General features: G+C 41.5%; 5 protein-coding genes across 19 annotated transcripts in view; 2 read left to right on the top strand and 3 right to left on the bottom strand.

Annotated features, from left to right (window-relative positions):
- IFTAP (intraflagellar transport associated protein) overlaps positions 1–38,732 on the bottom strand; it is a 65,948-nt gene extending 27,216 nt beyond the window's left edge. For all 6 annotated transcript variants that reach the window (XR_015701889.1, XR_015701888.1, XM_087745980.1 and 3 more), the window contains exons 1-8: positions 38,585–38,732; positions 38,017–38,088; positions 28,121–28,211; positions 27,366–27,425; positions 24,657–24,809; positions 6,733–6,890; positions 5,211–5,282; positions 4,201–4,255 (exon numbers count right to left, since the gene is read on the bottom strand). Coding sequence is in view for 4 of the 6 variants with exons in the window: in XM_087745980.1 (XP_087602106.1) it covers positions 4,201–4,255; positions 5,211–5,282; positions 6,733–6,890; positions 24,657–24,759 (388 nt within the window). In the remaining 2 variants the exon portion in view is untranslated. The remainder of the gene's footprint in view (positions 1–4,200; positions 4,256–5,210; positions 5,283–6,732; positions 6,891–24,656; positions 24,810–27,365; positions 27,426–28,120; positions 28,212–38,016; positions 38,089–38,584) is intronic.
- Positions 38,733–39,059: 327 nt separating this feature from the next.
- RAG2 (recombination activating 2) lies at positions 39,060–40,667 on the top strand. The gene has a single exon (XM_009461627.2). It carries the CDS (start codon positions 39,060–39,062, stop codon positions 40,665–40,667), a length of 1,608 nt encoding a protein of 535 aa, XP_009459902.1.
- Positions 40,668–48,952: 8,285 nt separating this feature from the next.
- Positions 48,953–52,063, bottom strand: RAG1 (recombination activating 1). Its single transcript, XM_009461626.1, has one exon. It carries the CDS (start codon positions 52,061–52,063, stop codon positions 48,953–48,955), a length of 3,111 nt encoding a protein of 1,036 aa, XP_009459901.1.
- An 8,595-nt stretch (positions 52,064–60,658) lies between these two features.
- On the top strand, positions 60,659–94,568 carry TRAF6 (TNF receptor associated factor 6). Of its 7 annotated transcripts, none has more exons than XR_015701886.1 (10): positions 60,661–60,775; positions 66,292–66,350; positions 68,961–69,287; positions 74,810–74,960; positions 75,572–75,730; positions 76,636–76,707; positions 78,642–78,719; positions 79,566–80,450; positions 85,086–85,445; positions 94,405–94,568. XR_015701886.1 is itself a non-coding variant. In XM_087745972.1 (9 exons), exons 3-8 carry the CDS (start codon positions 68,992–68,994, stop codon positions 80,445–80,447), a joined length of 1,638 nt encoding a protein of 545 aa, XP_087602098.1. In that variant the 5' UTR covers positions 60,661–60,775; positions 66,292–66,350; positions 68,961–68,991; the 3' UTR covers positions 80,448–80,450; positions 85,086–87,292. The 7 variants fall into 7 exon arrangements, 5 of the variants coding, with proteins under 5 accessions (XP_087602099.1, XP_087602098.1, XP_087602097.1 ...); XR_015701887.1 differs by lacking the exon at positions 94,405–94,568 and adding an exon at positions 85,500–87,292 and having other exon boundaries at positions 85,086–85,177; XM_087745972.1 differs by lacking the exon at positions 94,405–94,568 and having other exon boundaries at positions 85,086–87,292.
- A 1,967-nt stretch (positions 94,569–96,535) lies between these two features.
- Positions 96,536–143,770, bottom strand: PRR5L (proline rich 5 like). Of its 4 annotated transcripts, none has more exons than XM_087745969.1 (9): positions 143,681–143,770; positions 131,115–131,387; positions 128,966–129,046; positions 125,420–125,468; positions 114,272–114,329; positions 111,129–111,220; positions 107,652–107,792; positions 106,044–106,170; positions 96,536–99,458 (listed from the first exon to the last, which is right to left on the bottom strand). In XM_087745969.1, the coding sequence occupies exons 2-9, from the start codon at positions 131,282–131,284 to the stop codon at positions 99,076–99,078; spliced, it is 1,101 nt and encodes a 366-aa protein (XP_087602095.1). In that variant the 5' UTR covers positions 131,285–131,387; positions 143,681–143,770; the 3' UTR covers positions 96,536–99,075. The 4 variants fall into 4 exon arrangements, with proteins under 4 accessions (XP_087602095.1, XP_087602094.1, XP_087602093.1 ...); XM_087745968.1 differs by lacking the exon at positions 143,681–143,770 and adding an exon at positions 143,320–143,633; XM_087745967.1 differs by lacking the exon at positions 143,681–143,770 and adding an exon at positions 143,063–143,305.
- Positions 143,771–144,179: the final 409 nt, after the last annotated feature.

The raw sequence follows: 144,179 nt of genomic DNA, 5'->3' as shown, positions 1-144,179 counted from the left end.
ATCCATCCCCAGAGAAAGCCTGATCATCTCTATTGTTGCCTTAAGCTACTTACAGTAACAGATTAAATTCAGTGAGAAAGAGTGATTAAACAGTCCACCATACACATGCTGGCTCTACACGATGCATTAAAGCTATGGTTTAGGGCGGCAATTTTACTTTGCCAATCATGGTTTACTGTGCCAAAGTCCCACAATGGAACGCACTGCCCTGGTTTCAGGCTTTCAGCCCAGTGCTGTCTAGTGAAAACAGCTACAATGAATTTGCATACTGGCCAAATCTGTGCGCTGCTTTTTTTTTTTTTTTGTAAGAAGCAGCTGTATTCATTCACACCTTAAAAGACATCATTGGACTTGGGAAAATAAGTTGGAAAAAAAAGAGAAAAAACACACTAGAATGATTTTTCCAGGACATCTCCCAAAAAGCATTGGTTTAGATGGGACGTTTTAACACCTCTTTTCTATCATGCTTTTCACACTGCCAACTTTGAGCCACTTCCCCTTAAGTGTGAATAGTGTGAATATTTATTGTATTAATATACAGTTGCTAACTCAGCTAACTGATCTGCCCTTTAAAGCTAAATGAAGTACAGAGATACAGAACTGTTGCCAATAACAAGCAGAGATAAAAGCTTGTTGTAATTATACTAGCAAGGTATGACATTTTTCACTGGATGTCCTAGTTTGTTTGGCCAATATGAAGTCTTAAATCCATCATTTGTTCCGACATACGGGTGGCAGCATTTAAAAAGGCCAGCAACAGAATGTCTTTCAAATTTATGTCACACTTTGCCTCACTTATAAACTAACCGGAATTCTTCAGAATTAATCCTTTATTAGGTGGTCAATACGGATATTATTTTATATTACTTTATTATTACGAACAATAGAAGCGACACCACTTTATATTTTAATTTGCATTTCGTTGCTATGGTTTCTACAGGAGTAAGACTATACCTCTCTTATTATGAATCCTATCAAGTGGACTTTGACATGTAAAACGACTATCAAACTGTAAGTCCTATTTTCTGCACTTAGGAGTTGTGCTGGTTTTGGCTAGGATAGAGTTAATTTTCTTCATAGTAGCTAGGATGGGGCTATGTTTTGGATTTGTGCTGAAAACAGTATTGATAATACAGGGAAGTTTTCGTTATCGCTGAGCTTGCACAGAGACAAGGCCTTCTCTGCTTCTCACACCACCCCACCAGCGAGTAGGCTGGGGGTGCACAAGAAGGCAGGAGGGGACACAGCTGGGACAGCTGACCCCAACTGACCAAAGGGATATCCCACACCATATGACATCACGCTCAGCATATAAAGCTGGGAGAAGAAGAAGGAAGGGGAGGACGTTCGAAGTTATGGCGTTTGTCTTCCCAAGTAACCATTACGCATGATGGAGCCCTGCTTTCCTGGAGATGGCTGAACATCTGTGTGCTGATGGGAAGGAGTGAATGAATTCCTTCTTTTCTTTGCTTGAATGTGCAGCTTTTGCTTTACCTATTATACTGTCTTTATCTCAACTCACAAGTTTTCTCACTTTTCTGATTCTCTCCCCATCTCACTGGGGGGGAGTGAGTGAGCAGCTCTGTGGTGCTTAGTTGTTGGCTGGGGTTAAACCATGACAAGATTCAAGGAGAAATTTTTCATTTTGACTCAACAATGATTTCCAGTGAAGAAGCCCTGGGCAAGACCCAGGCTGTGGGTCTCCTATATATAAATTTGGATGTTGTTCACTTTCCTTACAGAGTTTAGAGGGAATAATTAGCTTCTGGCTAGGCAATGTTTCAATGTTATAAAATACAATCTAAATGCTTAACGTTGTTAGTGAGCACTGTTGATTGCTTAGGGGTTGATATGACTTATTTCTGCACTGAAGCAGTCTGTGCAGGGAGTTTATGCAGGGAGTGCTGTCCCATGGGAAGAGCTGAGGAGAGCAGAGATTGAAAGCCAAATGTCACGTAAAAAGCAAGTAGTTAGCACACTGATAATCTACAGTAGTGGTGGTATAATGTTATGTTTAATGTCTTTATAATCACCAATAAAAGCACTAACTGAAAGGTTTTCCCAATGTGGCTTGCACAAAGTCCTATTCAGACAATACAAGCAGATGATAATTTTTGTAATTCTCATCTTATTCAAATGCAGTCTATTTTACTAGGGGTTTCTAAACGTATGTGATTAACATTTACTCTTGCACACACACAAATACACAGAAATGACTGAAAAGCCTGGAGAGAGGCAAGGTCTGGCATGGTCCATAAAGTGGCGAGCTATCCCCAAGCTCTGGTAGAGCTCTTCTTTCCTCACTGCCCACTTGGTATTTTAGTGTTGGGCTTATTTCTCATCATCCAATTTGTGGCCTGTTTTGAATTAGAGATATCTAACAATACTTCCATGAACTAGATATAAACAATTCTCATTTCATTATGATTCAAGTGAAATGTGGGTTTAGGCTTCCACCAGTGAGCCCCAGGTTTTTTTAATAGCTATTACCAGAATTTAAGACATAAACACAAACGAATGTCCTACAAAGGGAAAAATGGGCATATATGAACACTGCACTCAAAAGAAATCTTTGACGTCTGTACCTGATACAGGACTGCTATCTTACTCCCTCCTTCCTGAGATGCTCAGGTTGGAGAAAGAATATTTGCTGTAAACCTGACTTATGTTGGTTTATTATTTTCTTGCGAATTACAGTCAAGCTCCAAATATTCATCTGCTGGAAGTCTCTAAGCCCTCTGACTTCATAGGAATTCTGCTCATACAGAAAGGAAAGATTTATCAAATCTTTAATGGATTAGACAGACTAATCAAATGGCAATAACTAAGGAACTGAAGACCAAAGTCCTGCTCTGTAATAGTGTCCTGGTTTCAGCTAGGATAGAGTTAATTTTCTTCCTAGTAGCTGGTATAGTGCTGTGTTTTAGATTTAGGATGAGAATAATGTTGAGAACACACTGATGTTTTGGTTGTTGCTGAGTAGCGTTTACACTAGTCAAGGACTTTTCAGCTTCCCATGCTCTGCCAGGTGCACAAGGAACTGGGAGGGGGCACAGCCAAGACAACTGACCCAGACTGCCCAAAGGGCTATTCCATACCATATGACATCATGCTCAGTATATTAGCTGGGGGAAGAAGAAGGAAGGGGGGACACGGGACGTTAGGTGTGATGGCATTTGTCTTCCCAAGTAACCGTTACGTGTGATGGAGCCCTGAATTCCTGGGGATGGCTGAACACCTGCCTGCCGATGGGAAGTAGTGAATGAATTCCTTGCTTTGCTTTGCTTGCGTGCGCAGCTTTTGCTTTACCTATTAAACTGTCTTTATCTCAACCCGCAAGTTTTCTCACTTTTACTCTTCCAATTCTCTCCCCCACCCCATTGAGGGGGAGTGAGCGAGCAGCTGGGTGGTGCTTAGTTGCTGGCTGGGGTTAAACCACGACAAACAGCTTCCTTGAGTGACCTCTGGCAAATCCCTTAATCTGTGTGGCTTGGTTTCTTTGTGCAGTCACAGGTATAGATGAGGAAAATATATTTAATCACTAAAAGGTCATCAATTCTGGTGGTAATAAAGACCACACAAACATCTATGATAGACAAATAACTACGGACACTAGGTTTCTATTTACTGTTTAGAGGTGGGAGAGTTAAAATTATTACAGATGTATGGACAGTTCAACACAACTCAAAATGCTCATAATTGGAATTCTTAAAGAAGTTCACTGTGAATTCAAAATTCGTCTCATCTATTTTATGCCCAGGATGAAATAATTTTAATAGGCAGGGGCAACACTTTCATTAAGTATTTCCACATTATAGAACTCTCTCTTAGCACCCACATTACTTTGTGGAGAAACTTTTGTAATCAAAATAATTTCAATACAAAATAGAAGTGCAAAAAAATGTAGAAACGTTGCTAACAAGAAGTGTTCTGCAATTCTGAAAAATCTTGAAAAAAATAACTGCTCACCAGGACACAGTATAATAAATATTCCTTATAATTTATTATCTCATTACCTCTTAGAATGAAGAAATTAGTACTTTAATTTGGGGAATTTAGGCAATTTGAGGAATCTTTTAGCAATAGAAGAACTGAGGAAGAACATCTCTTTTAGAGGAGAAATGGTGCTTTAAACAACATCCATACTCTTGCATGCAAAGACAGACAATGATAGTGAATATGAAGGGGTGGGAAACCTACCACTGCCTGTCTCTTCGTCTGTGTCGATATCTTCCAAATCTAAGTGCTTGTCCACCTGCCATAAAAACCCCAAATTTGAAAATACATTAAAATGTATTAATTCCATTTCTTATTGTACAATCTAGAGCAAATAAAAGAAGCATTACATTGTGTCCTTCATCTTCTCCATTGTCCCCTGCATTTTTCCAAGAAAGCATATGAATTTTCTTTGAAATGTGTAACCCAAAGGAAATAGTTTTAAGTATAGACAAAGAATTGCTGCCAAAATTGCTGCATACCAACTACAGTGATGGGAAAGAAGCTCAAGCTGTACAGCAACTTTTTCAGGAACTTAGTGGGAAGATGGAGAAGTAAAATATTTTCACAGGAAAAAGACACATGATAAGTTACTCTGCATTTTTGCAAGCTCACTGCATATGGCACAGAGGCAATACATGCCGTAGGCAAAGGAGAGCTCAATCCTTCTGTTTTGATATTAATGGTGAACTGAATGGGAAATAAAAACCTAAGAATTATTAGATTTTTAGTATTTCATCTGGGACATTGCACTACTGTCTTTTCAGGCTGATGTCCCTTCAAACAATTTAACTATCTGAAACATACCACAATAAAAGACGTTTCTTATTTCAGGTAGCACTGAACAGATGCAAAGGGTGAGAATGAAAGGCTTTTCCCAGCATATGTGCAAATAGCGTTACCAAGGAGGATTTACTATATGCACTGGGTAGTCTTTTGTGTTTCCATTCAGTAATTAGAGATACTCTTAGAGAATTTTTTCCAACCTGATTTGACACCATTCTTATCAACGCTTACATAACCTTTACACTTTAAAAGTACATATTCACTAACATTTGAAAAAAATTTGGGATGGTGATGCTCTCATCCTTCTTTCCCACAGACAGGAAAGAAATACATCAACAAATTGCAAGTACTTTTTAAATGAATAAAGCAAAAATCAGTCATGTTCTACTTATAATCCCCACTTTGAAGAAAATCAAAGAAAACCTCACCTTCACTCTTTCAGACAGACTGAGATCATTTCCATCAGAGGCACCAGCTTTCCAGCTCTCATTCATCACTGTCTGTAGATAGATAGGCAGAAATACTTATATGCATGAAACAGAACCAAAATCACAGTCAAAGCTCCTACTGATTCACACACACAGATCCTTTATGGTGTACTTAAAAATTTTTAAAAATTGAATGCAATGCTCCTGAGAACAGAACGTATGCAGGTAATCCTCTGAAATCCTACACAGGATCAGACTGAATCAATTGGAATAACAGTGCAAGTAATCATAACATGCCTAAAAAGCAGCATTTAGAACAGAAGTATTGTTTTCAATAGCAGTTTTTTCCCTCTTTCCTTTCCTCAGGGCAGGCTTAAAGGTTACAGTGGCCAACTTACTGCATTACAGCCTCATCCTGCTACGATGCTACCAATTTTTCTGATGCATTCTACTATTACTGTATTTGTTTCTTAAACTGCTAACGTGACAAAAATGTGCAGCCATGCCTGAAACTTTTTTTCTGTAGCAACAAAGACAAGTATTAAGATGTTCCATTAAACAAAGGATAATGGAAGTTGCACATTGCTTTATGGGGCAGAAAGCCAATTCAAAGTGGCTAAAGTAAGACACCCAAAGGCAGTCTATCCCAATAAGGCAACCATATTCTTCATGAGAAAAATGGCAAAAAGATTCTTGTTGTTATTATTATATAATCAACTGAGAAAATGTAATTGTTTTAAAAGCCTTGCTTGATTCTACCTCAAAGGCATGTTCTAGCAGGAAGGAAAATGACAGCTTGTGCTCTTTGACTGAGGCCTGGCAGGCCCATCATTTGAAGGCACTTAAGTGTGTTGCTCTGTGTACTGCACAAAATGACCTGCTACTTCTCTTTTAATAAAAAATTTAATGAAGGGAATTTTAGAGTACAGGCTAGATCACAGCTTAGTTATTTGTTATTCAGGCAGGAGGGCAGAAGTTCTTAACAAGTGGACTCAGATTTCCATCTAGCTCTCTCCAGATGATGTCTGTTGTTTTCCTGTCCCTACACATGAAATCCCTAATCTCATATGTTTCAGAAGATTAAAAATGCCTCTGACCTGCCTACTGTTTACTTTAGGTAGCTAAAGCAATCTAGCTTCAGTAACACAGAATTCAGTACTTGCTAAAAACCCCAAGAAACAAAATAAATCTGTGCATGCTGGCATCCATACTCTCAAGACTTTTTCCTTTTTGCCAGCCTCTACTGTTAACTGTTAACTTCAGTGAAAGCATTACAAAGGTCCTTGCAGGGTGCCTTATATATTAGTCAGATTACGGCAGCTCTTCAGTAGAGCAAATGCCACTGCCAAACGTGATCCCTGCAGGTGCCTCTGTAAGCATTACACACTTAGGTAGTATTTTAAATATTTGCCTCGGATGGGATAAATACCACTAGCCTCTAACATTTGGACAGTACATCTCCCCATATTTTCATCTGTTTGAATGTGGTGCTTGTCCACATGGACAAATGTTAACTCATTACCTCATTCTCATTTGGCATCTGTGGTGGAAGAGACACCCACATTTCTTTGCTTCTTCCAGGTGAGCCATCCTGTTTATTTCTGTTTGATAATTCAGAAGTAGAAAATGTTTTTCTTAGGGAGTCCACTTTACTTCCTTGAATTGTCTTCCCCTCTTCCTCTGCAAGGAGAACCACACCAGATCAGATAACATAATGCACTATCCAAGAAAAAGAAAAACGTGAACATTAGATCTCATATTGGCTTATTTTACACATTCACTTTTCCTCTCATGCTCAGAGCTTCCATGTGCATCATATACATGTACTTTGCAATCTTTATCATAAAACCAAATATGCAGTTTGAACTTCAAGTGCACAGAGTATTACCTGTTCCTCAATACTGAAGAATTCATTGTTTCAAAAGCTTATGCAATATACAGAAAACTTGATAAAATAACCCAAGAGCTGAAAATACCGCAAAAAGCAAGACATTAAGTACAGTTACACCTTAGTTTTTATTTTAAAACTTTGTTTAAATGCTCTCTGAATGCTGCACAAAATGGCACAAAATGGCATTTGTGCGCATGCTTTCATCCGGCACTGCAAACACCAACACATATGAAGAGAGTCTCTTCTTTGCGACACTACTATAAACCCCATAGCAACTGCGTGCACTCAGTAGAGCTATTTTAGATGTACGTTTTCAGAATTAAAACCAGAAACCCCCATCATTCCCCAACACTAACACACACTCCCAACACTTACATGTCTAGTTTTAAAAGTCCCGCAACTGTGCTTATGTGAGATCTGTGCTCACAAAATCACTTGATATCTTAAACAGTTCAAGTGCGCATATTCCTTCACATACCAACCAATGCTGTACTTTCTTATCAAGCACAAGAAAGGACTCTGATTTTGACCATAGTACAGTAATGATCTGGTCCAAAATGGAGTAGTTCTTGTATTTTCTACCTCAATATCTTGGTACCACCCGGTTTATACCGACTATCAGTCCAAACATGTGCCCTGTGTGTGAACCTCACAACCATTAGAGCAAAAGCCCATGTTGTCTAGTATAAAAGTGAGCCTTGGCAGTTCTTGTCAGAGCTGATACTGATACTGGCTGTGAGTCCACCCAGTGCAAGCAACCACAGTGCTCTCAGGTGACCATGGGCACCGCTGCCAGAATCTCCACCAGTCCAGGACCATGTGATGAGATGCACTGACAGGTCCTATAACCTAGCCCCTGTATCTTTAGCTAGTAAAACACCTCATTTGATCCGATTTCTTTAGGCACTGCTGCTTTCGGTGTTTAACAACTATAGTATGCTCTTGACTTATCTTAGTACCAATTTGTCAGCAATCTGACTGGGTGGGAAAATTTTGCAAGTAAATATTTTTTTATCGGCATCAGACTAACAAACAGCAGTATGCCAGTGATATTTAATTGCCAGAAGTTTAGGTTCTGAGATTAAAGATTAAATACAGATTTTCAAGCAGTTTGTTCCCTTAGGGGATTCCTTTGGTCTTGAAAGACAGACTGGAAAAATGTTTTGCCAGTGCATTGACAGAAGATTGGAATAACTTCTCTCACGTTTATTTTATACATCAATAGTGGCTAACTGGGCCCTCACTGAAAACAGAGAAGTATTCAGAAACAGAATTGAGTCTTTCAATGATAACTTGTGACATCTTTCCGACCTTTAACAACTCCTGGGACAACAAGAGCAAAGTTAAGACAAGTATTAGTGCTTCTGACTGTCCTACCAGCCAGGTCCATAGGGTACGGAACAGCCAGCAGAATTAGGATACAGCTAGGTGATCATCAAATGAAATCTCAACAGTACAGATTGGATCTAGGAGCTGATTACAGATCAGGACAAGTATGTGCATGGAAGTATGGATTTCCGAACCCATGCTGAACAGTTTTTTTCCGACAACATGGCAAAAAATACATATCATGGCCAAAATAAAAATGCCAGACTTTTTATTATAGAAGTCTCATTATCAAATATGGAGCGGCTATAGGACAATCAATTCAAATGAACTTCACAGCACATGTTCTTAATGAAAAATAAATGCTTGTTTAACAGTTTCTTGGGTTTAATTTGAAAAATCTACTTTGTAACAATAAGAAACACTGCAGTGCATTTCTAAAGCATAATTATATGTTACAGGCATTGAAGTAATTCTTGTGGAGAGTTGCAACGATGCCCTTGGGGTTACTACATTGAGCCATCCACCAAAGAGTTATTAATCCCCAGGGACAGCTCTGTGCTGCAGTTACTATGAAAAAAGGGCTAGCAGTTTGGGCATAACCTGAAGTCCACACTCATAAGAGTCCAGGTTCATAGAAAGTAAATTGCACCAGACCAGAGCAATTTAGCAAACAGATTTTAATGCTCAGACCACAGATGGATCCTCTGAATAATTCCTAAATCCCAGGTCTCTTGATACGACATCTGCCTTCTCCCTGCTTTTTTAGCAAGTACTTTCCTAAAACAATATTTGGAAACAGCAGTACATATGGGCAATCTCTTCTTCCTACACACTCTCTTTTTCAAGCCATGGAAATGAAGCAGTATTACACAGGAAACCCTCTTTCAAATTCTTGACAGGTAAAATGGTCACCCGCTATTTGAAGATATTTTTACTGTCACCCTACTTTATAGGAAGAACTAGATGACTAGCTCAAAAAGCTTCAATCTTTTGTTACTGTAGTGGTAAAACAGGATGGACTTCCTGTTTTATACTAACAACTGACAAGTTTGATATTAAAGAAAGACTGACAAGCCACAAAAGGATACTAATGTGTTTTAGGGTATGTGTGTATTAGCAAATTATTCAGCCAAACATGCACAGCCCTACTGAGTAACAACAGGGACTGAGGACCCAGTATCCTCCCTCTGCGCATCAGGAGCCTCTATGTATGAGAACTGAGAAAAAGCTTCTGGAAGCCATACACTTTTCTCAGCCAGATCAACAGAGAGACAAAAGGCATCATCAACTGGAATGATCAGCAACATAATTCATAGAGCCAAAAGGCTCTGAATAAACACGATATTCTTGCACAAGCCCATGCCTATCCTGAATACCACTGTGGTCATTTTTCTAGGATATAAATCAGATCATCCTTCTCCAAAATATAGGTTCTGAATTCTCCAAATAAAATAATATCACTTTTACCATCAAAAGACCCATGACACATAGTTGGGCAGTTATAATTAGACAGTACACATGAGCTGGCAAACTTATTTTATTAGGTTATATATTTTCTGGACAGCTGAGCTATTGTCACAGTTAAAAAGCTAGATATATTAAATGAGCTAATAAGAAATGAAGTGCATTCACTTATGTGCCATTTACCAACCCCAGACTACAGCTAGAAGCACTAGAAAAGAAAAAAGTCTAAGCAACCCAAAGCAGTTGTGAAATGCATGCTGTGGACAGAGTATCAGCTATGCAACCATGTGCATAATGAGGCTGTGCCACAAAAATTGGAGGCGGGGAGGTGACTCAAACATCACGTTGCTAGCCTCAAGCACAGTCCCTCAGGGCCAGTAAGATCCACCTTCAGATGTCCAAAGTAACTACTCATACCTAGTTTCTCATTGCATGCATCACGTAACTGGCTCTCTTGAAGGAGTAACAGTCATGATCTTAAAAAATATTATTAAAAAAAACACACATAAATTGTTCTAAATGTAAAGAAACTACAATCTGCAGAGAAATATCACAGCTATATTCCTTTGACAGTGTTCTGAATTTTAACCATTTCTGTCCTTACTTTTGAAAGAGAAGGGGAAGGAGGAAGGATCACATTCAAGCCAGCAACAGGATCACTCTGCCTTCCCCCTGACTAAGTGATAATTGACTCATTATTCACAGTCACAGTTCTCAACCTGCCAAGACCCAGATGTGCAACACTGGCCTTTACAACATGTGACTAAAGTCCAAAATAAGGGATACAAACACAACAAAAAGTCGCAGAAGGCGGCGGCTGAAATGATGGAAAGATTCACACATTCACTCTGCAGACATTTTTTCAGTCTTACTTTTTAGAAATTCCACTGTCAGTACCTTAACAATGAAATAACAAGCCAGCTTAGGTCTCTAGAAAAGTAAATCTGAATCTCTCAAGAGTAGTATCCATCATAATTGTGTGTCACTTTAAAAGCATGTTGTAGACTTCAGAAACATATTTCTATCAGAAAGTATATGCAGCTTGATAATTTTTTTTCTCTCCTGCTATCTATCCTCTATATTGTTTAAAATTCTCTTTGTTTTCAAAGTTGGAAGGGAATCTTTTGAAAATGTCCACTGATCACCCACATATTTCAAAGAATAATGAAGTCACTTATCACAAAGCCAGAGAAGAGAGCTACCAGGATTATCAGGAAAAACTTCCTGTCAGTGAAATCTGTGAGATGAAATAGTAGCCCCAGAAGAATGATAAAAGTCTCGTGGTTTGAAACATTTCAAAGCCAGACCAGATGCAGCAATCAATAACATACTGTAGAAAACCTGGCTTGGGACAATACACTGGACAAAACAATACAAACTATCAGGTATTTCCCATTGTTTTTCAATTCAGTGAATTCATTCCAAAACAAAAAATTGGGTGAGAATGAGAAACAGTCCCCTTTAACTATAAAAAAAAATAATACAGCAAAGCTGCTGTTGTTAAGTTCCAATTTACTTCTTTGTCCTCAAAATCATAGAATCACAGAATCATAGAATCATTAACGTTGGAAAAGACCCTTAAGATCATCAAGTCCAACCATTAACCTATCACTGCCAAGTCCACCACTAAACCATGTCCTCAAGCACCACATCTACCCTTCTTTGAAATACCTCCAGGGATGGAGACTCAACCACTGCCCTGGGCAGCCTGTTCCGATGCCTGACTACCCTTTTGGTGAAAAAGTTTTTCCTAATATCCAACCTAAACCTGCCCTGGTGCAGCTTGAGGCCGTTTCCTCTCGTCCTATCACTTGTTACTAGGGAGAAGAGACCGACACCCATCTCACTGCAACCTCCTTTCAGGTAGTTGTACAGAGCAATAAGGTCTCCCCTCACTCTTCTCCAGACTCAACAACCCCAGTTCCCTCAGCTGCTCCTCGTAAGACTTGTGCTCTAGACCCTTCACCAGCTTCGTTGCCCTTCTTTGGACACGCTCCAGCACCTCAATGTCCTTCTTGTAGTGAGGGGCCCAAAACTGAACACAGCATTTGAGATGCGGCCTCACCAGTGCCAAGTACAGGGGCACTATCACCTCCCTGGTCCTGCTGGCCACACCATTCCTGATACAAGCCAGGATGCCATTGGCCCTCTGGGCCACCTGGGCACACTGCTGGCTCATATTCATATGGCTGTCAACCAACACCCCCAGGTCCTTTTCTGCCAGGCAGCTCTCCAGCCACTCCTCCCCAAGCCTGTAGCATTGCATGGGGTTGTTCTGATCGAAGTGCAAGACCCAGCACTGAGCCTTGTTGAATCTCATACAGGTAGCCCCAGCCCAACGATCCAGCCTGTCCAGGTCCCTCTGTAAGGCCTTCCTACCCACCAGCAGATCAACACTTCCACCCAACTTGGTTGTCATCTACAAACTTACTGAGGGTGCACTCAATCCCCTCATCCAGATCATCAATGAAGATACTGAACAGGACCGGCCCCAACACTGAGCCCTGGGGAGCACCACTCGTGACCGGCCACCAACTGGATTTGACTCCATTAACCACCACTCTCTGGGCTCAGCTGTCCAGCCATTTTTAACCCAGCGCAGAGTGCACTTATTCAAGTCATGAGCAGCCAGCTTCTCCAGGAGAATGCTGTGGGAGACAGCGCCAAAGGCCTTACTAAAGTCCAAGTAGACAACATCCACAGCCTTCCCCTCATCCACTAAGCAGGTCACCTTGTCATAGAAGGAGGCCAGGTTAGTGAAGCAGGACCTCCCTTTCATAAACCCATGCTGGCTGAGCCTGATCCAGTTGTCCCACACGTGCCGCGTAATGGCACTCAAGATGATCTGCTCCATGACTTCTCCCAGCACCGAGGTCAAGCTGACAGGCCTGTAGTTCCCCGGATCCTCCTTCCAACCCTTCTTGTAGATGGGTGCCACATTTGCTAACTTCCAGTCATCTGGGACCTCCCTGGTTGACCAGGACTGCTGGTAAATGATGGAGAGTGGCTTGGCAAGCTCCTCCGCCAGCTCACTCAGTATCCTCGGGTGGATCCCATCTGGCCCCATAGACTTGTGGGCATCCAGGTGGAGGAGCAGGTCAGTGACTGCCACCTCTTCGACAGCTGGAGCTTCATTCTGCATCCTATCTCCATCTCCCAGCTCAGGGGCCTGAAAACCCCAAGGATGATCAGTCTGACTATTAAAGACTGAGGCAAAGAAGGCATTAAGTACCTCAGCCTTCTCCTCATCCTTTGTGGCAATGTTTCCCTCTGCATCCAACAAAGGAGGGAGATTCTCCCTGGCTCTCCTTTTGTCACTGATATATTTGTAAAAACATTTTTTGTTATCTTTAACAGCGGTGGCCAGTTTAAGTTCTAGCTGGGCCTTCGCCTCTCTAATCTTCTCCGTGCATTACCTCACAACATCCTTGTAGTCCTCCTGAGTCACCTGCTCCTTCTTCCAAAGGTGGTAAGCTCTCCTTTTTTTCCTGAGTTCCAACCAAAGCTCTCTGTTCAGTCACGCTGGTCTTCTCCCACATCTGCTCGACTTACGGCACATGGGGACGGCCTGCTCCTGCGCCTTTGAGACTTCCTTCTTGAATAACATCCAGCCTTCCTGGACTCCTTTGCCCTTTAGGACTGCCTCCCAAGGGACTCTGTTAACCAGACTCCTAAACAATCTGAAGTCTGCCCTTCTAAAGTCAGGGTAGCAGTTTTGCTGGCCCCCTTCCTTACTTCTCCAAGAATTGAAAACTCTATCATTTCATGGTCACTGAGCCCAAGACAGCCTCCGACCACCACATCGCCCACCAGGCCTTCTCTGTTCGTAAACAGCAGGTCCAGCGGGGCACCTCCCCTGGTTGGCTCGCTTACCAGCTGCGTCAGGAAGTTATCTCCCACACACTCCAGGAACCTCCTAGACTGCTTTCTCTCTGCTGTGTTGTATTTCCAGCAGATATCTGGTAAGTTGAAGTCTCCCATGAGAACAAGGGCTAGAGATTGTGAGACTTCAGCCAGCTGCTTGTAGAATACTTCGTCTGTTTCCTCATCCTGGTTGGGTGGTCTATAACAGAATCCCACCAGGATATCTGCCTTATTAGCCTTCCCCCTGATCTTTACCCATAAGCACTCAACCTTATCATTACCTTTGTTGAGCTCTAGACAGTCAAAATACTCTCTAATGTACAAGGCTACCCCACCACCTCTCCCTCCTTGCCTGTCCCTTCTAAAGAGCTCGTAGCTGTCCATTGCAGCACTCCAGTTATGTGAGTCATCCCACCACGTTTCTGTGATGGCGACCACATCATAGCTTTCCTGCCACGCAATGGCTTCCAGCTCCTCCTGTTTATTGCCCATGCTGTGTGCATTGGTGTAAATGCACTTCAGTTGGGCTACTGATCTCCTCTCCAACATCCAACACAGGCATGCCACACCTAGGCTCATCCCTAGCAAGCCTGGTTTTATCCCCTTCCCCCTTTGCATCTAGTTTAAAGCTCTCTCAATGAGGCCTGCTAACTCCTGAACCAGAATCCTTTTCCCCCTTTGCAACAGGTGAACCCCATCTGTCTCCAGCAGTCCTGCTGCCATGTAAACTGCCCCATGAATGAAATGAAATGAATGAAATAAAAATGCTGGACTGAGGGCCAGCAGAAGGCCTGTGAATCCCTTAAAGCCCTTCCAACTTATGCTTTGATGGAAAACCTGGGATTCAAATCATACAGTGACTTTGTGCAGGACTCCTGAACAAAAAATAATTTTACTCACAGTAGCATGATAACTGTCTTGCACAGAGGTCATAAGTACAAATTTCATGTTCATTCACTATCTCCATTCTTCAAACACATCATCAGCAAACAGCCACATTTTAAAACAAGAACCCTGTCGCTGAAATGTTTCCATAAAATATCACTTTGAGATGTTCAAAACACCTAACATACTGTACGAGAAGTACCTTTATTTACCTATTTGCAACTATGTAAACCGTTGTATCGTGCTGAGTTCATTTACCCTAAATGCCAAGCTGTAAGAGGAAAAAGCAAATTTCAAGGCCAAAAATCCAATCTGTTGGGAAGACAATTTTTAAACCCTTCTATTTCTTTTTGATAATTCAATCAAACCAGCTCCCAGGTTTTCTGCAGTAACCCAGTCAAAACTTGCAGCCTTCCTCTGCTTGTATATTGCCCAGCTGAGAACAGATTGTAGTGTTTTATTTTAAAGTTACTTAGCCTAGAAAACCTGCTCTGATTTACATTCTTGAGCTATCTTCCTGTTTCCATGTATTTAAATGCATAAAACTCTGTAAATCAATGCAGTTTGTCCAACTTTTCATGACAAAAAGCCCAAGTATCCCACACAGTAAGTACCTGGAGGATTTCAGTATTAGGGTCCTATATGTCCGTCCGTAAGTCAGAGCAATCCAGGTGCAATTCAGGCACCCAAACTTCATTATGTAGTGCTGTTTTAAGAGTCTCAGGGCATCCTGCCTAGCCTCCTGCTGCCACCCAAAAAGACAGTGGATGTTCCATAGATACTATGCCATATCTGCCAACCCTCAGCATCTGAATTGTCTGTCCTCTAGCTGTCTGAATTCCTAAAGTTCCATTCCAATCTTACTCAACCAAAACCCTCACTAATTTTGATAACAGTGATCTCACAGTAGCACTGAGCAAGCAGAACTCTTCTGTCAAAGTAACTTGATCTATAGAGCAGAGAAAATAACAACTTACTTGCCTAAATGTCCAAATTAATATTTGTAACACATCTTGAAAGTCCAATATGTCAAACATTGTGGTCTTCCATTTCTACATTTCACCTCCAATTAACGAGGGCATTTTTGCTGCTGAATCCACTTTTCTTCACTGCAGTGTTTCCTCACTGTAACTCACTCATGCCTATGGAATTCTTTCCTCTTTACACCAGAACAGAGATTCAGCTGGTGCAGCCTTTTCCCCTAATGTCTTTGATCTTACCCTGATTAAATGACAAATAATCAGTAAAAAGTATTGTTTATTTACCTTTTTTTCCCTTCAAAAAAGGTCAGCTTTTACTATAATCAGTAATATGGGCTTGATTCATTTCTCAGTAATGCCAGTTTCCTCAGGAAATTTCACTACACCATGTCCTCAGCTAGGATAAATACATATTCCATGGACCAGGACAAGTAACTTCAGTGGGATGATTTCTGACTTAAAAGGGCAAACTCTTAAGTCCCAGTTATTAGTTGTGACTGCCATTTTTTCATACTTCCCTTACTGTAGTATGTTTAAAAAACAGACAGGAAAGGACTTTTTTTGTATGTGCTCCTTCAGGGCAAGGATGAATGACTGTTACTCTCAAGTATATTTCAGCTACTCTCACACACCTGCTTTAGCTTAATGCACAGCAATACTTCTTCAAAACTAACTCAGCTCTTAATTTTCAAAAGTTTAACTGTTCTTTTACTGTATCAGTACCTCTCTCTTTTTCCTAGTGGAACCTATATGTTCTGGTTTTATGGAGTATCTATACTTTACCTGTATCTGTAGATATTCTGTGTCTCCATTGTGCTTTAGATAGCGTCAGTGTTAGAAAAGGGGCAATACTTCCTGTTTATACCACATTCACCCCAACTGATCATTTAAAAATACGTATTATTCTTCCACGGTTCAACAGTGCTGTTGCCGGATACCTTCTCCATTTGAATATTATAATGCAGTCAGTTAAATAACAAGGCAAATGTGCACTTGACCATTTCAGCAGCCTGACATGAGCAAAATCCTGCTTCTTCCAACAGATGATGATGAAAAATAATCTTTAAAAAATTCAGAAAACTATGACAGAAATCTTAGAGCAGATCCTCAGCTGATATTAACCAGCAGAGTCCTATTAAGAGAGCTGTGCCTCTTAATATCTACCACGGATCAAGTGGTATCTATCACTACCAAGCAATGCTAACATACTAGATCAGATTTCTAGTTCTCACAATAGTGTTGGGGGAGAGGGACAGCTTCAGGCACAGGCAGTACAACTGACAGTATTTTGCAATTATAACTTGACAGTGTATCAGGATATAAAAGCTGGAAGACTTTTTCCAGAAGCTGATAAGGGTGGGCCTGCTTCCAATGGTTTCAGAAAATCTACACTGTCCTTTGCAGAATGCAAATAGTGTAACATTTCAGAAACTGTGTTTGAAGGATAGTTTAGGAAGAGCTTTAAATTAGACAGTAACTAGTGGGAGAAAACTAGGTGTACAGGAACCCTACACTTCTTTCTGAGTCTTGGCTACACTGAGCCATACTTTGAACCCTAGCTAAAAGAAACAATGTATTTGAGTTTATTACTTAAGTAAGCACTGTGTTTGTTACACTTGCTTTTTTTTTTTTCTTTTTTACAGTCAAAGCAACCACAAATGTGCTTAAACTCATCCTGAGCACAAGAAAACTTCATTAAATGCATATGTTGGGAGCACTGTAAAAGAGCAGGTGATATACTAATAAATCAGGACAGAATTGATTTTTAAAAACTTCCGTGTACTTGCATTCTGGAAGAATTCAGCACTAGCAGGTAAGTAGATAAGCACTGTAAGAAACAAGTGAATTGTATATAATTAAAAACATCTGACATCTCCATACAAAGTATTCCTTTCTTAACAAATAATATCATAAAAAGATTACAGCAGGTGGGAACAAATTAATAAAATGTCAGAGAGCCCAAGAGTTTCTAAACTGCTTGATTTTGGATATTACAATTAAGACATTAAAGCATCTTCAAAAAGGCCTGACTTTTTTTTTTTTTTTTGGAAGGCAAATATCTGCTTCTTGAAACTAGGCATTTCTATGTGATTTTATACTGGACACAGAAAAGCACACAATCCTATAAAGAGTTCAGCACTAAATTGGAAGTGAGGTCACTTGATTTCTGTTTCTGATTGTCCTGTTGAGCCACTATATGGCTCTGATCTCTGACATTATTTGCTTTGTGTCATTTCCACATCTGGAAAAGAGGGCTAACAGTGCTTCCTCACCTCAATCCAATGACATGAAACTTAGCCAACAGCTGCATTTAGCACACTTTGATGACTTTCAAGGCAAGGTGATGAGTTAGAGCAAGCATTCATTCTGTGTTACTGCTTTTTATAGTACTACAAAATTCAACCATAGCCAATATGCTACTATAGGATGGAATCTGTATCAAAGTGTCAACAGCAAAATTACTAAATAATTCCCTTTTTTACGTTCTAGAAAATCAAAGTTATGCAACAGAATGAAAATACATTTTTTTTTCCATCTGAAACAATCTTTAGAAATTGTTTAGTAATAAAGGCATCACAGAAAAGAGCAAAGAATTGCTATTAGGGAAGCACTATTGTTCAAGGGCTGTCAAAGTTTCCAGGAGTCCAAGTGCCTCTGTCCTTATCTGGTGCTGCCAGTGAGCTACTGTGCAAATGAGCACTTGTCATTTCCCCTCTTTATGCCTAATTTTTTTCTGTCTATACAATGGAGATGAAGTACTTTGCATAGCAAATACCACTGAGATCTAAGGACAACAAACATCCATAAAACAGATCAGCTATTATTGTTTCAAAAATAATCTATTATGCTTGCATCCCAATGTCTGGGTTTTTTCTACATTTAGGAGCTCTGTATGATATTTGATTTTATACTATATTGAATGAAGGTTACATAGAGATAGCTACGGAAATTATGATCAATAGAAAATGGCAAATTTTTTCTCCCAACCAATTCTTTCCAATGATCCAGCACAACACATCAATAAAAAGCTTTGAATTGATGCTGTTTCCCTATTTCATGCCCTGTTTAAGTTCCCTGGGGATGACAGATTAATTTAATTAGTTTTATTGAACTGCCTAGTTGCTTTTATTGGCAAATCCACTCGTAGGAAGAAAGCTGCAAATTTCTCTTGGGGTTAGCATTGTCCTACTGGTCCATTTTTAAAATTAAAGGGAATTTACTGTCATTTCTTATATAGTTTTCTGCTATGCTTTCTGCTGTTAAGACTCACATTTGTAAGGTGCCTCCACTGACACTTATGTAGGAAGTTTAAAGTCATTGTTTTTCCTAAACGTGGTTAACGAAAAAAGGAAGCAGACAGCTACCGTCAAATGGACTGTGAACTAAATACATCGCTCAGCTTTCACTGGGGAATTAAATTAATCTGATCACAACACAGAATATGGTTCTTGCATGCCACCTGGAAGCAGAGAGGTAGGCAGCCACTTTCCAACTTCCTCTGCTTGGCAGCTTGCTCGGCACAGAAGCATCAAAACAACAGCACTGAGGATACAAAGTATATATCCAAGATTCAGTTTGCTTAGAGATGGGTCTGATCAAAGTCCTCAGACTTCAACACACTGCCAGGCAGTGTGAGGTATATGAAATAGAGCAAAATTAACAGCAGGAATGGGCTGAATTTAATCCCAGTGGTCATATGCCCAGGACCATGGAAAAAATATGAATCTAAACTTAGGTTTGGATAAGAATTTTATTCATGGCAGCATTTTTCTATGCAGCTGACTGATCCAGGATCCCATATTTTTAGAAGTGGGAGAGGAGTAATTTAAAATCTGGATGAAAAATTTAAAGCTTGGATCACTTTTTTTTCTGTATTTTTTGTAGAAGGTCAAAGGAGGTATTTTATGCTTCAGTGAATTTCCCAGTCTTCCTCTGAGTTTAGAAAAATGAGCAGATGCTGCCTTCTAATTTTGGACATCATAGTTCTCTCCACCAGATTTCAAACACTCTTCCTAAGATCTGAAAGAGCCTCTTGCCCTGTGTGGCACTTTTTTAAAAAAGCAGGGATTGGGTCTATTTCCATGAGATTCTGTCCAAAGTTGTTCTAGGAAGTGAAAAGACCACTCATTGACCACATCTACAGAAATCTGTGTCATTGATTCCTTTGTATATCCAACTCTTCTGAGGCTTCTTCAACTGCACAGTCAAGAAATAACTCTTAAGGTTTTTCTTTAGACTTAAAAAACATAGTGGAGTTGTACAACCTCAAAGCAAATGCCAGTTAGCTGTTTTATTATCAGATTGTTTTTATACTCAAAGCTAAAAGAACAAACTAATGAAACTAAATATGTAATTTGGTATAAGCATAAGAGGGTTCAGTGATTCTAAGAGCAGCACAAATGAATGTATTAAAATAAATGAGTAATAAAATTATTCCTCTTGCCAGTCTCATTGCTTTGGAATTGCACAAGAGGTGGTCATTTTTTTCCAGATGCTGAAAAGTTCTCCAAAGCTTTACAGCGAGCATGAAAAATTTCATCTTTCTGGATCTGTGCTCTAATTACTAAATTATATTCCCATGGGTTCACCAGCCCTTTCATCTATCTATTCATTTTGTTAATATTACCCTTTTGACAAAAAACACACTTTGGATGCTGTATGTAGGAAAACTAAGAGACTTAGTAGAATCTTAACCTAGCTCTCAAGTGTCCATCCATTACAGAATCAATAAAAAGGGTTAAAAATGTTTCCAATTATGGAGGGAGTGCTCCCATACTTTTTAAATATTATGCATTTAAGATATATAGGTCATGTTCTGTTGGAGTATATATGTTTTAAATGCTTAGCTCAGAGTTTTAAAATACATTTAAGTATGTTTATCCATGTCCCATCAGATCTGATATAAGTGAGGTAAAAGCCTTACTATAGGATATACTTGTCACTTAGTCTATGAACTCTCATTCTGTCACAGCACCAAGCACACTAAAAAACAGAATCATTGGTTTTTTAGGACTACTAAAATCAGGAAGATTAAATTCCTGTATCAAAGATATAATTTTATGGTCCAACTAAGTTATAATGTATCTGTGTGCTATTTAAACCATACACATATCACTAAATGAATTACAAAGAATTCAGAAGGACTTTATTTTGACTCCAAATCTTGTTCTACTTGAGCAAATAACACAAGGAAGAATAGGATCTCTGTTCTTAATCTACAGAGTAGCCAAAGGTAATATCACACATTCAGATATAAAAAGACAACATTCTAAAAATGTGATTTGCTTGATTAGGATATTAGCAATCCTCAAAAAGCCAATGAAAGTTAGGAATGCAAAAATTCATTAATACTGTTTCCAATATTTACAAGAATGGAACTATTCTGTCAGCAGAAGATCCTAATGTGCTCACAGGGGGTCACTCCAAACTGACATTTATAGCCTCAAAGAGTTCTTTTTAGATAAGCCAGAACAGTCAAGGATGCTTGGGTTTTTGTACTCAAAGTATATTCTTTTCAATTCCACTGTTGTGCTGGTTTTGGCTAGGATAGAGTTAATTTTCTTCATAGAATCATAGAATCGTAAAATCATAGAATCGTTAAGGTTGGAAAAGACTCTTAAGATCATCAAGTCCAACCGTTAACCTAACACTGCCAAGTCCACCACTAAACCATGTCCCTAAGCACTGCATCTACATGTCTTTGAAATACCTCCAGGGATGGGGACTCAACCACTGCCCTGGGCAGCCTGTTCCAGTGCCTGACTACTGTTTCCGTGAAGAATTTTCCCCTAATATCCAACCTAAATCATAGTAGCTAGTATGGGGCTATGTTTTGGATTTGTGCTGAAAACAGTATTGATAATACAGGGAAGTTTTCGTTATCGCTGAGCAGTGCTTGCACAGAGACAAGGCCTTCTCTGCTTCTCACACCACCCCACCAGCGAGTAGGCTGGGGGTGCACAAGAAGGCAGGAGGGGACACAGCTGGGACAGCTGACCCCAACTGACCAAAGGGATATTCCATACCATATGACATCATGCTCAGCATATAAAGCTGGGGGAAGAAGGAAGGGAGGGATGTCCAAAGTTATGGCATTTGTCTTCCCAAGTAACCGTTACGCATGATGGAGCCCTGCTTTCCTGGAAATGGCTGAACATCTGTGTGCTGATGGGAAGGAGTGAATGAACTCCTTGTTTTGCTTTGCTTGAATGTGTGGCTTTTGCTTTACCTATTATACTGTCTTTATCTCAACTCACAAGTTTTCTCACTTTTCTGATTCTCTCCCCCATCCCACGGGGCGGGGAGAGTGAGTGAGCAGCTCTGTGGTGCTTAGTCGCTGGCTGGGGTTAAACCAAGATAGTCCTTTTAGAAAATTAACTCTATCCCAGCCAAAATCAGCACAACTGTGTGTACATTTAACTAATGAAGAAAAATTAAACATTAGTTAGGAAATCAGATTCTCATGAGATGCTTCCAAGTATAATGTAGAAACTCCTGGTGAAAATATCCTTGCAATCCCAACTAGAGAGCTAGTACAAATTCATGCAAAAGTGAAAATCACCTTATATAAATATGGTACCCGGTGAAACCACTGGGATCCAATTAGTTATGTGCGTGTCTTCTGTTTCCAATGTTATGACAGTCAAAAATCTATCAGATGGTGATGTTTTTCAAGGAATTTTTTTAAAGAGCTCCTATATATTTACACACACAACTGAATGGGCTTGGTTATTTGTGTATACAAATAGCTATCTCCATATCTAATTAAGCAGGACTGCAAATTCTGACATTAATGCTCATTGTACAAAGATTTAGTATGTGGATCAACGCCATTATCAGGCCAAATTCAGAAAGGTAATCTGAATATGGTCAGATTTTACTTGACAGTAACCACAAATATATCCCCACAGTAAATATCTGAATTCATACATAAAAGTGAAAATTGCTGGAACCTATTAGCAGGTAGTCTTATTACGCTATCACAGTTGCTTTTAAAAAAAAAAAAAAAAACAAATGACTATTTTTCAAATGCAAAACTAAGAAAATAAGAATGTGATATTTTATAAAGTTTTTTACACTGTTCTGATGCTAAAATGCCTTGTGCTGTAAGTGGAATTTTTGCAGGTCATTGGTTTATAATGCAAACCAGAACCTTTGGGTATTTTTAAAGGAAAACAAAGGTGGAAGGAAAACAAGCTGAGCTGTTGTCTTTATACCAGCATAGCAAACTGCATTTCTAAGCATCTGATTCAACTAAAGCTCTACCTTTCATATGGTTTTAGTGGCAGATGCTATAGTGTCCTGGTTTTAGCTGGGATAGAGTTAATTTTCGTCTTGGTAGCCGGTATGGGGCTGTGTTTTGGGTTTAGGATGAGAACAATGTCGACGATACACTGATGCTTTGGTTCTTGATAAGTAGTGCTTAGTGTTGCTAAATACGTGCTAAGTGGCGCTCACACTGGTCAAGGATTTTTTCAGCTTCCCCTGCTCTGCCAGGTGCACAAGAAGTTGGGAGGGGGCACAGCCAGGGGGGCTGACCCAAACTGGCCCAAGGGCTATTCCATACCATATGACGTCATGCTCAGTATATAAGCTGGGGGAGGAAGAAGGAAGGGGGGGACATTGGGTATGATGGCGTTTGTCTTCCCAAGTAACCGTTACGCGTGATGGAGCCCTGCTTTCCTGGAGATGGCTGAACACCTGCCTGCCGATGGGAAGCAGTGAATGAATTCCTCGTTTTGCTTTGCTTGTGTGCACAGTTTTTGCTTTGCCTATTTAACTGTTCTAATTTATTTTACTTCAATTATTAAACTGTTCTTATCTCAACCCATGAGTTTTCTCCCTTTTACTTCTGATTTTACTTCTGATTCTCTCCCCCATCCCACTGGCGGGGAGTGAGCGAGCGGCTGCGTGGTGCTTAGTTGCTGGCTGGGGTTAAACCACGACACTATAGTGACAATGAAAGTGACTGAAATACATGCTGAGGCTCTTTGCAAGTAGTATCATGATATACACCATGCTTCTAAGATAGGAGCGATACCCAGTGTATCAACCATACATAAAGAAGACCAGAACCTAATTTTCAATCCTCTTATCTCATCCCCCAGTGTCTCCTTTCTCTTTTATTTTTTATTGGGAGGAGACAGAAGGTTGTCACAACATTTATTTCTATGGCAGCTTCGACTCCCCCACCGGTTTTCTGCTCCGTGCCTGTGACTGACACTTAGTTCTGCCTGAAGGACAAGGACAGGACAGACTTCTGAGTGCCAATCAATGGAGCATGCCACATGCTATAATTGAAAAATACAGTGCTTCTGCAATAAGATGAGGACATCATTTTTAGTGGTAAAGAGAATTAAAGTGAGTAATACATGGCTCGCATTTATTTTTATGGCACTTAACATGGCCAAAAGAAACGAACCTCACCTACAGAATTTGGATCCAAATCTAACTGCCTGTAATTCAGCAATGCTCAGATCAAGGTTAAGCCCCATCTTTTATTTCATCTGCAGAGCATGAGACCTTTTCAGCCTGATCATCCTACTCTGATGTCCTGATGTGCCTTCACCCAAGTTATCTGTTAGCTTGGCACACAAAATGGCATAGCACAGCAAGCCAGTGTTAGTAAATCTGTGAAATTATCCAAATTCACATCCCTAATCTCAGGCCATCTTGTACCATTATGTATTTTCCTTAGGCTCTTCTTCTTTTATGGAACCTTCTCTAGCAAAACAATGCAGGATGTACTTAGGAAAAGCCTATCCTTCCAAATAGCGCATGGTCCCCCACTTCTCTAAAGCGAGCAAAACATGGCTAAACACCTGTAGAGACCTACCTTAGCAGTCTGTGAACCAAGCTAAGGAAAGTTGTCCTTAGGAATCCCACTGCTGATAGGAGAAACAAAAGCATCACAAGGACTTGCCTAAGGTCACAAAGCAAGTAAATAGCAGAACGACACTAAGTACTACTGCTTCTCTTTTTACCTTCCCTTCTGGCAGCGATTTCTAACGGGTGATTTGGGAAGTTATATACCTTTCAAAAGGTAAGTGAATGTATTTAGAAACTCTTCATATGACTGCTCATGGCTATTAATAAATTGATCAAGGATGCTGTTGTTTAACAGTTGTTCTCCCATGATCCACAGCTTGACAGTCGAACAGGTTTATCTGCTTTAGTAGGCTGCCTCTGCAATAGAAAGAAAAGAGCCATATGTATCTGTAGGCAGAAAACAAATTAACTGAAGAGTCCCTAATTCACATAGATGAGCATCAGACTGCCAAATTTTTCTTCTCTCCTTGTGAAGTTCTGATCTTGTCAGTGGGACTTTACACAACATTTCCCCCAAAATTCATGTGGACATAGTAATTTTAAGTGCAAAGGGAGAGACTGTGATCATCTATGCCTGAAATTTATGTCCTTGGGTAATATGGGCCACAGAAGTGCCAGCCCCTCTCAGTGGTGTTCATTCCCCCTTGTTTTAAGTTGTTCCGTCTTAAAACCCCTGCCTTCTTTGCAGAAACAGTGACACCACTCACTAGCATGTTGGATTTAACAACTGGGACACCTGCACATTCAAAACTTGGACTGAATCCATCATTCTGCAGGTGCACTGCTCACTGTACCATCAAAGCCACTAAACCCAGGTTATGAAGGGCATGTTAAATCATGATGAGATGTGTGTGTATGTTGAGACAGCACAGAGGACAGGGAGGGTATGATGGAACTGGGCAGCCACAGGGGAAGGCGAGGACCACTCTCAAGAAGGGAAGAAATGCTGAGAGCTGACGAAACCCCATAGAGGCTTTTCTGGACTTGGAAGTTCCACTTCAGTCACACAGCAACAGCTTTCCAGCTCATCTTCATCACCTTACCAGATTCTAAGGGAAGTAATGGCCCTGAAACAGCTCTCAATGAAGTATGATGAAGTTAACCTTGCCCCTCACTTATAAAAGCTGTGCAAATGCATTTTAACAGCTGTGTGATGCTAAATAGTTAATAATATGACTAATTTTTTATACACATAAGACCAGATTACTAAAAGCAGAAAAACACAGGTGAGGATGTGGACATACATAACTGGCACGTTGTCTCACACAGTGGCAACTTAACTAAAAAATGTAAATGACCTGTTTGCATACATAAATGTGATAAAGATGCAAGCATGCTATACACTAAGTGCTTGATTTTCATGTGTTCCTGTGTTTCTTCTCTTGATTTACCACAGTATTAAGAAGTGTCTGTTGGGAATGAAAGCTTAATTCTTCAGCAAAACTTCAAATCAACTACACTACAGAAAAGCTGCCAACCTGATTTTAAAGTTAAATAAGACCAAACAAGAATTGTTCAGAGCCCAGCAGGAAAACAAAACATGATTTCTAAGGTCAAGCTCTAATCTTATTGGATTGCGATCTTGTAAAGAAGACTTATTGTCTGAAGATATAAAAACACACGCACACCCACGTGACCTAAAGTTTAACTTTTCTAATGTTTTACAAAAAACAAACCAGTATTAATGTCTCTGTGGACTGACCAAGCAGAATATAATTTACTAGACTCTCGGAGTGGTTTATGCAAATTACAGTGGTTTCAGAGGGAAGTAATGCCTTCTATTCCTCATTATTGTTCAGTTATTACAGTCATTATTTGAGGTAAATTTCATTATATGAAAGACTGCAGTGATTTGTGAGGCTAGTGTCAAAGAAAAAAAATATACATATATTTAATCAAGAAAATGGTAATAACAACCTTTTGGTTTTCTTTGGCATCTGGCGCCTAGGATCTCCAAGTCCTTTATAAACACTAATGAAATAAACTTCACAATAGTCCCATGAGGAAAAGCAAACAAATGTTATTTCAAGTAACAGATAAAAAAACTGAGTCACCAAGAGTTTAAATGACTTATAAACAAATCAGAGGAAGGCCGGCAATAAAGCTTAGATTCCTTTACTCTAAAATGCTCTAGGAAGCTAGAAAATTGATAAGCAATTTGGGGGAACAGTTGTATCCTTAACCAAGCCAAATGGCAGCTTTCTCAGTGAATGCCATTCTCTACAGCCACTGGGTCATCAGCCTGAGATTAAGCATCCAGACCAGGTGTTAGCAAAATGCTATAGCTCGATTCTTACTCTGCTGCGCAGCCTCTACTTCCTACAGAACCTGGGAAACTTCACTTCAGATTTTAACATCCTCTACTGGTTAAGCTGTAGAGGAGCAATAGTGCAACAAGACTTTGGACAAACATCAGGTTTTAACTCATTACAGTTAGCTAGGAAATGCAGTGCTGGATTCAACTCGACAGAGTTTTAGCCAAACCGCAATTGCAAAATCCTGAACATTAGCCTCATGAAAAAGCAAGCACTGGATGCTGTTAGAATATAATCTAACATTTAATACCTGAAATCTCCTGACATATGGAGGTTAGGAAGTGATCCCCAAAGATTTTAAACATATATTTCACTGAGCCTATACATTTTCATCTAGTATGCACTTCAATATGTACGCATTGGGAGAAGCATCATCAAAACAGTATTACTTTAAAAAAATAGCAGAGAAAATTCCCTGGATATTCCAAGCATGAGAAAAGATTACTTTCTCAAGAATAACAGCTTTTTTTACCAGAAAATTGACCAAATTTTTACCCAAGTCAAAGCAGTAAATCCAGAGTAGCTCTCCTATAGCCAATATAGTTATTACAGGCTTTAGTATATAGGATCTGCTATCAGCGATGTCAAAGGTACTCACCTTGGCTTAAGAAAATAAAATAACTTGTAATTCATAGGCCACATTTCCTTATTTTTTCTTCTGAAAAAAAAAAAAAAAGAATACATTTTGGAACGTGAGTTCACTAAATTATTCATATTTTAATAAATCCTAAATTGGAAAAGAGGGGAGAAAACCCTATTTGTCATTTTGGCATCCATCCTCCATTGCTTTTTATAAGAGCTTCACAGTTTTGCTTCAAAAATCTAAAGCAAGAAATAAAATGAAAAATGGACTACAGAGGTGATAGTCGAACACAGACCTAATCTTCCCTTGCACAGCTGCGTCTACAGAATCATCTCCTCATGGACAGGAAAAAACAGCTAGGTCCTAATAAAAGCCTAGGTTCTGTCAGAAGAACAGCCATTCATTCAGACAATAGAGAGGAGAGACTGGCAGCTAGAACTATCTGTCCCAGACCCATTTTCAAACATTTTGAAGAACTGCAGGGTGCTATTGCATCACCCTAAATGAAAGCAAGCACAGAGGATGGTATTTGGAGAACATCTACTTTACCTGAAACTGAACATATGGTCAGGATGGATGGTACAATAGAGGTGCTCAGAAACATGTCTCAACCTATCAAGGTTTTTGTATTTTTCATTCCACTTTGGTTTTCTGCTGCTTCCCACCTATTTTATTCCTGAGTCTCTCTTAAAGGAACAACATACTGTGTCAGCTGCAGAGAAGTTTTGTGATGTGAACAGCTGAAACCAGGCTGACCAGAAGACTCTCACCTTTGCTAAAGAGCTAACCAGTAGATTCTACATAAGTAAAAGGCTTCAGCAATCATCCAATTCACAGCCTCAAGGCAAAGACTTCTTTGAACTGTCATGAAAAAAGAAAAAAATGTACAATAATGGATTGGAATCACCAACAATTTATTGGATACAATCACACCTCTATGAATGAAATGACTGCATTGTTCTGCCAGAGAATAACTACTAATGAAATAAAAAACTTATCTTCCTTTCCCAAAAGGCATCAAACTAACTTGGAGGTTTCAGTGAAAGTAAGGCAAGGGTATCTGATCCTTTCCCCATGCTGGCTCTGGATAGTTTTAGAGTCAAATATCAGTAAGTGATGCATTCAAGCAGCGACTATACTTTCTTCTTTTTGTATTCCACTCCTGCTTATGCATCCTAATTACTGTAATGAGGTTTCTTGAGGCGATCATTCATTAAGCTTTGCTGATCATCAGCAGATTGTGCAAAATCAATTTTAGTTCTCAAAATGCAGTCTTCTTCCCAGCAGTTTAAGCCAAACCAGAAATCTCTGCATTGAATCACATGGGCAGGTCAAGTGAGTATTAGCATGATTATAATTACACAGTAATTAGTTCTATTAAACAATAAAAAATGTGGTGGAATATAGGCTTCCTGTTTTATGCTGCATTTTTGAGTGCTTTATTGTGTTTCTTTTATATATAATATAGGCAATGAAAGAAAAATCAAGATTCTAATTTTTTAAATGGAAAGTACAATAAGCTAATCCTCTCTACAAGCTCACTAAAACCTTACATAATTTTATTTTTCCAGGAAATAAAAAAAAACTTCCCTAGTGATTCTGGCATAGGTTAAAGTCAGGTTTCCACACTATGAATTTGCTCTCCCAAAAGTCATTCTGAATAAAAACAGGGATACTCAGAAATGTTTATTTATCCATCACTCATAGGTTCATGGAAAGCATCACTAGATACACCTGTTCTTGAGATTTTATAACCTATGTCTGCACAAATCAGGTTGAACACAAATACATTATTTTTACATCTTATACTCTGTTACCACTGGACAATGCCTAATCTTTTTTCCCTATAGAGGTAGCACAGTAACTACACCTGTCACAACTAACTTTTTTCAAAGGGGTCTTTACTTCAGATCTAACTAACATCTCATAAAAGCAATCCTACACTCTTACAACCCACAATACAGAACTAAGGAACAAGTACTTCTATAACACCTCTCATCCATAAAGGTTTTACGTGTCAGTCTGCAGTAGACACCTTGATTCTGGGGACTCTCTTGGCCTGCTAGTTCAGCAACATAAAAGCTGTCACTAGTGATGGGGCGGGCTGCTAAAGGCAATGCAGAAATGATCTCTGTGGGTTGACTGCTCATATAGTTAGGCAATGTTGCAGGAGTATAGGCAAGTCTTAAGTGTGCAGCAAGTTGTTAAGGGACCAAGTACAGAACCTGAGCTGGTTACTGCCTCCTAAGGACGATGAGAAAGCACACTGTGATTCAGGACATTAGTTTCCTCTCCAGCCTGTTCCAGAAGGTACATAACAGCATGCTGTTTCTTACAGAAAAACATACCATCCCAATCTGCCCTCTAGACAGCAGTACCGTAGAAGTCACCCCATGTAATATATGTACCCATATATTTGTGTAAAGCTTGCTCAAGGAAGCTGGTTTAATTACACACAAAATGAGTGATCTAGGTCCTATCAACTAAAGTAAACACATTCTGAAGAGCAGGGATAAGTACTTTTGGAGGAAAAGCATCTGATTTCCACTCCTTGCTGTCTTACTACTGTTTACCACATTAGTGAGTCAAGGAGGCTCTACAGGAGTATGGATTTGCTACAATAGAATCACAGAATCATAGAATCATTAAGGTTGGAAAGGACCTCTGAGATCATCGAGTCCAACCTGTTAACCTGACTGCCTGGTCCACCTCTAAACCATGTCCTCAAGCACCACATCCACACATTTTTTGACTACTTCCAGGAACTGTGATTGTACCACTTCCCTGGGCAGTCTGTTCCAATGCCTAACCACTCTTTCCATGAAGAAATTTTTCCCAATATCTAATCTAAATCTCCCCTGGCACAACTTGAGCCCATTTCCTCTTGTCTTATCACTTGTTACTAGGGAGAAGAGACTGACCCCCACCTCACTGCAACCTCCTTTCAGGTAGTTGTAGAGAGCAATAAGGTCTCCCCTCAGCCTCCTCTTCTCCAGACTCAACAACCCCAGTTCCCTCAGCCGCTCCTTGTAAGACTTGTGCTCTAGACCCTTCACCAGCTTCGTTGCCCTTCTTTGGACATGCTCCAGCACCTCAATGTCCTTCTTGTAGTGAGGGGCCCAAAACTGAACACAGTATTTGAGGTGTGGCCTCACCAGTGCCGAGTACAGGGGCACTGTCACCTCCCTGGTCCTGCTGGCCACACTATTCCTGATACAAGCCAGGATGCCCTTGGCCCTCTTGGCCACCTCAGCACACTGCTGGCTCACGTTCAGCTGGCTGCCAACCAACACCCCCAGGTCCTTTTCTGCTGGGCAGCTCTCCAGCCACTCTATATTATGACAGCAATAAAGAATGAGGTAGCACCTTTGCAAAAGGAATAAGCTTGTATCAGACAACTGCAGTCAGAACCAATTTAAGTGCTGGCTACTCCCAAAAAGGCCACTACCACCTTCTTTCCCTCTTCACCCCTTGGCTTTTCATTCCAGCCCATCTCTTGGCCAGACAAAGTAAACTACCAATATAAAACATGAAACTAAGCTAAGCAAATACGCATGTCCTGTTTTAAACACACATTTTCTGATCTGCCTTACAGCCATACAATCGTGAGTGCCTGCACAAGGGGACAGTGGGAATAGGCAGTGGGAGCAAGGGACGGATGCAGGATTGCCCCTTTTGGCAGCCTGTCACAGCTGTTTAGGCAACCGTGAAAGCACGGTGTCATCAGAAACACCACTCACAAATGGCCCAGAAAGCCATGCTTCTTCCATGCTAGTAAAACCAAATGTTACCTGGGTACTTATACCTGCACTACCACTAGAGCTGAAGCCTGGAGTGCAGATCATCAGCCCCCATGGAGCAGAGAGGCACGCAAAGCTGGAACTCAAGCCTGTCCTTAATAAATGTTTGTTGTTAGCTATGGACTGTGGTCATTATCTTAACAAACATCCCAGGATGGCACTTGTAAAGTGGGCCAAGTGAAAGGAGTGATTCTGGGAATTCCTGTCCTGAGAAAGACATAAAACATTTTCAGTGGGGCAGCACAGGAAGGTTACCCGCTTTCCAGAAGGCAGTCAACTGTTTCCTTCTTGTCTAGACATCTGCAAAGCTACAGTTGCAAACGAAAGCCCTCCCTGCTGTACTGTCCTGCCCTACTTTTCTCCCTCCTCCTTCCTGCTACTCACCACCTGCAGGGAGGCAGCACTCCTGGAGCAAACCCAACAGCAGCAAGCTCTGGCCACAAGCAGGTGCAGGTCAACTGAACTATGGGACCAAACTAAAAGAAAAGGTTTCAATTACAAAGGACAAAAACTTTCAGATGAGGTTCCTTGCAGCATCTCTCAATTCAATGTGATCTGCAACAGCTAATCCTGTTGAAATCAACTGGATGTTTGCCACTGCCTTCAGCAGGAGGCCTTAAGGGCACACACTTAATGCATCAGCAATTTGTGTGGATGGGAGCTGCATCTGCTTGCCTAAGCGCATTACTGAGCCTCAGAGCTGACCTCTGCAATGGTCAAAAACATGTGGCTCTCATGCCCAGCTCGTATGAGCTTTTAAGGGATATATCTAAAGGCTTTAATTGCAAGCAAGCACATTGATCCTGTTTGATTTTGGTGCTATTATGCCAGTCCCGTACATGATCAGAAGCTTTTTTAAATGAATTTCCAATGGCTTCAAGAGTGCTGCTCCCTTTAAAGACGACCTGGAGGCCTACAACAAGAGTAACCTTTCCTATGCACCAAGCACTTCTCCAAGATGCGGTAGCCACTGTCCCCTGGAGTGCAATCACCCTGGATTTGACAGTCAAAGCACAGCTGGATTCAATCAGTTATTTTAGATCAGGCCGCCAAATGAAGCCCTGTCCCTCACATGTTAAATACTGTTTACTGATGTTTTAGATGAGACAGAAAATTGAAGACTGTAGAACGCTGGACTCCCTGTGCCATTTTTTCACAGGTTTCAGCCCCTGGGTCCTGGCTAAACATCCAGAATATTTGCATTCTGGCTGGCTAACCCTACATAAACGAGTAAGGTGGCCCTCCCTTTCCCTTCTGAGCTGGAGTGCATTACTGCAACCCATGGGGAGCCAGCTATGTTCCAGCTCAGAGATGACTGCGTTTCACGCTGAAAAGCCTGGAAATATCTCAATGCAATTTGGAATTATTTGGGATGAAGATGTAAACCACATATTATTTTAAGTAATTAACTGCAGAAGAAGAAAATCAAGTGAAACAAAGCATTTCCATAACAGTGAGCAATCTGCTGAAAACATAATACCTATGTCAATGTTATTAAAATAGAAATTGTGAAGGAAAAGTCTATTTATTCATTTTTGCATGGGTTCTCTGCCAAATAAATTCAAGATGCAAATCCTAGATATTCTTGCTATGACCTGGACAGTTCTGAACATGACTTTCCTGCCTTGTAGATATAATATTCTGAAGCTACTTGCTGCAGCTCCTCCAAAGCAGTTTGTCACTGACAGTTATAGAAGACCAGCTTGGATAGACCATGTTCTCATCCAAAACTGACATGCTGTTGCCAACAAACTTTAAATTCTCCATCTTCTCAGCCACAGTAATTGGAAAAAGAATTTCTAAAGATAAGGCATGTCAACTGGCAGGAAGAGAATAAAATGAATGTAAAATATTAAATGAGACACAATTGGGGGTTGGATTTTCCGCTTTAACATTTGTACCTCTTTTGCCACTAGGTCTTTGATCACAAACCCAAACAAGGGTCAGAATATGTCAAGCACTTGGATAAGAAGTTGTCAAATATCATCTAGGCACTACTGAAAATAGAAATAAATGTGATCTGAAAGCCCTTAAGTTTGGAGTAAGTTAAGTTCTTCAGCATTCAACTCTGCAGTACAGTCTACTTTCATCTTTGTTTCAGAAGTAATAGGCCCATATGGATGCTACAGGGCACAGTGCCTTAGAGCTGCTGTATTTCAGATGAGAAACGTCACCACATCCTATCTGCATTACAGTTACTCAACGTCTCAAGACAACTTTCGCAAACATTCGGTATGTTTGCTTTGCTGTACTAATGAAATACCATTTCAAGCTCTTTCTACTTCTATTCTCACAGCAGTTTCAAATGGGAGATGAGGTATTTCTAAAATATTGTGCAGCAGATGTAACTCAGGAGTGGGTGAAGTAGGGCCAGGAAAACAAAAGCAGGGAGCTGTGAAGAGTGAGTTGTTTTCCAGGTTTTTCTGTTTATTTGGTGTGCTATGTTATGCAAGTGGCTCATCCTCTGTGCCTCAGCACTGCTAGCTGTTGAAATGATATGTTCCCAAAGGACTTCCCAAAGTATAATTATTTTTTGTTGGAGAAAAGTGCTGTGAAACCAATGAAAAATGCCACAGAAGGGTACGAAGTCTTTTAAGGTCTGATCAAAAGGCCACTGAAATAGAAAAAAAATACATTCCTAATTACTTCAGTGGATTTTTGAATTGGACCTTTAGTCACTGGGTTGCATGCATTTGTCATTTCCTTTGCTGTGTTTCAATGTCACTACCTACTTGCAGCGGAGCATCCCCAGGGAAAGCAGTAGTACACCAATCAGCAGGAGTTGTTTTCTTTTACTAGCTATTGAAATTATTTTTTCTTAGAACTCAAAATTACTTTAGATTACATTTTTATATTCCAATAGCACTGAAAATTTAAAAAAAAGATCATAAGCTTGACAGGTTTAGCAGTGTAAAAAATTAAACTATAAAGGAGTGTACGCTGCAGACATTTACAATCTAAGTAACAGACATCTAGTGTCACTCTGGTCTGGTTCTACTGCAAAGAGTTAAAGCTTCTGGAAGCTGGTGGGTTTCTTGTTGTGCCATCTGAAGACAAGAGAGGAAAGAAAAAAAACCAGTCACAGTCAGTTAGCCACAGTAGACCGAGTTCTCAGGATCACATCTGCAAATTAAGCAGATAGATTCCCCTCCATCAGGCTGTCTCTCCATGCCACAAGCCCCCTGTGCTGTCAGAGAAGATTCCTCAAAGTGCTCACATTTGAATCCCAATTACATAGAAAGATTCCAGAGGACGCAAAAAAACCCTATCAGCCAGGTACGTCCAACTTATTGTTTTGGCCAAAGCAAATTTGGTTGATACACTTAGTGAATGTTTTGAGAAATACTATATAAAGATTTCTTTCCTTAAGCCTGTTTATGGAGAACTTCAAAGCTCTGTGGCTGTCTGGATATGATTTTGATTGTGAAGAATTTGGGAACAGCACTTGCTTTTCAGGGGTATGCTTTGTCGTTTTGCAAAGGGAGAGGCTGCAGATCAGTCAGAGAAAAAAAAAAACAATATACAATATTGCAAAATACATTTAATTCTACCGTAGATATCTGTGCTCATGCCAAGTTAAAAATAACTGCAAACTAATGGCAGAATTTAATGGTCAGCAATGAGTGTTTACCAACTAAGACTCCATACTGTCCTGCAATCCATTCTCTGTGTCCAATCAGTGCTGTTCAAATACCTTATCTTTGTGTAAATGAAAGGTGCTTTGGGTTTGCTACAGTTCACAAGATCAAATCATTCATTATTTGGTAGCATTCAAATTACTGTGAAATTATTATGAATATGGTATTTTTTAATGTTGACAAATGTTAATATGAAACGTCACACTAAACAACAGTACTGATTATTCATTGTTCTCCTGTTTAAAATGTTTTTGTTGCCTAATCAGGTAACAGGCACAGCACATAGGTGAACAATTACTACACAGGGTCAAAGAGAACAATAAGTAGTAAACACAGTTTGGAAGTGACTCATTGCCTAAACATAGTAATCTAGTGACATTTCATAAACCCTAAATTTATTAGGACCTAGGACACAGGACCTTTGGGAGGTGCTGCCTTTGTTTGCTGCCTTCCATAGCAGAAGCTAGAAGACAAGAACATCCAAAGGCATATGAAATGTCACTTGATGTTTAGGCACCTGAATCCTACCCCTTGTTTTTAAAACACATTCAACCTATACTTCTCAGTGAATGTTTAATATAGTTTCTGAAATAATACACCACGTACAAAATTGTAACTATGTCCATCTATTTCCATATTAAGCACACTTCAGATTACATTAGCTAGTGCTTTTTAAAAGCACCTGCTCTCTTCATTTGATCCTTCTGTAAATAAATCTCCAAATGAATCTACCTAAACCTGAGTTCCTTGTAATCTCTTCTTGCCATACAAACAACTATTAACTGAAAAAAAACAGCTTAAAATCATAAGTTTGATTTTAAAATAAAATAGGAGAGAATATTAGTTTTCTTCTGTTAGCTTATCTTCTAGCTCAGATCTCTACAGTTCACTTCTCAAACACAGGGGTTATAAAAGTAATGCTGAGATTCTCACTTGGTTGTATAATCCTCGGAGCTTGATCTTTTATAAAAATACCAAATATGATGAAGCATGACTCAAGACACCATAATCAATAATTGTTTATGTAACTCCACCCTTCTTTATTTATCCACCTTTACTTCTCATAGTGTCTTTTCCCCTCGATCTTGTGCTGCACCACAACAAAGGCATTTGTCTGTTTCCCTCCACACTGGCACTAATGCTAATCCGACTCCACAGTGACATGGTTTTGAGCATAAAGCCACAAAAAAAAGCTTTAAACTTTTTGGTTATAAGGTTAGATTTCTACCTTTTGTGCTCCCTGAAGCTGCTCAGGGTCAGATGAGCACTGGCCCAAAGGAATCAGTGGTGTTGGAAGGTTAGAGATTGAGGTCAGCATAGCCAAAGATCAACCACGCTGTATTAACAGACCATAATTAGCATGAAACAACTGGAAAGCCAAAGCAATTCCAGCAAGTGCCTAAGGAGTAACTTCTGTCAGAGAATCTAGGATAAATATTCTCTCTGTTACTTACTGAACTGCTTGCTTATGTAAAGTTCAAGAAATATTAAGGGATGACAAGGAGGATGTGTGTTTAAGTATGTTTATTTAACCAGTAAGTTCTGTGTGTCTATCAGTCTCACTTTCAGTCATTTTCATTGGTCTTTTCTCCCCTCTATATCTGCAACAGCCTCTTCAGACAGTATACTCTTCAGAATTGAGTACTGCTCAACATTTGGGAAATAGTTTGTGACATTGTGGACACTAATAATTGTCATGTTTGGAGATTCTTGAAGTAAATGTAAGAATGTAAGATGAATGCCAACATTTCAATTAAATTGTTCGCCATTTTTAATACTCTCGTTAGACTTCAAATATAAAGCAGCAGCCAAATGCAGAACACTAATGTTACAAAATACAGAACACTAACTCACAGATGTGTTCGTGATGCCAATCTCCAGTATGGAAGACATACTACTTTTCTAAAGATCCTGTAAAAACAAAGAAGCTAAGTAACCACGCAATATGAAAGAATAGTAAACCCAACTTAGTGCAAGCTCCTCTAACACCATCATTTTTGAATAGCTGTAAGAAACAAGCAGCAGAGATTCCTGTTTAACCTATCACCTGAAGGTAAATAACTTGGCAAATCTTTCTTCATGCAAATAATAAGAACAAAACCTGCTGTGTATACTGACATGCTCAGGACAGGGTTCATTAATTTAATTAACTCGTAACTGAACTTCACCTACAGTGCAGTACTTCTGAAAAGGAACCTAAATGTAGAAAAAACTACCACTTTCAGGGCAGAGGCATTACGACTGGCTACACAGTGAACAGAATTTGACCATGATATTTGGATGATTCCACAATGTGCAAAAAGATAAGACAGCTATTCCATGGATTATTTTTAAAACAGACTCAGTAGTGGCTATGCCTACTCTGTCCATGTGCTCTGGCCTAAGCACATCTGACCAAGCTCACCTACCTCTGAAAGCTTTTAATGGCAGATCCATATTTTAGCACAGCGGTTTGCATACCAGAAAGTGGAGCGGGCAGGCAGTACAGGAATGTGGTACAACAGTTCCTACTGTGCGTGAGAACATGCACTGATGGCAATTTGATGTAGTCAGTATCATCAGTTCCCATGATTTTACAGTGACTCTCACTGTACACTATGTTGTTCCGGAGTCCCTAGGTATTGATGTCACCTAACTAGAAGATACCGATCCTTCCTTAAAAAAGAAACCCTATGTGTCTGGTTTTGTTACAGCAAAACAAAAAGCAGGAGCAAGGAAAATATGAATCCTAAAGATTTCAAAACAAGGAATTATATTTTAAAGTGCAGAGGGTTTGGGGTTTTTTTTAATATTGTATTTAAAAGCTACTTTGTACCTTTAAATTCTGGGGATTTGGCAAAGGCTGGGACAGAGAACTTGGACATTTACTAAAAGGCACAACTCTGCTGTCACCAAAGGACAGTGCCAATGAACTGGGCAGTTGTGTCTCTCTCTGGTGTCTGTGCTCTCCAAAGCTCTTTCAGTGTTATTATTCAGGCTGACTACATAAACTCTTTTAGATTTTTGAACAAACAGGTAAAAAAAGTAAAAGATACCCCTTGAAACCTACTCATGAAACCATGAGCAAACAGCAAACATCAAAGATAAAGAATTTGATCACACTATGAGAACACCTGGCAGCGAGACTCCCAAGCCACAAAGTTACCCCAAGGAGGCTGTTCAGCACAAGTATGCAACATTCACCCCGGCACTAACAGCTTCTACCTCTGCCACTTCAGCGATACCTACGTGGTTAGAAATACAGCTGGCATCGACTGCTCCTAAATGTCTTCAACAAATCTTGATGTTTTCATTGTAAACCTGCAAAATGTTCAACTGAAGTTTGCGCTCAGCTACGTACACACTTACTTCAGCTCACTGACTAAGGACCACGACGGCACGTTCCCGGCCAGAGGCCGGGCTCAGGGGCCTGGATGGGAGGGGAGCTCCCCACTCTCCCCACAAGCGGGGCGCCGGTCTCGGGGAGCAGGCGAGCCCCTCAGGCAGGCGGCCCGAGGGACGGAGCGAGGCGCAGGCAGCTGGCCGCCCCCCGGCAGGCCCCCAGGGGCCGGGGCCCTGCGACCTGCGCCCCTTCTCCGCAGATCCCGCGCTGCCTGCTGAGGCGGCCTGCGGCACCCGAGAGGCTCCAGCGCAACAGCCCGGCACCCCCGGCAGCCTTGTGGCGAGAAACGGGCAGGAAACAGCCCGCCTCGTGTCATCCCCGGCTCTGATCCCCCCTCTGCCGGGTGCCTCGGCGCCGAATCCCACCGCCAGTAGACCCGCCCGCTGGCGGCCCCGGCCCTGTGGCCCCACTCACCCGCCGCCTGCCCGCTAACCCCTCCAGTCCCGCTTCCTCACGCTCGGGGACAAGCCGAGCGGCGGCCAGGCAGCTCCGCGCCGCGCTGGGCCAGGCCGGGCCGAGGAGCCAAGCGAGAACTACCGGCCCCAGCAGGCCGCGGGGCTGCCGTTTCCATGGGAGCGGCCGGGCCTGGAGCGGGGAGGTGGCCCCAGCGCAGAGCGGCGGGAGGCGGCCCCGGGACCACGCGCACAAATGCTCGGGTTTTACGTGCTAGCAGGCCGCTGTTTGTATAAAATCCCGGGGAACTGGTACACGGCTCTTGCTTGATTCATGGCCTGAGTTGCAGCAAAGGGTCTCTTTTTGGGTCTCAAAGTGTGAACTGAAATGCAACTTTAATACGATTTATTCAAGTACTGTTAAACAACTCTCATAGGGTCTAAAGCATGTTTCATCCGTTTCTTTTTTGTTTTTTTTCTCAGATATTGACCACACTATGGCCCAGTCAGCAGATGAAATGTCGCTGCAGGTGGTATCAGCTGTCAGTAATTCGTCCTTGCTTCAGCCGGGCTTCTCCCTCCTGAATTTTGATGGGCATGTTTTCTTTTTTGGGCAGAAAGGATGGCCAAAGAGATCCTGTCCCACTGGTGTTTTCCTCCTCGATATAAAGCAGAATGAGCTCAAAATGAAACCTGCCGCCTTCTCTAAAGACTCCTGTTACCTCCCCCCTCTCCGCTACCCTGCTCTTTGCACGCTTAGAGGCAATGCAGAGTCTGATGAGTACCAGTATATCATCCATGGTGGGAAAACACCTAACAATGACCTTTCTGATAAGATTTACATTATGACCCTGGTAAGCAAAAATAGCAAGAAAACCACATTCCAATGCATTGAGAAAGACCTGGGTGGAGATGTCCCTGAAGCTAGATATGGGCATACAATTAATGTAGTTCATAGCCGGGGAAAAAGCATGAGCGTTATATTTGGGGGGAGATCATATACTCCTCTTGCACAAAGAACCACTGAAAAATGGAACAGCGTAGTTGACTGTTTGCCATCTGTGTTTCTCATTGATTTTGAGTTTGGATGCTGTACATCATACATACTTCCAGAGCTTCAAGATGGACTTTCTTTCCACGTTTCAGTTGCCAGAAATGATACAATCTACATTTTGGGAGGCCATTCACTTCAAAATAACACCAGATCCCCCAACTTGTACAAGCTAAAAGTTGATCTCCCACTGGGCAGCCCAGCCGTGACCTGCAGCATCTTGCCAGGGGGGATATCTGTGTCAAGTGCTATAGTGACTCAAACTGGTGATACCGAATTTGTCCTTGTTGGGGGCTACCAGTCTGACAACCAGAAACGGTTGGTGTGTAACACCATAGTTCTGGAAGATAATAACATAGAGATTGTTGAAAGGGCAAGCCCAGACTGGACACCAGATATTAAACACTGCAGGATGTGGTTTGGCTGTGATATGGGCAAAGGATCCGTATTGCTGGGCATTCCAGGGGCCAACAAACAGTTAATCTCAGATGCAAACTACTTCTACATTTTGAGATGCAAAGGAGCAGAAGAGGACAAGGAGGAAGAACTGACAGCACAAATTTGCAGTCAGACATCAGCTGAAGACCCTGGAGACTCCACTCCATTTGAAGATTCGGAAGAGTTTTGTTTTAGCGCTGAAGCCAATAGCTTTGATGTTGATGATACTGACACTTACAATGAAGACGATGAAGAAGATGAATCAGAAACGGGCTACTGGATCACCTGCTCTCCCAGTTGCAATATTGATATTAACACCTGGGTCCCTTTCTATTCGACAGAACTCAACAAGCCTGCAATGATCCTGTGTTCCAGCGGGGCCGGCCACTGGGTCCACGCGCAATGTATGGATCTCTCAGAGAGCATGCTCCTACATCTCTCAGAAGCAAATGTCAAGTACTTCTGCAACGAGCATGTTGACCTTAATAAAGGGCTACAAACTCCCAAAAAGCTGGTGCACCTGAAAAAGCAACCCATGAAACCATTGCGCAAAAAGACGACCATGAAGTTAACAACGCCCGTGAAAAAGTCCTTTCTTCGGAGATTGTTTGAATAGATTTACACTACTGATTTGTGTTCACCTGGCAGGAAGTGAAATCACAGTCAAAGACAACTAGTAATGGTTGAAGCAGAATGGGTTATTGACGCTCAAAGAGACCTTTTTATTTAATTGATTTCAATTATCTCAATATTTCAGTTACATTTCAAAGCTCATGAATTTATTTTGTCTCTTATGTGTATTTTTGTAATATCCAGATAGGAACCCCATCATAGAGGGCATTGTGCAAACACACAGACAGATACTGGTAACTTTGTGCTGTATTTTATGTTATAACTTACTACCCAATTATCCCCAGTGAGTTTAATGGAACTGCCAGTAGTATAAGACATTATTCCATGTATTCAGCGGTGTTAGCGTCTGTCCATAAAGAACATTATATTACCCATTTTAATTTTTTATCTTAGTGAGTAGTTCTAGAAATATTTGGCCTAATTTATAACTGCATTACTCCAATTTTATATTGTAATGAAATAAAATTAGACTAATTACTCTGGTTTTAAACTAAAGTAGTGGCTTAAGTCCCTTGTGTCAGAAATAATGAAATATTCAAACACTGCAGGTCAGTTTTCTTCAGGGACTTCCATTATGGAAAGCTTAAATATGGAGCATTTAATTCTGGATAATTAATTTTTTATTTTGAGAGGTACTGAATGATTATATGTCAGTTCTGGCTACAGCTGTGGAATATCATCTCACAGTAAAAATCAAATTGCTTTGTTAAACCACTGTGCTCAACAACTGCTTTGTGTTTGTGTTTTTAAAAATCTAGTAAGCTAATAAAATTTATAATAAAAATGACTGCATTTTTTTCACCTACTCATGGGGTAAATCAAACACTGTAAATCTCAAAGTCTATGAAAGGACAGCATGTGTGCTTGGGAGGTCCATCTGAAGTCTGATAAGGGGTCTAGCTTCACAGCCGCCCCATGCTGTGAGCTCCCATTGACTTCAGAAGTTCCTTCTGATGAGCAGGACTTTTATCATTTACTCCAGGTCCTCCACTACACATTTCTTTCTCTGCTCTCCCAGGGTGACTGTGTAGAGTGTGAAAGCTTAAAAGTGCAAGCTGTAGCTCACAGTGACTCATTGAGCCAGTGGAGCATTGTGAGGGTGGAAACAAATGCGCCAAGCCCAAGGAGAAGATTGGATTCAGATTGAAAAGGACATTATCAAGGTTGAATAGCCCAAGAGTTTACTAACTTTTTTGTGGATTCTTTTATTGGCTATTTGTAAAGCCTCATCATTCTTGACTTTATTTTTTATTTTTATTACTGCTCCAAACATCTTTTCAAAAAATCAATGCCATCAGCTCAACGTTTGCGAGCGAACAATAATAGCCCAGTACTCACAGTCCAGCTCTCATGCTGGACCCCTGAATAAAAAAGAAAAACAGGAGCAGCTGTCAGCCATTTGATCACGATGTGCAGACCCTGAGCAGCCACTCCTTTACAACGCAGCACGTGTAGCACATTATTCCTGTCAACAGAGATGTGTATGCACAGTACTCCCCTTAAAACCTTCACAACTCAAGTCAACAGCAGAGGAAAGTAAAGGGCAACCATACAAAGCTTCCAAGCTTTTCATGTGCTGAGGGAGGTTACAGTTTGGGTAGAGCTTGTAAATGGGAAGTATATCACTCTGACTCCCCTCTCACCAGTTTGATATTGGTATAAATTCATAGATTTCAATGCCAGCTTCCTGTTTCCTTTGTCATGCTACTTTACCTAAGCTCAGAGTATATAGTGCTATATGTTTTTCCGAGGAATAAATTAATATCAGGCCCATGTAAAGTCCCTTCACGCTGGTGAAATTCAATAGTCAACACCCCCTTTTGTAGATTAGTCATAGGTCTTACTCAGCTGAATTGTCATTACATTCATCATGCATCATCATTATCATTACACATCATTCATCATTACATTGTCATACATTCATCATGCACTCTTCATAGACTTCATTTACATCAACCAAAAAAAATCCACACCAAAATTAAAGCGACATCATCACAACACAGACAAAGAGGGACAACATACTCACACAACAAAAATTCACCTCTCATCCCTTCACCATTTTACAACAACAAAAGACTCCCCACAATTATTGAACTCCCTGGCAATGTCCAGTCCGAGTTTTTGCCTGTTACCTCTCCATGTTACTGTCATTATCTCAAATTCCTCAGAACCCACATTGTGTGACAAATTTGTCTGCTAGTGCAGACAAATAAAAGAATGAAAAAACATTTTCCAAAGGGAAAGCTCGACACTGGCCTAGCAGAAGTGATGAAGAGAAAGCCCGGTGGTTCAGGCACTGGTGATGTGGTTGCAGTATGTTGGGAGCATCTCTTGAGTTTCCAGAACACACTCCTGCAGCTGCAGTGACTCCCTGAGCCCCTAGGAGTCGAGAGCAGGTACGCTTAGCATGTGGCAAGTACAAGCACACGTTGCGGCCCCTTCCAATTTTTACCTGAACTGTTGTTCTTTACTTTAAGGCTGTGGCTATGAAAAAAGGAATTCACAGTCAGACTTTACAATATTCCTCATCAGGCCCATAATGTTAGTATATTCTATGTTTGAGATGTGCTTTTTTTAAATGTATGGTTTATTTGAGTAGGAGGGGGAAATTGCTTGGTCAAACCATGTCCCAGCCTCACAGTGAAGGGCAGTACAAGCAGCATTAAATCACAGCTCAGAGACTGTAGTCATTGCAGGAAGAGGAAGTAAAAGTAAAATATAATATCCCAAAGGGCTCAAACATAAAGAGATATATGAACATCAGCCTGTAAAGAAGACACTTGACATAGCATTCAAGGCTGCAGAAAGTACTTAATTCCCTGACAATTCTGATGACACTTTTGAGTCATGTACTTGTTAGAGCATTGATTGTCTTCCAAACCAGCTAATCAATACAAGATGTTTCTTCCCCAGACAAGTTAGAATTAGAAGATAAAATGAAGTAAATTTGCGTGCAGAAGTAAATCTCTATTGTATCTGCATCCAACAGACCTATGTGTTTTGTAACCACAACAAGCAGCATCGTGGTTCCCAGCCACATTTTAGTAATACCATGTTGTTATTATCAGCTTTTATGATAATAATATATGGGTTTTACTGCTATTAAAAGGTGCTTGGACCCTGAAGTACCTGATTAATCTACAGGAAAGGCACAGCACAAACTTCAGTGGTAGCACTGAAGCATGTGTCATAGTTCAGAGTGACTCATTGCACCAACAGACTATTGAAAGGAGTGGAAATAATGCAACTGGGAGACCAAAGCAAAAGGAAAAGATTGGATTCAGATTGGAAAGGAATCTGTAAAGTTATTTACTGCTAAACTCAGTGTATTAAAGACAGAAGGACTGCCTTACTTTTTTTTCATGATTGGTGGCTGTAGCTGCCTCCATTTTTGATTTCCTACCCTATCCCATTTCAAACAAGACCAACTTCTGGGAAGGGCTTGAGCAACAGCCTCTGGTAATTAAAGTCCCATTTGGTGTCTCTACTGACCTTTGAAAATTGTGACACTGAAGCCCATTTTTTCTTTTAAAAAGGCAAGACAATAACCTTATAAACCTTCGATTTCTCAATACATACACATATACAGGAAGAACAGGACACTGGCCACTACCACAGGTGTGCAGGACCTCCTTCAGGTGGTAGTTATTGTGTATTCCCTTGTCCACTGTCTCAGAATGCCCATCTTCAGAAGAAGAGCTGGGCATTGAAAATACACCTCTTGACCTCTCTCCTGATGCTGCTAGAAAAGGTGATAATTAAGTCCTTTCTAATGTGCCTTTTTGTATTATGGACAATATTAAGCTTGATGCAGAAGGCTCCCACATCTAGGAGTTGCAGCTGGTCAGCTGTTTGAAAATTATGCCATATTCAGTCACCTAAAACAGTACTCTGAAGAAGAGTGGTGACAGGCCTCATTATTCTTCATCTGATCCCGATTCTAACAGGAATACATGGAAAGTAAAATTCAGCCAGTTATTACAGATTTAGGAATAAAGGAATTATCCTAATTTACCAGGAAACTCTCTGATGCTTGTTTTTTTGTTTTATATGGGTTCTGTTTTTTCCATCCAACATTTTTTATTCAAAGTCAGCTGAAAGAACTAAGTTGGTGATATAAAGTCCAGCAATTAGATGTCTAATTACTTGATTGCACAAGGAAATCAGGTAGCTTAATTTGCTCATCATTAATTCCATCCAAACCAGTTGGTTTACGTAAGTCTTTTGACCTTGAGATATCATTGGAGGGAAGAAAGAAAGATTTTCTGAAGTGGAATAAAGGGAAACTACAAATCATGAACTGAAAGGTAGATTGGAACTAATCTTTGCAGCTCAGTCTACAATGAGGAGCCAAAATTTGAGGCACAGGATGCACAGAAGCCAGTAAAGAGGCTTAACATATTAGCATGGACATAACAGTGCAAGGCTGATTTTAAACAAACACTGGGATGGAATTTGTAAATGAAGCAAAAGCCATTTACAGACTAAATAAAACTGGTTTTTAAATTAGTTTAGTTTTCTGTCAAACAGTTGCCTGTAAGGAAAGGTGCTGAGAGGACTGCTGAGACTCACAGAGTAATCTTCATTTGTGTTAATTTAGTGACTTCCAGAACGGGGCTGGAATCACAGCTGTCTCTGGGGATTAGCCTAAATATAAAAAGCCTCCACATTTTGAATGAAAAGTAAGACTGTTACCATGAAATTATGTGCATAGTTGAAAAACTGCTAAAAGAAATACAAAGCCAGAAACTTAAATATTTATAAGACCTTTATTTTAAACAGATTTCATGAGTTAAGAAACTGTAATACAGGAAGAAAAAGTAAAATTATGAAACCGTGCGGTGAGACAAAGCACAGAACTCAGTGTAGTCAGAAATTAGGATGCTGTAAATATCTAGAATTTGTTTCTGAACTACCTGACTAAAAGTCAAAGCTGGTTTGGTTAAAGTCAATAGAGTTATTCCTCAGAGGAAAAAAATATGTGAAACCAGAATCATGGCTTCCAAAATAGTTCACATGGTTTCGTAACATGGCAATGCACAGTACAAAACCCTTGCATAAAACCAAACAAAACAAGATACATAATGTGATTGTGTAAAAACTACAGTCAATACAATGTCAGAACAAGAAAATTATTTACCATTAATTACTGAAGGATTTGTACCAAGTATTAACATAAAAAAGAAAATGTGAAGGTTTGCTCTAAAGAGTACTATGAATAAAAGTGTCTCCATTTTTCTAAAGCCTCTTCAAAATCAAAAAGCTTAACAATAGACTGTGTAACCAAATGATGCACCTGTCTGCAGTCAGAATTTGTTTGCCTTCTGATGCATGGCTGTGTGCATGCAGCATTGTTATCCCTGTTTACAAAAGCTTCACTTGCAGGTACCTAGCCTTTCAGCGCTGTTTGTTCTAATGTGTTCAAAACTCTTAAAGAGAGTCTCTTGATTTACAGAAGATGTCAACAATGAGGAAAAGAAGATTAAACTAGATTCAAGTCTAAAGAAAAGAAAAGAAAAAAAAATAGTAGTAGTTCTCTGTGTCAGCTCTCCTGCCCAGAGCTAGTAGAATGTGAAATGCATCTTGATGGCTTAATAATATTTCACAAAAGAATACTTTCACGTGCCACTGCATTCCTCTCTCCCTGCCCAGGTTGTGTTCAGTCTGACGAGTTACCCCAGGATATAAGCCTCGTCTTGAGAAATCATATATGTATGGATAAAACTTACTCAACCCTTTTGAAGGTGAGATGAATCACTTGCTGTTACATCAGCAGCTTGCTAAAGTGAATTTGGAATTTGAAAATGTCAGTGAAGTCACTGAAATTACATGTGCAAAATGAACAAAGTCTGCTCTGTCACTCCAGTGGCACATATGTATTGCAATAAATGGGTCCGGATTACTTGGGGGTGAAATTCACTCCTGTGCAAAAGGCAGCAAAAACTGTATATACCACTTAAATGGAGTGAAAATCACCAAGAGGTGAGCCAAGATTGTTAAACTGGGCCCTAGGTTATTCAAGCAGAGTCAAGGATAAAACATAAGATAATACAGTTGTCCCAAATATATATACAGATTAAAAAGTGCGCAACTATTTGCATAATGAAATACATGCCAACCAAAAATGCAAACTGTATCAGCATTTACTGCTAAAGGATGCTTTTTATACCTGATATGTATACCCCCTGGAAAACTTGTTGTCTGCATTTATTGGTAAAGAATGATACTTATGTAAACCTGGTATTTATGCTCTATGGGAAATACTCGTTTTATTCAAAGAATTGAAAGAAATAAATTAACCTAGAAATGAACACTCACTAAGTGTAGATGTCCATGGTACACCATACAAAAGACACTGTAGTCCTTATGACTGCTTAGAAAAGTAAATGTTTTAAGTACAAGGCATTATTTCCAACTGCAAATTTTGACATAATGTTAAACTATATTTAAAGAAACCATATTAAAATAAAACCCTAAATTACAGAATACTTTAAAAATAATATTTTAATTAATAAAATAAAAAGAAAGACATAATCAGAATAACACTAATATTTGTACTAATTACTAACACTTAACTCTATATTTTCATTGTCCCTAAATGGTAAATACCAGACCCTCAAAGATAGTAAATAACGTGAACAAGATACTACTAAACAAACCTCAGACCATTAATTCTTTAAGTTTGTTGTTCACTTACACTCACAAACCAACTTCTGCCACATCAAAATAAAAACAAAAAGCAGATTCTTTTAGATCTGTGCTTTGATTGTTTCTGTATTTAATCTTGTTTCAGAAATATTATTCCAAACACAGTAATGCCATAGCTACAGCCGCAAATCTGAAAGGCTAGATGATTTCAGGGCATCTCAGGTACTTTTGAGTATATTTCATGAATATGTCATTGAATGAAATTCATATAATTCTAGTAAATGAATATACTAAATACCACTTCAGAAAGGCAAATATCACCAACAAAATAGTTCATCTAATATAGTACAGAGGAATGCCAAATAAACATTGCTGTAATAATGTAAAATACAGTATGCAGTAATTTCAAGACAGTTCATTGCTTTTTAACTAATCTTGTATGCCAAGTATCTTTCTTTGAGGTTAATAAATATCATTCCTCTTTTATAGATTTGGAAAATGAGACTGTGAGTGTGGTGTATCCCAGGTATGAAAAAGCTTGGTATCAGATACAGTTGAAGCACATCAGGAGTGGTCAGTGAAATATCCTAATAGAGAAGATCAAAACACTGTCATGTATCTGATCAAGGTAATATTCATCTCCGGAGAAACGGGTCTGCTGTGACTAAAGTCACTTCGTGAAACTGTGGGCCTGCTGGTATTAATGACAATTTACTGTTGACTTCAGTGAGGCCAGGAATTCACCCAATAAAACTCTACTAATAGAAATTATACTATATATTGAAGTTACCATAGAAATCTGAAATGCTTATGAAGCAACAAGCTACACAGCAGAGCTTAAATGTACTTTGTATAGCAAGATAACCACAAAGCACTGTAAATCCTGATTTAGGAGCACAAGTACAAATTTGCATTTTAGAGTAAACAGACTACAATAAAAATATCTTTAAAAAATTCCAGCTACCTTTCCTGTATCTTCATATAGTAAATTAGCATGGTGGTACCACCATCTGCTCCTAAGCAGTACTACATTATAAATGTAAAATAATAATATTTTTTAAAGTTTGTGAGATCAAAGTTTGCATCTTTAGTCAGTATTTTATACAAAAATAACTGAACTTTATCCCAAAATAATTACCCAAGTGTCTCACTGACAAATCTGTACTTATAAAAGCCAAAGAACCGTCAATAAAATAATCAAACCCTCTTAAAAAGTAAATAGTAAAATAGTTTTAAAAATGCAAACAGAAAAAATAGCCATGCTCCCTTTTTCAGCAACTGTCATAACTCTCCAGAATCATATTCATTCCAAAATACTGCTTTATATAAAACCTTTTTTTACTTTGTCTTTCTCACTTATAAACAACACTCTGAGACCAAAATAAACTGAAGACCCTTCTTTGCAATTTCTGCTTTCATCTCACATAACTGGTAAATGCACCACTTGCCTCTTGGAAACTCCCAACAGACATGGTGTTTATTAAACTCCACTCAGCACCTGTAACAGGGAGTGTAAAAATGATTGTTTCAGACTTCCCTGTACCTCTACAGGCCTGAAGAAGCAGCTGCCTCCTTGCAGGAAGACACCATCACAAACCCAAAACCAAATGCGCTTTACATTTAGAGTTCCACTGAATCATTGCTTTCCAAGACCTCCAGTGGCAACGAGTCACCTAAACTATCCTCTGGATCAATGGTGAAGCCCTGGCTTTTTAATGTTTTATGAGCATTCATGAACTTCTGGAGGTACTTAGAGGTATATAGCCAGTGATGCTTCAAGACATCCTCCATCTCATAGCATTTGGACTGCCTGGCATTCATTTTTCGGAACCTCCTGAACAGTTTGTTTCCAGACTCATTTCCTTCACTTGCCCAGGCCCCAATGGACCCATCTCTTTCAATGATTTCAGGAACATGAGCAAGAGTTTTATGGAAATAATTTGTAATCTTGCCTTCATATCTGTACTTGAACTTTGTAGATAGGAGCTCAGCAAAACGCTGTGAATTGTAGCTATACTGGCACAGCAATTCTGGACACTCCTTGGCAGGGCATGAAGATCGCCACACTGGCTTCATCTTCAGATAAAGGTCCATTAGTTCTTTTAGGGCTTCGTGCCTTTCCTCACACTTTATTAATTCACATACTGCTTCTACTGTCTCTTTGGACATGAGCTTTCTAGCAAAATTTCCACTCATCCTCATCACAGGCTTCAAGTTCATCTTCTTCCTGAGGTGTTTGTCAAGAGTCAACTGCCACCTCTTCCTCTCCTCTTTAGACACATCAGGATTCTTGTAAACTTCACCAATCTCCATCTGGAAAATCCTGTAGAATTCTGTTGCGTTGCCAATGTCACAGTGCAATGCATCTATGGAGGGAACAGTCTCAATAAAAGGTTTGGCTGAAACACCCTTCACTCTGTCACGGAGCTCATCAACAGATTCGTGATATGGGTTGGACCTCCATATTTCATATCGTTCCAGATTTTCAGCGTGGCTCCTGGTTATGGAGTGAAAGACCAAATTCTGGGACGCCTCCAGGCGGGTTGCATCACACAGGGTACAAATGTAAGTGGAACCTGAGGCCTCCAGCCCTTCCACTTCCCGCACAAGTTTCTCATCATACCCTGTACCCCTAAAGATGAATTTGAATGTTCTCAGGATGCCTCCCATTTCAAGTAGCAGTTCACTGTTTTTCATAGCCTCTCTTTCTGCTATGAGGGGGCTCAGGATTGCCGTCAGAGTTTCGTGATCCGATTCGTCAGCCAGCATAAGGCACAAGGGCTTGCAACACAACTCTGAATTGGGCTTTACTTCTTCGAAGATCCTCTTGCTTTCATTCCCATGTGCTATAGCAATGTTCATGACTGTGAAAGAAAAGCGAACAGCCTTCTCTGGGACAGCAGGCCCACTTCCATGCTTCTCACTGACATCTCCCATTCCATCACAGGACTCTTTTACTACCACAGTGAAGGGACCGTTCAAATAGTCATCCAGGTTTTTTGCTTTCATGCCTTCCAAGATTTCCTCCTCCATGTCCTTTAAGGCACAAACCAAGGCTGCATCATATCGAAATCTCTTTGCAATTGTGTCTACTGGGTAGTCATCAATTGAGAGTGGCAATCCTGATAGTCCATCTATAATTCCTACTTCTGTGTTAGTGGATACATTTTTCAAGGGAGGTTTCCACTCGAATGGATGATAACCTGGTAGGAGGGCTTTCTCAGCAGTGCGAAGAGCATGCAAAGGCTGGAAGATCTGCCTCCCAGTTACAGCTTTTACCGTTCTATACATTTTATGATATTGGCTACAACTGAGAAACGTGTTGACTCGGATTGCCAGGCAGACAGCAGGGTGAAGTCCAGATCCCCTCCCTTGCATTATAGCCTCCAATTCATCTGCTTGTCTGTGTTCATTTTTTGCTCTTAAAGCTAGCAGGAACAAAGTCATGCATACAGCCTTTATATCGCCACCCTCTTCTTTCTCAGCAAAAGCCTTGACTTGACGTTTCAGTTCTCTCAGACGATGTTTCTGAGCTCTCCTGGTCAAAGACAGGAGATGCTGCCTCGGTCGGCCACCTTTATTTATGTAGCTGTAAAGCTCTCTATCTTTCATCTCCTTGTGGCTGGAGAGGTGTTGGCCATATTTTCCATGCAAGATCTCTTCATCACATTCCTTTACAGGGCATCTTATACCCAGGCTATCAAGGATGTTCAGGAAGGATTTCACTGGGGTTAGCAGATCAGTAGGGAAGCAAGGATACCAGCAGGAGGGGCAATAGCTGCCCATAACCTTGATACATTTAAGGATGCAAGTTCTGCAAAACATGTGTCTACACGTGGTTTCCACTGGATCTGCCAAAATATGCTCACAGATCTGGCAAGAGATGGATTTAATGAAATCTACTGGGTAATCAACTGCAAGCAGCTTGGTGCTGAGATGTATATTCTTGCAATTGACAATCTCTTTCATTACATTTTTGTTGTTTATCTGTGCTTGGCTCTTTACACCTTTGTTTATTCGAGCACGTTCTGCAATGTTCTTCACACGTTTGCCATGCTGTACACTGGGTGGCTGGCTTTTTCTCTTGACTCCTCGACTGGTAGTGTGGCACACATCACAGTTTGAGGAGTGGGGTTGCCACTCCATTGTGCTGTTCCTAGGAAAATATACTTCACATGGAGTATTACTGAATTTTCTATGGATAATACTCCAACAGTTGTGACAAAATCGGGTGGGATGTATAGTATCAACATCCCCTCGCACATCAATCTTAAAAACCTTAGCGATAAGATCTGGCCAAGAGGTTGCTTTTTTCTCTTTCTTTCTCAGAAGCCACAGAGTTTCATCATCCACCGGCCCATGCACTGGATGAGTTCTCTTGTAACAATCAGTTTTAAATGAAACTCCACAGATGCGGCAAAGTTGCTTCAGATTGTTCTGATGAGCATTATTGTCTTTTGTTGTCATGTCATTGGCATCTTTCTCAAGTGCCTGTCTATTGCCCATTAAGTCCATCTTTTCTCCTCTTGGCACTGTTTCATCTTTACACAGTATGATTTCTTTGTTTAAAGAAGCAACCTCTTCTGTCTGATCCTTTTTTATGTGCTGGCTGTCATCAGAAGGCGTTTTTTCAAATGATCTCACTTTAAACAGCTTGAATTTCCATTCAGAAAATTTTGTATACGGATGCTGAATTTCTTCAGGCAGGTCCATTTGTGATGCTACTGACATCTGCAATCTGGCAGAAACCAGATCACCTAAGAAAGAGAAAGAAGCTGTAAGTTAGCTTATCTTCCAAAATTAATAATAATGCCATGGTTTTTAATAGAACAGTTCTATCACTTTAACTGAGAAATGTTTTGAAAATGAGTTACTCATCCAAGACACCTACTGAATTGAGAGGCCCAGACATGACTGTCCACTCAGTATCTCAGATAAGTACCCAAATGTGTTTTGACTTTGATCCTGAGGCATCCACATGTCTATTAGATCACCAATGCACCTTACATAAAGCCTTTAGTCATCCAGTATGAATATCCAAATCTGCCCCTTCCTTCCTATACCTGACTGAGCTTACCATAGGTAAAGCTACTACAGGCAACAGAATTACATTCAGAAAGTTCGCTGACTTTTTTATATGAAACTGAACTTGATTTGTGTCTGACAGATAGAATTCTGTCTGCTTCATGCTGTATTATCTAAATCAGCAAGACCACTGCTCTCACACCTCTTGTTAGTCCTTGATCTGATCTGAAGTGTCTAATACATGCCATTCTACGTGGGCAGAGCAGCACATACTACTTGATCCCACTGTAGACTTCATTAAGGCCCCAGTTTTATAAGATACTTTAGCATGTGCTTAATGAATGTGAGTAGCTCCATTAAAGCAGGAGGAGTGTATCCTCTGTTGATGGAAAGCACTATAGTTCCCTGGCTTTAAAGGAAATACAGCAATTTATACTGGCTGCAGATTTGCTCTAGAGAGAATATTTATGCATTGTAAGTTAGTCGTCTGTTTAAGTACCCTGCTGAGAACTCTGTCTGTAAGGATTACTGGTACTGGAAAGCTGAAAATGTCTGTTCAAATTTGACCCCAATTTTAGCTTTCATAGAGATGCAGCCAAAAGTAATATCAATGTGGTTGCCATGGAAATATGGTATTGTATAAAAATAAATACAAGACTTTCACCTCAAACACTGAAACTTTTTGCTACTGCATCAGACCTAGAAAACAAAATTGTGTAGAAAAACAACAAAAGTGACTAACCTATTTTTCATTACCTGCCTATGAGAAGAGCACAAAGTAAACAAACAGCACAGAGAAGATTCAGTTATGCTTTCTGATTTATTTTGGTTTTACTGATCTGGTTTGGTGAGTAATAAAAATGAGGAAAACTATACATTAAGGCTACATACTAGAACTAGACGTGGGTATGGCTGTGGTTTCTTTAACCGATTATATCGCCACTTAGCAATTCACGTAACTTGCTAGAAATCTCAGTTCATTGTCTATTTGGAAGGTGTCCTTCCCTCATTATTCCAGACAGCCAGCAAGGCTTCATCAAGGGCGAGTCCTGCCTGACTAACCTAGTGGCCTTCTATGATGGAGTAACTACATCACTGGATGAGGGAAGAGCTACAGATGTCATGTATCTGGATTCCTGTAAGGCCTTTGACACGGTCCCCCACAATATCCTTCTCTCTAAATTGGAAGGATATGGATTTCATGGGTGGACTGTTCGGTGGATAAGGAATTGGCTGGATGGTCGCATCCAGAGGGTAGCGGTCAATGGCTCTATGTTCAGATGGAGATCAGTGACAAGTGGTATCCCTCAGGGGTCCGTACTGGGGCCAGTACTGTTCAGTATCTTCATCAATGACATAGAAGGATCAAGTGCACCCTCAGCAAGTTTGCAGATGACACCAAGCTGAGTGGTGCAGTTGACACGCCTGAGGGATGGGATGCCATCCAGAGGGACCTGGACAAGCTTGAGAAGTGGGCCCATGTGAACCTCATGAGGTTCAACAAGGCCAAGTGCAAGGTCCTGCAGCTGGGTCAGGGCAATCCCCAATATCAGTACAGGCTGGGGGATGAAGGGATTGAGTGCAGCCCTGAGGAGAAGGACTTGGGGGTACTGATAGACGAAAAGCTGGACATGAGCCGACAATGTGCTCTTGCAGCCCAGAAAGCCAACTGTATCCTGGGCTGCATGAAAAGAAGCATGGCCAGGTCGACCAGGTCGAGGGAGGTGATTCTGCCCCCCTACTCTGCTCTGGCGAGACCCCACCTGGAGTACTGTGTCCAGCTCTGGAGTCCTCAGCACAGGAAGGAGACCGACCTGTTGGAGAGGGTCCAGAGGAGGACCACAAAAATGATCAGAGGGATGGAACACCTCTGCTATGAGGAAACGCTGAAAGAGCTGGGGTTGTTCAGCCTGGAGAAGAGAAGGCTGTGGGGAGGCCTTATTGCAGCCTTTCAGTACTTAAAGGGTCTTATAAGAAAGATGGGGACAGACTTTTTAGCAGGGCCAGTAGCGATAAAACAAAGGGTAATGGTTTTAAACTAAAAGAGGGTAGATTCAGACTAGACATAAGGAATAAATTTTTTACAATGAGGGTAGTGGAACACTGGAACAGGTTGCCCAGAGAGGTGGTAGATGCCCCATCCTTGGAAACATTCAAGGACAGGCTGGATGGGGCTCTGAGCAACTTGATCTGGTTGTAGATGTCCCTGCCAATTGCAGGAGGGATGGACTAGATGACCTTTAAAGGTCCTTTCCATCCCAAAGCATTCTATGATTCTATGATAAGAAATACATCCAAGCCATGGTCTACAGTGATGATGCCCAGGGTGCTTCTGAGATTAGTTCATTTATAACATTTCAATAAAGCATCATTTCTGTACAGTCTTTCAGAGTCTGTTGGGAAAGGACTGCATGCTTTGATTAAGTTCCAGATCCAGAATGACATATCAGTCTGCTCAGCTCTTTCCTTAAGAGCTGTGTTTAACTTCAAAATCATTCATTAGGCCTCGGCAACTAAAATTTAGGTTTGTTTTCTTCCCAGCTTCTCTTCATTTCATCCCACTGAGAACAAGCTGCCCATACTGCTGTCCCCATCTGCCTGCATTGCTCCGTCCAGCTGCCTATACTGCTAAATATATGTCTGCACTGTGGTCCCCTGCTGTTCATCACCAATCTAGCCTGGCAACATGCTTGCTTGTATTCTGCTGTTCATAGATCTGTGATGTGCAGCTGTGCCCAGATGTATTCAGAGCATTACTACTGTCTCGCTTTCTTGGCTGCATCCTGTGGAAGACTTGGTAAAATCTGTCCACTGAGCAATAACCCATTTGGCCCTGAATAGTCCTGTGTTCCTATTACCTGCAGAGTAATTGAATAGCTAGTTGCCCTATACTGTCCATATATCCTTTTCTTCTGCATAACACCCTGTGCAATTTTGTGTAATTTCACCATCTCCAGCAGCACCTTCAGAATCTCTTAAACCATGAGCAATGCCTCCTCAGGGCAGTATCTAAGTCATTGTAAAAAAGCAGCCAGCACCGAGTAGATTTAGAGCAAAATATTTAATACTTTCTCTACTGTTCTAACCATTTGACTTAGTGCCACTGTAGTGCCATACTCATCTCCAAACCCATGACCTAACTCTTGCTATTAATTGCCAACTCCAATGAATCAGGCAGGGTTTACCCCTGCTAAAGAAAAGTTCAAGCGTTCTTTTCTTTTTTTCTCTTTCATTGAACATGCTCTGGAAGAAATGAATGACAAAGAAGCCCTCTCAGGTCACCCGACCTTTGCCTTCTGCAGTAGATAACTGTTGCCAACAGGCTACTCATCAAACACTTTGAATTGCCTAGCTCCCAGGCAGTGGAGATTTCAGCAGCTTTCTTGGGAGAGCTAGAAATATTCAAAGTGCTAGGAGTATTTCCTGCTACTCATGCTAAACTTGCCTGTGTTCTGTTATTCTAGTTGGGGGTCACACTGCACAATCTTTCTTCTCCCTGCCTACCCAACTCAGATTCTTATGGAGTGAACCCCAGGCATGAACCCCCAGCCATGGTTATTTAATCGACTGTGACAGCTGTGTTCAGTATTGCCTCTTTTTATCTTGAAAAGGGAAAAGAAATCCCTTTTCTTCCCAGATCACAATATTTCATACATTTCTGAAGAGGAGCAAGATTGCAATACTTTTACTCACATCAGGGAAGACCTTGCTTTAGAGATAGTCTCACTGAAATGAACAGAATAACCTATGAGGTGAGGAAGCACATATAAAATAAAATCATTGACCTGTACATTAAACCAGGAAAAGGAACCAACAGTCGGATGTCCTACAAGCATCTGGGATACTGTCATTAGTACTGTCAGCCTACCTTTAGCTCACTGTCAGTTTGTAGAGCTGCTGCTATGTCTGCCCAGCGTGCTCCAAATGTCAAGCTTGCTTGTTGTCTCTCCTGCGTGCTCTCACTCTTTCTGTGTTCCCTCTGCTTTTTAAAGACACTGCAGTGCTGTTTATCTCGCTTATCCCTGTCCCTCCGAGCTCCCAGTGCCACCCTGGTGCTAACCACAGGTTACTTCAACTAAACACAATACAGAACTCTCAAATCCAGGTGGCACCTGGCAATTTATGAGGCTTAACCACAAAATTCATATAAACAAGGTCTTCTCGTGTGAGACTCCTGGGCTCTGAGATAAGTATGCAGGAGCACCTGCACTGTTTTTTAACACAGTTTTGCATTTGGCTTTCTTCTTTATAGTTTCAGAGCTAGTTTCTTTACTGTTCTGTTCTCAGAGAGGAGAACCTGGTGCCTGGTCACAGCACTGTCCCACATCAAAGCTATTTCATTGAAGGCCAACGGCCCACTTCCTCAAGTGAACAGCAGCCAAGCTTCTGGGGTTTGGGTGAATTGACAATGGGGATCACAAAATGTCCTTTCTTCTGATACCAGTATTTAATTTTCAAGGATATTACCTCTTTGGTGATGCACGTCCGGGGTCCTGAAGACCCTGGTCAGGGAGGACAAATCAACAATATAAAAGCTAGCTATATACATGTTGAGTAGCCACATACAGTGAGCAATAGACTGTCTTTTCTGGAGAAGCCCAGTCTAACACCAATGCTTAGTTTCCACAGAGCAACCATCTCAAAAACTGACTCAAAGTGGAAAGAAACTAAATTCTGTCACACAACAGCACCCTGAAAGTTTTCAGCTTCCACACATAACATTGTGCAAAACTTCTAGCAATCTGTCAAGCCCTTCCAAATGTGAACATAAGTTCACACTCCAGAAGAAGGAATTTGCAATAGCAGCATAACTACATAAACACCTACCCAAGCATTTCCCTTTCTCAGGAGACTTTGTGATCCTACAGAACTCAAATCCATTTCCAACTTGCACACTCTTCCCTGACAAGGCAGCCATGATGGAGGCCACTGTGCTTTCAATGCAGCTCAGGATCTCCCAATTAATGCTTCTCCTACCTGAAAGCATCTTACACAACACTGATGGCAGCCAGAGGGAAAATCAACAAAAGTAATATTTGGCATTTGCTATAGCTAAAAGAGGTGAAAGGATTCCCTCTTTATTATCCACTCTGATCTTACAATGCTTTCAGTTCTTAGAACCATAGAATCATTTAGGCTGGAAAAGACCCTTAAGATCATCAAGTCCAACCATAAACCTAACACTTCCAAGTCCACCACTAAACCATGTCCCCAAGTGTCACATCTACACATCTATTAAATACCTCCAGGGATGGGGACTCAACCGCTTCACTGGGCAGCCTGTTCCAAAACTTGACAACCCTTTCAGTGAAGAAATATTTCCTAATATCCAATCTAAACCTCCCCTGGTGCAACTTGAGGCCATTTCCTCTCATCCTATCGCTTGTTACTTGGGAGAAGAGACCGACACCCACCTCACTGCAACCTCCTTTCAGGTAGTTGTAAAGAGCAATAAGGTCTCCCCTCAGCCTCCTTTTCTCTAGGCTAAACAACCCCAGTTCCCTCAGTTGCTCCTCATAAGACTTGTGCTCTAGACCCTTCACCAGCTTTGCTGCTCTTCTTTGGAGACACTCCAGCACCTCAGTGTCTTTCTTGTAGTGAGGGGGCCCAAAACTGCATACAGTATTTGAGATGCAGCCTCACCAGTGCTGAGGACAGGGGGATGATCACTCCCTTAGTCCTGCTGGCCACACTGTTTCTGGTACAAGCCAGGATGCTATTGGCCTTCTTGGCCACCTGGGCACACTGCTGGTTCATATTCAGCCAGCTGTTGACCAACACCCCCAGGTCCTTTTCTGCCAGGAAGCTTTCCATCCACTCTTTTGCATGCCATTCTTGTAAGATGATGTCTTGGAGAAGTGGTTAGATGGGAGTCTGTGTGCCACATGAGGGGCCAACAGTTCCTCAGTAACCAAGTGTAATGATTCATGCCAAAGCAAGTAATGTATGGAGAAAGTAAACAAAGCATGTATGGTGTATGTACTGCATGGAGAAAGCAAACAAAGTTCGGAGCCAAACCCTGATATCCTTGCTCAGATTCTGACTCACACAAAACCCTAATGTGAAGTAAATCTCAGTCAGAAATAACTGAATGGGAGTGTCAGGATAAGGTGGAACAGAAATCACAGAGGTTATTGCAGGCCAAGGCAGTGTGGGACAAGGATGTCATGGCTGACGCATTTATAGACCTCTGAGAACATTAGATGGCTAAGTCCTGAGCCCAGCTCTTCCGCTGTCTCTGTTTTGCCTGGACTTCCTAACAACCTGTCTATTTTTACTATTCACTCCCTAGCATTTGGAGAGACCTTTTCAAAAACATATCAGATCGGGCTGCAATACCAGATATCAATCAAAATCACTCTCTGCAGTCACATACTAGTTTCTTCCCTTATCTTCAAATGGCAGATGCAGCTCCCTGACAATACACATTGTTAGTATTGAGGAATTTGCGTCTCTGAGAAGTAGTTTAGCAAATCTCTCCCTCTGGGGTGCTTATTCAAAACTTCACCCAGGTAGCTGGCTACCTGCCCCGTTCCCCTGGGAGACTGAGTTCCTGTACAAATGGTGCTATACAGGCAGCGGTTTGGTTATCAAAGGAGCCACATGAGCATATGTAAGCCTAGTCAAGTGCTTTACTTCCAATGTACCCAGGAAATCACCTTGAAAAAATATTGTCTTGTAGGGATACTGCAGGCAACTAAAGTTTTTAATTGATGCCAAATTGCTACAGCTTTGGGTGTGTTTTATGTCCGTATGAACATAATTGCTCAACAGCTTGAGCTGCACATATCCAGTGCTGGAAAATGTTTTCCCCATGCAACTGGCACCACCGAGTGGAGAAAACCATTTTTGCATTGGTTTCTTCCCATAAACCAAACAGGTTTGGAAACTGCTCTGAATAAAGGCATTTCATTTACACTTAGAATAAAAACTCCAGATAAATTCCTTGAATTCTCAATTAAAATAGGCTGGACATCAGTGCTCTTGGTATCTGTATCTGTAGATTACTAAAAATAGTATTTTTCAGCCACAGAAAACTCTCCATCTAAGGATACCCGTTTTACAAAGCTATATAATGATAAATTTCCTCATTTTACAGCTAATGAAAGTAACATACAGTTTGTTCAGTTAGCAGGAGAAAAAGGATAGCTCTGAAATTCAGCCAGTTGTCCAGGAAAGGGTCCACAAAGTTTTGATTTTTTTTATTTATTCTTAATATAACTATTTCTTTACTGTGGTGCTTTGGAGCCCTATCTGATGACCCAGCTATCTCTGTCCTCTAGCTCTTGGCTTCCTGGCAGGTCCTAACAAAAAATGTACGTATATTTTGGACAAAAGGAGTGCTTGGAGTGGTGTGTTAGGCTCTAGCATGCACCTTTGCTCCAGAAGCAGCACCCTGCCTGTGCCTGGGAGCTCAGCACTTAAAGGGAGACAGGCAGTTCAGCAATGGCACCAGCCCCTGGTTTCCAGCTCCAGGGAGCGTGGTGCATGGCCAGAGACACTGAAAATCACTGGAAAACGGTGGCCCCACAAGCCCCCCAGCTTATATCCCCCCCTAAATGCTGGGAACGGAAATGTGTATTGGATTTAGATATGTGTTAGTCGGAGATTCTTGCCAAGAAAAGTCACTGATGCAAACAACCAAATTCCCCTTGCTCATTTTTAAGGAAATGAAGCCATCTTTGCGTTTGCACTGTCCCAGTTTTTCCCTTCCTTAAAATTGCCCCTTGTCACAAGCCACCGGGAAAGGTTAACCTCAGCACTTGCCCTGATCGAAGTAGGGCAGCTTGCTTCAGTTCCTGCAGGAGTCCCCTTGGGTCAGTTGAGGTTGAGACAGAAAATTATTTCTATTAAGAATTTGTTTTACATGGAGAAATGGCTATTTTGTAAATCCCAAGCCATTCGCAACCCTCCCCCCCAACCAGCTTTCAATGCTTCATTTTTAATAGCACTCACAACGGAGCTGAGTGAATCCTGACGGTTGTTCATAAAAGCGTCAGCAGTGCGGAGTGAAAACTGGTATGGCAGTAAAATTCATTGCTGACACAAAAACCGGTGACGGTTTTATTTCTTTTTTATGAAAGGGATGGCAGCTTCACTCAGGTTTCAGCAGCTTCGGCGAGGCTGCCCACCCCGCGGCACAGACAGATGGACGCCGCCTCCCAGCAGGGACGAACCCTTCCCGCTGCCGCGCCGCGGCGGAGCCCCTTGGGCCTGGGGCGCTGCCCCGCGGCCCGAGCCCGAGCGCCCCGCCCCTACCCTGCCGCCGTTCCCCCTCCGCGACGGCAGGGGGCGCTGCAGTGGACGTGGCGCCTTGGTGCGCCTCGCTTGGCCTGGGCGACCGCCGCCCGCTGCCTCCAGAGGAGAAGGCGGAAGTGGCGCCCGGCGGGGAGCGGCCGGCAGGGCCGCGGGTCGGCGGTGAGTACGGGCGGGCGGACCGCGGGGGGCGGCCGCCAGGGGCGCGGTTGCGGCGGGGCCTGCCTGCGGCGCTGCTGCGGGGGGGGGGGGTCGCGGCGAGCCTGGCGAGCCAGGCTCTGGCAAGCGAGGGGCCGGCCGGGGCTCCGCCGGCGCGGGCCGCCGCAGGCGTGTGGCGTGTCGCGGCGCTCGGCGCGGAGCGTTTTCCCACCCCGGCCGGGGCTGCTGGCTCGGCAGCGGAGCGCGGTCCTCGCTGCCGGGCGGAGCCACCTTCCTGCCGAGCCCGGGCGGACCGCGGCGCGTAGCCCTACGGCCTCTTCCCCGAGAGCAGGGCTTGGCGTCCCGGCCCACCCCTGCGTCGGTCCGGGGACTTGCCGGTGAGGAGGGCCCGCGTTAGAGGAGGGCGGTTACTGGGGCTGAGGCACGCCAGCCTGCGCTGCTCCGAAATTGAAACTGCGCTGCGGTCTGCATGGCGCGCTCCGCAGCTGCGAGCCCAGCCGCGCCTGTCCGCCGCAGGGGCGCAGGGTTACGCCGGTTTACCAGGGGGTGGGAACCTGGCTGGAGTGACTTTCTCTTGCCTCTTAACTGTCCGGGGTGTGCCGTCGGACAGCTGTAGGAGCATTAGCAACGGGTAGCTTCTGAGTTACAGTCGCATTGTTAGTTCCTGTGCAGCCTCGGGTACATCACCTTAAAAGGGGGCTCTGTTTTTCCAACTGAAATGGAGATACTCAATAAATTCTTCGGGACCATGTTAAAGGTCTGTAAGGATAATTTGCAAGAGAGGTTACTGTTTCTAAAACTATTTTCTAGTAGAGACTGGCAGTACTTAATATTTATGGTAAATTTATTAACATGAGTAATAAGTTATGACTTCAATAGTACTTTCTGTCAATTTCATCTGTTTTAGGTAGGTCACACTGAGTCTTTTCATACTTAAACGGAAATCTCAGCTGGAGGTGGAAGGAAAATGTTCTAATTATATCCCTTATACCCAGAACTTAAAGCTAGCAGAAAGTATTCTCCGTGTTTGCCTCTGACAAGTTCTGCATGTTGCAGAGCTACGTGGATTTTGTTGTGTCTTAGATACCATTGACAGAATGATTAAGAAAGTATTGATTTGAAGCTTTTGGTGAGGGAGACGTAGGAAAAGGAACAGGGGCAGGGAGGCAAAGTTACTGGCTGTGCTAACAGCTTGTTTAACATCTCCAGTGCATTTTACCCCGTGTTCACCAACTGTGTTAATACTTGCAAGCAAACTTCTTTGTCTTTCCATAATATGAAAGGGCCATAAAACCAGTCCCACTAGTATCAGAAGGAAAAAAGGTCACAAAAGTATGCTGGATTATTTTCATGGCATCACTTTGGGCATAATTCTTCTGCATGTTCCACATTACCTTCAGCTTTTCCCAGCAGCTGAAGATTTGTGGAGCTCAGTCAGGCTCCGTTAAATGAGAAGTCATCAAGGTATAAATGGCTTTTTACGTTTTGTGGTATTGCATCACTGTAATACTGCTTTCTATTTTAAAAATGTGCTATATATTTAAAAAGACAATGCGCACACAATAGATACTTATAGAACTTCAGAATGAAAAAATGTCAGGTTAACACACTTTCTCTTCACTTGTTGAACTCTCATGAGTTTAATATGTCAACAAGAGTAACTTTTGTATTTCAGTAGCACAAATTAGCTAAACAAATATAAAAAAGTTTTAGATCCAGACTGTGAAAACTACTGATACAAGATTCTGGGTAGCATGGCAAAAAGAAAATAAAAGTAAACGTAAGGTAGAGTGAAAAGGAGAAATGTTTAAATTGTTTCAGAATGTGTGCTTAATTCACTGTTCCTGTTCCCAGGGTCTCAAATCATTCTACTAATGCCAGATACAAGCTTAATGCTTGTTGAGGTAGATAGTAATTAAATCTAGCCTGGAGACTGTCCCTTGCGGAAATGACATTTGTTCATAGCCATACTTCTCCCTGTCTCTTTTTGAAGTACTTTCTGTCCAGATGTTTACTTTGTCCCCATTATGGCAGCATCTTAAATTCTCTGCAGATCTGCTGAGGGATATAGAAGGGCACAATGTGTATCTGGAAGCGTTCTCAGTGTGCAAAGGGAGAGCAGAGGTCAAAGAGAGCTGAGTCTCTGCCAAAGTAAAGAATTAAATAGTATTGTTTTTCTCACTAACAATGCTTTCCTTGTATTTGTTAATCTGAACAATTCTGAGTGAAATGGCTCTAGAAGTTAATAAATTGAAGAAAGGTTTGGGGGATTTTGGTTTGAGTTGGTTTTTTGATTATGGAAAACCCCATGGAATATTTTGGTGTTAAATACAGTACAGTGCACTCCCACTGCTCACTAAAATTCTTGACATGCTTAAGTAGGATAAAATATGAACATAACTAGGAATATGCCACCATCTAGTCTCCTAAGCAACACTTAAGCATAAAAATACGTATGTGATTAAAGCCTGACAGCATTCTCTCCAAGCAAAGAGAAATCACCTGGAAAGCTTCAGAAACCCCCAAAGGCTGCTCTGCTCCAGCAGCAGGAGCTCTTCATAGTGTCTAATGAGCTGTTAATATTGTTTTTCAATTGTATTTGCCTCAAACAAAAATTCTTATTTTAAGTCTTTAGGTTCACATGTTAAAATGATGAGTATAATGGTTATCCAAAAGACTTGGAAGTCTTAACAGTTACTGCCATTAGAAAAAAAAGTTGATATCTCAACAAAATGTTTGCAACATGCTTGCAGGCTTTCACAAGAAACCAGAGTTTGTTTTTTGCAGGTATGAGTTCTGCCTGAATCTTCTGTTGCTTTAGCTTCTCTAGCCATTTGATGGCTTTGAAATGAAAGTGTTTTATAGGTATTAATTAAAAGGAACTTGCATAATTTTATATGCTCTGCCTGGATGGAGCCACAGTGATGATGGTTACAACCCTCATAACGCAAACACACAGTGCTTATCAGCTGTCAATAGACCATTGATGAATATGCCTGGGAATAAGTGTTGCAAGTAGTGCTTCATAAACAAATTATCCAAAGTCACTCCACTGGTCTGTCATCTCATGACCCAGAAATCTGTATGTACAAAACTGTTCTCAGCGAGGCAGAAGAAGAAAAGAGAAGAGTTTGCCCAGTTTTTCTGTCTGTGTGGCGTTGAAGGCATTTCTCCTGCTGGCTGTGTGCTGGCCAGACTGCAAGCAGATTAATTATGTTTGTGAACTTCAAGTAAGAAAAGGGATTTGGAATAGTTTTCTGTATTGATTTCCTTATTTATCAGTGTGAATTTTCTAGGAAAGGGCATGTGGAAATTTATTGTATTCAATACTTACTGATTAATACTCAAAATTTTCTATTTCATGGTTACTGATATATTCTCTGTACAGTGTTCCTTTACCTTTGCCAAATGCTCAAAGGTATCGTTTCATATTTCAGTGTAAATAGGATACAATGCCTACTTTATTTCCTCCCTGTTACTCTAATTATAGCATAATTTTCCAGGCAATCTGAAGATATCTTCTGGTACCAGTAATATTTTTTGATTTGGAGAGGTTTCTGAATTTATCCTGTGGCTCTTTGAAGCATGAAAAGCTGTGAAAGTCCTACCTAAACTCCATTATACTGTGGGATTTTGCAAATCAGAGTACTGAGTTTTGTTGCATGCGTTAATTTAAAATATGGGTGGTTTTTCATTCTGTTTTGAAATTGGTTTTGTCAATCATAAAGTACATTATTCTTGCAGGAGTTTGCTCTTCTGGTCTGACTGTGCTATCTTAGATCAACCTAATCACTTTGTAATGTAACAGTGTAAACAGCAGCATAGCACAGGTTACTTACCGAAGACAGGTTTTGTTATGGTTTAATCTTCAAGTCGGAAGAGTAGTATGGGGACTCCCTGTAATCTTAACTGTGTCTTTTCTGGGGCATGAAGGTTTGATCCTTAGGGCATTCCAGATTTCTGCAGCACAAATAATGATCAAACAAATTCTGTCCATTACCATTTGGCCTGGAAAACACCTGCCTTTCTGTTGTCGAACAATATAGCTGTTGCCTTGGAGAGAGAAATCAACCTTTGCCGACCCAAGGACTTTGGGTACCTCATGTGTGCAAGCTAAAACCCATTATCTCTCTACTCGGCAAGTCTGATAGGACTTCCTAGCTCTAGAAAAGGGCATTTCAGGTGCATTACCAAACATAGTTTTAAGGCTTTCTCTGCCTGAGAAACTTCACACTAGCAAAAACAAGAATTACCATGTAATGATCCAGTTTAATTTCAGTTGTTCCTCAATCTGAAGACTGGATGTTGTCCAAAAAAAAAGGTCATAAGAGCAGGCTACCAAAGTGTTTATTGTATTAAAATACCAACGTCAAAAAAATTGGATAAATTCTAAAGGCTGTGGTGTAGACATGGTTTTATAAATTAATATTTGCATATTGTTGTGCTTGTATTTGACTCAGTTTTGTTCAGCACAGAGGAAGAATAACAACTATTATCAATAGGAAGAAAAACTGATGTGGTTTTTGAGGGATGTTTGTTAGGTTTTACTTCGCTGGTAATCTATTTCGTAATCAAAAAGAAAGGGTAGGAATTTAATGTGAATTTTGGGATATATACTGGTTTGGGTTTTAAAATCCATCCTCTTATAGCCTGAAAATTTTTTAAATTCCCCAGGGGAGGAACATGCAAAACTGCTACAGTAGGCTCACAAATTGTCTGCTCCACCTTCATCAGGGGAAAGACCTGTCACCAACATTCAAAGTATACTCTTCTTTAATTGGTTTTGCTCTAGCACTGCTTTGTTTAAGAAGATTGAATCTATGTTCCTCCTATTGGAGGGTAAAATAAGTGCCACAAGAAACAGAACTAATTCCTACTACAGTAGTTACAACTTGTAGAGGAATTGTTTTAGAATGTGGTGGAGTAATCAGGCCTCAGTTAATGGTCTGAGTAGCAGCAGTGTGGATTTTGATTTGAAAAATTGTGCCTTGCCCCACACCTATAAATACATGTGGAGGAAGGAGTATTTTCTTCACAGATAAGATGAAATGGATAAGAGTAGTAGGAGGAATCCTATCTTATATAAAACATGAACAAAATTTAAAATCTGGCTCTTAATCACCTTAAGTTGCCTCTTTGTGCCTGAATTTCCCTATTTATGAAGAGGAGCCAATGATACTTGCACTTCTTTTTTTTATGAACCCCTTGGTCATATGCAGACAAAAAGCTCCGTGTGGGAGTGGAGTATATCACTGAATAAGGGGATTTTTGTGTGAGACTGGGATGTTGCCTGGTTGCAGTGACTCATTCATTAAAATGACTCTGGTATAAGATTTTTGTTTCTGTAAACTGAATGTACATACCTGCTATGTCTGTAGAAACAATTTAAACGGGCAAAGAGAACACCACTTGCACAGCACTTAAATCTACAAAGTGTTCAACTATCAAGATTATACTGAGTCAGATCCTGTTTTCTTCCTTATAAGAAGAATATTTTAAATATTATGTTTCTTTCCTAGGAACAGCCCAAGGGAAGAGTCCCACGCTTTTTTGCAATTAACGTGACAGCTGAATTTGGGTAAAGCTATTATATTTTCCTACTTGCAACTTCCTGAATTCCTCTGTGACATTCCTAAAGGGATCTATGTTCCTCTTCCCTTTCTTGGTCTCACTAAATATACATTGTGGCTTAGAATAATATGAATTTTTCAGTCCTAGGCTGACCTGCGGATTCTGATATCCTGCATACCAACATTCCCACTCCATTGGCCCAACTTAGTTCCTGTGATTTTTCTGTGAAATATGGCCTGTGGACTAATCATCCTCTGCAGCAGCTGTTAAATAAAAATTATGTTAGTTTAACAACGGAAACAAGTAGTTTTTTGTTTTTCCTCCAGAGAAGAGAGACCTACCAATGGCAGTCTAAAACATCTTTCTGTCACAGAGCATCTTTCTGAGCATTGATTCTTCTGCTTCCGTTCTGAGTCATTGGGGGAGCTGCTCAGTTCCATGGGATTAAATTGATCGTTGTTGGACTATGCCTGAAGCAACTGCTGAGAATTTACTTGGTGTTTAGTTTGTATTGCTGATGTGTGTAGGGGCCTTGATTATAAAGCCTGTTGTGGCAGGTAATGTATAGGGATAATACATGGGAGCAGAGAACAGGAATAGCAGTAAACATCACTCCTTGGATGCAGTTCCAGACAGCTCTGCTATAGAGTTATTTCTGCATAAAGTGAGCACTGCTGACCAGTTCAGTACAACTCTAAACTGTCAGACTGTGCTTTGAGACTCTGTACCTTAACGGTATTTTGGAAATGTCAGGAATGCTACTCTTCAGATACTTCTCATACCTCTGCATACCTCAACAAAATGGAAAGTCACATATTTCCATGACAGAATTAAAGTTCTGTTTTGATTCTGACTGTAACTGACCTAAATATGGTAACTCTGCCTGTTTGGTTTTGTTTGGTAGATCTGCCTTTATTTTGTTTTTGTTTTTTTTTGTCTGGATAACTGGAAAAAAACTAGCTCATGCACTGTTAGCATGGGCAGTATTGCTAATTGTTTATCATGTAGGTGACGTAAAGCGCATATCTGTAATGCTGTATATGTTCAAAATATATTTCCAGTAAATGCTAGTTGAGGCTTTGTGTGATTAGTATTTCTGTTGATGTAATCTTCAGGTGTCATATAATAAGTACCCAAATAAAACTACCTGTATGTCCTCCTCCTATCCATGAACATTTTGTTAAAATGATTTGTGATGTTCAAATTCTGATAAAGGCAGGAAAAAGTTCAGTTTTGTGAGCTTGTGGTCAAGGTAACCCTATTCATTCAGCATCCCTCACTGCCCACAGAGTCTGCAGTAGTGATGCAGATCAACAATCCTTACAGTTCAGCTCTTGATTAATCCTTAGATTTCCATCCCTAATATGCTTTAAAGGATGTAATGGTATTACAGGGAATGCAGTAGGTGAACATTGCAAGAGACCTTTGCCTATACTGCTGTGCAAAAGAAGATCAAATCTGGGCTTAGTGGGCTTGTTCTGCATGCCTGGCTCTGTAACCCTCAGCCTACTCATACTGCCTTGCACTTCGTGATAACCTCTGTGTTTCAAAGAAATGTCATTTATAGAAAACTAACCACAATAAGATTCTAAGAAAATGGTTGTAACCATTAAAAAATCAGGGCAGAGGAGAATTTCTCAGACTTTTAAAATTTATATTTCTTGCTTAGACCTTTTCTGTAAAGTTCCCTCATTTAGTGTAGAAACACTGGCAACCTGTTTGGGGATACCAGCATTTTTTTTTTTATTTCATACCTATGAGTTCAACCTGCTTTGTGAGCAGTATTTTAAAAGCAGGCATTACTATGCCATTCACTGCTCTTGAAGGAAATGTGACTTTTATCTTCTGTTCTTATAGTCATGTTCGTTGTCTTCCCTGCCAGCTAGACTGGAAGAGGGAAAGGAGAGCAAGAACTCTGAGCACTAGTAGTTTGTAGATAGCTTTTGAGCTGTGGAAGTATTAGCCTTATCTCATGTGTAGCTTCTTACTCAATTTAAAGTCCTATTGGCAGTTTTAAAATGTTATCAGTAGTGCTGTATATTTGAATTGCATTTGCAGCACAGCATTTGCTTGGTTTGGGTACTTGGACTTAAATTTTATTTGTGGACATGCACTTAAACTGATTTGAAACCTATACTGTGAATCGCTGTATACAGAAAATGTTAAGTAACTTTTATTCACTGCACTGAAAATATGGAATTGAGCCATTGTCATCCAATAAAACTTGGTTTTGTACAGCATTTTTCATGCAAATTATATTTGAATGCTTTAGAAGTAAATAATACTGATGGGGTAAAGAGGCATTTTCAGTAAACATAGCAAGGAGAAAGAGCATTCCTCTTTTTACAGAAATTAGGTAGTCAGATGAAAGAGATTACAGAAAGGTGTGTGTGTTTGTGTTTGAACTAGGGTGACAGGATGCAGTGCTCTTTCCTATATATAACAAGATAGGTAAAAAAGATAACAGAAACCGAGACAAAACAAAACCAGTGATTTTGAGTAGAACCACGTCTGCACCACTGTTCTAGTGTTTCTGGTCAGAAATAAAATTTGTTCTTGACTGGAAAGGAAGGTCTTGGAATATTTTAAATTAACAGATCTTTTTGTCATCTTGCAGAGCATTTCTGTGTAGCACTTGATGAGCTACTATGAGCTTGCTATATAGTGATAACAGTTGTGGAGTCCGAGACTTGGAAAGCGGCTGCTGTGCAGCCATGGCCAGTGCCTGCAGCGTTGGGGCGAAAGAAGACAGCGTAAGCGTCAGCAGTGGGACTGGAAACCCTCCAAGTTCTTTCACAGAGGAAACACAAGGATATGATGTGGAGTTTGATCCACCCTTGGAAAGTAAATATGAATGTCCAATCTGTTTGATGGCTCTTCGGGAAGCAGTGCAGACACCATGTGGACACCGTTTCTGCAAAGGCTGCATTGTCAAATCAATAAGGTAAGAAAAATTTATGGAAGTTGCTTTTAAGAAGAAATTCACTTACCAAAGCAGAGCAGTTCAAGGGCAATGTAAACTGAATAGAACTGCTTAAGGTGCATTACCAGTGAGTGCTAATAGAATTCTGGGAAGTTATAATTCCTTAAAGATGCTTTCTAGTAAACACCACGTATGGCCAAAAAGTCATGAGTTTGGAGGTTGCATGAGCTTTAGATGTTTTGCCACTTACACAAATTTACCCAGGTTATGAATATAAAAATTTGATGGAGTAAATATTAAATAATAACTTTTTTAAAACTAGCCAAAACCTCCAAACAAATTCCATTTTCAGCCCAGGATTATAAAACCTGTGTTTTCCCTATGACTGTTTCTTTTGATAACTACAGGCAACATGGTTTCTTGGTGCAGATTCATGATTTCAGTTCTTCACTTGAAATCAGCTGCTTCCTTGTTGAGCTGGAAGAGAGAATGTTAATGAGGGAATAGTCTCAAACAAAGCGTTGAGAGAGGAAACTAGGTGGCATATGGGGGAGTGGGAATGAGATATGAAGGCAAGAACAGGCTGGGCTCACAAAAATGAATGGTTGAAAGAGCCAGGAAGGGCAGAAAGTACACTGGTAGAGTGTACTTCCCTCAAACCTGGAATAGAGTCATCAGTGTCCCACATGTGTCAGTGAGTTATTGGAACATATTGATAGAAGGCCAGATATTATGGTATAGGGTTTTTCCTTCTGAGCATAAGCCAGATTTTTTTCTTATCAATTGCTGACTTAGCTCAAATGTCACAGTACTTTGATAGGAATCTAAATATTTAATTCTGTGTGACCCACGTATATTTAATTTCCAAAATTACTTTGCACACCTTTCTGTAAAGATCATCAAACTGTCTTCAGTGTTACTGCACAATGTTTTTCCCAGGCATTTATTTTTAGCATGCAAAATGGGCAGTGCTTTCTTGATTGGTTTTCCATAGCATTTATCCATAGTTCTATTCCATTTCTTTTTCTCCATGGTCCATCATTTGTAGCTCACTAAGTGAATAGTATGCCAGCAACAATGTTCTCTGAATACAGTATTTTGTGGTTTTTATGGGCTTCTCTGTAGCTTCTGCCACTGTTGTATCTGATCCTACTGTGTTTTTTCATGGCATCCCTTTTAGATCAAGGAGGGAAATGTTGGAGCTGCGTATGAGAAGACAAAGTTAATTTTGCATTCCCTACTTATGATAGCAAAAGAGCAGGCTATTTTCCTTTCTAGCAAACACAGAAATTTATTGTGTGTATTTGCAGCACAGTTCTTGTTAACATTAGTTTCATCAGTACTTCTGAGAAAAGGATGCAAATTCATTATCCAGAAAATGCAGAATGCCACCAGTGTTCACCCATGAAAAGTGATTCGCCTCTGGATTCTGCACAGGAAGCTGAGATAACCAGGTCTCCGCTCACTATACCATGAGATCACCCTGCTCCCTTAGTCCCTTGTCTTGTTCACTATTTTCCTATTTCTAAAGGAAAAGTACATCAGGCCTTACCCAGCTGCATCACTCAATGGTATTCGTGTCAGCTGGGTGCATGGAAGAAGGCAAAAAACCCCAAACCTGAACCTGTCAGCTTTGACTATAATCCAGTTCCCTAGGTACAAGCAGTTGGCTTCACTTTCTGGCCTTTGCTTTGCACGTGCCAATCTAAATTCTTTCAAGAGGTTAATGTTCAAGAGGTTTCATGCATACTTGTAAGCATTTAATTAGACGTTTGTACCAATAAAGGCCATGAAATTTTGGAGTTCCTTGCTTGCTCTATTTGTTGGCAGTAGCAGTTTTTATACTCTTCTTTAACTTGGGTATTTCTGGAAGAAAGAAAAGAAATCTTTAAACCTTCTCATGGGAGTATGATGTCTATAAATCCTGAAGGTAAATTAGTCAGTACTTAAGTATACTGAGCTTTAGAAATGTCTGATCACCAATCATTTCAAAGACTTCCTAGGTTGAAAACTGAGGGGAAAATGACTAAACTTAAAATTACCAAAAATGGATGTCTCGTTTCCAGTCTTTCAGATCCGTAACAGCTAAGGTGATCTTGTTTTTTAATCCTTCTGCTGATGAGCTGCGCAGTTACAGTTATTGGTTAGAATTTACCACAGGACTGAGTGAGGAACTGCAGTGAACCTATGTTCAGAATGCAACATCTCGTAGCAGGTAGAGAAACTTCCTTCTTAAACCCCAGGCATGGGAAATGGTTTCTCTTCCTTTTTAAATTAACAGAGCCTTTGCTCTGCTCAGAGTTTCAGGTCTGCAAACAGTTTCAATGACAAGAAGCTTTTGTTTCTTTTACACCCTTTCCCTGTTTTACTTCATTTCTATAGATGGTGTTGACTGTTTCAGTGAATACTAAACAGAGGTGGAAAGCATTTTTCATCTTGGAAACAGATAGATCATCGCTGTGGTATTTCAGATGTTTCATTGATAGTAAATGTTTTCCCTCATTCCCCACTGAAATCTGTCTTTGGAGTGCAGTTTGAGTGAATGCTTGTGAAAGCAGAGCAGACAACTTAAAGTGCCACACCCCTCTGAATCCCTGAAGGGATGAATTGCATGCTTAATTGGGATCCATGGATCAAACTATTGATCTGGAGTATGTAGTGTCTTACAGTACAATATTGATTTGGAGTATGTAATGTCTGCAGTAACATATTGATTGTTGTCATTGAGAAGCTTCTACAGAACTAAAATGAAAATGGAAAGTGATTTTTATGTTCTCTAAGAACTGTTTTTTTCATTAAGTGATTATCACAGCCTTTATTTGATCAGGAAAAAATCGCTTCTGTTTATTTCTCATTTCCCCACTGTTTAGCTCAAGTGAACACAGAGATTAAGGATTTTTAAATGATAAAGGATGGACAAGCAGTTTTTGAGTAATTGCTTCTTGTGGCTTACACAAACAATTGTAGTTGTCCATGTTGAAGAAGTTGTGGCTGCAACTAGAAAAAAATTTTTAAAAGCTTTTAAAGACTGGAATCTTAGATCTTACAATGTGAAGGACATGATTAGACCACATGGATTTGATCGCAGTAAATGTTTGCCTCCCAGAAAGTCTTGGGATCTTTTTAAATAAAGCTGTTTGTAGTGCTTTGAAGTGCTATGAGTCATGGTAGTGAAGAAGCTTATCTACCTAAGTAACTACAAATAATAGTTTACAAATGCTACTGTCTACAAAGTACTTGATTAGAAATTTTAGAAGAATTAAGTTCAGATGCAGTAGCTAACTAAATTTCTCTCTAGTCTTCCCTCTCCTGTATCTTAGGTCAAAGCTGACTTAGGGCTTGTAGTAGAGCTCACCAAATATCAGAACCTTTGTTTATTGGAAAAGTGGAATTATGAGCTGACAAGGGGCAGCAAAGAAAGCTTTGGGTGCTTGCAGTTCGTCAAACAGCGGCCATGGCTGCAGTTGAAGTGTATGCCAACTGTTTCAGCTTCTAGGCTAAACTGCTCAGTTGCTAAAATCGCAGCGCAGGCTTTTTCTTCAAACAAAATTATTCTGGCTTTACTTTTCATACCTATATTTTAATTGCAAGGGAAGTTATAGGAATATTCATTGTACTTCGTAGCAGGTGATTATCATTTCACAGGTACTGTTGTGGGTGGCACAGCCCAATGTGATAAATAATTCCAGCATAGGAAAGCCTCCACTGTAATGTAAATGAGAACTGAGGTGCATAAACTCAATTCTGTGATAGGAAGTGTATAGCAACATCTTTGTAGATGGATCGAAACAGCCTTTTAAACACAATCCCAATACTTGTAAATGGTGTTTGAAGTCTGTTTAATATACTACAATAAGTTATTGCTCTTTCCGTACTATAATCCTGGGAAAATTGCCATTCATTCTTATTTTACCCTTTGTCTGCTAGTTATTTAAACTGGGGATCTGGTAATCATTACTTTAATCTGTTGTTGGCTGTTATTACACATGATTAGCTTTTCTGTGTAGAAATAAGGCTGCTGTCTTATCAGCAGGCCTACTGAACTATCATTATACTTCACTAAACAGGGTATTTGTAACCAAGTTATACCTGTGAAAACTGATTTCCTGTAGGGTGCCTGCAAAGTGAGGAAACATTTCTGGGTCGTGACAAAGATCAGCACGCTAATTGTAGCTGAGAGAGCTATGAAATAAAATGGCATGCTAGGTATTTTCTTTTTTTAGGACTATGGCTATCAGACTTGTGGCGAGCTAGCTCTTGCAAGCAAAACCTAGAAAGGAAGTTCATTGTCTCTTTCTGAAGTCTCAACTTTACCCCCGCTTCCTCTAGCAGTGTTGCTGATGAAGGAGTTGCTGAGCAATTATTTCCTTTTCCAGCAAAGAACACAAATTCCCTTCTGGTCTCCACAGCCCGCTAGGTTCTACTTCCCCTTGTGCTTGCAAGCAGTGACAATGATCTGGCCTTTGATCTTTGCACCATAAATGCTCTCTGACATTTTTCCGCCCCATGTATTTTTCCATTTTATTGCTGTTTCCATTAGCACTTCAGCTCTGAAGTTTTGATCCCTCATGCTTCTTTAACTGTATTACTTAATTGTGAATAGATACGTTGATCTACTGCTTTCAGAAATGAGCTGATACTGGATATTTTTTTAAAGGCAAATTTGGTGGAAGTGATCCCTTTTTTGCTCCATTTCTACTGATTCTTGTGTTTAAATGCAGGTGGACAGAACCTGACAAAGTGGAACAGGCTGTTAGTTCTCCTCTGCAAGTTGCATGCACCTGTGTTCCACCATCAGACTGCAAACTTTTGCCAGTTAGCACTGTCTTCCAGTCTGTTTGCAGTTAAAACAGCTTCAGATACAACACCCAGTTCCAAATCCAGTGTAATTTTCGTAGTTATTAGTAATTTTTGTGTCTGGAGTTTTTTCACCCTTCTTTGCTGTATAAATAAACAAATTGAAGGGTGACCAACTGATCCAGTGGTTGTACAACAAAAACAGCAAAATGGGCTATATGAAAAGTAATGCCAAATAGATGAAGTGAATCTGGAAAAGAAAAGATGTTTTTGCTTTTTCTCTCAGCTATGATCACCTTGGCTGTTTATAAAGTGAGAAAGAAAGGAGAGAAGCTCCAAGAATCTTTAAAGGATTGTTTTGAAATAGTGTGCGAAATATTCTTTGATGTTTGAGCTATGTGAAGTACTTACAGAAACAGGACCGTAAGTTCTTAGTTTCTTTACACCCTCCTCAAGTTTATTTCCAGAGTATCTATCATGGCATTTGTCCAAATAAAAACTATTGAGTTAGAAAAGTGCTGCCACCCCAGTCATGCCACCTCTAGTGAAACTTGCGTGTTGTCAGTTTCTCTGATGTACATTGCTTACTTAATACTGTCTGGTAATTGCCATATAAATGCCATTGTTTTGAAAGACTTTCTTAATGTGCTATAATTTGGCCACTAATGTCTTGCTAGTGTAAAAATACTTTAAATGAAGGGCAAAAGAAACTTGGAATCTCTTTTTCTTTTCTTTCTGCATTGTAGAGATGCAGGTCACAAATGTCCAGTAGACAATGAAATTCTGCTTGAAAATCAACTTTTTCCTGACAACTTCGCTAAACGGGAAATCCTTTCATTAATGGTTAAGTGTCCCAACAAGGGCTGCAGTATGAAGATGGAGCTGAGACATTTAGAGGTAAAAATTGGTTTTGAAAATATGGAACCTTGTTTCCATGGACAAGTAAAAATTCAAAATAACTTAACATAGATGGTCATACCTGATACCTGTTCATGCTGATTCAGTGCATTGTTCATTCAAGACTATAGCTACGTGTATTTGTTTTTTGATGAGTCTTTAATTGTAAGTAGGTGATTATCAAGTGAACATCGTAGTGCATGAAACTTGTACAAATGCAGCTTTCTCTTTAGGATCATTCATGTTTGCCTTTTGATCAGCTGTATCTGTACTTCACACAAGTTCCCTAAAGTCAGTTTAATATTTCCTCAAAGCAGCTGGATACATTAGTTGAAATAATTGTTTTGGAAAATAATATACAAAGTTAAAAGGATAAACATAAAGCTGAATTTTTACCTGAGAGCATTCTTAAAGCTCTGAATATGTGAAGTCCTGACCTTAGTAATGGGACAATATACAGGCCGTTGGTAAAGTCAGCATAAGTGTATAAGGATTTGCTTGCATGAAGGAAAGATTGCAATTTGTTCCTCTTGTATTATGCTTTATAATGAAAACAGATGAGACAATAGTACCTGTTTGTAGTATCAAATTCTTCTTTTGTCCTTGACCAGGACCACCAGTTGCAGTGCGATTTTTGCACAGTGGAATGCCCACAGTGCCAAGGAGCCTTCCAGAAGAACCATCTGAAAGAGCATATGACACAGGAGTGTCCGAGGCGTCAAGTCTGTTGTCCAAACTGTGCCACATCTATGGCCTATGAAGATAAAGAGGTACTTAGCAGAAGTCTCAGTTTTTCATCCTTCATTCACATGGGTTTGCTTGTAAATGGAACATCAGTTTAAAAAAAAAAAAAGGCATTTTGGTCTAGAAGAACTCTTTGTGCTGCACAGGTAAGAAGCGATAAACTCAGGACATTAGTCTAGAACAGGCAGAAGAGCTGGGGAGAGGATTGTGCTTAGATATAAACTTCTTGGGAACCCTGTAGTATGAAAAGACTTGTATAAGAACCATTGATTTTTGGCCTTACCATCGGAGAGGCTGGTATCTACTGCCAAAGTAACACACAAAGCAATATTTACATTTACAGTTTTTATGTGTGGCAGAAAGGATGTGTCAGGAGATGCATCTTTTGGGGATATCTGCTAACACACAAGACCAAGATAATTCTGAATTCTTCTCCTGGGTCTGCATTTTTTACATGGGTGATACTGAGGATAGCTTTTTGAGCTTCCATTTCTTTTTCTGTATATGGATGTGTTTTATCTCAAGGGCTAATCATTTTATGATATCATATTGTGAACTGTCAAACAAAAATACTTCATACAAAAGAATAAAAAAAAAAAATCCTTTGATATAGTTCCACTACAATTGAACTTGAATTTCAGAAACTTCTGGATAAATTCAGACTCCTTTGGAGCATAAGAGCTTTAGGAAGCAAAATATCTGCAACTTTATGAATCTCTTGTATGGGTCCAGGAAAAAACAATAATTATAGAAAACATACTATTCAGGGTAAGGGAGTTGTCTTTGTTTCATAGTTGTATATAGCTAAATGTGGAATTTGAAATGTAAATAAAAATTTAACATTTTATCAGAGGTGATTAGCACTCTTTTAAATTATGTAACTTTATTGATTTTTTTTCTTTCCTCTCTTTTTCTCTCTTTGATAACTAAGCTTCATGACCAAACCTGCCCACTCGCCAATGTATTTTGTGAATATTGCAACACAGTGCTCATCAGAGAGCAGGTAAGAGACTGCCTTTCTTCTGTGTTTAATGTGGGTCAGATGTTTTGTATTTACATTGCTGCTTTAATCTGAAATTGAACTTGAAGAAACAGTTCATCTGCTAGCTAATAAATCTTTACCCGTCTCTCTCTGAAAATGTTGAAATGTTGCATCCAGTGCAGGTGTAATACTCTTTTCAAAGCTGCTCCAGCTTGCAATTGCAGTCTGGTAAACCTCTGTAGGATTTTTGGCTGCAAATCACATTGTTTAACTATACTGCTTCTTGACAGGGGCCGTGCTGCATGTTTCTGATCTTGAATGGAGGTTAACGAATACCAAGCAGCTGACAGTCGTTATGGCTGACATTAAAAGACAAGGCTTTGATTTGGGCAGAGAGGGAGAGTATTTGTAATTGGAAAGCCTCTGTTGGAAATTAGCTATAAATAATTCACTATCAAACTAGATGCTGGCTGGAATTCTGCTTGCCCATTACTATTGTAATAGCCATTATTATTTCTTCTATTCAATAATAACTTGCTTTATTGACAGGAAAATGATAAGTGTTATTTAATTTGCAGCCTATCCCTGTTTGAATGGGATGGCAACTATGTTAATGACCTGGGTTAAAATAAAGAATGATCTTGTCAAATTGGAGAAATACTCTGAAAAACAGGATTGAGTTCAGTAAAGACAAAGGCAAAAATCTGTCATTAGGTAGAATAATGAACTGCAAAAATAGGGAACAAAGAATGCTAAACTAGGTGTCCTGGTTTCGGCTGGGATAATTTTCTCCCTAGTAGCTGGTATAGTGCTGTGGTTTGGGTTTAGTATGTTGATAACACTGATGTTTTGGTTCTTGCTGAGTAGAGTTTACACTAGTCAAGGACTTCTCAGCTTCCCATGCTCTGCCAGGTGCACAAGAAGCTGGGAGGGAGCACAGCCAGGACAGCTAACCCAGACTGGCCAAAGGGCTATTCCATATCGTAATGACGTCATGCTCAGTATATAAACTGGGGGGAGTTGGCTGGGGGGCAGTGATTGCTGCTTGGGAACTGGCTGGGCATTGGTTGGCGGGTGGTGAGCAATTGCTTTGTGCATCACTTATTTTGTATATTCTTTTATTATTACTATTACTATTAATTACTATTACTATTATTATTATTTTCCCTTCCTTTTCTGTCATATTAAACTGTCTTTATCTCAACCCACAAATTTTACTTTTTTTTTCCCCAATTCTCTCCCCCATCCCACTGGGGTGGGGAGTAAGTGAACAGCTGTGTGATGTTTAGCTGCCTGCCAGGTTAAACCACAACACTAGGTAATGGTTTAGAATTAATGGCTGACCTATATTAAGCTTGTGTTCTACTTCATCATGATATTTAAACAAGGCAAACATATTGGATTATATAAACAGGTATTTTGACTGTGAAACCCAGAATTATCCTTTGCTCTGTTTAGGGCTCATAAAGCGTCAGCTGAAGCTCTCCAGCTTTTGAGGTGGGGGTGGATAGGGAGGATCCAGAGCAGTGAGATAATTGGGTCTGGAAAACATGGACCATAAGAAAAATTGAAGTAATTTGAACTTTTTCAGGAAGAGGATAATGAAGAGAGACACAACAAGTATATGCAAGTAGTGCTTCAGAAGGGAAGGAAATGGACTGTGGTCTAGCTTGAGGATAGGCTAGAAACAAAAGGCAAGAAAACCTGAATGCTTTCTGATGCTTACGAAAGAACAAAGGCAATGAATTGTTAAAGTACATACATAGAGGATGTAGAACTTTTATCATCAGCTAACATTTTTGTTCAAAACTTCCATAGTTCTTTGAGAAATTATGTAAGTATAAACTGATCTGACTTCAGGTACCTATTCAGAGTCCATCCAGCCATATTCTTTTAGGATGTTATAAAAGAATACTCTTGATGGAAAAATTAATTTCAAATCTGATTTGCTTTAGATGCCTAACCATTATGACAATGATTGTCCTACTGCCCCAGTGCCATGTTTTTATAGTGCCTTTGGGTGTCCTGAAAAGGTAAGCCTTTTTTCAGAATCATGAACTGCAGACATTCTGCATGTTTTTGTTGTTTTGTTTTTTGTTTTTTTTTTACTGTCTTTTCCTATTCTTGTCTCATTCACCAGCACAAATCCTCAGTGATTTGTGGTTTTTTTTTTGTTTCAAGGTATCTTAATTCTAAAACACTACATGTTGATACATTGCTTTTCAAATTTAAAAAAATTCTGTGAACGATTTGCTTGATGAACTTGCTTTTATTAATCCATGAGTGTTTTCCCAGCTTTCGTGTCAATAAAGTAGCTTCTAGCATTTCTTCCAAAGCAGTGACCAAATACAGTTATGGCTTAGAGTTCAGTGAAGAAAACCTGACAATGCTTTAGATTTGACTAAATTCTAAAATTAATCTGGATACTCTTATTTCTAGTTGTTTAATACCTCCTTGTAAAAACGGATCTTTTCCCTTCATCATTTCCACATCAGTTTTCATACACCTTTGTATTTGGTACTGTGGAGCATTTCAGCAAATCAATGAAGGGAATACAATGCTTATTTAGAACACAGAAAAAATACTAAATGGATGTTTATCACTAACACTTTTTCACTATGTCACTATTTTGAGTTGAACAATATTTGCCCACTGGCATTTGAACTTTTTTCATTTGTCATAACAGTGATCTTAAATTTGGAGCCCTCCATTGGTAAAGTGCTATTTTTTTTTTCCACATCGCCTGTCCTTGAGTCACATTCCAGTTTCTCTCACATAGTAGAAGCAACTAGTTGTTTGATTTTCTTCAGAGCCACATTTAAGATGTGATTGCAGATAGTGTTTGATATGTTCCTAATGCCACATCTCTTAAATTCTAGATGCAAAGGAATGAACTGGCACGACATATGCAGGAGTTCACTCAGGTTCACATGAGAATGATGGCTCAGAGTTTTCAAAATATCAGTGTTACTGCTACAAATCCTGTACCCTTCATCAATGGCCTACCCTTTGAGCCTGCCCTCTTCTCACCCGTGTCACATGCCGCATATGATTGTAATCCAGAAGTTGAAAACTTCAAAGAAACTATTCAGCAGTTGGAAGGTCGGCTGGTAAGACAAGATCACCAAATCAGAGAACTCATTGCTAAAATGGAGACTCAGAACACTCACATGGCAGAACTCAAACGTACTATCCGAAATTTGGAGGGAAAGATTACTGAAATGGAGGCACAGCAATGTAATGGTATTTATATCTGGAAGATTGAGAACTTCAGTGGACTTCAGAAAGCCCAGGAAGAAGAGAGACCTGTCGTGATGCACAGTCCTGGCTTCTATACTGGAAAGCCTGGCTACAAGCTGTGTTTGCGCCTGCATATCCAATTACCGAATGCTCAGCGTTGTGCTAATTTTATATCTCTGTTTGTCCACACTATGCAAGGAGAATATGACAGCCATTTGCCTTGGCCTTTCCAAGGCACTATACGACTTTCTATTTTGGATCAGTCAGAAGGCCCTGACAGGCAGAATCATGAAGAAGTAATGGAAGCCAAGCCAGAGTTACTAGCCTTCCAGAGACCAACAATTCATCGCAATCCAAAAGGTTTTGGTTATGTGACTTTCATGCACCTGCAAACCTTGAAACAAAGAACCTTCATAAAGGATGATACCCTTCTGGTGCGCTGTGAAGTTCTAACGCGTCTAGATTTAAACAGTCTCCGCAGAGAAGGATTTCAAGCTCGCAGTACTGATGGAGCTATGTAGCCTGTAAGTCTTAACCAGAGGAATGGAGCCACTAGTCATGTTCTTCCACCACAGATTACATGCGTGCTTCATCTTCCATATAGGCTGCATTTGTAAAAGACCATAGTTGCCAACATAGTTGATCTTCACCTGAATAGAACTTTGTTGTTGCTGGTATACTTTTTTTTCTGTATGAGGTCATGTGTTGAAATATCTGGTATTGTTCTCTGTTAAAGTAATAAGCTACTTCTGTAGCAAGCTAACTAAATGAAGTGTTGTTAATCAAAACTTAACTGCCTACAGGAAAATCCTATTGAAGTACCTGTACATCTCAGTTTGGTAAAACTTAAGTCATATCAGAAAAGACCTCTAAGTCTTTTCGTCTCAGTGCCTTGGAATAGATACTGTAGCAAGGAAATAGCTAAATTAATAAAGATGAGGGTGAGTTGATTGGTTGTTTTTTTTACAGAGTTTGGGAAAGGTGAGATAGTTTCTATATTGACTTATCTAGAATTTTCAATGGGCTATGCTTCTCTTGAAATCTGAAGTCAGGTTAAGACTTTCCTCACGTCACCGAGGATTGAGGTATGCTTTGACCCTTCCCTCCTGCAGAGTTAGCTTCAGGAAGTTGCATGTTGATGTAGAGTTGATACTAGTATTTCTGAAATATGTGGTAGTGTTGTGGAGAAGGCTAAATGACTCTGAGCTGAGTTCACTGAAGAAATATTTACAATGTGGTCTGAAAGTGCTGCCCCTAATTCTCTTTATTTTGATAAATCTTTTTGTAAGTGTGTGCTCCAGGCCTAGAATGTCAATCACAATCACCAGAGAGATGAAAGTGTAGCATTTGAATGACATGGGTGGGATCTCCTCCTAGTGCTGGATGTTTTTCAGGTTGTGAGTGGATACGTGAGCAAAGGTATATACTAACTAGATAGGGTGATGCAGAATTTGTTTCACTGTTGTTGAAACCTGAATTTGTGCCGAAGCTGAACTTGTGACCTGCATCTGTTTGAGTGATCTCTTGGTGTTCTGGGTGACGTATGACCTATGTCGACTCCTACGAATTCTCAGTGGACAGCTGAGATAACATATCAACATCCAACTGTCATGGGTATTTCCTGTCCCATTAGACAATAGGAGCTGGGCCACCCTCAACACTTTGGAGGGGAAGAAAAGCCTAGTAATTAGCATGAGGAAAAATTGCAATCCTGTTTGCTCTTGGGAAAAAAATCTGGCTTCCATAGTTACTTATTTACCAAACACTAGATTCACTATGTCAAGAATTCATGAGCTTCCTAATGTTGCATGTATTATTGTTTTCTGTACTGATTGTTTGTATGCCATATAAATATTAGTTTTAACCAGTCAAAGCTGAGTAGTTAAAGTTCACTGGTGCTAAAAATTTTAACTTACCATGGTGCTGATAAAGTTCTGAATCTTGTCTTTAAAAGGAGAGAAGAAAAAAGTTTTGTTCACCCCATAGCTTAAGTCTGATTCCGAAGAAAGAACTAAGCCATACATAATTATATTATTTCTCCAAGCTAGTGAAACAACCTAAAGACTTGAGACACTGCAACTTAAAAGATACTAATGAGTATTCCAACTATTTGGCCTCGTCAAAGCAATCCCATGGGGATCATCAGTGGGGAAAGTGCATATGCTTAATATATACAAGGCTAATGAAAGACTTCTATAGTGTATTGATTTGGGAGGATACTCTGTCTGCTTGCATGAGATCAAAAGTTCCAGGAGCCAACCTACCACTTGGTTCATCATATCCAGATGAGTAAAATTTATGTTGCTGATAGAGCCTATTAGTTGAAGAGGGATTGTGTTCGATGGAGTATTGTCACTACTGAAACATGAATTTCCTAGCTAATGGTAAATGCAGTCAGTTGTTGACTTATTTAGTGTATTCTGTGTGTTTAGAGGACAGGTGAGCATGTATTACTCAAAATAGGAAAAGATTCCTGCTTTAAAACTGTCTTTTTAAACCTCTTAAGTTGTTTTTATACTGAGTAGCCTCATCCTATTAGCTGAATCGTTTCAGAGTGTCTTCAGTTAGAGCATTCCTAGTAGTTAAACCATTCTTAACCAAAAGCTTTTAATGTACATGACAGTGCCCAGACCCACTATATACAGAAGGTACTGTATGTTAGTTATCCATGTTTTTCCAAGATGCTCAAATTCCAAGATGCTCAAAGACTACCATTCTCTTCTTTTTGTGTTTTTGGTGTTTGTTTTTTTTTTGAGGGGGGGCAGAAGAAACACTTGTAATTTGAGAGCTTCTTGCTGCCACAGTTCCTTTCTCAACCCTAGTGATACTAACAAAAACGTCCTTCATCTGTGTTCTAATAGCTTATACCCAAGACCCACTAAGTGCATTAATACTTTCTTTCCTTTTGAAGCTTTGCATTATGAACAGAACGTTTGCCTTGAGCCTTATCTGCTAGATCTGATATATTTCTGCCTTGGGAGGAAACTCAGTTTGGTGGCAGGTTCAGGAGCTTAAATGATTAATGATTAAAATGGTTAATATTGTACAATAGCACAAACGAATAGGGAATAGAAAGCTACTGCATGTATAATACTGTATTGGCCACAGTAATATGAATGCTTTATTCACTGCTGCTATTCTACTGGTTTTGTATTTAAATATTACCAAGTAGAACTCTGAGTGATGCCAAATTACTGTAATGCCAGACTTTTACATGAGAGACTTTCAGAGCTTATTTGCTAAGTATCAGTTAAATGTATCTGTCATGAAAAATTATAAATGTCAATGAAATGTTTATTCATCTACTTGTTCCATTTTCCTCTTTCTTCCCCCACCTTCCAAGCTACTCTTCATTTTAACTGCAGTTCCAGAGCTTTCTCTTACAAATAAGAACATCATCTTCAGCTAATGAAAGAACTTGCGAGTCTACATTGTTACTATCTGTATAGTCTTAATGACTATTATCTTTTATTCAAACTTTTCTGAGGTTAGCACAAAGAGATTCAGTTTCTATGTGAAAATTCATTTTCATTGAAACAGCCTCTTTTCTTTTCCCCTTCCTCCAAATCTGATCTTTTCTTTTGAGAACTTGTTTTACCATGGTGGATTGAGGTATAATTGCTAGAACTACTTAAATGGAAGCAGAAAGGTGTGCAGTGTTGAGAGTTGTCTCTAAAACAAATATGAAGAAATACGGGGATTTAACTGGTTTCCTGTGTAATTTCTTCAGGATTTGGGTTCTTCAGTTCTGTAACTCTTCATGCTTAGCAGCGTTACTGGATCTCAAGGTGATTTAGAAAGTGGCTTAGCTTCTTTTATCTTCCAAATTTCTGTTGTCTTTAATGTGTTTTAAGTCAGCCACTCTTAGTACGTGTATTCGCAAAGCTGCTATGGCAAAAATTTTCCAATTATAATATATTGCAAATGTGTTTTCTTTTTGCCTCTGAATGTCTTCCCCTGCAGGGCAGGGAAATTTGTTTTACTAAGTGTGTTGGTATGTAATGTATATGTAGGAGCTCAGATAACATGAGATGTATAGACTGTTTTTAAGTGGTCTCATGATATGCCTCGTCATGTTTGCTCTCAAGGGATTAAACTTGCTAATGAAATAAAATCAGGGTGGCCTTTCTGTTCTTATTTAGAGATGCTTTCACATCAAATATATTGATGATGGATGCAAAAGATTATTCTGGGGTCAGTGTCAGAGGTTTGTATTGGTTTGCATTTGAACAGAATGAAAGTACTTCTGTTCCCTTGGAAATAACGATAGATAGTTTAATATATTTTGTAATTAATGCACAGCTGTATTTATGACAGGATTTTAAAAAATAAACTAATTAAACTATGCACTGTATGTTGCATCTTTATTCATATAGAGGGCTATTCAAAAACATTTACTGATACAGGACCTCTGTGGTAGTTTCCTGTCTTGTGGGTTTCAGAGTTGGCTAGTTTTTAATGAGGGAGACCATGTATCATATAGCACCAAGAAGGCAAAGAATATATTTCAAGATAAAAAATTTCTGTCACTTCTGAAGGGTAGTGATAGTTTTATTCATTACTAGAAGACAGAGCTAGTGTAATTGATAATAAACTAAGTATTCCCATGATCATCCTGTAAATTAAGATGCAGCTCTGAAAAATACTGCACACTATCACCCCTCTGGTCACATCCTGCTTGCTGCTTGTTTTTGTGACAAAAACAACTATGCGTTGAAGCTTTGTTGCAAGAAACTCAGATCAGAAACCAAAGGAAGTTCCTCTGTCAATAAGAGAAATAAGTGTTTGTTTCATGGCAATCTGCTAATTTATCTCAACTACAGAGGCATTCTGGATCTGTTTTTTACAGCATCTGCAGGAAGGGAAATCTTGGTCTCTGACTCCATGCCCTATAGAGTGTATAATGTTCAAGACTTTCAAATTCCTCTGAGGAAACTTCATGGTATTTACTAGACATAATATCTAATGCAGTGCAGGTAACGTCAAGTTAATTATGACTTTATCTTTCATCCAAGTTGGTCCTAATAGCTTCCATGAGTAATGGATAGGAAAGCATGCTCACATGTGTTATGTTAATCCATTTTTAATGCTCCATATTTTTAAGTGCACTAAAATCTTCTTTTGATGAGGTGAAGTAATAACGGTCTCTTTTTAAACAGGAAAAATAGGCATATGCAGCTGCACCTATGAATGGAAAGTCAACATGCAGAAACAGAAGATGCCAGCAATATAAAAATACATTCACACCCATGTAAATACAAATGTCTCATGTACCTGTAAGCTTCTGAAAAAACTTGGCTAGATGTGGACCAGGATATTCTGACTACATATTTTATTAGACAAATACCAGTTCATTGCAGCAACTTCACAGGAAGAATGTCTTTTAGCTAGAATCCTTACTAGTGCAAAATCAGTTGCTCTGCTGCCTTACTTATCTCCAAAAAGCACTAGCCCAGCACTAAGGCTGTTCCATCTGGAAAGAGAAAACTCCTTGTGCAATTCCTTACTGCACTATCCTGGTGAGTACACACAGTGCTACACTTCAGCTTTTCTGTGTTGTCTCTCTTGTTTAGATGCTGTGACTATTTAGCCTCTTCCAAGACAGCATTTACAGAAGTCAACAAAACTTACTAAATTAGCCCCAGTGAGGGCTGAGTATGCCATTAACGTGCAATAAATAAGACAACAGAATGGGAAGTTAATGGAACAAAAATGGTGAGTAGGGAAACTAGGCCTGTCTGGATGAAATGAGTAAGATGGCTGATGAATTCTGTCTGTTGCACATTTTGGCTAAAAAACAACAACAAAAAACAAAGCACAACATACCAACCCCAAACCTCAAACCCACACTCATGCCACTCAAAGACGAAATTCTAGTAGGAAAGACGACCAAAGGACACACACTTCACTATCACAACTGTCTCACCCTCATAACTTTCCCACCATTGAGCCTTTGTCTGCTCTATCCGGAAGGGGTGGCTTAACCAGGCTGGACTGAGTGGACCCTAGTGCTGCCACCACCACCCTTATAGGATCTGGGAGTCTTAGCGACTTGGAATACAAAGTTTCAGGCCTTCATGACTTTTTCCTTTACTGGTTTTAATTTTTTTCAATTAAACCTAACCTCTTTGATAAAAATACATGTCTCTGAGCACAGAGGCAGCCATTTAACAGTTACTTTAAGCTTGTCAGGGCTCAGAATGTGTGAAGAGTTCATGTTACTTCTGCAGTCTTTTTGCAAACAACAATAAAAAACCAACCCACAGACAGAACTGTCCTTGTTTCTCCTGTTCTCTCTTTTTTCGTTTCCTCTTGCCTATACGGAAGCAGAAGAATATTCCGTAGTAGTAGTCATAGCTTGAGTCCACCCTCGCTTGTATTTTATTCAAAGTGGAACTGTTATTATCATTGCTTCTCATCACATCTAAAAGACTGCAATTTTCTCTATTTCAAAAAAATACATGATATTGTAAAAATGAATTTACCTTGCTATTTTATGATGGAAGAGGAACAGAAAAAGACTGAGATACAGCATCATGAAGATAATCTTTCAGCTCAAAACCTGGGACCCTGCTTCACTGTCTAGTCTTTTCGCAATCAAGTTCTTTGAACCTGTTCATTCCATCGAAACAAGCGCTCAGGTTTCACAGCTCTTAAAGGCTGGGTTTGGTGGGTTTTTTTTCCTCTCAGAATGCATAGGAAATTTTCTGAAACTGAGAGGAGATGACTGTGAAACAGGAAAACGATTTCCTGATTTGCTGCAGTCCGAGCCTCGACCGATGAGCCTCCTTTTCCTTTCGGTTTGTGCTCCGACAGATCCCTGAGGCAGTACAGCCCATGAAGGTTCCCAAGTTTAGTGATTTCATCCTGCTCCTTTGCCCCAACCAGCTCTTCATTGCCTCCTGGAGCTAGCTGCTCTCCCATGCAACTGTGGATGGTTATTTTGGCTGGCGCACAGCCCCTGTGGAGCCAGTCACCCAGTGCTGAAGCAGGGGGAAAGCCCTGGTCTGCTCGCAGTCCTGAAGATCCTAGCTGATAGTTTCCAACTGAGGTACCAGTGGGTTGGACTTGGCTCAGCCAGACCTGACATATACCAGCCTGCAGCAAAATGAATTCATAGGCTATACATACATTTTCTGGTGGCTTTTGTCTAGGAGACTTACCCCACTCAACAATGAAGGGGCCAAGGCATAAATGGAGCAGCATTTTAGCAGTTGGGTACTGACAATTTTGGAAAAAAACCTCCTGCATTCTCTCAGCTGATTAAAAGCAGAAGTGATAGCTTGCTAAAAACCACGTGATGAACCATCCAAAAGTGCGAGTTCAGTTTCTTGCCCCTCCCAGACAGAACCTGATTTCCATGAAACTCAGCTGATAATTAGCACATTGGAGGGGAAAAAAAAAAAAAAAAAAAGACAACAAGATAAACCTTACCTTATGTCACCTGATCTGCAGAGAAGATTGTTTTCTGCGGAGTCCTGACTCCTCTGCTACAGACCAGTTTTGGTTCCTTGTTTTTCCGTACTGCCTTAAGCAGCAGATACTCTGCTCGCTGACTGCTCACACAGCAGCAGTGTGCCAGGCAAAGGCATCACGCAAAGTCCATGAGTTTGGCTTGTCAAGTTCTACAACAGTATGCTTGAGCTTAGCATTTGTATTTCCATTTTGGTATTCATTCACACATGCATGGACTCGTTTCTCTCCAAGATTTAACTTTGCTTCTGTTGCTGTCTTTATTAAAGTGGTAGTTTCAGCCAGGTATGAACTTGGGCTTTGCTAACAGGGTGTTAAGGAACCAAGGTACTGCCAAGGAAAAGTGATACGTACAAGTTTTCCTAGTTTCAGTATCACACCGAGGTGTGATAAACTTCACATAGTGTGGAGTTTAGACTTACCTAAGCAAGTGCCTCCAGTGTGACTCACCTCCTAGAAACAGCTCCTTGGGCTAACACTTGGGTTTCTTTATGCCAAAGTCCTTTATATAGGCGTGTGCCTGTCCTCATCCTTCTAGTTTAAATTCAGAAAGTGAATCAATATTTAAAATTCAACTCAGTGATCTGCTTTTTTTTTTGTTTTGCATCAGCTATGGCACCTGGACTTTAAAAAAAGTAGGTACATAGTGTGGTTTTGGATCCCCTGGAAATGGAAGGGGTTTAGACTTTATAAGCGTAGAAAACACAATTATCTTGAAAGACAAGTCAGTTCTGTTGGGAAAGGGAAGGTCAGACCACCAAACACCATGGCCAAACAATTAAATAGCAGGACAGTGATGAATGCCCATGGCAGACTCCTTGATTTCTTGCACACTGCTTTCAGCCAGCATGTGAATGCAAAGGAGCCATATTTTAACCTCTGCCTATTTCTGACTCTTATATATTCTCAGTCCAGCTGTAATAGTCTCAGACAAAGATAATAAACTAATAATAAAGATGATAAACTCAATACAAAAATAAAAATTAAATATAAGTATATAATATAAAAATATAAAAAATAAATACATATTTAAAAATTATTAAATGTAATGTAATATTGATATGGTGCATTAAGTATATACAAATATAATATAATGTATACTATAAATAGATCATATATAAATATATATAAAGATAAAAATCATAAACTCTAATAAAGAGTCTTAGTTCAGTCCAACTGTCCCTAGGTTTTTGAGCCAGAACCGTGCATCCAACACCTTCACATGCCCTTATCAAAATCAGAAAGGGTAAAAGCAAGGGTAAGTTCTTTTGATTCATTTCTAACAGCTGCAGTAACATACATCATTGCAGTAACAGAGTTGGACTGCTGGTGAGCATCAAAATGCATTTAAAGGTTCTGCACGTAAACCCTCTCTCTTAATTTAATCATAATCACTGGACAAGGCTTATTGCTCCTTGAAAATATAGCTGAATAGGGCACCACCAGACCACACAAAGTGGGGATGATGCCCTTTGAAGAGGCCACCACAAGGAATGGAAGAATGAAGAGATACCCACATGCATGGGGTGCCAGACATCACCCTCTCAGTCCCTCCTTCAATGAAAAGCTTTTGTCAGGGTACTACCTTTACATTCATTCTGGTCTAGGATTCCTACCACAAAATTAAACTCCTGAAAGTCAATGAATGATAACAAAAAGTCAGGGCAATAAGGTCTTTTCAGCAAGAAGGCGTACTGGCCTGCGCATTAGCATAGCAAGCTCCTAGGGTTCACTTGCAACATACAGTTGTTTGTAATAGGGCAAGGACACCCAGCTCATGAACAATTTTCTCCAGGATTAGACAGGACATAACTCACAAGACTATAAGCACAAACTAACATACATTCATCCACGTCAAGCACGTCAGACCACTCTAGCCGCTTCTGACTTTGCTCATCAGTGCTTTTTTATATTTTTTTTTCCAGGGGATGGAGCAGGGAGGCATTATTTTCAAACAAATTTATGGCTGGGGTCTTCCAAAGCACATTACCAGTCAAGTGTCCTGCCCTCAGTGCTTCTTGACCACTGTAATTCATACTGAACATCTATCTCTCTGGAGGACTATTTACATAAACCTTATTTAAGGACACCTAAAACTTCCCTGTCTTAAGAGATCGTTTTCTTGCAAGTCATTTCCAAAACTGAAAGGATTTGATCCTTGCTTAATTTGTTGAAAGTTCTCTTAAAAGCCTTTCTTAATATCCCACAAAGATGATTTTCCTTTTCATTTAGGCCTCAAACTCCATGTAAAGTCTGATACGTGGAGTTTTTTATTTTGATCTCAGCCTTTTGCTGTCTGGGCCCATCATAACAAAGCTCTGTTTTCAGCTGGCACCTTCTAAGCCCAGTCTGCCTCAGCTCGCTGCACTGCTCCATGTCTGCTGTGGCTGCAATGCCACGTGGCAGGCTCTCATCACACACTGCTTTTCCTGCCTCTCCTGCAAGCTGGCACCCAGCAGGGAGATTTTTTTCTTTTGTCTTGGCAGAATTTCTTTACTGAGTCAAGGCTTTCCATAGACAAAACCATACATTTTCTTCCCACCTCTTTCAATAAGTGGTGTTGTTTTGGTCTGGAAAAGAAAAGCCACAAACTCAGGCTCCATTCCTGTCACTTTTGATCCATCAGAAGGGCAACATGGATGCACCTTCACACCTACGTTGTTAATCCCAGAGCACGCAGCCACAAAAACGTGTACAAAATCTATCCTTCCCCCCAGCCTTTGATCTCCCTGTACCCACAAAATCTGCGTCTCAGTGTGGAGGTGAATGTTTATTCGCCCAGACTTTCACTCAATGACTTTACTAATTCATTTGCTTGTCCAGTTTCCCAGACACCGTTTCTCAGACCAGGACCCCAATGCCACAGCTCATCACTGAGTGATGTTAAGTAGCACAGAAAGGAATGTCTCTGAACAAGCAGTTCTGATACAAAGCAAAATAGAAAAAGTTTTTTTTTTCCCTTTGCAGTGTGACCTTCAACCCTTAGAGCTATCTATGCCTGTTGTTGCAGTCTATGAATTGTCCTTCAGATATGGAAGCTGATCTGTTACGTTTTTTTAACCATCCTATTTACTTGCTTCCCTTCAAGGTCAAGGGATAAACCTGCATCCAGACGCATGCTGAATCCCTGAAAGGCCAATGTTTTCCCACATAACAGAGTCCCCTGCTGTCCAGTGACCTAAATATTTGGCCTCCCCCATTCAAGGCTTTGAGAATACGTTTCTCATGGGCGGCTTGCTAACAGAGCTGCAGTTTTTGGTATGCATTATCTGTGTCTGAAGAAAAAAAAAAAAAAAAAAAAAATATTCCAGCATTAATGGCAGGACCACATTAGCCCCACTTCCACAGGTGGCTATCCCCTTCACTAAAGGCTGCCCTGCCTGTTAGATGCAAGCCTGCTTTGATGCTACAGAAGCTGCATCTCAGCCAGCATTTTGACACACCTGTCTATTTTACGAACGGGTGATTGCAGAGCCTGCTGGTAGCATTTGATACCCATGATTTCTTGTGATTTAAAGGCACACCCAATAAAACTGAACTGGTTTAGGTCTCCCAGTTTGGCCTTCACCCAGCCCTGCAGCTGGAGACACTTTGCACACTGGCAGTGAGCTCCACTGGCTACCTTTATGGACACTTTGCTGGATAGAGCAGATCTGCAATACTGAAGTAAACATGGCTTTATCAACTTGAGTGAGAAAAAGGACATCTATTAGCAGTCTCAGGAAGGTGGAGGATAGGAGTCAGGTTGAAGGGATATACTGAGTATGGGCATGGCTGTTGCTAACCCAAAAGCATCATCTCCTGTGCATACACCTTGCTTTCACCACAAGCAGTGCCAGAGGCTGTTCGTGGTGCTGAGCACCTGGAGCCCTTTCAGACTTGGCCCACAGGTTCTGCCCTCCTCCTCCCAAAACCACATTTTTTGCAGTAATACCCTGTACACCCTCTCCAGCATTAACAAAGTTAACTTACCTGCTTTCAGAGCCACTTTGCATCTCTACACACGGCAGAGGCTGAGCCCAGCTCCTGAGGTAGATGCACTGCAGGACACCGACGCACACACAGGCGGTACAGGCTGTCCCAGGCACAGCCAAGGGGAAGGGAGAGCTGCTTTGCAAATGGAATAAGAGACAGCGCAAGTAACAAAGGACAAATTTTCTTTCCTCTAAGACCCTCAGAAGCTCATTTGAGGCTCCCCCACTAAGGACAACCCCAAACAAGCAATGTAGGAACAACATGTCTGCAAAGTAAATATCCACTCCCTCAAGGACACAATTCTGCTCCACTTGCCTCTCTACAGCCCCTACAGCTAAGAGTGCCTACTGCTGAATGTACTCTCACTTATTATTTTATAGAGAGTTAAGTCTTCATAACCACTACCAGGCCAGAGAAGGTGTGGATAGAGGCCTGCTGCTGCCCTCTGAAGGCATCACTGGCTCTGCAGGTGAATCAGCTTATCATGACAATTAGTCAGGGAAAAAAGAAAAGATAGGAGGGTTGCAGATCTTAATCAATTTCCACATTGTAAACCCCTGAGCAAAAGAGGATGGCAACAACAATGCAGACAGCCAGCGGATTAGATTAAGCAGTGGGGAAAGTCAAAGAAATAAGCTTTTGAACATGGGCTTTTTTGTTTGTTTGCATGACAAGCGTGGGTGTCTTGTTCACACCAGCTTATACATTTTAATAAGCTAGCAGGGGGCTCATGGCAAATGCTACTGGGTCTCATTTACTTCGGCACTTATTTTCATTTCAAAGAGCTGGACTTTTAAAGATTAGGGGACACTCTTTGACGGGGGAATTACTACATGGTGGCAGTCACTTTTTGCCACAGTGCTGTTAAGGATAAGCCACTGCTTTTAACCAGGACTATGGGTGCAGTGGGCAGCACACCTCCAGTCTGCTGCTGGGCTTTCAGGGAAGAAAGATGTCTAACGTTTAAGAGCTAGAAAAGAGACTGATCACCTCCAGCGCCAGGCTGAAAGGAGGAGCTCAGAGGAGCTCCATCTGCACTACCAAATGCAGTGTAATAGCTGACCACCACTGTCTTCTGAGAAAAAAACTGAGGATGGGGGAAAATCACAAGAAATCCCCTCCTCTCTCCCCTCCCCAGCACTCACTCAAACTTGTAAAAGTGAGTCATTCTGAATCCCTGAGATTCAAAGTCCCAAATGCACATCAGATCTTCCCTCCCATCCCCACCAAAGGAAAAAGGATTAGAGCAGGGTGTTTCTTGTAAGTATAGTGCATGTACCACCTAAGGGGGACTTCTCAAACACACTGTCAGTCCCCTCCTTCAGAACAGCCTCTCCCACCCTCTCATCTCTTATATCCAACCACACAGCAAATAAATGATAATTCATTGGCCTAAGATGAGCCCAGGGAAAAACAGCAGGTTTAGCACTTGTAATAGTGAAGCTGCCCCTTAGAGACAGATATGCAGGAGAAAAGGGAGAACTTCTTGTTTCTGCTCCAAGAGCCATTGATAGATGTTAGTCGATAAGCATATAGTGTGAAGTGGATTAAAAACCCACAGTGGAAAAGAGGGCTTACTTACCAATAACGGCTGTAAAACAGTCTAACACGCCTACAGGGTAGGTGATGTATAGCACAGATTCTGTGGTTTCTCACTGACATTTAATATATATAAATTCTGATACTTTCCAGGTAGTCCTGGTGCAGTACTGACTTGAACCCTGAGCATCTCATAACTGGCCTGTCTGCTCTTTGAGGGGCCCAAGCAATTCTCACAGAACTCATGCTTTTGGGTTAAAAAAAAAAAAAAAAAGAAAAAAAACTTTTCAATGATGATAGCAACCACAGAAAACTCCTGGGTGTGAGCCAATGAAGCTGTCTCCATAAATTTTGAGATCAGAAAGAATGATTCTGTGACTCCAATCTATTTTCCAATGTAACAGATGTTGTTACTGCACAGTCTATAATAATTATGCCACAAGAATTACAAACTAGCTCCTGGCAGAAGTGGCAGTTAGCTCTGAAGCCTAATGACAGACACTTAAAAAGCGACTCCCTGAATATTGCTGCAATTTATAGCTACTGCAAAACTGCTCTGTACTATGGTAGGAGTTTAGGGTAGGTGAGACCCTTCAAGCCATTGTATTTTTGGTGGTTTTTTTAAGGAGTTTGTTTTCCTCTTGTTCATTGAAAAGTCTGATGACCAAATCAGAATTAAGCCTCTCCCCCATTTTCTGTTATACCAATCATCTGGGAAAAGATTAATCTAGTCAGCTATTTCCTTTACCTGCATATATTTCTTCCTCATTGCCCTCTCCCATACAGATGTGTCTCCTACATGCGCACCCATATTTGTGGCCCAGAGAGTGTGTTGTCTATATACAACTAGTAACTGCTGATTAATAATGACAATTTTCAGTTCACTTATTTCCTCCCTAGAATTGCTATTTCTTTTTATCATTTGGGCTGGAGAAATGCAGCCCAAACTACTAATACACCCCAAGCTGCTGCTCCTTGTGTACTTAGGACAGCTTTCACGAGACTTGGAGAAGTGCTTGGGGCAGGATTCATCCCCTGGAAGGGATGAACTTACACATAGGGGAGACATAAACTGGCACAACAATTATACAGCACTTGCTCTCCCAGGTGGGAATAATTGTTGGATATAACTAACAGGGGTACTGAAGGTATCTTCAGGTGCAAGTAATGAATGAAGGGCAGCCAGTTCTCAGGTGGAAAGTGGCAGCTATTTTACTGCATGCAATTTTGAGTACCGTATTAATGAGAACGTGCTGTTCCTTTGCTACTAAGCTGCTTTAAAAGCTGGCATTTCTGACTTGAAGCTTTTGTCTATTTAGTTAAGTGTTTAGTACCCTCACTGGGAGCTGTTGGGATAGCAAGGGGGACACTAAGCACTCTCCAAATGGGTGGATAAGTAACAAAATCCCGTTTAAGCTGTTGTCATGCTGCCAGATCTGCCTTCTGCATTTGAAAAATGATAAGACAGCTAATTATCTCCTCTTTGCTCAGGGAGATACCAAATACTAGCCAGGCTCTTCCCACTTTGAATTAAGAGGAAAATTTGCAGCAACTTTCCTATGGAGCCGGAGTGGTTGTGAATGAGAAACAAGCTGACTGCAGGCTGAATTTCCAGCTCATGTTCCCCTGGGAAACTCCCTGAGCACTCTGGGGCATCCACACCAGGGTAAGTCTGGCTTTCTCACCCACTTTCCTGGGCTCCACCGACAGGCTGCTCCGTGAGGGAAGCAGTGCTGGCTCTGCAGAGACCTGTCCTGCGTGGGGAAGGGGCAGCCAGGGAGCACAGACAGCCTGGCCCCCCACCTCTTTCAGGAGTTTAGACGCCTGATTGATGGCTCGATATAACGCGCACATTCCTTTCAGGAGTGGGTGGTTTACCACAAACGGAAAGGCTAACAGGAGGATGCGCTCTCCCAGCCTCCTCCACAGCCGGTTGAAGACATGTCACTGACCAAACTGCACAGAAGATTCGCGGGGCTATGGAAAGGGCCTGACTCTGTCTCGGTGAGGAGGGACCCCAGCCTCACGACAGGGATAGGTGCCTGCTGCACTAAAATCACTGGATAAAACACAATCACTTGCTTTTGCTGGCTGCAATTTCCACAGCTGAATAGATGTTTGTCTCCCTTAAATTTCAGTTGTGAATGAGGAGAGGAGCTCACTTTTACTTGTATAACACCAATACTTAAAAATCACCCTTCTTCAGCCTTTCCTAAGTATGAGAAACACCCACAGAGAGTGTGTGAGCATCACAGCAGGGCCCTGCCTGCAGCCCTCTGCACAGGCAGCATCTTTTGCTCTTAGCACAGAACTTGCAGTTCTGGCTCTGGCAACTTAGTGCAAGTCAATGTCATCAACTTTGGCTGAGTTTCTACACCGCACGACTCCTGTTTCTCTTGCTGCAAACACCCACACACAATACAAGGTGTGTGCCTGGCCCAGGAGCCCTGCTGCTGGAATGGGGAAGGAGCCAGGTTGGGAAGGAACAGGGAAACCAGTCAGGGAAACTACTGGGTCTACAGCAGAATTACGAAGTTCATTTAAGTACACCATAAACACCATAGTTTGTCCCTCACTAGACACTCAGTTTCTGCTCTCTGGGACACACAGGCTGCCTCTAAGAGCCAAGCATTTTCAGTCTGTTGACTCAGGGTTGTAAGCATCAAAAGACCATTTCTTCCAGGGTAATCCATTACCATTCAGACCGAAAAAGAAAGGGCAATGCCCTACTTCAGCATCAATCCAACCCTGCAGCGCTCCCCCTGCTGCCACGAGTACCAGCACCAAGATCTACTGCATTTCTTCAGACAGAAAAAACCAAAAAATAAATCAGGTTTCTGCCCACCAGCTGGGGACTGAAGAAGCTCTGCTTGTTGGCAATAAAAACATTCTGTTTGCCTATGGGGGATGTCAGGAAAAAGGACAGTTGTACTAAGAATAGCTTTCTGCTGGGGTCCCCTCAGTAAATTTATGACAGAATTGTATGGACATGGAGAATAAATCACTTACCTTAAGAAGAAGAGACAGAGTAAAAAGAGAAGACAGATTCAGTGTGATGGGAAGTGACTCAGTCTAGGTAATTACCCAGTTAGAAGGTAACGGACAGACTTTGGGAGGTGGTGAGAGAAATCCCTTCTTCCCATTCTGACAGCTGTTCGAGGAGGTATTCTCAAGTAGATGACCATGAGGGTAGAAAAGACCTGCCTTGTGCCCCTGTCACAGCTGTGTGACGTGGTGAGCAGCACAGAAGTGTAACCCCAGACCAGAACCCTGTATCCAAAACGCAAGCGTTTCTCACACCGCAACTCTGGCCCAGAGACAGAGTCTTTGCTCTTTGCTTCCAGGGGACTGAGCCTTTGCAGGCTGAGAGCATCCTCAGCGGAGAGTGGCCACTCTGCGCTGCCCCCCAGGTCTGCCCCCATGACCTTTCAGTGCCAGCCTTGCACTGCCATCATGGCAGCCACAGGGTACAGCTTTCTGACCACTTCCAGGTTCACCCAGTCTGCCTGTAAAAGGTATGGGCTTGCAGAGGCTTGTGCATCTCACATGGCTGTAGAAGTGGTGCTCATGATCAGACCCTCAGTGTGGTTTACAGAACACATTTTGTTTACTTCGGTTTACAAAGTAAAGCCACGAGCTTTAATTCTCCCTAAAAACCAAAACAACTGGTGAAGTGCATGATTCAGAGTGGCATGGTGCAAATTTTTGCAAAGTAACAGACACAAAATCAAAATAATTCAAATTATACATACATGTAAAACAAAAGAAACTCAAGTTAAAACCAGGACTGATTTCCTATTAGCCCTAGAGACGATCCAAGAATATGTCAGAAAATAAATAAATCATTCTAATTTTCACCATAAAAGAGGGCACTGCTCACTAATCCAAATGGTTTGGATATTTACAGAAGGCAAATGGGTTAGAGGAGAAATAGAAAGAAGAAAAACATTCATAAGAGTGAACTGAAATGCTGCAGGGTGATCACTTCCCACATGCCCCACTGTGACTAAGAGAAGGCTTTAAATCACTGCAAGGGGCCAAAGAAATTTCTTTTGAGCAGGACACCATCATCTGCCCCACGCTGGAGGGACTGTGCCAAGGTAAGACCAGCATGGTCTACTAGGTTTGGCTGTCACCACAGAAGCTCCATCACAATCCATGGCCATCCTGGGGCAAATGACAACAAATAAGTTGGCCTGGTCAGTCCAATTTATGAATAGAAGGGCAATTTGTCCTAGAACCCATCTGAAGAGAAGACTGCTTAAAGCCACATCTTCCCGGCCTCTGCTGGACTGTGCACACTCCAAGGAGGAGGCAGCCAGCACAACTAAATCTCTGTTCTTCAACATGTAAGCACAGCTGGTGATCAAAACACTCGGCATTTCCACAAAGGCCAATATCTAGGGCGCCTTAGGTGACTACAAGAAAGAGCAGGCCCTTTCAAGTATCTCTTTCAACATTTGCAAACCACAGGAGACAAAGCAACACCCTCGTTTTCAAAGGCAGTGTGACTTGTGCTCATCGCTGGTATTTCTGATGCTTTGTTACCAAATAATAATCTGCTTTCTTTTTGCTGCACATGCTACTAAGGCCAAATCCTGACAAGTCAGAGCTGTACTTTCACTGCAGCCAATGGAGCAGAAGATGCTTAATGCCCAACAGAAGCAGGGCAAATTCTGCAGTTAATGTCATAGCATGCAAAAAACCATCCTTAAGGCTCATCCTAACCTTCTGTTTCCTTGTCAAGACAGATTTATCTACAGTCAGTACCACAGGGACTAGATTCGAGTGGCAGTGGCGTTTTATCCATATTTTTAATGGGATTTGACATTTAAGGCAGCATTTCAGTTCACCTCTAAGCCTGTAATTACACTTGCAAATCTGCTTAGCAAGACATCAGCAGAGTATCCTAGGGGACTGCTCAAACAGATTGGTTCTGTTCCCATAGAAGCAGCATTTGAGTACCAAGTGATGCTACAAAGCAGACACTGCAGACTGCAGTGCCTGACACAGACACTTGCAAACTGGACCCACTCCTAATCTTCAAAATAAAAACAAGAAGACTGCAAAGAGCCCTCGCTTTACCTTAAAAGCAACATTGCGCTGAGTCAGATACCACTGGAGGTCAGGAGCACTTCACGAATACACTACTGAGACAGGACTCCTTTCTACACCCCTCTGGTTATCTTTGGTTTCACAAAATCTGCAAGTGCTAGAAGTATCAGAGCAGCCCAAGGATGAAATCATGTTTGTCACCTGCTGTTCTGGAATCATGATGGCCTAGTGCTGAGAAGCACCTTTATGACTCTTGCACAAGTGCAGATTTTGCCCAGCGCCTCCTTCCCAAAGGAATCCATTTTGAGAGCAAATTGATGCCAAATGCCAGGATGCTCAGGACTCTATTTTGCCCCCAATTTACACACCCCTCCTTTGCACCCAATTTACACCACCACCTCCAAAGATATGACTGGAACCAAACAAAGTACATATGAAGTACTCTGCTGGGACTCCACATATACTCAGTTCTCTTCAGGTTCGGGGAAAAAAAAGTCTGATTTGTTCAGCTTTGGACTTTTCATCCATGCCCATGGGAGGCAAAGTGAAGGATGTCCTTCTCTCACAAGCCACCTGAGCAGATCTTTCTGCAGGATGCAAATGGTTTCATCCCTGAGTTCAACTTTAAAAGAGAAAAATGCAGTCCTCAGACATCATCACCCTAGCTCCAGAAGCAAAGAGAACATTTAGCACAGAGCTCTCTGCTGCAGGAATAAAGAGCCAACAAGCAGCACAAACCTGGGAAAGATGGAGAAAAGCAGAAAGAGGCTAATTTGTATCATACCAAAGAAACAGAAGGAAACCTGAGGCCAAAGAGTTTAGACAAGTAGAAGAAGAAAGCTTACAGAAGGTAGACTGCACTGTTCAACAGCGAAACCTTTGCAGCCCTCAGTGCTCATTTGGGAGCAGCCTGGTAACTCCGTCAACAATGATCCCAGACAGGCAAGAAAAACAAATCTAGAGAACATTCCCAAAGAGACATAAGATCCCTCAAGGCCATTTCAATGACATGAGCAAAACTTGAATTCTCTTTTTTCCCAGCAGGGATGACATGACACTTTGTCCAGTTTAGTGCATGCAGTTCTCCTCTCCTCAGCAAGACTTCTTCTAGCTGACTGATGTGCAGTTCAGCTCTGCAGGGTTCTGCCTACCTTCTGCCATGACTCCCTCTGGCCCATCGGCAATACTGGGCTCACTGGAGCACTGCCTGTGGCTAAAACTGGGCTGCAGGAGGAGGCATTTGTCAGTACTGTCTGACTCCTCAATCACCATTCCTGTATGCATCATGGAGGCCATTGCCAGGAGCTGAATATCTGAGTGAGCATTGGCAACAGTGTGGCGACGGATGCTACCACATTTCTCCAGGTAAGCCTCACCCTCCTGCTCTGTCAGTGGGGTCAGGGCCATCTCGCTGGGCTGCCGGCTTGTCACCATGTGAGATGAATAATTCAGTACACCAGTCTTAGGACGGGATCTGGAGTACCGTCTCTCTGGAAGAGAAAAAGGAAGCAGTAACAGTCAATAGGGCACAGACAAAGCATCGCCTGAACTGCTAGGCTGGCCTCAGGGAACTGAGAGGACTCAACATGCAGCCACAGAGCCTCTCACCTCGTTACCACTGGGGAACAGTCAGGTGCTCATTAGTTCATACTGCCAGGCGTTTGGAAAGGAGGTCTGCCTCTCCCCTGGTAAGGAGATGCCTCCAATCCTGCTGTAAGGCAACGGTGCTGCTGCCTGGGAGAGAAGTGAGCCAAAAAGTAATGAGTGCAGCAAAGGGACTTTCTTCAGCATCCTGATGGTCTCCTCTCTTACCGAGGGGAGCAGGAGCTCTCATGTGCAGGTCTACTAAAATCAGTGACACTAAAGTGGCACAAGTCCCCAAAGAAACATTCAGTGAGGACCTGAGTAGCCATCCCTTTCTCTGGAAAATTTCTCTCAGGAGATGCTGTTAGCTGGTGTCAACATGAAATTCCTGATGCTTACATTGCACTGCCTCTCCAGCTGCCTAGGGAAAGGCAGTTCTGCTAGCATTATCCCATTGTATTTTTTAAAGATTATACAAGAAAAAGAACATTTCATCCACTTTAAAACATGTCTGGTTTTGGGGCTAGACACTGAAAACACCTAACAGTGCACAGCAACATCCCACAACAGGGGAAAGGCGCAGAAGAGCAAGACAATACTTGCAGAGCATGGGTGAAGGTGGTGACACAGAATTGATGGGTGCAGGGTCTATGATCTGCTCAGCAAAAACTTTAAGGGGGAAAAAATGCCTGGTTTAAAACTCAAATCCAAGGCGCAGTCCTCAGCCTTGTATCATGAAGCACCATTTCAATTCTGACACTGAAAGCTTTAAGAAAAGCAGGGATCTGAGTTTGTGCCTTGGCTCACTGTAATTCACTCCCCTAGCAGGTTGAATCAGGCAGTATTACTTTTCACCTACTGTCTTCCACTGCTGTGCAGCATTGCCATGTGGTGTTAAAACACCTCATGTAGTCTATCCCCGAAGCAGCTGATAAAGCTATTCCCTACCTGTCTCTCTGTTTCTCACCAGCTTCCTTGAAGTGCAGGGTCTCATTTCATAAAGTCGGAAGCCTTTAAACCATATAAAATACTTCCACCAAGACTGCAGAGCATAGGAGATAGAGTAACAAAATGCAAAGCAAAGCACTCATCACTGAAGGTTATAAAAGAGTTTTGGAAGCTTGCATCAGGAAGAAAAGCAGAAAACACACTCTATATTGTTGCAGGGAGGAACGGGTAAGCAGCCAAAACTCCACCACTGGCAGCAGCCAAGCTATGACAACACTTCACCCCGCTGCTGCCAGTAATACATTCATTCAAAACGGTTAATTTCATGCTTAAGAGTATGTGCAAATAATTTTTGAAGCTGGTTATGTTAAATATATTCTTTAGGTGTCACCTGCAGCTGAAGCCACAGCAAGCTGTAGTCTTGGAGGGCACTGGGAGAAAGTAACTTAAGGGGGGGAGCCACACAAGCATCCTTCCGCTCTGCACGGCAGCGGCAGGCAGGGAAGCAGCAGGTGAGCATCCTAGCACAACACTAGCATCACCAAACCCCGCGCACTGCATTAATGTTCTGCTGCTGCCTGTGCCTGGCTCTTGGAAAGTTACCCTGGCATAGGCAAGACCAAAATAATACTGGTGTCATTAGCAGTAGCTGCTTCTCCACCTTCAGCAGTATTTATCAGGGCTTCTTCACTTCTGTGAACAAAAAGTGAAGTATTGATACCAAAAGAGAGAAGCCAATGGTGCGGGCAGTTACATACTTGCAAAATGACCCACCCAGGCTGAGATCTTTAAACGTATTTAGGTGCCCATCTCCTGTCTACGTTAGGAAGTCAGACACTTTTAAGAGCTGTTCAGCTCTTGGGCTGAGAGGAGAAAGAGAGCTCAGTAGCCTCTTGAGGTTGGTTCATTGCACTCCCTCGTCCCATTATTTAATATTTACATTGTGTCTATCCTGCAGTGGCTTCAGCTATGCAGAGGTATCTTAGCTAACTAGAGAGATCTGAGGAGATTAAACTGAACTGAGCCATGCAAAACTGCCAATTTTCCAGGCTCCGCAGCTACAGATTTTGCAGGCAAGGGCTGAATCTTTCTTCTTCTCTGCTCCTATACAACACATTCAAAATTAAAACATGCTTCATTTAAACAGGGACAGCTTGCAGCCCTTCCCAAAAAGCTAGGATACACAGGAAAGAAAAATCATGGCCATGGCCTGATGTTCACTTAACAGATATTCACTTAATAGATAATATTTTTTTCTCCCATGAGAAAGAAGTGCCAGTTTTGTGTGTAAACTTTTAGTGCTCCTGGAAGAGCCAAGCCTGATGATGTGAGAGATTAAAGTCTACTAAGAGAAAGCATAATATAGGAAGCAATAATATAAAATTATTCCTGCCCAGCCTGGCAACCCTGCCTTCACATGAACTGGCAAAGAGATCCTGAGATCCTTTTCTGTCACGTCCTTGACTGCTGTGGTAAAATGGTCAACTAGTATCATTAGTTACATCAGCTACAGTGGTTGTTTGCAATCCAGGCAGTCTGTATTCACCATTTACCAGGCTTATACATGATGTATGTTCTTGCATACATGTTTGCATGGATGTGTACACACACACACACACTCTCACTGACTAGCAGACTGTACAGAGCTGATGCACATGCCAGTGTTTCAAAGTCTGACATCAGTCAGCTTTTGAATATAATCAGAACCTGGATGGGGAGACTGTAAAAACGTGCTGGTATCAAAGGAAACAGCGACAGTAATTCAGAAGACCAGAAGACTCTTCCCCTCTGACCTATATCAGCACGGAAACAGGAGCATTGCACCGCCTGCTGCGTGCAAAAATAAAGCAAAGGTCCTGAGTTTGACTATACTGAAGTAACTACTGTAGCCCAGAAACCCTGCAATATGCTGAGCCCAGAATTGAGCAGAGGTTGCAAACCCACCCAGGAATCTGGACAGACACACAGGCAGCATGCGCTGGGGCTCGTGCTGCCACCTGTTCACCTAAACCACACAGCTGGTTACCAGTGTGAGCATATTTATACTAAAAGTAGATCCACATTTAGTCAGCCTTTGCATGGCATGTTTTTTAAGTAGGCAAGCAATCGATAGCAGTTTATCCCCAGTGCATACTTTAGTTTGGAGAAACTAAACTTTAACTCTTCTCCTCTCTTCAATTCTGTTACAATCAAGCTGCTACTTTCTATCTCAGAAATTTCACCATATTCTTCTTGCCACCATGGTCTTTTGAGATGATTTGTTTGATGCTCAAACAGACATTTTGCTTCAGATACAGCTGAATGCAAAACACTGTAGTAGACAACAGAAGAGTTAACCAACTGACAGAAAAGGCCAGTTTTGAAAATCACCAAAACTCCCCTCCAACTCCTCTTACAGCAGTCTCACCCACCAATCAGGACAACGCTAGCACTTCACTGGTGGACTTGGAAACCCAACTGTTTAAGCATCCAAGTGCATTGATAACCTAGACCTTCATCTGTGTCAATCCCTGACCATAAAATTTCACAGAAGTTGGGACAGAGGAGGGAGGAGGAAGGTGGTGGTGGTGTGAAATAAACTAAAGAGGTTAAAGGACAAAGTGCTCAAATTTTATCTGATGCAGCCACAGGAATTATCCAGCTTCACAGCAGCACATGAACGGTCCAGTATCCTGCTGTCACAGCAAAATGGGTAGGACTCCAGTGAAACATGTTGGAAACACACGTGACAGAGCTGGTGGCACTCAGCACTTCAGTTAGAAGAATTCTTTGTTCTTCCCCCACCAGCAAACATTTTTTCCTGAAGTTGTAGCTGTAAGAGCTAGGACTGGAAAGGCTTGCCTGGGCAATTACAGGAGGCCAGGTGTTGTGTAACTAACACAAGAAGAGGAAAGTCCATTCGTTGCCATCTACTAAGGCTACTCAGTCTTCAGCTTGACTGAGGAAACAGGCCTCGCTTTTGATTTCTGAATTTGCTAATTCAGTTAAGACCTGGTAGGTCTCTGCTCTTATTTTCTCCCTACAACAGTAGCGAAGACATTCTTAAGACATTAAGCAATGTTTTCTAATGCCAAGGGTGAGGGCTACAAGAAACTGCACAGAGGAGCTGAGGAGCTTCCCTCAGTGGAAGTTTTTAAGAGCAGGTTAGCTGTAGAAATGGTTTACTTATGACTGACAAGATAGTGAGAGATGGACAGTGAGGAATTTCTCAATGTTTATTCTCTTCAAGGGAGGGATCACCTGACTCTCTTGAGGAAAAAATATCCACAGATTATTTTTGTGCAACAAAACTAAAGTCCTTTATGATGAGAATCAGGTAAAAATTAGGCTAAACTCTGAACATTTGTTTATTGTTTCACTTTTCCCCCTATACTTTCTTGGCCATAAAAGACAGTCTCTTAAGGGAGTTATCATGCATAGTTTAACTAGAAATTTTATTTCTATTTTGGTGCATTATGGCCAGGAACATAAACTGGGAGGAGTTTTTAAGGGATTTTTTGCAAGCAAGCTCAAATCAGCAGTAATGTTAGGTTTAATACACAGGGGCAATAGGGTGAATGTTTTATCTTCTTCACTATTCCCTATTTAAACATTGTTTCTTAGACAACTGGATCCCTTCAGCATACTCCACCCTTACAATGCAGGTTACGGCTAATTTACACGGGTAAAGCAAGAAGGGTGGTAACAGAAGAGAAGGTGGGGATGCTGACCTCTACGAATCCCCGCTGTGAGCTGTCCTGGCCCCTTTCACACCTATGCCTGCTGCACTCCTCTCTCACTTTAAATCAAGTTTAAGACACAGCAGCCTTGCAGGCTGAAGCCCTATATGTATTCACAGCTGTCACCAGACACCTTCAGTCACATTTCTCAATGCTTGTTTGTCTTGAAGGTTCCAATCCAGAGAGCAGTTTGGCCTCCACAGCATCTGCTGAGAATGCAAGCGTACCCAAAGCCCAACAGTGCATTTCCAAAAAGCTACTACAGGGAACCTACTGGGCTTCATCATCATTACAGGCTGCCCAGTGAGAGAAGAAACTGGTTCTGAGAAAGAAAAAAGGTGACAGAAAGAGGGAAAGAGGAAGAGAAAGAAGTTTGATTAGAAGTGGGAGCTAAGGAAAAGAAACCACCACCACAGCTGCACTTTGAAAATACCAAGATTATTTGCAGAAAAGTGCTGCTCTGCTGTCAATGTTGTGTAATGCAAACACAAGTTCGTTCTTTCCTCCTGCTCAGCACAGGGTGGAGCAGGGGCAAAAGGTGACCTTGGAAATACGCACAAATAAATAACAGCTAAAATCAAAGTAAATACAATGATTTTAAAGCACATAAACTTTACAAGGCAGTTCATGTGATTTTTTTTTTTAATGACACTAATGCCTTGTTCAGCTGGTGGAAATCCAGGATAGATAGAAACTTCAGTACAGGTCACACAGCTACCTTTCAAACTATCCCAGCATCATGCAGATGTCCATAAACAGCAAAACAATCAAATTTGTCAAGGCTCAACTTTTACGGAGGAATGTGGTCTAGATTTAGCCTCAGGATCAGGTCTGCAAATCAATGTCGAACTGTATAACCATGTTCAGTTGCATAAGAGATACTTAATTGCCCAGCAACCACCAGCAGAAAAACCTTGAGCCATAGTTTGCCTAAAGTGATGCCATGAGTTTGTTACTGGCACAAATCATCCAAGTGTCCACAAGATAAGTCCTTCTACCGCAAGACCATCTTTTCCTCTGTGCTGCTAAGGTGTAGTACAAGACAGGTTGTGTGTCTCCAGCTTGCTACAATTTGCATCAAAGCAAAGGCTAAAGCTTATAAAAACAGAGGGAGACTGGAGCTTTCTTCACTTGTTCTATTTGAAACTTCTTGACTATCAAATCAGTATCACTACGCCCATTTCTTAGCTAGTCAATCTCTTCTGGCTGGCCACGCAGGTAAGCAGAGCTCCTGGATCATGTGCGGAGAAGTTTTCCACTATAAGCATCCCCTTCTTTCACCTACAGAGTTCTCTCACCTAGACCCATTTATCCACAGTTTAAACACAGATTTTTTTTTGTTTTAAACAGAGTCCTAAGATGGAAGGAAGACTCCATGCAAAAAACCCCTATAATCCCTCAGAATGAGCATCCAACAGTTTTGCTGTTTGCAAAGGCTGGGTGATGCAGCAGTGAGCATGGGAATCCAGGCAGCCGAAGCGGGCTAGCTAGCAGGGACACCAGGGTGAGAGCAGTATGTCAGGCATGGACCAGGGAGTTTTAAAATTCAGCCCATCTCCAGAGAGAGGGGAGACTTTGCATGAGTGTACATGTGCAGTGGTGGGGCAGTAATAGTTCACTCAGTCATGGAAAACAAAAAGCCCATCGCAAAAATCTACACTCAGAAACATATTAATCAGGACCTTCTCGAGGGTTTTTTAGCCTTTGTTTTCTGCCTCTCATGGAGTCATGCACTGTCTCCTTTTCTAGCACAGATGTGCACTACCTCACATTAACCAACTTGTGTACCCCAACAAGAGCATCTGTACAATACACATGTCTTACCAAGCAAGCAGGTGCTACCAGAGAAGCTGTGATCCTCACACAAACCCAAGTATGGTGATACCACCTGCTTGACCAGTTCTTCCAGCTGTAGGTAGCCCTCACTGGGGCCAGTAGGCTCATGGACACTCTGAAATTCAAACATAAAAAGTCAACATTACCCTTACATAGTTTTGAGTAAGGTTTTTGAGTAAAACCTGGGGTCTGTCAAATATCTCTGCACTGGAATATCCCAACCATATCAGTAGCCTGTTTGGAGGAGCACAGCTGACGAATCCAAATGGAGGTTCTGGTGCCATTCAGGTCAACCTCATTGTTCAAGTCATAGCCATAACCCTATGGACATCGAGCAGCTAGCTGTCTTTTTTCTGACCAAGGGATAGGAAGGTACAAGGTACGCTCACACTGAGGGTTTGCACAGTGTAACTACAGCGATATAATTATACCAGGGCAGTTCTGCCAGGAAATGTCTCTTTGTAGAAAAGCCTTAAACCACGTTGGGTAAAGCACTGCTCTTTTCCTAGGCAGGACCACAGGAAAAGCACCCTTTGTACTTCAGCTTACAGCTGTGAAGATGGTAGATAACACTAACCAATTTAACAGTAATTTCAGAAACCGTTCACAGACTTAACTTCCTGTAAAGCCTCAATAAGTTTTTCTTTCTCAAACGTGTTACTCTGAGACCCTCTTTGCCCTCAAGATTCTTTTATTAAAATATTTCAGGGAAATTGAGCTAGCACTTTAGTATCTCCTGCTATTACAGTCTGGGTCACTGGCAACATGAGAACAGCAAGAACTCATACAGAAATACCAGCTTATCCACTTTGCAGTTTTGATTGTACTTCAGAAAGTCTCATTCCCCGCCACTCATTGTAAGGTATATTGGAGAAGAAATAAAAGTGAGATGAACCCAAACAGCCACCTGTAATATGGTATTTTGCAGGACTGTCAGGCTGGGCAATATAAAAAGGTAAAACAGCTGGTATACTTGGCTGCATTTGGCATGCTTGGAAAATAATCTCTTGAGGTCTGGATAAAGAGGATAGTCCTCACAGAAGGTCTGGATCTCTTGGGAGAGGCTTTTGGAAGATGTATAGCATTTTGCCTGCTGCCAAAATGTATTCCACCTCTCATAGGCACTGCTCAGCATCCCAGCCAGCCAAAGGGCTGGCATTGGGCAGCCAGCAGCCACAGCTCGTTCAAATTCCACAGTACTCTGTGATGGAGACTCACCTGTCATTGCAAAGCTGAGAAACAGGAGAACTAGAGCACAAAGAGGCATTCAGAGAAGCTGGAAGATGAAAATTTATGGGAAAAAAAATAGAGTCCTGAGACTGTTCCTAGCTGGGGAGGAGAGGTACAAAGAAAAATACAAACACCAAAGAGCAGAACCCAGCCCTTTCACGGCAACATCCTTACCTGTTCCCAGGAAAGCTCAGGACATACAAATTCAGCTCTCATTTCTACATTTACTGCCCCCAAATAAGCACACATCACTTCCCCTTCACCACACCCTCTACCCTCCCCACTCTCCTTTCCAGAGTTTGTGTTAGTTCAATGAGGTTGAGATACCCAAGTGGAGTCAGACGAAGAAGAGCAGAGGCTCCCCACCTGCAGAATTAACAGCATCTGGACAATGGAAGCTGGGAGCTTTGTCTGGACCAGAGGAAGAATTTCTTCCAACTTTACTTTTAGCAAGACCAAGTCTCTGAAGCCAAGAAGAGCAATCTGACGGATAGTCAACTCCTGACCCTAAAAACCACAGAAGGCAAAATCCAAGAGTTGGTAAAGGGAGATGCGAGCACCACACCAACACATGTACGCACACAGACAGAAATGGTCTATCCTGCCTGTTGCTGCTGTGGCAAAGCACCCCCAGCTGCTCAGGTTGAGGATTCATGGTACGCTTTGGTCACTTCCCTCTCAGTCTTTGTCCCACATAAATTCTAAAATGAGTAACACCTCATCTGAGGCAGCACTAGGTTTGGAATGAAGCAAAAAATGGGCCTGTATTTCATCAAAAGACTATGCATTCCTGAAACCCAACTGCCATCCACTTTGGTCACAAACATCCAAAGCCCAGGACAGATGCAGCTCATGCTTTTGCCACTTGGAGCTGAGAAACCAGAGAAGGTTTGGTAGAGAACGAGGTTGGTACAGAGTATTCCTTAACCAAGCATACCTCTGGTCTGTGTTGGATCCTCTTTTTGCTCAACGTCTGCACTTTAGACCTTGCTGATATGACAAAAATCCACAATTCAGTCCATTACAGATTTTAGGATTTAGGCTAGAGCAAAGCTAGCGAGGCTGCTTGTACCAAACATCATTTAAAAAAGCAACAGCTTTGATTTCCACTGCAAGGTGCTCCGTGTCCTCCCAGTTACTTTTTTACATCAACAACAGAAGTGAGCAGGCTTAACAGATGAAGTTGTTGTAATATTTCTCAGCATATTTAAACACAGTTGGACTCCATTTGACATTCTGGTGTTACTGCTTTTCCCTCTGCTATGCACATCCACACGAGTTTCTCTTGCCCCACTGCAGCTTAACAGCAGAAATTTTCCTCCAAGCCCTGCCCAGAACTTTCCAGCCTGAAGAGTTTCCCTTGTTCTTCCCAGCATGTTAATCTCTGCCCCACGGTCTATTAGGGAACCATTTTATGGTCTCCAGAACACACTCAACATGGCAAATATTTAGCTGGAAGGAATTAACAGCAGTTAATCATTAATTCATAATAGGTTTAATGTCATAATTAATAGCATCATCAATATGTAAATACAAATTAAAGCCAATAGTCTGGAGGGCAGCTTGGCCATAATAAAAGCACTTTGCTGTTTTAAACCATCACTGCGTGTTTAGAAACATGGAGGTGTAGAAAAGACCAGTACTTATCTCTGAACTATATTTCAGCAGCTGCACCCTTTTTATTTATATCATGCCGTTTAGTCCCATTAACTTCATGCCCCATTTCAAAATGTAAACATTTTGCTGTGCCAAACAAAACAAGATTTGCTATTCTTTTTCCACATCAAGTAGTTACATCAACAGCTGCAACTATACAAAAGCCAGTGACCTGTTTACATAGTTTCCCTCTGTACAGCAATTTAACCAACTTGGCTGCTTAAAGGTCATATTTCTGCAACAGCTATGAGCCTCGGGTTTAAACTTAGCTGAGGTAGGAAGTTAGTTCTAGTTACTACCTTTGCTAACATATGCTCACACATTTGGCTGACTCACTTTCATTCTGACTGAATGGGCAGTTGCTGGGATCACAGAAAAGCACAACTAAATAATCATGTTGACATTCGCAGCAAAAGATGGGGAACCAACAACAAACTGACTTTCCCATCTACCAGAGTAGCTCATGAAGAACTGCGACTTGGTGAAAGAGATTTGCTAGATGAGCTCTCTTCACATGTGGTGATACACCGTATAAATAGGTACATACAGATCCCTCTTTGCAGGAAGAGCCCAATCTTGTTATTAGGGTACTGGCCTGGGATACGAGCAATTTCTTATTTCTTGCTGCACCAGCAACTCTCTGTTGTAGCCTAGGGCATCTTACTCAGAGTCAAATTCTTGGATGTATTTAGGCAGTTTAAATCCACACATTTGTGCAGGGCTTAGGTGCCTACAAAGCTTTAAATATGCTGTCCGTACCTTTCAGTTCCTCATCCATAAAATGTCAATACTTCTCTAACTTCATAGCTTCTATGAAATATTTTTGAGTGACTCAGATATTGTGACAAGTGCAGTAAGAAAGTTAGGCTTTCAAAGAACCTCAACATCCCATAGTCATGCTTTCACCACTACCACCAAGTTACTTCCAAAAGCTGCACCCATTGTGCAGTAACTTTTGTTCAGTTTCTCATTAGAGACATTTAATAGCAGGGGAGTAGATTTTTCTGGTAAGTGGCAGAATTATTAGCATCAGTGGCTATGATACACAGTTAGCTCAGCTGTTTCCACAGTGCACAGATAGCTGCAGTGCAGACAAGCCCCTGCTTAAATACATTAGGTCACTCCCTGACTGAGAATTAGTTGCAAAAGGAGAGAAAGGGGAGATATTATAATTGCAGAGTTTTACCTGCCAAACACCTACCTTTAAGCATCTGCAGCAAGGAAAGAATAAAAATAAACACAGTAGAAAGGTTAGTGTCTGTCTTCACAGAAGTCCTTTCTCTTTTAGGAAATGCCAGCTTTAATAGGATTAGAGGAAAAGGGCAAGCTTTGAGCTTTACCTGCTGCCTTTCAGACAATACAAGGGAAAAATAATTTTATAAGGCTCTGGAAAGCATGTCTTGTGCAGAGAGAGAAAAGTCAAGAGGAGGAGGCTAGCATTTCCATGAACATCAGTCTCCTCATGAGGTATATTTTTCTTTTCCTCTGATGGGAAGAGAAGATCAGAATAGGCTGGGGAGGTAATTAGACTGCTCATATGGAAATTCTGACTAAAACTACATTAAAAAATGATACAGCTCAACATTTCTGATGGGATACTTAGTTTTCAAAATACCCAAGTCTAAAGTTGTTCATTCATCTTCTGCCCATAGATTTACTTGTCCCCTTATTAAAGCTCCAAAAAACCCAACAGAGGATTTTCCAAAGGCACAACTGGGACATAAGTCCTCCAAAAGTAGTTAGGGAGAGTTGAACACATTTGCTCCTGATCTAGTCTTCAGATTTGTCCCTCTGAAGACAAGTTGTCAGTGTTGTCATCTGCACCAACAGAGTCCCAGGTATGTAAAAATGGAAGAACTATAAATACAAACATCCCAGAGCTTCCGTCTACACTCAGTATAGTCCAATAGTTTCAGTGTTCAAGCTTAGCTAAGCACAGACAGAGGGTAGACAAATGGGAATAATTCAGCCCAAAACACTGTGCTTGCCCAGTAGATTTTAGCAGTCCTTCCTACACAGTTAATGCTGACTTGGGCAAACTCCGCTTCCTCCCAGATTTAGTTTAAAGGTTTTGAGATCTGTTTAGCCACTGGCCAAGCAGTACTGCTGGAACAGAAGAGAAGTTTCTGTGTGCAGACATTGCAGTTACATTGCCTCACCTGACTAAGACTGAATAATTAAGATTACCTGGACTGGGTAGAATATTGCCTGGAGTGTAGGAAGAGTCTCTGTAAAATAATGATCCCAGATTTCAGACAGGACATCAATGCGATCCTCACCTATGAAAAGAGAGATTGGGAGCAAGAGCTTTAGCGACACAGACATTAAAATCAAGCTGAATTTTCCCACTACTCTCTAATTCCCCAAATAACAGATACAAACCCACCCTTCAAATTCACAGTTTCTGTCCAAAACAGGACATCACTCAGCTAAGCCTCACCTTCAACAGAGATACAGGTCTGTGACCATAAATTGCTATGTATGTTGATTACTGCAAAGAAGACAGCTCTGTGCAAAACATGAGACCAATTCCAACAAAAGAGCGAAGCCATTCTTCAACCAGAGGCTTTAACTGCACAGCAAAGGATTGTGTAACCTCACAGCTCACAGTCAGCATGGTCAACTAGCATGGGAGCATGACCGCACATTAGCAGCTGAATCTGAAAACCAGCAGCTGCAGCAACTGAGTCAGGGAGACCATTGACAAGAGCTGAGCCTCCTCTGGCATCCCCCCACTCCCAAGCGCAGCCATGGTGCTCCTCTCAAATGTGGCATTTGGGATGGTTCCTGAATTAAATCTACTTGTGACCACCCCTCATGTGACTCCTACTCAAACATCCCCAAATGTACGTGGGTATTTAAAATGAAGGCAGACTAAATTATGCAACTCGTGATTCCCATAACAGGAATACAACTGTGGTCAAAAGCCTATTATTAACAAAAAATGCTTTATTGAACATAATCATTTGAATAGACATTTTAAATTATGCTCATAGGCTCTGTAGAGCTGTGTGTTCCTCAGCATTTGGGCCCAAAGCTTCTAAGTTTTTTAGGAGATTTTTCCCATCCCAAAGGCCAAAGGTTTGCAATTTTTTTTCAAGTTTTAGATACATTCCCCAGATATTTCAGGTGCAAATACAGACCCAGGTTTAATAACACAAGTCTCTGAGAAAAGGATTTTCCAGGATAGCTTCCACGGAGCCTCAGCTGGAGCTCACAAGCAGTCAAGACTCAAGGAGCAGTAATGGAAGACAGCTGCTCAAGACAGCTTTGAAGGCTCAGCCTCAAGGTGACTCAGCCTAAAGGCCCTACATGAGGAACTGGAACACACATAAAATTGCAACTCAAAGGAGCCTTATTACTGTGTACTGAAGTGCTTTCCCCATCTGGAGACTTCCACATGGGCCCTCACTGTGCTTGCCCATGGGTTGTGCTGCTTAGGACACGGCCAGAGAGTGAGCAGGAACAGATCCTGCAGATGTTTCCTTTTGAGCAGAGAGCCCACCGATGACCGCAGGAGGGTTCAGAGGAAGGCTTCACTGTGTTAGGTATGACGCCAGCTTCAAAACTGGAACTGCAGGCAGACGAGCACATACCCAACACCCCCATAACAGCTACCCATTACCAGAAACTGCCAACTGTAAGTGAAAAAGACAACAGGAAACAGACTAATTGAATGTTTAAATTTTTCCTTCCCCTGCCTCCTCCCCAGGACTGCAACGCTTTGGTGTGTGGAGCCAGAATGAAATGCCATAGATCACTTCTCCTTCTGAAGGGGAAGGGGGAATGGTTTGTTTCTTCAAGAAATCATAAATCCTATAGGCATTGAAAGAGATTCTGACAGACTGTATAAGAAAAATCACGTTAAAATAAGAGGCTGTGATTTGAAAAACAGACACAGTAAAACATTGCCATGCCCTGCAGCAGGAACATTATTCCATCTCTGAGTACTGGGACAGTAGAAATTTTCCAGGAAGACAGAGCTAACTGAGAAGCATGTACAAGAAGTTCTTGTTGTTATGACCACAAGACCTGCAACAAGCCTACACATTATGAAAGAAAGGTGCCCGTGAGTCATCTCCTGCAGAGATGCCAGCCTGCACAGGCAAAGTGGCTCCAGTGTTGCTTCAAACTGGAAACAAAAAAATGAGGCATAGGAAGACGGTTTGCTGTCTGCCTGAGAAACTTCATCTTACCCAAACTACTTGAGCAGCTGCAAACTACTCATGGGCAGCTCTCAGTTTATTACAGACTGGAACTCCATAATGATAAAACAGGCATTGGAATAGTTTTATATGAATACAGAAAACAAAACCTATGATAAGCTGCACAACTCTCATTCTGAAGAGCTGGCAGCAGCAGGGCAGGCACCCACATTCGGGAAAATGCATGAGTCTGCCTTTTTTCCTCCCTTACAGGACCAGGGCCGAAGAAGCATGAACCAAGCAGGAGGCTGGCAACTGCACAGCTCCTTCAGGGTATGAGTCCTACAGCCCACTGGCTGGGTGAAGTCACTTGGTGAAGACCAGTGCAGAGGAATCCAGCACCAACAATGATGCAAGATTATAAGTGTCTATTGGCATTTAATGACCCAGATACAGCAGGCTGGTGATTAGCAAGGGATCTTCTCTATAGGCTACAAAACTGGGTCAAATCAAACGGCAGCCTAGTTTTGAATAAGGACGTGCTCTAGACAGCTCACTCTGCTTGAGCAAGCTGTTAATAAAAGTGACTAACTCCCCACACATCCAGCACTGAGTGTTGCTGCACCACACTGGCCTTCATCCACAGGCTCTGTGGTAGCAAGCATGTGTACCCCAGTGGTTTGAACAGAACTTCATGTGTGATCAACTTCTTTCCTGAAGGATTCCATTCCCACCCAAGTGACTGTTTTTTCTTTAAATTTACACAAAGCCTGTTAGTTCAGCTCTCAAATGCATGACACAGTAACCAAAATTGTGCTTACATTGAGCTGCGAATCACATTGAGAAATAAAAGGCACAAGGCAGCTCTCAGCAGTTTTGCAACAGGATCCATGTGCAGCCCAGAACTGCTTTGAGCCCAGGTTCAACTGCCACACAAGACCCACGCTCCTGCTCTCGCAATGAAGATGTGGCTGGTGGGAGTGTTGCAGCTTCGTGGCTATTCAAACAGCCCACCATCCCTTAAGCCTCACAAGGGCTGCAGTGCAACCTGACTCCTGAGAAGTTGTGTGACACCCTACGACAGTACCAGAAAGGGCTGTACGCTTTCCAGACATGCAAATCATCTTGTCTGACCAAACATCAAAGCACAACTCCCTTCCAACATGGGTTTCTTACTATACTTGCCTTCACACAGTTTAACCTTCTCCTCTATAAACAGCAAGCCTTTCACAAGGAGCTGGTTCTGCCAAGAGAGAAGAGAGAGACATGCATTTGTTTCTTCTGAGATTTAAAATAAACATGGAAGAATGATTTTTTTTCAGATGTTGTCCACTTTGCATGCAGTTATCTAAAGATCAGTCATATCATAGTACTTTCTCCCAGCACCGCCACCAGACCTGGTCTCACTATGAGTGCTGTACATTCATTAACCCCCTCTTATTCAGCCAGACATGAGAACACAACAGACAGCAGATTGTTGAAACACTTGCCAGAAGTGGGAAGGAAGGACCTGTCCTGGGTCACAGGCAGGGAGTCAAGAAAATAAAACGGTTCTTAACATGAGTGCAGCCACATAAGCTATACCTCAGCCATATGATGGAGGTGATCAAAGGGCCAGCTGCTACCAAAACGTCCCACTCTCTTCTTCCTTTGCACTAGCTCAGTGCTTGCCTGACTGCACAGTAAGCCAGTTCAGCTCCCTAACCCTTACTTCTCTATTCCTACCTATTCTCTTTCTATGGGGCTATCTTTTTTGCTATATTGAGCAGTTGGATCATCCCAGTATGCAGTCTCAAGCTGCACAAGAAGTGGCAGGAGTTAGTCTTTCTAGATAAACTTAACTATCACGGACCAGACAGATCAAGATATTGATGTGCCTGTTTGCAGTTCAGGACATCTAAATATCTGACAAGCTTTCTGTTCCAATTTCCCCAAACATAAGAATGATGCAAAAACACCACCTACCTTTTTATTCTCCCAACAGCACTAGGAGAATCAGTTATTCTGAAAAGCTTTGAGAATCCCAGAGAAAGGAGCTGCTATCACCACATAACACACTATTACTGCATCCTAAAAAGTTCAGTCCTACCATAGAGATCATATTGACAGAGAACAAAGCCTTCCATCCCTCTGAAAGGATTCAATATCAGAGTAGCACACAATATTCAGAGACCTCAATATCTCTCTCTCCCATGTTCATCCTCCAGCTTTTGTTTTTAATGGGTAACCAGGTCAAAGTTGCACTTTTCAACCTTCCATCAGCTGAGGAGCAAGGCACATCTTTTTTCACTCCCACTGCCATTACACCACTGCCTGGAGACCACCATGGCCTCCTGATGAGCTGCCGTAGTGCACACCTGCCCTTGCACTGTTGTTCTGGATGATAGACCTGCCTCCTGTAACCATATAGCAGGCTGGCTCATTCATGACACACACAAGCAGATAACCATGTAAGCCACCCTAAGCAAAGATAGCAGCACACCTCTGCATCCTCCCTACAACAAGAAGCAGTACTAAACTGGGGTATTGTTGAAGGGAATAAAAAGAATGAAATGTTGCTCTGTGACATTCTCCGCTTGTACTTGTACTTCACTTTCCAGAACAAAAGAAAAACTTGCCACTCGAGAGTCCTACTTGTTAGCATCAGACATCATTGAAATGTGCAGAAAAGAAAGGGCTCTTCCTTAAATAGTATCTAATCAAACAGACTCCAGAAGTCTTTTGCAAGTAGGTTGAGGCTGAGGGATTGAAGAGACCACCATCCATCCCCATCAGTAAGGAAACATCTCTGGATGCATTGTCCTGGTGGAGAATTTATATTCAAAAAGCTGTCAGGTAGGAAAATACTGAAATTAATAAAGTCAGGGGCTGAATTCAAGAAACTTCTTTTGCTTTCAAATCTCACCTCATGCAAGGCAAGCTCTGAGACCCTTTGGGGCTGGGTACCACTGCAATACCAGAGAGAAATTTTTTCATTGGCATCTTTGTCAAGATTTCAGCAAAAAGGGCCTGGAACAAAGAACAAGCCATATAAGCTCACCAGTCGCCTCACACGCTATTGGTAGTAGGGGGAACTTCCATTAAAAGTTTCACCTCAAGACAAGACAAGACTGTATGGACATTGTCTTCTTCATGGTGTGAAAAAAGTGTGATGGTATACAACAGAGAGGAAATGGGTACCTTTCCTTGGCTGTTGTTCCATCTCATGGCTACTTCATCCACATTAAAACATTAACTCATGTTTTGCTACAATGGCTTACTTGTCTTAAATGAGCCAGATGTAAGTACTTTTGAGATACTGCTTTAAAAAAAAAAACCTGCATCCTGTAATGTGTATCCAGAGTTCAGTCATGACATAAGGAGGAATGGCCATCCAATTCACCAGTGGTAAGCTCTGTTAGTAGCAATAATGGTTAAATATTGTATAGTGCATACAAAGGAAAAATAATTAATGGTCATGCTGTAATTAAGGTAATTTGGCCCTGCTAGCAGGTGGCTTTTTTTTCAGAATTCAAACCCAAAAATATTTAGTATGATCTTATTCCCAAAATAATGTAGAATTTAGGTTCGTTTTAACTTAGTTACACAACAAAACCAGAGCATTTTAGGAGCAACGCATGGGATGAAACTGTATGATTTGAACCACCCATCCAAGTCACAAGACTTTGACCTTTACTATCTCTAGCAGAGTGCAAAAACGATCCTATCCATGCAGTACAGTCAAGCTATAAACAAATTTCAATACTCTACTATTAACCAATCCTAGGAATTTCAACACAGGAATCAGAGCTAACTTGAACAGTCCTGTTTGTCACAGGAACATGCTAAAATTGCTATTCTGCACACCGGTGACCATGTGGAGACAGGAACCCAAAGTACTTTTGCATGTGACCTTCTGAACCTGCTCACAAACAGCGTACAAATGACTCTCATTAACTGCAGTTGAAAAGCTGTGAATGCCAACAGGTAAAAAGCAGAGCTCTCTGGCAACACTGCAGACAGCAAAGCAGCTGCTTCTAGGCCTCACGTAGTGCACGGCTGTCAGTTTTGGAGGGTATGCTTTGGTCTTTGCTGACTCCTTCCACAACACTGGTGCCCACCTGGGTTATCAGGAGCGGAGGGACCTCCAGCAGGACATGCACTGCCGAGGGCCTGGCGGCTCACACCACCTCCATGACCTGTGGCATCTCACCCTGATTACAACAGCTTACTCAGTTTTAGCCAAAAAGCCATAAATTTATTCTGAAAAAAAGTTCACTTTCTGCAGTTTTTTGGCCTCTCGAATTCCCCCCAAAAAAACAATTCAATTTTTTTTCCTGCAGAAGCCTATTTTCTGATTTATTCATTACCACCAATGTGACAAAGGGCTGCCAAAGGAAGCTGCAGTGAGCAAAGGGAACTTGTCAGTGAGAAATTTTTAATGGCTGGGAGGCTTTGTCACTCCTCAGTTAGGGTGTCACTCAGTTAGGGTGAGTGTTAGGGTTGAGAGAAAGAGAAAGCCAGAGCTCCCAGCAGAGTGCAGGAGGAACAGGGCTGCCAAAGGATGGATAAGCTGCAAAGAAAACATGCCTGGGAGACACTTTTCACCTGAGCAAAGACAACAGCAATTAGCAAGTTGGATAAATAGGTTCACACACACAAAAAAATTGCAACATTTCCAAACATTGTTATCAACTAGCGGAAGGTGACTATTCTGCAAAGATTCTCTAGCAGAAATATAGGCTTTGGAGGGAAATATTAAGTTCTTGGGATCTCTACTCAAATTTTAGATTTGTTCAGCAGAAATAAATGACTACACATGTCAGGCTCTGGACAACAACAAAAAAAGACTTTCCAGGAAAAAACAATGTGAAAAAGGAGGGAGGAAGAAATCTGGAACGGAAAAAATTATGAGGGGAAAAAGAAGTGAAACCCACTTACACTGTAAGTATTTTTCTGCCTGAACAATAAGACAATGTTTGGAGTGATGCTGCACTTTAATCCTTCCAAATGATTTCAGTTTATTAATCAGGTACTTCAATTCTTTATTTTTCAACCTATAGCTCAAGGTAATTACCTCTCATATATTGCAGGGAAAATTTACAGCTGGTCTTTAATACTCTGTCATTTTAAACTACTATATAATTAAAAAGTACATACATATATATATATATGAGGGTGTCATGCTTATATGCTTGTGTTTCTCTCAAGAAATATGAATTCCAGCTCCATCTGCACTAGAACATCAGGTTTCAATTTACATACGCTTCCTGAGCACTGTTGATACAGTTTTCCAGCTACTTTGCTTATAAGTTAGTAATATTGATGCTTTCTACTTTCAGAGATTTTTTTTTTTTATTTTACAGCTCTGTCAGCAAACAAAATACGCAATTCTACACCTTTATGGGCAGCACAGTTCTATCTATTAAAAATAGATATATTAGCCATTACCCTGTAGTAAAGAATTTATAATGCTTTTATGAATGTATTATCAGTAATACCATGTGCTAAATAGATTACATCATATCATTCTTTAGGTTTCTAAAAAAAAAGCTTAGTTCCATATAGTTACTACAGAAGTTTCAGTTATCCTCTCAAATTTTCCCTTTTCCTGTGGAAGAGAGAGACTTTTCAAAAAAAAAAACAAAAACCAAAACAAACAACCACCACACTTCATTGCCCTTCTCCCCATCTTAAAAATATCCGGAAATTTTACTTATCTGTCTTTTCTGCTAAAGTCACAGGCTTAGAAATGGATTCAACCTGAACATTACCCCCTCAGATCAAGCCACACAGGTAAATTTTCATTAAAAAACCCTACAGGGTTTGCTGACAAATCAATACAATCTAATAAATGCAGGTGCAGCAGAGGTCTGTATCAGACCTTGTCTAGATTACAAGTCTCATTTTACTGCTTTATCCCTGGTTGCCAGAGGCAACACAGAGGCACAGAGCTAAGAGGAAAGATAAAGCTTTTATTTGCAAGCAAGACCAGATAAAGACTCACACCAAGTGAGCTTGAAGGGTGCATTTATTTGAAAAAGTTGGAAATAGAAACAAAGCCCGGAGTTAACCCCCTACATGTATATGCAGTCGAGAAATTTGGAGAGAGATGTTTTGCAGCAGATAGATAGATAGAAGTGAGCTTGTGAAATCTCACAGGTTGAAACCTCCCTACTTTTCTCAGTGCAGAAAACCACAATAGGTGTTTCAGGTATACCACCAAGAAGTGCAGCTAAGAGAAAGCCTTTAAGTAAGTTATCAAAAAATATTACTATTTCCCAATAAGCCACTATCCATGGGGGGTGAAAAAGTTTACATGAACACCCATTTAATTACGGACAAATTTTGTTTTCCTTTCATGTCTCCAAGACGACCATGGCCAGTATGCCTTCAAAAAGCCACATTAAAATTAACAAATTAATACTAGCTCATTAAACAGAAACATAAGCTTGGAACAGGAGTAAACTGACCCAAAGCAAACTTGAAATAATTGACCCCATTTTGCTGGATGAAAGAATCAGTTTTTCTTCTACACATTACAGCATTTCTTAAATGCAGCCCCCTCTTCTAGCCAATGGAGGCTTTGTGTTCTAGTGTTAAACCACACTTTTATAGGCTCTACAAGTGCATAGCCACTGTTTCTTGGATAATCTGATGTTAATTTGAGAAAAAAAAGCATCACCCAAACTTACTTGGCAAGTATTTTCTACAAAGTTATTGCCAGTTGCACAACAGCTACCTACTTCTTGGCGGTGTTTTACAAGATGCAAATCTGTGTGAGCTGCAGCATCTCATACCTGGAGCATCCCCCCTGTCCTTTTTTTTCCTCTACAAAGAGGTGAAATAGTGATAGAAGCAGAGAGATTATTTTGATCCTACATAGAGAACAAATTGCAAGATAAATATGAAATCACATCCTAAAATGACTCTTCTAGAGACAGCTTTGTTCAGAAAAGATTTTTAAAAAGCCCACTTAAAGAGAGAAAGTGAGGCAGGGAGAGTAAGAAGGAGAGCAGACCAGGCAGACCGAGTAGGCTGCACTGCTACGATCTAGACCACAAAGTGCCAGAGAGGCAGCAGGTATGGGAAAATCCCACCGCCAGGCCTCCCAGCTCTGCACTGGCGAGTCACTGCTCCAGGTGGAAACCCTGCTTAGCCAGTGCATAGCATGCCATCCTATGCTACACTTTGAGCGGTAGCAACCAGGCACCATTTCAAGTGAATCACACACATCTATGGAGCTGATGCAGGGCCTGCAAGAAGGTGTCCCTGCTGCTGCTGCACCCAGGACTAGGTCCTCTGCTTGGCTCACAGTAACGGGGCTGAGCTGCCGGGTGACCCCATCTGTGATAACGAAGCTGGGCAGTTGCTATGGAGTCTCTGGAGCTGCTCCATGAAAGCTCAGTCCTAGAAAGTGCCAGTTGAAGCAGAAATAATTAGCAGACCTGCATGAACAGGGATTCCCAGCCAGCAAGGAGAGAAATACAATAATAAAGACCAGCTTGACCTGAAAGAGTATTGCAGACATACAGCTGAGCTCTGCAAATCACACAAGTGTGAATTCTCTCCCCTTGTGCAGTGGCCGAGCTGCTGCAGCCCCTGGCAGCAGGCATGAGACAGCACTTGGCCAGAGAAGAGCTAGCACTGCCTTTATCCAGCAATAACCATCACTCCAATGACCCACACAACTATTTCTTTGCCTTGCTGCGAAACAGGTAAAAGTAGAAACCTGGCACCAAGGAAAGAAATGTCACACACATCAGGTTTTTCAATTTGACTAAGCAGGAGAGAGGGACACATGGCATTTTCAGCTGTTAGCATGACTTTACAAAGCAGCCTTTCAAAGGAGAGCAAGCATCACGAGAGATGCTGGATAGGCTGGTGTCCCAGAAAGACATGCAGCAGGGACTTAAGCAAAAGCTTTATGGTGCTACAGTAGAGGGGGGAATGCATGCTTCCCCCTACCACTGCAGCTGCCTTGCGTAGCCAGATAACCTACAGCGAGAGGGACTCTGACCACAGGAAGGTTCACCAGTCCCAATTTTGACCGCTCTAAAGGGAGAGGACAAAATCAATTTTGGCTTGGATCCAGACTTGCCTCATCGCTGCTGCTGCTTACTTTTGCCGCTATCCATTATCATCTTGCTATTTTTACTTTGCTCGACACCCTAGCAACATGGGTGCTTGCACGTTGCAGTTTCTATGGTTTTGCATACAAATAGAAAGCCAAGCTTAATTCTGAGTCAGGACTTGTCACCTCCCACAGCTCTCCACTGCAGCAGGCTAGAAATTATGTAACAGCTTCGCTTCTGGTTTTAAGACATCAAAGCTCTCATTGGATTAAATGAGGAAATACAGTCTACTTGCCAACCCTCACCTACGAGCTCTGCCAGCGCAGGCAGTGGACATCAGGCTGGAGAGGCATCAACTCCGGGCATCTGACTTTCTGCATTTGCAGCCCGTGGGTGCTGGGAGAGGTTACAGTGCCTGGGAAGGGATCAGGTCTCTGTGTCTCAGGAGGAGACAGTTTGGAGTTACATGCATAAACCGGGCAGTTCTGCTAAAATGGTTAGCTGTGAAAAAGCTAGCATTTCCATTTTCCCCCATGAGTTTCAAGATTAACAAGCCCCCAGAGAGTGAAAAGAAACAGTTCATCATTTCCAAAGGTTTTGTTTCAGGCTGTTTGCAGAATCAGGAAGATAATGCATCAATTTATCAACACTCACTAGTTTTATATTTCAAAAATTTTCTCCATAACCATGAGGGTCAGACAGCATGAAAATGAAGGGAGCTTATCAGAAAAATCTTACAGCTGCCCCAGAGAAGTCCCAATCGCCAATACACCCTGTTTCTCCAAATCCCGGCCTCTTACCTTCCATGGTCATAGGATTCCTCCCTGTTGCGGTTCAGCTGACGACCAGAGAACTGACCCAGCAGTGAGAGCAGATGGTGCCCTGCTGGGTTACTAAGCAGAGGGGTGCATACAAAGTGCCCCTTTTCAGTAGCAGGAAACTATGGGATCAGTTCATGGGCAAAGTTAGTACTGGAAAACCTGGAGCATGAAGCATTGCTTTAAAGCAGATCTGCAGCAAATATTATAAGTCTCAACTAGCTGGCATTTACACTCAGACTCTGATCCAAAAAGATGGCTTGTATACGTAATAGGGTTGCTAAAAGAGCAGATTTATAAACATAAATCTCCCTCAGAATGAAACATCTGAGTTCCCACTGAAACCCTTACAGGAATTACATTTCTCTTTCAAATACAAACCAGACTCAGTAACTCTGGTATGATGACGGTTTGGTAGCAGAGAAAGATTGCCTAAAGCCCATCCATTTCCTAAACATTCCTTTAGCAACTTCAGGAGCTAAAAACTGGTAATTTGCATGAGTGCTGGTGAAAAGGACTTGTGAGTAATCAAGTTGATCACAAAGGTAGATTTGTCTCACTACAAAAGCTCTGCTCCATTTTAGTCTTAAGCATTCACTGGTTAGGAAAAGTGTGTGTGTGTGTGTGTGTGTGTGTGTGTGTGTGTGTGTGTGTGTGTGTATAAAATATACACAATGCAAGAGCCAGAACTCTTAAAACAATGGAAAATGTGATTTTAAAAATTATCTTAATGGCTCCTGTTACAAGTGCTGTGGCATAAGAAATGGAAAACATTTAAGTCAATTTATCACATCTAAATATTACATGATCCAGTTAGTTGCTCTAATTGCTGCTAGGATATTTAAAACTGCCTGGTTACAGAGGAAAGCAGATACTTCAGGGTCCATTTCAGTCTAAGAGAGCAGTAAACTTGGTTCTTGGGACAGCTTTTCAGTGGGCTTTAACAGACAGAGGAGGAAATTGCTGCCAAAAGATGCACTTTCACTCCACTCCCCATCCTGGTGACCCGCTCCCATCACCTCCCCCATGTCACAGATGATGAGCACAACAAGTCAAATGAAGTAGTTGAAAACTTTATTTTTTCTTTCAAGGTTGTTTTTCAACCAAATCAGCAGTTTGATTCAACTCTACTCATCTTGGTGGCAGCAGTATTGCCATAAATCAGCTGGCATCAGCAGTGAAACTGAACCCACAGACAACTGAATAGTCTTTCCCCACTCCACAGCCTGAGGATTTCTGAGTAAGGACATTCAGGAGGGAGTGGTAACTTTTATTATTGCCACGTGCTGTCAGTCTAGAATCAGAAATAAGTCTGCATCTTAGCTCACAGCGGGGAAAAAAGCTTATTTCCTACAATAGCCTTTATCTCACAGTTTGTCTCATGGCTTGCCAGCACCAAGAGTTTTACTTCAGGCTAAGTCTGACGGATGCCAAGTTACTCCTTTTAACATTGAGAAAAAAAAAATCCCAGAAATTAAATTGGAGTCCCAGTGGCTTCAGTGGGAGAACAGCAGCTGCAGGTGAACTATACATATACACTGAGGTATTTACACAAGTGTGAACAGACTGACGGAAAAACAAACTCGAGGTGAGCGCAGCCAAGCCCTTGCACTGCACGCTCTCTGAGGCAAAGGCCTCTCTCTGCACTCTCTCAGCAGCAGTGCAGTGCTGAGTACCTACATTGTGATCATGGCCTGTGGCTGAAGTAGTACAGCCCTGCCATTAAGGTGAAAGAGCAGTTTTTGCTCCTGCTTTTGCAGAAAACAGTGCTGGTGATCAGATCCTTCTCCCAGGACAAGATCAGATGCTCCCTTGCTAAGAGCGATGCAACACAGATATCCAGCCTCCAGCAGCGAGCAGGCTGTAGTCTAAGCAGTCTCTTCAGTTGTCAGCTCTACTACTAAAAGATCTAAGGAGTGTCAGCTAATGCCACTAGCCCTGGCATTACTATGACAGGTTTGAGGTTTACAGTCTGGTGGAAGAGAACAACACATTCAAACCCCAGCGCTGGGAGCCATCCGGTCCCCAGCAGTTGTTTGCTCCTCTTGCGCAGCGACACGATGCAGCTGTGTCCTACTCAGCACTGGAACCCACCCAGGCCTCTTTCAGTACACTATGAATTTTCAAAACCAGATAACAGTCATACGTCAGCACCTCACATCCCTCGGGACCATGCTCATCTCCATGCTCTCTTCAGGCTTACGGGTGCATGAAGTTGCCTCTGGACATTTTCTGCTTATTCCAGCCTTGCACACCATGCCTAACACTGTAGTACCTGGGTACCTGATCAAGACCTTTCAAATTTCAATTCGCCACATATATTTAGTAACAAACTTGCATTTGCCTGTTTTTAAATTAGCAGGAGCAGTAGCAGACTTCCACTTAAACCAGACACTTTGCGCTACAGGCTCACAGCCTTGCCGCCAGGCTGCCACCAGACCCCACTCAAAGTCTAGGAACCGTCCCACCATTCGGCGCCAGCAGCCACCTCTTTCCAGTAAACAGCTTGTGCAGATAGGGTCTAAAGAAGTGAAACATGACTACCCCTGGGGCAGGAGTTTGCTTCTCACTTGATAGCACAGCGTGGGGGATTTTTTTAAGAAGTCATGTAATCTAATACTGATAGGAAACAACACTAGTCTTCTTTTTCCCCTTTCTAAGCTGCTAGCACAGTACGAAGAACCGTCAGCCACTTCAGAAAGTACTGAAATTTTCTCTCCCTCTCTGTCTTACTCAAAGGGAAGAAAATGCTCTTGTTTTCAGCAGCCTCCTCCTTTTTTTTAATCAACACTACACTGAACAACTTACAACACTGAAAGCCATCAGTGCTCTCTCAAAATCATCCAACACACTTTCATGTGGTTACATTTGAACCTCTGTCTATCTGGACAGTATCGGTAAAAGGCAATAACACTTATTCACATTTGTCTTCCCTCATCCTTCATCTTTTGTTTTTTCGCAGGTTGCATTTATATTTGTGGGACTAAAAGGCAAACAGTACCTAGGTTGATTTCCTGCTGATAGAGACTTCCTTCTCTGCCCCCCGCCCCCAAAACAGACAGCCGTTATCTTTTCTCTTCCCCTTTGCTGGCCCCTGTTGCAGAAAACCTACTCCTGAATTCTCTATACTAGAGAAATAGGGTGAAAAAAAATATGAAAAGGTATCCCATCATCTTTAAAAAGTTCAAGTGAACTCCTTCTTGACCTTGGCAGGCTACTAGCAGCCCTTCTTAAGCGCAAAGAAAGATTATCCTTAATTTAGCACATACACCCATAAATATGATTACTCCCAAGGCTATATGGCCCGCATTAAAAAAGTCCAGTACCTCCAACATCTTCTGTAGCAAAACAAAAATGAAACTTGTAAGATATGTGCATGGAAAAAGGGGTCCTAATTTTTTTACAGACTAAAAAGCTGAAGAGAGCAAACCTCAAAAGAAAGCAAGCAAATCATGTAATACCTGAAAGTAATCTGTGATGAAGGATCCAAGTTCACTCTTCAGCAGCCGTCTGTAGACAGAAGGAATGCAGCCATGAAGTAACAGCTATTGCTGGTCATTTCTTACAAGTATATCCACACTTTACTACCAGTCATACCAAAGATACATGAGTATATGTGAATGTGTCATTTTGGCCAGAGTTAGATTTCTTTTACATTTAGGTATCTATTCTATAAATGCCCACAAAGGCTATTCTCAAATTATGAAGGAATGAAACAGTTTCCCTGAAGTCTCCTATTTATAAGCCATACACCTAGAACAAGCAAAAAAAACCCAAAACATTTACCACCCTGAATGCACAGAAAGTTGGGGAGACAATTTGAAGTTATTTAGTTTGAAATGAATCATTTTTTCTGCTTTTTGTTTAAACAAAGACACCTTTCATTTCACTGAAAATAGCATATCTCCCTAATGCTGTACTTCCTTTTCTCTTGGAAGTAGAAGGTGGGAGGATAAGGAGAGGAGCAATGAAGTAAACACACAAGCAGAAGCTGCGGCTTCCCCTTGACTACCACATTTAAAAAAAAAAAAAAAAAAAGGCGGCATATTTTTCAAGAAAGAAATTCTAGAAATTTAACAAGATGCATTTTAAATACATGCAGGCAGAAGCCACTCTAAACAAGTATTTCTGGTAAAATCTGTTGGATTTTAAATCAGGCTGTGATAAAAGTTTTAAATTCTAATACATATTTATATTTCAAAACTTCAATATAAAAATCAGGATTGTTTTACATCAGAAGAAGTATTAAAAAAACACACAAAGTTCAGAGCATTTGCACTTTCAGCTTTCAGTGGCTGTGAGCATAAATTCTGTAGCAGTAAATTCTGCCTAAAATTTAAAAGGCGGCCAACACTTTCCACTGCAGAACATTGCAATTTTTTTTCTGTTTTAAGAGTGTTGCTTTTCAACAATGTGAAGTATAATCAAGAGTGCTCAAATATGGCATTTGAATCAAGGACCATCCACTTCTCAGGCTGGGTTCTTACTAACAAACTACACTACTTTTTCCTAATCTTTGCTGAAAGTCAATTCTGACAGCAACCTTCCTCCCTAACCATTTTGTAACACTTCTACATTTATTCGCATGCCAACATGCCTTTACTCTTTCTCTCTCAGAGCGGTTATATTCACCCCACCCATCTCAAAGCACATTTCTATTTCTGTGAGACTGATAAACCAGGTAAGTCTTTGGGGGCCTGTTCGCCAGAAGCCCTTCCACCGGCTTCAGCAGAATCCAGGGGGCTCTCCACCAGCTGATTGACAAGCCCATGGCAAGACTTCACCTCACACAGGCAGACCAGCAACTGGAGGCTTGCACCCTAGAGACAACCCAAGGGAGGGGTCTCCACCTAATCACGGCCAGGTCACCTCCTGCTTCCTGAAATCCCATCTCCTGATGGCATTTCTTACATTTCCTCTTGCTGTGACAACTGACTTTCAGAGAAGTAAAAAAAAAGTATCCAGTGAGATGATATCAAACCACAGCAAGATAAAAACTTGGTGGCAGCAATCCAGAGCAAAATGTTACCACCTGCTCGTCTTCTGGTCCTGTCATTACTGTCCTACTTTAAAACTCTCCTGCGTTTCCCACTGTCAAATAACTAAGTGCTGTGCAGAATCTGTGAGTGTCTTAAAGCACTGCATTTGCTAACTCCCACCAAGGAGCTGAATGGAGAACTACAAACAAGGAAAATGCACCAGCTCAACCTAATGGCACACAAGAGTTGGCTGTTTGACGGGTCTGGCTTTTTGCCCAGTATAAAGCTAGAGATTCACCTCGCGCACACAGAGCTAACATTGTGTTGGGAGCTACAATAAGAGTCACAGATGTGAGGCTGCAGGTGTGCCTATAAACATACATGCAGATGCATGTCCTTTGCTCCTTAGGCAGCCGTTAATGAGCTACTTGAATGCTAAAGTGGTCTATTTAAAGAATGACATTTGGAGATGTAGCCAATGCTCAGGGCACCTGCAGAAACATTAATCATGTATTTCAAGGTGAGTGCTTCCAAGTGTTGCCTGGGAGTACCTGTCCATGGAAGAGAGCCTTTCCCCTCCCACCATCAGCACTGCTTACAAAGCATACGCAGTTCACAAAGAATTTCCTGTTCTTCGCCTGGCTCTCAACAGTCTAGATCCAATTCAGTAACCAACATGCAGAGAGCATGGTCCAGCCACTGGGGCCAAGCCCAGGCAACATGGCTATTCCACCCAGCGTACTGCCTCCCTGCAAGGATGGGAAGGAGCACCTGCTTGCACTGGGGAGGGAAAGCAGCCACCATGGCAGGCAACAGCCTGGCCAGTCCCCAAGTCTGCCAACATGCTGCGGGTTAGGGTATTTCCAAAGTCTTACGATACTTATTTTTCTTTTCATGTACAGAAATACTCGTCCCATGGAGAATTAACACTGCTCCAAGTACTTAAACCTAACTTGAGGACTTCTGACCTGAGCACTCTAAAATACCATTAAGGCCTGAGACACTGCCCTCGCTCAGCTCTCAGAAGGAATTATATTAAACTTTCAGCTTTGGGACCAGACCAAGTAGGACAGAGTCTTGTGTCCTGCAAGTTGCATTTATTTTGAAAGTAGGGAAAGGGGTCGTTTAAATGGCTACTTAGTATGTGCTTAGCCCCAATTGCTATTTGAATCTTGGTGCTCAGGAAAAATGCAATAGGGATGAGGGCGGCATATAAAAGGAGAAGCGGAGATCTATATGACAGCATTCATGCTGAATTAATATGGATGTAGTGGGAAAGAGAGAGAGAGGACAAACTACATCCATGAGCTCTGACAATACTCCTCTTAGCAGCACTTGGAAGCAAGGCAAGAATAAATTGTTCTTTATCTACTCTACAGTCCTATCTATTGCTAACCAAAGTTTCCAAATAATCAGAATGAAACCACAGATAATCATGAGACTCGATGATTAAAAAAAAATGATAAAGAAAAAAATGATACTTTTAACCATCACTAGCATCAGTGTTAGAAAATGTTTGTTAGGTTTTTAGGTTTTTTTATCTTTAGGGTTCATATTTTCAGGTCTTGCTCTGCAATTATCCTGTGAAGATTAAGCTTTTAAATGAAATGCTGTGTTTTGCTTTCATTTTAAACACTCCACTGTTCTGAGAAGCTTGGGTTGAGAAAAGAGATGTTACCACCATCATGAATGCCCTGATAAAAATGTGTAAAAAACAGCCAGAAGAGGCAAACTCTCTAGGAGGGGACAAAATCCTTATAATCCAAGCCAATACACATCCTATCCTTGTCAAAGCTACACATCCACACAAGTCAGAGAAACATTATCCAAGTGCCCCATGCCATTCACTCCACCCAATAGCAAAAAAGAAGTAAGTTAGCCTGAAACCCCAAAGCTGTGCTTAAGTTTGCTTTGATCCCTGCTCCTCCCACTAATATGCTCTAACTGTGGTTCTGTAGGGGAACAAAACCAAGCAAACACCAAACAAGCAGCAGCGAAAATCCCTTTTCATGCATTTCAGCAACCTACCTGATATTTTCATTGAGGGTGTAAAGTTCATTGTTCTGCAAGCCTCCCCCTTTGAACACATTTATCACTGCCGTTTGAACACTGCCAAAAAAGAAATGAGACAGTACAACATCCATAAATAACAGCCACCAGTATGATTTAACACAGAGCACAACGTGAGCTAGCCGCCAAAAGCTGAGTGGTTACAATGGGGTGGAGAGGTTAATTGCACTTAAATACTTCCACTCTTTCTCTCCTGGAAATCATCACTCTTATTTAACTACATCTCTCATGGAAGGCAGAACAGAACCGACCTCAAGTTGGTGCCTAGAGTAAGCGAGAGAAAGTTGTTACAGGGACACTGTTCACAAAGAACACGTTCACACCAGATATATCTTTAACACGACTGTTTAGGGGATCTGTGCTCTGTGCTGCAGGCTAGTTGCTATGAGGACACACAGATTTTTGGCAATATCTGCCAAACACATCACATTACATTATCATAGAATCGATCATAGAATCATAGAATTGTCAAGGTTGGAAAAGACGCTTAAGATCATCAAGTCCAACCGTTAACCTAGCACTGCCAAGTCCATCTATACCATGTCCTCGAGCACCACATCTATCCGATCTTTAAATACCTCCAGGGATGGAGACTCAACCACTTCCCTGGGCAGCCTGTTCCAATGCTTGACCACCCTTTTGGTGAAGAAGTTTTTCCTAATGTCTAACCTAAAACTCCCCTGGCGCAGTTTGAGGTCGTTTCCTCTTGTCCTGTCACTCGTTACTAGGGAGAAGAGACCGACCCCCACCTCGCTACAACCTCCTTTTAGGTAGTTGTAGAGAGCAAAAAGGTCTCCCTTCAGCCTCCTCTTCTCCAGACTAAACAACCCCAGCTCCCTCAGCCACTCCTCATAAGACTTGTGCTCCAGACCCTTCACCAGCTTTGTTGCCCTTCTTTGGACACGCTCCAGCACCTCAATGTCCTTCTTGTAGTGAGGGGCCCAAAACTGAACACAGGACTCGAGGTGCGGCCTCACCAGTGCCGAGTACAGGGGCACTGTCACCTCCCTGGTCCTGCTGGCCACACTATTCTTGATACAGGCCAGGATGCCCTTGGCCCTCTTGGCCACCTGAGCACACTGCTGGCTCATGTTCAGGCATGATCCAGTGATGCTAGCAGGAACACCCTATCTGCAGTGTCTGACAGGACCCTGGCTGTGCTGGAAGACAGTCTGCAGCCAGCATCACCTCAGTCAGACCCAACTTCTAGCCCTGTTAATGCTTATAAGATGATATTGGAGGATCTTCTAACTCATGCTTCTGTCACCAGCACAGAGAAAGTCATAAAGTGACAGCATACAAGATGGTTTAGCAGGTCTAAAGGCTAGCCATGGCTAACAAGAGGAGGTGTCATTCCCTTAACGGGCATTCCCTTCTGTGGGCCAGTTATGGCATTTGCATGCGTCACAGACCTCAGCTCGCTATCCTGGCACAAAACTGCAATGTTTTTGCCAGGCTACTTTTGTGCAACATTAGTAAGCTGAGCTAGGTCAGCAAGAGAGATGGTTCTGCAGAGTGCAGAGCAGGCGCAAGGTGGCAGAAGGGAAGGTGGGAACACCCACTTTTGGTAGCAGCAGGCCATTAGATCAGATCAGGACATCTCACTCTTCAACCTACACATTGTTTTTCCAGTTGCCGTTGCTGCATGACATGCACTGCAGACAGGATTTGGCTGTCAATAGGAAATGCTGGTAGAAGCCACAAGCTTAGCAGTTGTTTAGAGAAACCTGACTGTGGTAAAAGCTTCATAATATGCAAATAGATGCCTGTTGTGTATTAAGAAACTGGCCTTTATTACAGTACTAGGAATGTGTTTTCCTAAATGGTACTTAAAAGATGCATCTGTTAACAAAGAGCAATTCTGTTTTACTTGAAGAGAGTACCTCTGAACAACGTTGGCCAAAACCAAGGTTGATCACTACTAGGTCTAATTTTTTCACCTCCATGAAGGCTTTCAATGTCGACAAAGCTCAGGAATGCCAAAAATTCATGCATGTTTATAAACAGATGAGCTTAGCCATAAATGGTCTGAAGCACAAAGATCAGACATTCACGGCCCTTATCGCAAGGCTGCTGCAGGGAGAGAGCTCAGGTGGGACCTGCTCACCTGTTCCAGGCAGAGCTGGAGCTGAGCTGCAGAGCCTGCCGGGCTGCCTGGAACCGTGGCAGGTCACTGAGGACCGGGGAGCTCATGAAGCGAGGTCGGGGCCTTCTGAACGAACCCATCTTGTGGAACTGGAGAGCAAAGGATGGAGCGACGGTGAACCCTCCAGTCATAGGGTCAGGTGGAGTGGAGCAGGCTGTCAGAAAGTCTCTTCTCTTGAAGGTCCAAGTGTCAATCTCAGTGATGTCAACGAGTCTTCAAACCCAAGGAATCACCCTGCAGCAAAAGCAAAGAGTCAGCCTTGGACTAGCAGTTCCCCACAGCATCAGGTTGTGACCATGGACACATGTTGCAAGACAATGAAAGAATTGAAGCAGTCCTGCAAAGCGAAGAGAAAGTAAAAGAGCAAGACAGAGAAGGGAGGGGTGAAAATATCTTATCACATTAACAGCAAATTTGGGCAAATCTTCTGGACTTCTTCAACAGCAAGCCCCCTTTCCCATCTTGCCCCTTAAATAATGACCCAACACAGCCAGCCAGAAATAGAAGCATGGTCTCTCTTGCCGTTTCAATTAGCAGAGATGCAAGAACAGAGGTGCCTAAACTTTTCTGCCAGAGGCACTTTACAAATACCTTTAAATACAGTTAGCCATTCAGCCTGTATAAAATAGTAGAAACTGGAGAAAGAGAAAAGAGAACTATTTCACCATAAAGGAACAAAAGATGAACAATGGAAGAAAAGATGAACAAACAAACAGAATGCCTTTTTTTTTGAGAAGTGATGTGCAAGGGAATAAACCCACTTGTTATCAGTCCATTACAAAAAGGATACAATAGGAAGCTTCTGCAAAAGAGGTCTGACAACCAGATATTTCGAGAGTAAGCAGGACTTTTCTGTTTGTTTTGTTTCCTACAGAATGAGAAGTAATTGCTAGGCCAAATACAAAATGCCTGTATTTTCCACTCTGATCGTCATCTCCATGTAGATGAACATGTAGCCCCAAGTAAACCACAGAAATAGAAGAAGTTAGCTTGAATAAAAACCACAAAAAAAAACTTTGGCAAAGCTTCTGTACTTCGAAATCCCACTTCAGACAAATACAAGCAGTAGATGTAGTTGGCAGTTTGGAGAATGGAGATGTGGGAGAAAGGAGAGAGAAGAAAAAAATAAAACCAAACAAAGAAGTTGTGTAACTGAAGTGCACACGAACGATATAAAGCAAAATCTTCTCTTTTCCACTACATCTTCAACATGAGTTGAAAAGAGAGATGATTGTGTATCTGCACAGCGCTTCTAATTTGACTAGTGCTCAGCTTCAGGAAACACTTCCCACTCCCCAAACCATAATTAACTTTTTTACATGTAAGAGAACAGTTTTCTTCCCACCCAGCCAGCCACATTTCATGCTGAGCTCACTTTGCTACCCCGCCTATGCGTGGCCTTGTCAGATTCTAATCAACCACCATGAAGCCCTCACAAGCCCTTGCTGTGCCATGGACACCATGTGCCCTGCCACCGAGGAAGTTAAAGGAGAAAACACAGAGAAAACATCTAAATTTTTAGGCACTGAAACATGTGGTACTACCATTCTTGGTGCTATTCAAGAAATAAATATGGTTGTTATTCCCCCACAGGCTAAATACAGTTTGCACAGATATTTGTGGAACTGGAACATGGCTACAAGTGCAACTTTTTTCTGTGTTTAGACAACTCCTGGCTGTCTTTAGAGATGACAAAGCCCAGATGGTCTTTCATGCCATGAGCTTAGCCTTGACTGTTGTTGCTTGAAAGGGCAGCAATCTGTTGATTCAGTGGCTGCTCTGTTCCGATTTAAAAAAAAAATACCAAAACAATTCATAACTTTTAGAAATTAAGAATAAATGTAAACTAATACAACAAAATCAGCAGGATCTTCTGTGTGCATTTTGAAATAACAGTTCATTTGACATTGCTGACACATTTTCAATCTGCCAGCAATTTCTCTATTGGCAATTGTAACTACATCAGAAATCATCAGAGGAAAAAAGCTGCAGCACCTCGGAGAGCCAAGGGCAGGCTTTTCTCACAACATACTAAAAGGTGTCCGGGAGGCAAAGCGTAAGTATAACGGATGTTTCTGTTGCAAAACAAGTGCTTGTGCCAATGTATGTTGTCTCCAAGTTCCAAAGCTGACAGACAGTGTGAGGAGCTGAATGAGTGACAGCTCGCTGCTCCCAGCAGTGCAGTAAAATTTCTAGCTTTTTACACAGGGAATTTTTACACAGGGAAAACTGCATATATTTTTCAGAGCTATAAAATGCAATGTAAGTGTTACTTTAGATCAGTTGTAGGCATTTAACAGGGCTAGAAAGCAGTGGTTAAGATGCCTGTGCTAGCCCACAAGCCTCCTCCTACCACTATTCCAAGTGCCGTAAGTGCATACAAGTATCTTTCTCCCTAGCAATGAAATAATTTTATAAAGCTGCATTTATATTAATTCGAGTTAGATTAAGTTGCAAGGGGAAAGCTTAAATTCAGAAATGTAAATCAGGAGAACAACCTCTGTGCCTTAATATACATATATTTAAAGTTTGTGTAGGAAATTCTTTGGCCCATTGTGCGCAAGCGGTAAAACACCATGATCAGGAAGGTCTCTACTGAGTTTGGGCTATGAATTTATAAGACTGATTCCACAGCAGCAGAACTATGGCATTACACAGGGCCCCATGAAAAATTTCCTGGACACTTCTTACCAAGGGAAGGTGCTTGTTTTTGCTCACGGAAACATACACATTGTTTTCCTTAATCTCTGTTAAAGTCACCCCAACAGATAATAACAAGCTGTTGTCTGCGAAGAGCAGATAAGACACCCTTCTTCCCCCAACCCTATTCTGCAATCCTGTGTTACTGTCAAGTCAACCTTACTTTAGGTTCTCATCAGGAATTTAAGACAAGATCTTCAGCTTTAGGACCAGATTCAGAGTCTTATTTTCCTTTCTTCAGGATTCAAAGATATGAATCTCTCCTATCTTATCTAAACTGGTAACTGTTAAATGGCAAGCACAGCAAACTGTTACTCTAAAGGCAGGCTAGCCACCAAACGGTATCCAAACATAACTGACCCTCACGTTATCAGAACTGGCAATGCCAAAGCCTGTGAGAAGGGCCCCATGCCTGCAGCCTATTTAAACTATTTTCAGAGTTTCATAAAGCTCGAAGTAACAGAGCATTTACTAGAAAACAGGCTTTTGGCACAAGCACTTTGCAGATTCTGTGCACCTGAAGGTAGAACAAAGCACCCAAACCCAACCAAACACTTCCATCAGACCAGATTTTCCTTTCATGGCAACTAGTTTCCACTGAAAGTTTTCCCCAAAGCAAGGCAGCCTTGTAAATACTGCTTCATTTTCACAGGGAAGCTGCATTAGTGGTTTGTTGGCAATGATGTCCATGGTGCATTCTGCAGTGTGCAATTTTTTGGCTTTTTACTGAGAGAAACTACCCTTGTGGCAAGAAAGGCATTAACATAGTTATAGGTTAGTAAGAAGCCCTCATGGTATTCAGGCTATTTTAGCTATTGGGAATGAACAGTGTTTAGCAAAATGCTGAGTACAGCAAGGAACAAATTTCCTCTTCAGTTTGCCATAAAAACTCTCATAGAATTACGCAGAAATATTCAGAAACAGATATTGCCCTAGAGGCCTTCTAGTCCAAACTCTACATCTACAGTCTCCTCTTCCTAAGATTAAAGTGTTTTAGAAGACTACAAAATAAAACCTACTTCTAATAATCATAGTCTTATTATTTATCAACAACAGAACTAGAAAAAGCTTTACAGAGAAGCAATTATTACTTTTCCTTTTTATACAGAGTGAAGGGAGACACCAGAGTGCAGCATGTTCTAGCCACCAAGCAACACTCTCATCACTGATTATAAAAGACATGAAGACCTGGAGACTAATGTGCAGCAACTGCTTAAGAGATACAGCCACACCGAGATAATCTCCACTGCCCCATGCTCCAGCTGCTGGGGCAATGCTTTACGTGGCATGAGGGCATTTCAAACTGCTTGCCAGCTGATATATCCTAAAACATTCCCCGCTCTCCTCATCTCGCTTAACGACCCTGCCCATCTTTTTTGGCGGAAAGCTTGTTATAATTAAGTCAGAGAGACAGGTATTGATCTTCCTTCCCTTCCAGCTGTCCTGCCCCCTGGTCTTTTTCTTCTCTTATCCTTGATTATCATCTCAAAAACCAGCTATCAAAACCCTCTAGACCTCTAACAATGGAGATATGTCATCTGTGTAAAACCCAGGTCTTTGAGTGAGGAAACTCTTCAGAGCTAGAAGTCAATGTTCTCAACTGGGGGAGAGAAGCAGGACAATGAGTCAATCTGACAACAATGTAATTTCATCCACTTGTAATTCGTCACATCTGAGTAAACACTTTTAGGATTAATCTGAATACTTAAAGAGAAGAATCAAGCATGGAGACAAATCCTTTTCCAACATACATAGATACAGGCATTTATAAAAACAGTACAGTCATCAAGCTAGGAATTTCATCGTTTGTTTTCTGTTAGCCACGAAAACCAACAGAGAAATCATTATAAAATTATTTCATGAAAAGACCTTTCCCTCCCAACAGACCATAATACATCTGACTGTCTGGAGGAAAAGCAAGATCAGACAATATACCTAGATCTTTTTCTCTCTACTAAAGAAAAAATAACCCAAAGAAAAAGTTGGCAGCAATTCCTCCAAATTATGAATCTTTCTGATAATCTTGGGCCAAACAAACAAAAAACCCACGGTAACTGAGATTTAACAAAAGAACAGGCCATTTTAAATTCCTCTGATGCCTTCTCTGCAAGGCTCAGAGCAATAGCCGCTAATGGAAGTGATGGGGCAGCAAAAACTACAACTGTTTTTGCTTCTTTGAGGAAAACCTGCACCAACACTACTTCACACCAATTAACACCAAAAAGCCACAAGTCAAAAAGTAACTTTAAACAAAACGGCAAGGGAGGGAAAAGGAGAGCAGAGAAATCACAGGATCCTCAATTCATCCAAACAAGCATTTCCCAGGTCTCCTGAAACAGAGCAACAGAGAACGAGGGGTTATCCAGATATAAGTGATGTTTTGCCATTTAAACTTTTTTTAGTGGTAAAAAGCAGCCCTTCATGACGATGATATCCGCTTGCCCATTTTCCTCTTCTTTATATGCTTTGTGCAATTGTGACATTGATGACCTATGACCATAAAATACACGAACCAGATACTGCAACATGCACCAGAATTTTTTGTAATGATTTTGGGTGTGGAAGAAGCATAATCTTAAGAAAAATCCCCCACTGTACTAGGCCTACACACCCATAATGAGCAGTTTCATCCTACCTCAGACACAAAAAATACGCAGAGAACCATCTAGATTCTTGTTAGCTAATTCTCCTTCTGGCCCAGTAAATCCTTAACAAAGTGTGTGACTGGCAAAATCCTTGATTCAAGTTCAGCTGACAAGATCTGAAGACACCATTTCGGACAAAAATCCCTTATTTATCTGCTATGCAGCCAGACTGAGAAGTGGAAAAGCAGCCCACAATCTATAACTTCAAGTCTTTTAGGTCATCACAACTACACATGCACATGCATGAACTTAGTTTATATTCTAAGAAAACACAGACAGCATTTGCCACTGTTAAATTTACAACACATTCAGTTCCTCTTACAGCCCCCAATTTCTCAGTTTCTTAAAAATAAACAAGGTCTGCTTTTCAGAAGGAGAGAAGATGATCAAATCGAGATTTATTCAATAACTAACAATGGTTAACATCGATCAGAAGCTGTGTCTTAGATGTATGGCAGAAGTTATTGAAAGCAAGAGTGTTAAAAATTTTGGAGGCAGTTTGGGGCCCAGTCTCAAGGCATGGTCCTTCCTACACCCTCATCCTTTCATGCCTTCACACCTTTGGAAATCTGACTCATGAAAATTTTAGTGCTTAATCCACAGCCCATCAAAAACAATAGGAATCTAAATATTGGTCTTAATATGGTTTGAGTCAAGCCCTGAAACATCAAGGAAAAGTCTTTCTCTTGTGAGCAGCCCCTCACATAAGGAACAGTATATCGTCAGGTGTGCTCATGCTAGCACCAGGAGCACAGCCCATGATAAGAGACATTCCCGATCCAGGAAGGTAAATGGAAGAGTGCAAGACCAGCCTTCAGGTCTGACAATCTTGTCAGTAGGATTGATTCCAGTTGCAGCCTTTAAAAGACAGCTTCTTCCGCCCATATATTAATACCTCTTGTTTCTGACATCCCACCAACAAAACCAGCTTAGAAATTTTGCAAGGGGAAACCACCCGCCCCACACCTCCGGCCTGCCCTCCCCACCCTGCACCATGGGAAAGCCGCGAGGTATCCCAGGCAGGCTCAGCCCGGGGTGGGTGGGCCACTCAGTCCTGCAAAATGCTCCTTTCATCAAGAGCTCTTGGAGGATTACTAATAAGAGTAAAAATAATTACCTCCATTTTCTGGCTGAGGAAATGAAGTTGCAAAGCCACTGAAGTGACTTAACCCAGGACTTCCACCTCCCAAGGCAGGATTCTATTCACCAAACAAAAATATCCCTCTAAGATTCTTTAATGAAGCTTTTCAAATTATTCCACAGAGTTGGAGAGAACAAGGATTCATCTGATCTACCTCTCCTTTCCAAAGCTGACTCAATACCTAAAGGTGTCAATTTTTTTTTATTATTATTCTTTCGCTAGGCTACCCCACCATGAAGGCAGCAACTTGGTGCCCCATAAATAGTCTGGAGGTGCTCTACTGGCCTCACCTATCCTTAATTAAACTTGATAGATTTTAACTATTGATCGAGATGAAGTACATAAAGGAAGCTACATCAACAGACTATGGGAAAACAGCCCTCTCAGTACAAAGTGTTGATGCTCTGGTATGCACCCATATATCCAGCAATTTTACTGCTACTCTTTGACTACCCAAAACAAGATCTCACCTTCCCTATCTTCCTAGTACACACCCATCTCCACAAATGAGACCCCAGCATCCCTGCCTTCCTCCCCCATCTTTTCCATATTCCCTGTTCAAATTGGACCCACATTATGCCTTTATTAATAATACATCTCAAACAAATTCATAAACAGATCTAACTTGGCTTTGATAGCAGAGCCATGTAACATTTGAAAAGAAACTCAGTGGTTTCCACTTAGTTATACTTTGAGTTTCTGAGGTTAAAGCAAACCTGAAACTCAAAGTGAAACTCTGCTTAGAGTGAGAGGAAATATATGAGAAAAGGAAGGGGGAAAACCTTTGCTTATATCCCACCATGGTCTGAGAATCTTCTCTGTAATTCAGAGATCACTGCAACCCCTTTGGAGTTGATGGCTGGTTAGAAGTAAGACTGCTACTTCACATCTATATATATGATAGTACAATTCCTCATAAAAAAATGTAAGAAATCAGTAATGGCACAGAGCAAGCCAGTTCAATGTGAACTAAAGAGATCAGGTCATAGTAAAGAACATACAGAAAAAGAAATATTTTGTAATACAAGAGTAGCATCTAAGACAACAAAGTTATTTTGTTCTCTACCACAGGTTTTCTGTGTTATTTCAAAAACATTTCTTAATTCTTTGGACTCACATCATTCAAAAATGGAGAAAATTTTTATGGCTGTTGAAAGGTGCCACATGTTTGCAAAACACTCTGAAATGCTTGTGTCAAGAATAGAGGACAACACCTCATTAGAATCACTTAGCTGATCAGTATGAAGCTAGAGACAAATTTGAATTAGATGCATTAACAACAGATTTAATCTGGTTGAAACAAATTGTATTCCCTGTATACGCAACTACTATACCAAAAACCTAGCTATGAAAGGCAAGAAGTAAAAACATAGTGGAGTTTCAGAATGATAAAACTGATGGACTGGATTGGGATTGAAAAAAATACACTTACCTCTTTGGTTAAATAAGAACCCAATAGAGAGGAGGAACAGATAAGAGGGGGGAAAAGTGGAGATATATCACCATTTTCTGATTAACTGAAAGCATTAGGGTTTTTTAGGCATTCCATAAAGTTGTATCCATGACAGCTACAGTAACTATCTTTCAAAATGAACTCAGTGCAGTACTGTCCTAATCCACGGCAGCTGGCACAGGTTTTTTAAGCAGCAAGCTTACCTGCATCCCTCCTTTGAGTTTCACCCACCAAGATGTAGCTCGCTTCAGACAACAGGGTTAAAATCACCAATGCTTTGTCTCCAATTCTATAGCAAGGCTTTACTCAAGCTGTTACATTCTAAAAACCACAACTTATTTAATAGCAAAGTAGTGCTCCAAGGAGCTCAGGCCCCGAGTTCAGTGGCCTATGTTATTCCGAGGCCTACCAGTCTTAAACTCTGTTGATTACTGGAACAACTTTTAATCAATACAGCTATATGGGAATAGGTCATAGCATGAAAACGAGAAAAAAGATGACGTGCACATAAATAGCTATTTTCTTCCACTGTCGGGAATAGCATTTACTAGACGCACTAGTAAGGGCATCGCTACTGTAGCAAAACAGGCCAGGAATGTATCACTTGAATGACACAAGTATGAGTAAGCTATCAAACTTTTTGCTGTAGAAAAGGCCTTTGGATTGAGTTGAGAAATGTGTTTTCAAAACCAGAAACTAACTTAGCAGCTTCAACTTGTTTCCAATAACTTCCAAGTAGCATCTGCTGCAAAATTCAGGAAATATATGTATTAACTCATTCAAAACAAACTACAAGGTACATGGAACAGTCTGTAGAGATCACAGGAGTTTTGCTTAGCATACAGAGAAGCTGCTGGCTTGTATCTAAAAGGAATAAAAGCCATAACTGCTCAACAAGTAAACTGTTCATACTCGGTAGTTACATGAGCAGCAGAACTAAAACAGCCCTGCTCTCCCACATCACGCTCCCTTCTGAATTTCACACGTGCAGGATGAGGTAATCCCCACCAAGAGCCCTTCCTTCAGCATGGGCTCTAAAACCATTTTCACAAAGCTCAGAGAAACTTTATCCTTTTAGACCTTTCCTTACTTGGTCAAATACGGTGAAATTCACAAACAAATTCATAAAGTTACAAAAGGGGAACAGCCAAGGGAGAGCCACAGGGATGCTTTCCTAAAGATGCCAGGCAGAAGCATGGAGGGGGGGGAGAACAGGGGAGTGTCAGAAGAAGAAAAGTCAAAGCAGTCTAAATGTAATGACATCTTTAATATTCTAGTAATGTTAATTAGAAAGTATGCAGGATACACTTCATCAAAATCAAATAAAATGTCAGCAACTGCAATTATTTTAGGAACTATCTCTGCTGCCACTAGAATGACAATCTATTATCTTTGTGCCTTCTTGCACTTCATACTTATTCCTTTTTGTTTGTTTTTTGTTTTCATATTCCTGTTTTGTTATTAAAAACATAAGTATACCCCACATTTTTAACCCTGGGGATACAAAACACGGCAGTTAAGTAGCCTGCTTATACATCACAGCCCACTGTCAGCCAGCTCTAGTATAACCAGGTTTTTGCTAAAATCCTCAGCACAATCTTCCATCCTCTGAGTTGCACTTAGCCCCATCTTGTGTAGCAAGAAGGGGTTGTTATGCCCTACTGAATAAGCCCTGGAACCCAGCACATACTTAGTCAGTGTATATTTATGCTTGAATTCACATCAGCAGAAACAATAAGTACAAAAGGCCATACATTACAGGGGGGAAAAACCACAAAGACTACAGGCACCTAGAAAAGTAACATGAAAACTGAACTCGTTGGAATGAGTTACAAAAAGGATACAATTCTAGTACTTATTTGCCTGCTACTTCTAAGCCCTTGATGATGCATTCAAGTCCCATTCCTCCACTCTTTCCATAAGAATGGAAACTATATCTATTTATTTCTCAAATAAAAGGTTAACTATCTCACCTATTCTGTGCCTTTGGTTGCTGGAAATTTAAGAAATTGAAATTCTTCCAAAAGGGATTGAAGAGTCAGTAAATACTACCTGTGTTCCAGGTGAACTTTGAAAGCCAATATTGGAAGCCTTATCAGAGTCTCAGCTGACATCAGACAGCCCATAAGCACACTGCATAAAAATAATTACAAAGAATTTTGTCTTGAAGGCTGAAGACAAATGCGAAACTGTCACCTTAACTCTGCTGTAAAACTGCCAAAAGGAAATACTGCTATTGAATTAACATAGCAAAAAAGACTCCCGTGTGGGTTTGAGTGCACTTCAACTTCCCTGCCCACCCTTGGCACTGCCAGTTTGCACATACCATCCATGTAGAACCCAGTGTCATGCACCATACCTGACTTGCCAGATATTTCAATCAGAGATTCAGGACGCCCCCATCATAGACAACTATGGAATAATCCACCTCTGGAAAAGTTTCTTCCTAGCTTCACCAAAAGGCAGCTGTTTTTCGACCCAAGTCCAAGAATTTTCCTCCCTCTGATAAGTTATAGAAGTCCATGGCACTAAAATCTTAGGAAGAATGCCAGATGTTGTCTATGAACTGTGTATCAAGAGCATACATTGTCTTAGATTACTGTAAAATTTTCATTTACTTGGGATGTGAAGTCTGATTTTTCTTGTGTTTTGGAACACAAGAGAATCATATTTTCTTTTTTGAGTTTAGTACTTTGGTAGCACTTTTAAGTTCATGAATCTCTTACATGTTACAGCTAAAAGAAAAGTTGCAAACCTGCGGGAATCTCTCAGCACTCTGCACCCTACGTGACAGGTCAATCAATCAAGTAGTTTTACATCATGGTTCTCCACTTACCTATATAGAAATGCCATTAGATTTGGGTTGCTACCACAGATCATGTTCCCGAACCTAACATCCTTCACATGGCTATAAAATAGCTGGCGTAACTTACTGCACATATTTTCAGCTACACGTCATTTTTTGTTGCCAAAATGCTAACAAAGTTCTTCACAGAGGTCAGAGGACAAGGATTTTACCCCTGGCTAGGTGGTTTCCTAGTTTCAGGAAAGTCAGTTTATCAGGAGAGCATAACGTCTTGTCTCTGCTGATCTACCTAAACCATTAGGGATTACCGCAAAGTTGTACTGTGGCATCTGTTTTAGAAAAAAACTATGTAGCCTACACATCAGCTTCTGTGCCTTGTGCATGCTGCCTCACTGTGAAATAAGATCTATGGGCATGTACATTAAATATGCATGCATATACAGCACTACATGCAAGATGTAAACAGCTCCTGCACACTGATCCAGGTCCAATGACTGCTGCATAACTGAAACCTTTCATACTACAAAATTGCAGCACTGCGTATAAATTCGCTCAGCACTTGCTGCTGACAAACAAGTTGAGACAGCCCACTTACATGAACAAATCATCATATGACTGGAAAAGGCAGAAGAAAAATAGCTGTGCTTTGGACTATTCTTTTCGGCATAGACAGCCAGGAGCTGCGTTGACTGGGGTCACAGCTGGCATGACGCGCGGCTGTGGCTGATGTCCTGCAGAGAAGAAGGTGGCGGGGGACGGGTTTGGCAGTTGAAGGAACTGAAAAGTAGACTATGTTCGCAAAAATGGAAAGCACTGTAAATATTCCTAGGCCAGAGAGGCTCTGAGTGCTTGTCAGGGAAACACGGGTGGCATCACCACGGGGGAGAGGCCAAAGGGAAGAAAGGGATGGAGATACATTTCATTTTTTTGAACAGGCAGCCTGCTACTCACGGCTTTTGTGTCCTCTTGCAGCGGCTACGTGCTAATTCAATTTATTTAGAGAAAGAGGGGAGAAAAATCTCTTTCCCTTCATCCTCAGTTTCAGAATTATTGTGTCTCCTGGGGGGAAGGGTTAGACTGAGACATTTGGTTTGGAAATGACTCACTCGGCAGCACTATGGAGCCGGAGGGTCTATTTTTAATATTTTTAAATGGAGAACTTACCCAGGTTTTATGCCTGCGCTTTGCTTCAGAGGCACCGCCGGGCGAGAGGAGCCGGCTCAGCCCTCTCCCCTCCGCAAGCCGCTCCCCGGTAAACATCCCCTTCGCACCGCCACCGGCGCCCTTCGGATGCCAGCATCGCTGCCGGCTCCGCTGCCTCCGCGGGCAGGGCAGACGCGCCCGGCCGCCGCCGAAACCCCCGCGGCCGCGCAGCCCTCTCCGAGCGGAGGCCGGCGCCCGGTTGCGCCTCTCGCACTCACCCCCGCCGGGCTGCAGAGCGGCGGCTGCGAGGGGCGCGCCGCTCCGCTCCCCGCCGCTCCGCGCCCCTCCGCCGCCGACCCAGGGACGTGCTGCCTCTTCGCCGCGATCTGGCGAAATTTGCCACCAACCGGCCAGGATTTTACACTTCCTGGCTGCCGGCCAGCCTTTATTTTTACAATCTGCCTCTTGCTGGCTCCTCCCAGCAGAGACAAAAGGCGATCGGGCCGGGCAGAGCCGAGCCGAGCCGGGCCGAGCGGGGGCAGCGGGGGCTGCCTCCTCCGGCCTCCCACCCCGCTGCGGGGTGGGGGAAGCCCGCCCCGACCCGTCCCGGCAGAGTCAGGAAGTTCAAATTCTTCTGACCTTTAGCGAAAGAAGGGGAAGGGAGAGGATGGAGGAGCTGCGGAGGCCCTTCCCGGGCAGGGCGGCGCGCCCGGGCCCCGCGGGGCGCTCCGCCGCCTCCCCCGGGGCGCCTCCCCCGCCCCGGCGCGCCGTCGCTCCCAGGGGTCCCGCCGGCTCGGCCGGGAGATGCTGGACCCGCCGCCGGCTCCTCGCAGGCCTGGCCCGGGCGCGGAATTTGCCTTCACGCCGAGCTACAGATAAAGACACGGGTCGTTACGGCCAATAAAACGTGCAGCGCGGGGGAAGGGGATGTGCCGTTTAAAGATAGGGCTTATTTTATTTTGATCTCACGGTTCAAGGTTCCTCTGGCAGCCGCAGCCCCGTGCAGTTTGCTCTGCTCAGCTGTCACAGCCTGCAGCAGGTATCAGACAGGAAACTGCTGAAAAAAAATCCCGTGTCATTCGCGGTCCTTAAGGAGATCAAAAAGCCGCAATTAACTGCCATCAGCGAGCAATTGCAT

Source organism: Nipponia nippon, unplaced genomic scaffold (genome assembly GCF_047370975.1).
Source record: "Nipponia nippon isolate SJK-2023a ecotype South Korea unplaced genomic scaffold, ASM4737097v1 scaffold_10, whole genome shotgun sequence".
Classification (NCBI taxonomy): Eukaryota; Metazoa; Chordata; class Aves; order Pelecaniformes; family Threskiornithidae; genus Nipponia; species Nipponia nippon.
The sequence above is the reverse complement of the archived record's forward strand: the minus strand, read 5'-3'. Positions and strand labels throughout refer to the sequence as shown.

Coding starts and splice junctions, on each gene's coding strand:
- PRR5L (XM_087745969.1), bottom strand. CDS start 131,284: ATGACTGGAGGGTTCACCGTCGCTCCATCCTTTGCTCTCCAGTTCCAC. Junction 129,047..131,114: donor TCCAGCTCTGCCTGGAACAG/GTGAGCAGGTCC, acceptor CTTTTTTGGCAG/TGTTCAAACGGCAGTGATAA. Junction 111,221..114,271: donor GAAGGTTAAACTGTGTGAAG/GCAAGTATAGTA, acceptor CTCTTTTCATAG/GTGAGGATCGCATTGATGTC.
- RAG2 (XM_009461627.2), top strand. CDS start 39,060: ATGGCCCAGTCAGCAGATGAAATGTCGCTGCAGGTGGTATCAGCTGTC.
- RAG1 (XM_009461626.1), bottom strand. CDS start 52,063: ATGTCAGTAGCATCACAAATGGACCTGCCTGAAGAAATTCAGCATCCG.
- TRAF6 (XM_087745972.1), top strand. CDS start 68,992: ATGAGCTTGCTATATAGTGATAACAGTTGTGGAGTCCGAGACTTGGAA. Junction 74,961..75,571: donor TGGAGCTGAGACATTTAGAG/GTAAAAATTGGT, acceptor GTCCTTGACCAG/GACCACCAGTTGCAGTGCGA. Junction 78,720..79,565: donor CCTTTGGGTGTCCTGAAAAG/GTAAGCCTTTTT, acceptor CTTAAATTCTAG/ATGCAAAGGAATGAACTGGC.